General features: G+C 40.0%; 7 protein-coding genes across 10 annotated transcripts; 4 read left to right on the top strand and 3 right to left on the bottom strand.

Moving 5' to 3' along the window:
- Positions 1 to 19293: 19293 nt before the first annotated feature.
- Positions 19294 to 23215, top strand: LOC114280429 (F-box SKIP23-like protein (DUF295)). Its single transcript, XM_028222797.2, has 2 exons — positions 19294 to 20633; positions 22788 to 23215. The coding sequence occupies exons 1-2, from the start codon at positions 19395 to 19397 to the stop codon at positions 22812 to 22814; spliced, it is 1266 nt and encodes a 421-aa protein (XP_028078598.1). The 5' UTR covers positions 19294 to 19394; the 3' UTR covers positions 22815 to 23215.
- Positions 23216 to 27001: 3786 nt separating this feature from the next.
- Positions 27002 to 31406, bottom strand: LOC114280428 (rop guanine nucleotide exchange factor 1). Its single transcript, XM_028222796.2, has 5 exons — positions 30716 to 31406; positions 30420 to 30536; positions 29800 to 30329; positions 28151 to 28504; positions 27002 to 27766 (listed from the first exon to the last, which is right to left on the bottom strand). The coding sequence occupies exons 1-5, from the start codon at positions 30978 to 30980 to the stop codon at positions 27335 to 27337; spliced, it is 1698 nt and encodes a 565-aa protein (XP_028078597.2). The 5' UTR covers positions 30981 to 31406; the 3' UTR covers positions 27002 to 27334.
- Positions 31407 to 72947: 41541 nt separating this feature from the next.
- Positions 72948 to 74350, top strand: LOC114280414 (uncharacterized). The gene is made up of 3 exons (XM_082868132.1): positions 72948 to 73533; positions 73615 to 74175; positions 74327 to 74350. Exons 1-3 carry the CDS (start codon positions 73054 to 73056, stop codon positions 74348 to 74350), a joined length of 1065 nt encoding a protein of 354 aa, XP_082724258.1. The 5' UTR covers positions 72948 to 73053.
- Positions 74351 to 85644: 11294 nt separating this feature from the next.
- On the top strand, positions 85645 to 93175 carry LOC114280427 (coiled-coil protein). The gene is made up of 3 exons (XM_028222795.2): positions 85645 to 86434; positions 90286 to 90405; positions 92923 to 93175. The coding sequence occupies exons 1-3, from the start codon at positions 85877 to 85879 to the stop codon at positions 92932 to 92934; spliced, it is 690 nt and encodes a 229-aa protein (XP_028078596.1). The 5' UTR covers positions 85645 to 85876; the 3' UTR covers positions 92935 to 93175.
- A 1881-nt stretch (positions 93176 to 95056) lies between these two features.
- LOC114280425 (protein CYTOSOLIC ABA RECEPTOR KINASE 9) lies at positions 95057 to 104837 on the top strand. 4 transcript variants are annotated; one of them, XM_082868195.1, is made up of 8 exons: positions 95057 to 95772; positions 95862 to 95971; positions 96290 to 97070; positions 97166 to 97349; positions 97511 to 97660; positions 97928 to 98035; positions 100252 to 101328; positions 104737 to 104837. In XM_082868195.1, exons 1-5 carry the CDS (start codon positions 95521 to 95523, stop codon positions 97552 to 97554), a joined length of 1371 nt encoding a protein of 456 aa, XP_082724321.1. In that variant the 5' UTR covers positions 95057 to 95520; the 3' UTR covers positions 97555 to 97660; positions 97928 to 98035; positions 100252 to 101328; positions 104737 to 104837. The 4 variants fall into 4 exon arrangements, with proteins under 4 accessions (XP_082724321.1, XP_082724320.1, XP_028078592.2 ...); XM_082868194.1 differs by having other exon boundaries at positions 97166 to 97405; positions 100547 to 101328; XM_028222791.2 differs by having other exon boundaries at positions 97166 to 97405.
- LOC114280426 (GDSL esterase/lipase At5g55050) lies at positions 99502 to 104861 on the bottom strand. Its single transcript, XM_082868196.1, has 6 exons — positions 104737 to 104861; positions 101148 to 101328; positions 100894 to 101036; positions 100537 to 100758; positions 100152 to 100401; positions 99502 to 99934 (listed from the first exon to the last, which is right to left on the bottom strand). The coding sequence occupies exons 1-6, from the start codon at positions 104800 to 104802 to the stop codon at positions 99711 to 99713; spliced, it is 1086 nt and encodes a 361-aa protein (XP_082724322.1). The 5' UTR covers positions 104803 to 104861; the 3' UTR covers positions 99502 to 99710.
- A 1681-nt stretch (positions 104862 to 106542) lies between these two features.
- On the bottom strand, positions 106543 to 122782 carry LOC114280413 (GDSL esterase/lipase At5g55050-like). Its single transcript, XM_028222771.2, has 4 exons — positions 122566 to 122782; positions 120983 to 121225; positions 120443 to 120610; positions 106543 to 106766 (listed from the first exon to the last, which is right to left on the bottom strand). Exons 1-4 carry the CDS (start codon positions 122780 to 122782, stop codon positions 106543 to 106545), a joined length of 852 nt encoding a protein of 283 aa, XP_028078572.2.
- Between the last annotated feature and the right edge of the window lie 21397 nt (positions 122783 to 144179).

Here is a 144179-nt window from a genome sequence, read left to right as displayed (position 1 = left end):
TGGAAGAACCTGAGAGCAATGAACTGTTCGCAGATATCGGCAAAGCAGCTAACCAAAAAGCGATGGAAGCCTTGGTAAAGGTAGAGATAGATGATAAGAACCCGGATAAGTTCTTTTTGCTCGGTTCGTCGTTGTCCAGCACTGAGATATTAGAGGTCTTGGAATTCCTGACCTCTAACATCGAAGTGTTCGCCTGGACACCATACGACATGCCAGGCATCGATCCAAACTTCATCTGTCACCAACTCAATGTCTATAGCGATCCCGGGTTTACCCTTGTTGTACAGTGATCCGGACATGTGTCCGTGGATGTTGGTTGTTGTTTATTATCTAGTTTGCATCCTCTTTACTTTGTATATTGAGTTATAAGATGTGTTAGGCAGGCTTGTTACAGGTTGGTTGTGTTTGGGAGCCTAGTGTTGCTGCCCAGAATTTTGGACCTTCGCTCGAGCGAGGAGTTGGTCGCTCGAGCGAGAGTGGGGTTCGTATTTGGTGGGTCGAGCCAGAGTGGCTCGCTCCAGCGAGCGGTTGCACCTGGTTCTGGACCTGAGAGCTGCCTTTCTTGGCTCGAGCGAGCTTCCTTCGCTCGAGCGGTCTGGATTTTTCTTCGCTCGATCGAGAACTTCTTGGCTCGAGCGAGAGTTTTTTGTGTCTGGTCGCTCGAGCGACAAAGCCTTCGCTCGAGCGAGCGTGTTTTATATCAGCGGACAGCAGCGTCTTAAACATCACTTTTTCAGTTCTTTTCTTTGATCAAACCCTTAATCCGACACCCTCTCTCTCTAAACTTGCACTCTCTCTAAGATTTGATCTCCCTAGGGTGTGAATCTAGCCTAGGGCCTTTGTTAAAAAGATAGAGGGCGTTGAGAGCTTCGATTTAATCTGAAAAAGTTTGGATTGGAGCAAGTTGATCTTGGAGTCTTCATCTCCTTTTGGGCTAAAATTTCAAGGTAGGGATATCCTACTCCTCTCTATGGGTTTTGTCTTTAAATTTTGGTATTTTGAGATGTTGGGCTTGGTTTGGTAATTTTGTGAAAGTTTGGGACTTTTGTGTAATTTTACAAAAGTTGAGGTTTTATTCATAATAAACCTAGATGCATGTTTGGCATAGAAAATGGAATGATTGTTGAATCATTGATGAAAATGGGACCTAAGGGTTGAAATGTTAATTATGGGAATTGACCTAATTACATCGTTTAATTAATTGGGATAATTAATTGAGAAGAATGAGGAAATGAAATGTTGATTGAATATCCATTTGTGCATTTATTTTCTGTTTAGAAATAACTGCTTTGGGCTATCGGTGGAGGATAGTCGTGATTGTTGTAGACAATACATGATGATTAGGTAAACTGAAACTAATCAATGAAATGTGTCATGGAACTTGACGGTTGATAGAATACATTAATTGTATGTATTGGGTGATTGTATATAGAACCAATGTGTTTATATACGTTATGTGTAGAGGAGGAGATAAGGGATGTACTCCGCAGTTTAGGGGAAGATAGGGGATGTACCTCTAAACCGGATAGTGTTGGGAAAAGATAGGGGATGAACTCCGTAGACACAGCTCATATGCTTGTCTAGAGAAGTGAAGATAGAGCTTATATGCTTATCTTAGAAAGTGTGGATACAGCTTATATGCTTATCTGTGAATGTGGGATATTATTGTTATACATATCTGTTGAGAATGTGGATATAGCTTTTATGCTTATCTGAATGTGAGATATAGTTTTTTTATACATATCTGTGGAAATGATGATAGAGCTAGCATGCTTATCTGTTGAAAAAGAGAAAATGAAAGGTAACTTAGACTCATAAGTTGTATGACATAAATATGTGATTTATGTGGATGTATCAGTGTTGACCATCTATCAATTGCTAATATTTTAGTCATTGTCCATGGTTGGTTTAGTGTATTCCTACTGGGCTGTGGCTCACCCTATATGGGAATATCATTTTCAGGTGCAGGAAGCATGCCACCTCCAAGGACATAGCTGGGAGGCTAGTGGCGGACATACTTTTGTCGCTTAACTTTTGATGTATTACATGTAACTTCAAGCCTAGGGCTTAATGTGTAAACGAGTTAGTACTCTTTTGTTGTAACCAAGTGTTAACTTGAAAAGTTGTAAGCCCGTAGGGCATTTTGTTTTTGATGTAATACTTATGTAATGGAACTCTAATGAATAAAAGAATGTGGTTAGTTTATATGTAAATGCATGTCTTATCTGATGGGTTTATTGTTGTTATTTTGAGGGTGTTACAACTTGGTATCAGAGCGTACCGGGTTCGAATACTTTGGGTACGTGGGAAGTGATTAGTATCACAATGGGTTTGTCTCGCTTGATAGAGACTTAGATGTAGTATCATATGCTATGTGCTTAATTGATAACATGCTTATGTGATTATGTGGGTATGGGATTTAATTTCTGGGATGTTGATTGGATCCTTGAGTTTCTGGGAGTCTTGTTGGAAAAGCACTTGATCAATGCTGTTTCTAACCGGAACTCTAGTAACGTCTCGGGACTATCATTATCCGGAAATGAAATTCGTAAGTGCTTATGTGTTTATGTGCTTATGTGGAGTGAATTACAGTTGTCCATGCATTAGGACGTGAGTGTTTGGTTTCGGCACATTTATGAATGTGCTAACGTTCTGTGTTGCCTTTATTAGGATGTCAGGACGAGGAAGAGGTGCTAGGCGTGGTAGACCTGCGAGGCAGGAAGTACCGTTACCGGGTGAGATTCCGGCAGTACAGGAGGGGGTTGGTCAGGCCAACGTGGCCGAGCCAGTGGGTCAGCAGGCTATGGGTGCCTTGGCCAGAGAGATAGCGGGAGCTTTGGGTATTCTTAGAGCTGGAAATCAGGCAGCTGAGACAGGGCCTTCTTTCTTGAAGAGGGAGTTCTTCCGGTCTAATCCGGATGAGTTTATCGGGGATCCGAAGGAGCCACTGAAGGCTGATGAGTGGCTAGAGCAAATGAGTAAGACGTTCGAGATGCTTGGCATTGAGGACGGAGCACTGAAAGTGACCTTGGCATCCTTCCAGCTGAAGGGAGATGCGGGTCAATGGTGGAAGTACGAGAAGGTTCGTGTGGGCAGTACTTGGGAGGCGTTTATAAATGCTTTTCAGGAGAGGTTTTTGTCTGCAGCAGCTAGGGAGAAGCTGAGGGATCAGTTTAGCCGACTTAAACAGCAGGGCTTGTCAGTGGCCGAGTTTGAGGCTACTTTTACCAGTCTGTCCAGGTTTGCACCGGAACTGGTGGCGTCTGAGGAACGCCGATGCTATGAGTTTGAGCGGAAGTTGAGGCGGGGCCTCAAGTTGAGAGTTGGTGGGTCTTACATCCGAGAGTATAGACACCTAGTTGATGCTACTGCTCATATAGAGATTATGATGCAGGAGGAGGAGGAAGAACAGAGGGGCTCCAAGAGGAGCCAGGATAGTCAGAGTGATGGCAGGAGGCAGAGGGGTTATAACCCTCAGCAGTCTCAGGGTGCAGTCTCTAGATCGACCTTTCCAGTGCCGAGTGTAGGCTCGGGGAGAGGCAGTCAGGGGGAATTCACTTGTTACAAGTGTGGCCAGCTGGGTCACAAGGTTTCAGTTTGCCCGCAGAAGGGTGGGGGTCAGAAAGCTGCTTCTTCTTCAGCTAGACCGCAGAGTCAGAGTTTGGGCAGGGGACAGCCCTTGACTTGTTATCAGTGTGGACAACCTGGGCACATGAAGAGGTTTTGCCCACAGTTGAGTGCCACTTCGGGAGCGTCTGGTTCTAGGCAGACGCAGGGTTTTCAGCCAGCTCAGTCTGTGCAGGCCTCGAGGGCCAATCCGGGAGTTTCGTCATCCCAGTCTGTGCAGCAGTCTTTTGCTCCGAGAGGTGAGCAGGTAGACCAGGGGCCTACGGGGCGCGTGTATGTTGTTACCGCGCAGGATTTAGTACCGGCTCCATCAGTAGTGAGAGGTACTTTTCTGTTTTGCACCTCGGTTGCTAGTGTGTTGATAGACACGGGTGCATCTCATTCTTTTGTATCTGCTGCATTTGCATCGGTTTTGGAATTTGAGTTAGCACAGTTAGCATCTCCTATTTGTGTGGTATCGCCTTTGGGTGGTGAGTTGATTCTGAAACAGGGTGTTAGAGGATGTGATATAGAGGTCGCCGACTATAGGCTTCCTTTTCCGTTTGTTGTCATGCCCATGAAGGGTTTTGATGTTATTTTGGGTATGGACTGGTTATCGTCATACCAGGCTGTTATTGATTGCTACCGCCAGAGGGTCACGTTATGTACCTTGAGCGGGGAGTGGTTCCATTTCTTGGGAGACCGGGTTGGTAGTGTTTTGCCACCGGGGTATGATTCGCGAGGGCGAAGTGAACTTAGTAGTCTACTTACTAGCTTTGAGAGTGGTAAGGGTGGTGAGACCCAGCATGTATTGCCGAGGGTGGTTTTTGAGTATTCGGATGTTTTTCCCGAAGATTTTGTTAGTTTGCCACCTCACCGAGAGATAGAGTTCTCTATTGATTTAGTGCCTGGTACGGCGCCGATTTCTATGGCACTTTACCGTTTTGCTCCAGCAGAGTTGGTTGAGTTGAAAGTTCAGCTCCAGGAATTGCTAGATAAGGGCTTTGTACGCCCTAGTGTTTCACCGTGGGGAGCACCGGCACTCTTTGTTAAAAAGAAAGATGGTGCCTTGAGATTGTGTATTGACTACCGGAAGTTGAATCGGGCTACGGTTAAGAATAAGTATCCTATGCCCCGTATAGATGATTTGTTTGACCAGTTGAAGGGTTCTCGTTGTTTCTCTAAGATAGACTTGAGATCGGGTTACCACCAGTTGAGGGTCAGGGATGAGGATATTCCGAAAACGGCATTCCGTACGCGGTATGGCCATTATGAGTTTCTGGTGATGCCATTTGGGCTTACCAATGCACCGGCAGTCTTTATGGACTTGATGAACCGGATTTTTCGGGAGTTCTTAGACCGATTTGTGGTCGTCTTCGTGGACGATATCCTTATCTATTCGTCTTCTGAGGAGGAGCACGAGGCACACTTGAGAGTGGTGCTTGAGTTACTTAGAGCCCATAGGCTGTATGCCAAGTTTGGGAAGTGTGAGTTCTGGCTGAGGGAAGTCAAATTCTTAGGCCACGTGGTATCCGGGGAAGGGGTGTCTGTTGATACATCCAAGGTTGAGGCAGTGCAAGATTGGGCACAGCCTAAGAGTGTGTTTGAGATCCGCAGTTTTCTGGGATTAGCTGGGTATTACCGTCGGTTTGTGAAAGATTTCTCCAGGTTAGCGTCACCGTTGACTAGACTGACTCGGAAGGGAGTCAAGTTTGTATGGAGTGAGACTTGTGAAAAGTCGTTCCAAGAACTGAAAATTAGATTGACCACCGCTCCGGTGTTGATTATTCCGGAGAGAGGGTTGGGTTATGCGGTTTATTGTGATGCCTCACGAGAGGGTTTGGGCTGTGTGTTGATGCAAGAGGGGAAAGTGGTAGCTTATGGCTCACGTTAGTTGAAAATACACGAGAAGAATTACCCCACACATGACCTAGAGTTAGCAGCAGTGATTTTTGCCTTGAAAATCTGGAGGCACTACCTTTATGGTGAGAGGTTCGAGGTATTCTCGGATCATAAGAGTTTGAAGTATCTGTTTACACAGAGAGACTTGAATTTGAGGCAGAGGAGGTGGATGGAGTTCATCGAAGATTATGATTTTGAGTTGCATTATCATCCGGGAAAGGCCAATGTTGTGGCCGATGCCCTTAGTAGGAAATCCATTAGTGATGTTGCTAGTGTAGCCATCCGGGAATGGGAGATGTTGGGAGCACTTGGCGAGTTTGATTTGCTACTGGGCGAATCTGTTGAGGCTGCGGCCTTGTTTTCTGTTGTTGCGCAGCCTACACTTGTGATTAGAGTGTTAGAGGCACAGAGAGGTGACCTTGAGGTAGAATCTCTCCGAGAGAAGATCGCCAGTGGGAAAGTTGAGAAGGGTTTGACGGTGTATCCCGACCTGAGTGTGAGATACCGAGACCGTTTGTTTGTACCGGAGTCTTGCCGTGAGGAAGTACTCCGAGAGTTTCATCATTCGCGCCTTGCGATGCATCCGGGAGGTACTAAGATGTATCAGGATTTGAGTCGCCAGTTTTGGTGGCGAGGTATGAAGAGAGATGTGGCTGTTTTCGTATCGAAGTGCCTTACTTGCCAGCAAGTGAAGGCCGAGCATCAGAGGCCAGCGGGTTTGTTACAACCCTTGCCTATTGCCGAGTGGAAGTGGGAGCATGTCACTATGGACTTCGTTGTAGGTCTTCCGAGGACTCAACGGGGTAGTGATGCTATTTGGGTGGTTGTAGACCGGTTGACTAAGTCGGCGCACTTTATTCCTATGCGCGTGAGAGATTCGGTAGATCATCTTGCCGACTTGTATGTTCGGGACGTAGTGAGATTGCACGGGGTCCCAGTGACGATCGTCTCAGATAGAGATCCTCGTTTTACTGCTAGGTTGTGGCAGAGTTTGCAGAGTGCCTTGGGCACTAAGTTGACCTTTAGTACGGCTTATCACCCTCAGACTGACGGGCAGTCCGAGTGTACTATCCAGATCCTCGAGGATATGCTTCGGGGTTGTGTCCTTGACTTCAGTGGGACGTGGGAGAGGCACTTGCCCTTGGTAGAGTTTGCCTACAACAACAGTTTTCAGTCTAGCATCGGTATGGCACCGTTTGAGGCCTTGTATGGCTGATCGTGTAGGTCTCCAGTGTGTTGGGCCGAGGTGGGTGATTCACCTTTGTTGGGTCCGGAGTTGGTTAGGGAGACGACGGAGAAAGTTGAGCTTATCCGTAGGAGGCTTGTTACAGCCCAGAGTCGACAAAAGAGTTATGCCGACCGTAGGAGGAGGCCTTTGGCGTTTGAGGTAGGTGATCATGTCTTTCTGAAGATATCACCTAGGCGAAGCCTGATGAGGTTTGGGAAGAGTGGGAAGTTATCCCCTCGGTTTATTGGTCCTTTTGAGATCCTTGAGAGGATTGGTGAGGTTGCTTATCGATTAGCCTTACCACCGCAGTTGTCCGGAGTGCATGACGTGTTTCATGTGAGTATGCTTCGAAAGTATGAGCCAGATCCATCACATGTGTTGGATTGGACTGATTTAGAGGTAGATGAGGATGCCTCGTACGAGGAGAGACCGGTTCGGGTCTTGGATAGGCGGGATCAGGTCCTGCGTGGCAAGACCATTCCTTTGGTGAAAGTCTTGTGGAAACATCACGGAGTGGAGGAAGCCACTTGGGAACGTGAGTTGGAAGTCCGAAAGAAATCTCCGGACTTGTTTGTTAATATGTAATCTTGTATTTAAATTTTACATTTCGTTGAACTTAAGAGCTTTTATATATGTCTTAAGTTGTGAAACATTGAAAATGTTTTGGTTATTGGGAGTATATTTTGGAACTTGCCTTATATGGAAGTTGAATGTGACACTATATATGTTGACTATATTGTTGAAAGTGGAAAGATAGTGCATAATGTTGATGCATGTTGAAAATACATATGTTGTTTACATATTGTGATATGCCTCTTGTTAAAGGGATGGGATGACCGGTAATGGGTCGAATTGTTGAATGTTAAATTGTAACATTGTCTAAAATGGAGGAAAACTTGTTTTGAAAACTTGTGCCTAATTTCGGGGACAAAATTCTTTAAGGGGGGGAGGTTATAGCGATCCCGGGTTTACCCTTGTTGTACAGTGATCCGGACATGTGTCCGTGGATGTTGGTTGTTGTTTATTATCTAGTTTGCATCCTCTTTACTTTGTATATTGAGTTATAAGATGTGTTAGGCAGGCTTGTTACAGGTTGGTTGTGTTTGGGAGCCTAGTGTTGCTGCCCAGAATTTTGGACCTTCGCTCGAGCGAGGAGTTGGTTGCTCGAGCGAGAGTGGGGTTCGTATTTGGTGGGTCGAGCCAGAGTGGCTCGCTCTAGCGAGCGGTTGCACCTGGTTCTGGACCTGAGAGCTGTCTTTCTTGGCTCGAGCGAGCTTCCTTCGCTCGAGCGGTCTGGATTTTTCTTCGCTCGATCGAGAACTTCTTGGCTCGAGCGAGAGTTTTCTGTGTCTGGTCGCTCGAGCGACAAAGCCTTCGCTCGAGCGAGCGTGTTTTATATCAGCGGACAGCAGCGTCTTAAACATCACTTTTTCAGTTCTTTTCTTTGATCAAACCCTTAATCCGACACCCTCTCTCTCTAAACTTGCACTCTCTCTAAGATTTGATCTCCCTAGGGTGTGAATCTAGCCTAGGGCCTTTGTTAAAAAGATAGAGGGTATTGAGAGCTTCGATTTAATCTGAAAAAGTTTGGATTTGGAGCAAGTTGATCTTGGAGTCTTCATCTCCTTTTGGGCTAAAATTTCAAGGTAGGGATATCCTACTCCTCTCTATGGGTTTTGTCTTTAAATTTTGGTATTTTGAGATGTTGGGCTTGGTTTGGTAATTTTGTGAAAGTTTGGGGCTTTTGTGTAATTTTACAAAAGTTGGGGTTTTATTCATAATAAACCTAGATGCATGTTTGGCATAGAAAATGGAATGATTGTTAAATCATTGATGAAAATGGGACCTAAGGGTTGAAATGTTAATTATGGGAATTGACCTAATTACATCGTTTAATTAATTGGGATAATTAATTGAGAAGAATGAGGAAATGAAATGTTGATTGAATATCCATTTGTGCATTTATTTTCTGTTTAGAAATAACTGCTTTGGGCTATCGGTGGAGGATAGTCGTGATTGTTGTAGACAATGCATGATGATTAGGTAAACTGAAACTAATCAATGAAATGTGTCATGGAACTTGACGGTTGATAGAATACATTAATTGTATGTATTGGGTGATTGTATATAGAACCAATGTGTTTATATACGTTATGTGTAGAGGAGGAGATAGGGGATGTACTCCGCGGTTTAGGGGAAGATAAGGGATGTACCTCTAAACCGGATAGTGTTGGGAGAAGATAGGGGATGAACTCCGTAGACACAGCTCATATGCTTGTCTAGAGAAGTGAAGATAGAGCTTATATGCTTATCTTAGTAAAGTGTGGATACAGCTTATATGCTTATCTGTGAATGTGGGATATTATTGTTATACATATCTGTTGAGAATGTGGATATAGCTTTTATGCTTATCTGAATGTGAGATATAGTTTTTTTATACATATCTGTGGAAATGATGATAGAGCTAGCATGCTTATCTGTTGAAAAAGAGAAAATGAAAGGTAACTTAGACTCATAAGTTGTATGACATAAATATGTGATTTATGTGGATGTATCAGTGTTGACCATCTATCAATTGCTAATATTTTAGTCATTGTCCATGGTTGGTTTAGTGTATTTCTACTGGGCTGTGGCTCACCCTATATGGGAATATCATTTTCAGGTGCAGGAAGCATGCCACCTCCAAGGACATAGCTGGGAGGCTAGTGGCGGACATACTTTTGTCGCTTAACTTTTGATGTATTACATGTAACTTCAAGCCTAGGGCTTAATGTGTAAACGAGTTAGTACTCTTTTGTTGTAACCAAGTGTTAACTTGGAAAGCTGTAAGCCCGTAGGGCATTTTGTTTTTGATGTAATACTTATGTAATGGAACTCTAATGAATAAAAGAATGTGGTTAGTTTATATGTAAATGCATGTCTTATCTGATGGGTTTATTGTTGTTATTTTGAGGGCGTTACAATGTCCACCTATCCGCCAGACCAATCATTCAGCGCACTTGCAGGTCAGCACTCCACCACGCCGAAATAGTGGCAGAAGAAGTGGGAAACCTGCTGGAGGCAGGAGCAATCAGAGAGGTACATTACCCCAGATGGATTTCCAACACAGTCGTGGTACCAAAAAAGAATGGCAAATGGCGTGTCTGCGTCGACTACAAGACAGTCAACAAAGCATGCCCAAAGGACAGCTTTCCCCTACCACGGATAGATCAATTGGTAGACCTAACGGCGGGGCACAACCGACTTAGCTTTCTGGATGCGTACAGAGGCTACCATCAGATTGCCATGTACGAACCAGACTAGGAGGTCACGTCCTTTACCACTCTAAGAGGACTGTATTGCTATAAGGTCATGCCCTTTGGCCAAAAGAACGTGGGGGCAACATTCCAGAGAATGATCACTAAGATGTTTGAACCGTTGTTAGATAGAACAATGGAGGCTTACATCGACGACATGGTTGTCAAGAGCAAGGATGAGAACGACCATCTAAAGGACCTAGGCAAGATGTTCCAGATTCTGAAAAGGCACAAGTTACGCCTTAATGCATCTAAGTGCGCGTTCGGTGTAGGATCTGGCAAATTCCTGGGCTTCCTGGTGACCAACCGGGGTATAGAGGCAAACCCCTCCCAGATCAAAGCTATTCAGGATCTAGAGAGGCCTAACTCAGTAAAAGAAGTACAACATCTCACCGGCATGGCTGCTGCACTCAACCGATTCATTAGCCGATCGTCAGACAGACTACGACCATTTTTTCAAGCGTTAAAAGCCAAGTTCGAGTGGGACGAAGAATGCGACCGCGCTATGGAAAGCTTGAAAGAATACATGTCTTCTCCACCACTGCTGGTCACCCCAATACCTGGAGAAGAACTCTTCCTGTACCTGGCGGTCTCTCAGCACGCGATTAGCGCAGTGTTGGTCCGTGCGGAAGGAATCTAACATCTGCCCATTTATTATGTCAGCAAGACATTACTGGGTGCCGAAACAAGGTATTTGTCACTAGAAAAACTGGCCTTAGCCTTAATGATGGCATTAAGGAAGTTGTCGCACTACTTTCGCGCCCACACCATAGTTGTCCTCACAGCTTTCCCATTAAAAGCCCTGTTTGAAAGAGCGAACTTTTCTGGGAGAATCTTGAAGTGGGCAGTAGAGTTAGGACAATTCGACATCAAGTTCCAACCCAGAACCGCGATAAAGGCCCAAGCTTTGGCAGACTTTGTCGCAGAATTTACCCTAGGAGGTCATCATATCTGCCCAGTCAACCTGACTAACACAACCGAACTGGGGACAGAAGTTGACGCCGGAATAACACAACCCCTGATGCAGTATACTCAGTCAGACCCCATGGTAGACCAGAGTAAAGACAGCAAGGAAGAAGCAAACCATACTATACCAAGCCAAGACTCACCAACAAATAAAAACTTGGTACAATCAGATAGCAAGGGGCAGACAGCAAGCGTGGACCTTGAAGAAAACACCAGCAACATTCTTGACCCCACGGCATCATCTGATCCCTCCACTTACTGGAAGTTGTTCGTTGGAGAGATGTGGAAGCTCTTTGTGGACGGAGCATCCAACCGACATAGTGCAGGACTTGGCATAGTCCTCATCTCACCAGACGGCCTGGTTGTGGAGCAAGCAATCAACCTTGGCTTCCTAGCTTCAAACAACGAAGCGGAGTATGAAGCACTTCTTGCAGGACTCAAATCAGCATTCTACATTAATGCCACCGAACTAATGGTCGACAGCGACTCACAGCTGGTGGTAAACTAAATTTCTGGCAACTATGAAGCAAAGGATGACAGGATGGCCAAATACCAAGAATTGGTTAGAACAGAGATCAAGAAATTTGAAGTAGTAAGAATAGAACAGATTAGCAGGGAAGAAAATAACAGAGCAGACGAACTAGCAGGCTTTGCATCAATGGCAGATACATCCATCCCTCACCCACTACTAATTGATTACCTACCAAGACCAAGCATTGAGCACCCTGAAGTAGAAGAGGTGTGTTGCGCCGAATTTGGCCCCTCATTGATGGATCCCATCATACTGTTCTTAAAAGACGACGTCCTACCAGAAGACAAGAAAGAAGCCAACAAAATTATAGCAAAGTCACAGCGATTTTGGCTCTCCCCATCTATGGCATTGTACAAAAAGTCATTCTCAGGACCTTATCTAAAGTGTGTCCACCCCAGCAAAGTAGAAGCATTCTTATTCAAAATACACGAAGGGGTGTGCAGAAGCCACCAAAGAGGAAGATCGTTAACTTACAGAGCCATTTCACAAGGATACTGGTGGCCATACATGTAGACAGACTTGGAGAAGTATGTGAAGAAGTGCGAGAAATGTCAGAAGTTCGCACACCAAATACATCAACCGGCAAGAGAACTCCTACCATTGTCCAGCCCATGGCCCTTTGCAATGTGGGGCTTGGACATAGTAGGACCACTTCCAACAGCGCCCGGAAATAGGAAGTTCTTTCTCGCAGCAACAGACTACTTCACAAAGTGGGTGGAAGCAGAAGCATTGGCATCAATTAAGGAAAAAGATGTGAAGAAGTTCGTCTAGCAGAATATCATTACTCGATTCGGCATACCTAAAGCCCTAATATCAGACAACAGCACCCAGTTTGATGGCAGAATCTTTAGAGGCTTTTGTGAAGAATACAAAATAGAGTTCTACAATTCTACACCAGCATATCCCCAAGCCAACGGCCAGGCGGAAGCATCAAACAAGGTCATCTTGGATGGACTGAAGAAAATGTTAGAAAGAGCAAAAGGCAAATAGGCTGAGGAACTTTCTCATGTTTTATGGGCTTACTGCACCACACCTCGACGATGAATAGGAGAAACACCATTCTCCTTAGCCTATGGCATGGAAGCAGTAATCCCGCTGGAAATTGGCCTCCCCACAATTAGAAGCGAAAATTTTGATCCAGACTTAAATAGAGAAGCCATAACATTGGAGCTCGACCTCGCCGAAGAAAGAAGAGAAAGAGCACTGGTTCACATTGCCTCATACCAACAAGAGTTATCCAGGAAATACAACAAAACAGTGCATCCACGGCAATTCAAGATCGGAGATTGGGTGCTGCGCAAAGTGATGGGAAACACCTTAGTACCAGGAGATGGCAAGTTAGGGCCTAATTGGGAAGGACCTTACAAAGTGGTCGGGTTAGCTGGCAAAGGGACATACCACCTGGAAGACGAGGACGGCAAAACCATTCCTAGGCCATGGAACACTGCCAATCTCAAACTATTTTATTTTTAGCTTTTCTTCAAAATACTTGTAATTTTCTTTTTTCCTCAATAAAACAAGTAGTTTTCTTTTCAACATAAGAAGTTTTATTCTGTAAAAATTATTTTAGTAAGTTAGGGATATTGAAAACATGGTTGGCTAGAAGAACCAACACCCCTCCTAAGCCCAGGATAAGGATCCAGGCTGCAGGATGTTTGGTCGGAATAAACCAAACACTTTACTTTAGGTTGGCTGAAAAAACCAATCTAAAAGTTGGCTGGAAAAACCAACACCCCTCCTAAGCCCAGGATAAGGATCCAGGCTGCAGGACGTTTGGTCGGAATAAACCAAACACTTTACTTTAGGTTGGCTAGAAAAACCAATCTAAAGGTTGGCTGAAAAAACCAACACCCCTCCTAAGCCCAGGATAAGGATCCAGGCTGCAGGACGTTTGGTCGGAATAACCAAACACTTTACTTTAGGTTGGCTGGAAAAACCAACCCAAAGGTTGGGTGGATTAAACCAACTCTTGTACTCTTTAGCCGAAGAAAAGGACATCGGCTAAAAGAGTGGTTGGCTGGATTAAACCAACTCCTAGTACTCTTTGGCCGAAGTTAAAGGACATCGGCTAAAGAGTGGTTGGCTGAACTAAACCAACCCTTGTACTCTTTAGCCGAAGAAAAGGACATCGGCTAAAGAGTGGTTGGGTGGATTAAACCAACTCCTAGTACTCTTTAGCCGAAGTGAGTACATCGGCTAAAGAATGGTTGGCTGGACTAAACCAACTCCTAGTACTCTTTGGCCGAAGTGAGGACATTGGCTAAAGAGTGGTTTGGTGGATTAAACCAACTCCTAGTACTTTTTAGCCGAAGTAAGGACATCGGCCAAAGAGTGGTTGGCTGGACTAAACCAACTCTTGTACTCTTTAGCCGAAGAAAAGGACATCGGCTAAAAGAGTGGTTGGAAAAGGACATCGGCTAAAAGAGTGGTTGGCTGGACTAAACCAACTCCTAGTACTCTTTGGCCGAAGTTAAAGGACAACGGCTAAAGAGTGGTTGGTTGGACTAAACCAACTCTTGTACTCTTTAACCGAAGAAAAGGACATCAACTAAAAGAGTGGTTGGGTGGATTAAACCAACTCCTAGTACTCTTTAGCCGAAGTAAGGACATCTGCTAAAGAGTGGTTGGCTGGACTAAACCAACTCCTAGTACTCTTTAGCTAAAGTAAGGACATCGGTTAAAGAGTGGTTGGCTGGACTAAACCAACTCCTAGTACTCTTTAGCCAAAGTAAAGACATCGGCTAAAGAGTGGTTGGCTGGACTAAACCAACTCCTAGTACTCTTTAGCCAAAGTAAGGACATCGGCTAAAGAGTGGTTGGCTGGACAAAACCAACTCAGAGGTTGGTTGAATTAAACTCTTATTACTCTTCAGCCGAAGTAAGGGTTTAGGCTGAAGAGTGATTGACTGAATTAAACCACTCTTGGTACTCTTCAGCCAAAGTAAGTATATCGGCAAAAGAATGGTTGGGTAGTAAGGTTAGTCAGATTACTCAGCTAAGACCGGAATAAATTATCTCGGCTGAAAAATATTATGTTTCGTTCAAGTTGCAGTTAGAAAGCAAGCACAAATAGGAAAGTAAACCGACATAACAGTTGGAGCAAAAGAATTCATCGAAAAACTCATTACAAGTGCAAGCATACAGATCAAAACCGGAATAAGTGTCAAATACAAAAGATGATTTTCGTTGATCAAATTCAAAGCAAAATACAAAGGAGGGGCATCAGCCCGGTTACAAGACCAAAAGGAAATAAGAAAATACTGAAAACAAGCAAATAAGAAAAGAAAGTACAGAATCAGTTTAACAGATCATCAAGATCAGCATCAACATCAATTCGAAGACCGGTTTCGGATGGGAGCTCGGCTTCGATTGGAAGTATGGTCTTTGTTGGAAGCACGGTATCAGTTGATTGCTCAGTAGTCAGGTCTTCCACCGTGGGCTCCGCCCGAGTTAACTGATCGACAGGATCATTGACGACCGGGGTGTCGTTAGGCTCGGTTTCATCATCATCTGAACCCTCAAGAAACTGTTGTTGAACAGATGCAGCATACTCCGCCAGTGAGCTCGGTATGAAGTACTGAGGAGGATTGTAGACCTCGGTCTCAGGTTCACAACCGAGCTGCACCACGGCTACCCTCCAACCACATTTGAAGAAAAGATCTTTAGCGGCCTCACATAGTCGCATGTAGAGGGCCTCTCCCTCCTTGAAACTTGCAGCATTCGCATCATCCGCCTTCTTTTTTAGCTCGGCAATCCCTGCATTTTTCTTTCCTTCGAGGTTGACTAGCTCGCGAAGGTACTTATCCTTCATCACGGTCAGTGCCTTCTGTTTATCAGCATTAGCCGAGGTAACCAGTCCGGTTAGACGAGCTACCTTGGCCTCTAGCTCGGCTGTCTTCTGTTTGGATTCTTTTAGCTTAGTGGTTTTTGCTTCAACTTCGGCCATGGCTTGCCTTGCTGTTTTCCGAAGCTCCAGCACACGTTTATGGGCGATGTGGCTCTTCTGCATGGCCTGCAAAAGAAGGAAAGACTCGTGATCAGACCGAGATGAAAATTGTGCAAATTAGAAAGAACAACAGAAAAATCTACTTACAAGCACCATGGATTTCGTGGCTAAACGAATGGCTTTTAGTTCGGTTAGATTTTTGTGATGCTCCATGTCTGCTGGGAGGCAAACACTCCTGGCAAGGTTAAATGCCATCATATGATCCTTTTCAGCGACCACCGAGTCAGTGTCTTGAATAGCTCGGTTTTGAAAAGTGATTTTGGGCGCCCATTTGGAAGAGCCAGCCCGGTCGGAATGCTCCGGTTGCGGGCTCGGTAGAGGGCTTGGTGGAAGAAGGGTTTCATCTTCGTCAATAAGGCGTTGCTCGGTCTGGGTAGTCTGGGCACGCTTGCTGGGGCGTGATGAGGAAGGTTGTTGAGATGGAAAAGCCACCACGGTCTCTTGAGTATGGGTGGTTGGTGGTACTTCGGCTGGGTGTGTTTCGGTTAGGAGGGCTCTTACTTTGTTCCACTTCACCATCTCTTGTTCAACAGTAGTACGGACCAGCTTAATTTGTGGCAAGGTTGGATCCGGTTTAGGCGATGCCTCCAACAAAAAGTCTATCACTCTGGCTTTTCGTCGATTATTGTATCTGTATGTCGGTTCAAAATTGAGCAGCTTGGCCCAACTTCTCTCAGGATACCGTAGTGCGACGCAAAGTATGTTTAGGTTAGGATAACTGTACAGTGACTTGAGATGGGCTGAGTCTGCATAAAGAAGGCAACTGTCAGTTCGGTTTAAGAACAAGAAACCGAAATAAAAACAAACATGCAATAAAGCCAAGGTAATTATACCAGTGGTCCCTTTATTCCAGTTTATTCGGTCACCAGGAATCTGGGCTTCTTGGTCTTCGAAGTTCCTAGAAACCCAGAAGAAATCATCGTCGTTCAGGTCTTTATCCGGTGTGTCCGTTATTATTTTCTCTCGACAACGACGTATCCTTAGATAATAGACCCAGCCATCTTCTTTTGATCCTATTGAATATTGATGAAACAGTTCGGCTAAGCCGAGGTTAATGCCAGCTCGGTGGTTTAGCTCGGCTATACAATTTATTATACGGTATGAGTTTGTAGAAAGCTGAGTTGGGCATATCCTAGTTTGCCTAAGGAATTCACAAAGTAAGGGATGTACAGGAAATCTTAGCCCGGTTTCTACAATGGAAAGGAGGGTGAAGGGAACAAAACCAGGGTTTCCCCAAGGTATGATGTCTTGTTCGGCTAAGGTGAGGTGAACGTCGTCAGGAATGTTATATTCCCTTCAAAATTCGGCAAGGCCACCAGGTGTTTCTACTAAAAACCTATATTTACCCATTTACTCTTAAGTTATGAATAATTTTACTATGATAGCTCGGTTAAAAAATGACGCTGAGTAGCTCGGTCGAGCGTACGAAGGAGTGCCTGGCAACCTAAGTCTGCAAAGTGAAAAAAAGAAAGGGATTATGCACAGATCGATGGACCGTGCTAAAGAGAAATCAAGGTAAAATAAATGAAGTCCTATCTCGGTTATGTGAACTATGGGTCTTATCTCGGTTTCAGCAATGGTTATGTTAGCTCGGTTCCAGCAAGGTGTTTGATAGCCCGGTTGAGCCTCAAGGGGCAGCTTTCTCAGTTCGGTCTGAACTTGGAAGGCTGGTTTAGCCCCTAGATTCAGCTCGGGCGTAGTTAAGATTTTCAAGGCTTGACTTGTTAGAACTACAAGTATAGCAAATTAGCTCGGTCGGTCGGTTAGTCCGGCTAGACTAATATCAACTACAAACGACTTTTTAGTTCGGTTATACTATGATTTTGGATCAAAATCAGTATTTTTCAGTTTATTCGTGACAAGCCAGAAGTTTTATTACACGAAAGAAGGGAATGTGTTTTGAAAAAACACACAAAATACATGTATTATAAAAGCAAAAACAACAAAAACAAGGTAAGTTTGAGTAAGCTTACCAGGACAAGAGAAGATGAGAGAAACGGCAGCACAACCACGAAGCTTCTTCGAATACAGATCGAAGAACTCAGCAAGCTCAGAAGCTCAGGAGCGAGAGGGAGAGAAGAGGAAGTGAATAGTGCAGTGCTTTGATCCAAAATGAAGAGTTTTTGTTTTGATACAAAGGGACAAAGGCGGGAACTGTTCAAATTATGCGAGGTACGAGGGCAGTGTGACAGCTGCCTTTAGCCAATCAGAGCGTGCCACGTGTCGTTGAAATGAGAATCGATTCAGTTGCTGTGATTGAAGGGACGTTTTGACCGGACAAGCTAAGCCCGGTATGGAATTTAGTTCGGCTGAAGAGCTCAAGAGTTTTTAACTCGGCTGGAAGGACTAAAGGGGTTTAGTTCGGCTGAAAAGGCAGAAATTTTTTTAGCTCGGCTGGGGACAGGTAATCCCTATCATGCTGCACAGATGGAATTAAGGGGCAATTGAGAGGATAATTTATATGAAAATTAGGCCGAACTGGGTAATGGGCCGTTATGGGCCACAGTGCGAAGGACTGAGTAAAAAGGCCATGAAGTTATTCCGGCCCAAGAGAGGTATAAAGTTATTCCGGCCCAAGAGAGGTATAAAGTTACTCCGGCCCAAGAGAAGTGTAAAGTTACTCCGGTCCCGAGGAGGTTAGCTCGGTGACCATACTAAAACTTATACCGGTTATGGCGCAGTACGGTTAGCTCGGTCTAAACCTTGCTAAAAGTTAGCTCGGTTTAGACTTACCACGGTTTGTACAGGAGGAACTGAGGTAAGGGCAGTAAAAGGATGAACCGAACTAAGGATAGTTCGATCTGTTCTACGGCTAAGCATAGCCATGCGTACCTCGGCCACATTGGAGTCCGACCACGGTAAAACCATCTCACTTGATTTAAATAGTGAGGGGAGTGTTGAAGGATAGGCATTATCTTTTAGGAGTATGAATCCTAGGAGGACTCTACATGGAGGAGTAAGAATCCTAATTGGATTGTGCCACACAGAACCTATAAAAGCTCACAAACATCACCTATGGAGAGGTAACATAACTTTGATTCCTGAATACACAGAGCTTTTGTCTACTTGTCTATTTTGCTGACTTAGGCATCGGAGGGGTTTTCGGTGCACACCCGCCGGCTAGCTCACTTTTGTGTTTTCAGGGAGTAAAGCGACGACGTTTGGAAGAACGCGGACTTGATCAACAGGATTATACGATAAGGTTTATTTCTTTCCCGTACAACAACAAAGGTCATAAGAATTTCCTTTTATTTTGGGTTCGTTTAGGAAGTGGGTCGATTTTTTGACTTTTTTGTTTTTTGGTTATTTTAGTCTGGAGCTAAAAAATCTCGTTTGGAAATGATTTTTTGACTTTTTATGAGAAAAAGAATGTAATTATTATGTGTTAGATATGATATTTCTATTTTATTTTTTGTGATTAAAATAGCCCCAACCCAACCCAGAGGCTTTATAATTTTTGGTTGATAAAAGCTAAGGGTAAGTTTGGCAACATCAAATAATAGTCAAAGAATTATACTAAAAAAGTTAAAGATTTTATTTTTTTATCTACTTTTTGTACCTTTTTGATAAAAAAATCAAAATCATTCAAAACATACTAATATTTTTTTACCTCATATTTTATGAGTTAAAAAGATTACTAAAATAACTAATTCGTAGACCAACCTTAGTGGGTTGAATCAGCTTGTAATGCAAGCGTTGCTGGGCTTGGGCTGAGCTAGGCATGAGCTGAGCTCAAGCCCAACCCGAACTTCAATTCGGGCATACTTTTCCAAAACGATGGCAGCGCAGTGCGTCCCTCTACTAGTGTTCGCTCTTCTTTGAGTTTTCACATAAAACGTAGAAAATCAAATCTCATCCATGGGCGATTGGTCTCAACTCCCAAGAGAACTCCTTGACCTAATCGCCAAACACCTCCAATCCGAAATCGATCTGATCCGATTCCGATCCATCTGCTCCTCGTGGCGATCCTCCGTTTCCTCCATTCATGACCCCACTCCTTCCCGTTTCCCAATCCTCCCAAACGAAGGCATCTCCGACACTTCCTGGGGTTTCTATCTCTCCAAACGCACCATCTTCCGCCTCGGTTTACCCCAACCCCATCGCCAAACACCCCCCAACGATGATGATGATGGCGGCTGGCTCATCAAGATCGAGCAAGACCTCCCTCTCCGTACCCACCTCTTGAATCCTCTCTCCCGATCCGAATTCAAGCCCTTGCCGGACACTTTCCCTCGTAATCTCGATTTGTTGAGGTATCGGGTTTGCGAATTGGGTCACGAGTACATTCTTCAGTACATTAATTATCGACCCTTTGCCAATTCCATCTCTGATGCTGGGAATTTGTATATGGAAAAGGTTGCGTTTTGTTCGATGGGTTGTTTGGGTTCTGGGTTTGAAAGTGCTGTGCTTTTGACCATTCATGTTTCTGGGAAATTAGCAATGTTCAAGTTCGGCGATCGGAGATGGACTATTATTGATGATTTTCCTTCTCCGTATGATGATGTCATTGTCTTTGATGGCAAGTTCTATGCTGTTGATAATACTGGTAGGACTGTTGCTGTCAATGTTAATAGTAGTTCATCTTCAGACTCGACCCCAATTGTGGATTTGATCGCACATTCTGTTTTTGGTGGTGATAAGAAAATTTTGGTGAAATCTGGTGCTGAATTGTTATTGGTCGATACGTATTTGAGCGTTGGGCCTGAGGATGATCTGGCTTTCGATGAGGGTTTTGAGTTTTACGAGGAATTCGATTGTTACACGAATGAGAGAACTGTTCGGTTTAAGGTTTTTAGGTTGGATCGGAGTGAGCAGAAATGGGTTGAACTGGAAAATTTGGGGGATCGAATGTTGTTTTTGGGAGACAATTGCACGTTTTCAGCCTCCGCTTCTGAGTTTTCTGGGTGCAAAGGAAATTGCATATTTTTTACAGATAATTACTTCTACTTGGGCAGGGAAGAAGATGATGTTCCGAAGGGTCGCGGTGTCGGTGTTTTTGATTTGGAGACTGGTAATATTGTGTCTTTGGCTAATTGTCCAGGTTACTCCAAGTTGTTTTGGCCACCACCTAGTTGGGTTTCTTCAACAATGTTGGAAGTAAGTGCCATTCTCTGCATTACTGATTTCATTGTTAATGCCAGTTTGTGTTGTTCTAATTGTTTTCTACATTTTAACAATTGTTTTTGAGCTTATGTTAGATCGTTTCTGTTTACAATTGGGTTTGTTATGGTGTGCTTTAGCTGTGTTTACATTGAACTACTAGTTGTTTGCTAGCAATGCAAAGTTCAGATTTTTTTCCCCCTCCATATCATGTTTTTGATTGATTACCATTGTCAGCTTTAGTTCTTTATGTCTGATAAAGGCTACATCTTCTTAGCTACATCGAACCCCCTCTTAACCATTTAAGCTTGCCTGTTGCTCATTTCGTGTCACCAACATTCTAGTCATTTTAGCTCACCTCTCTTGGCTTGCTAGATTTGGTGGCCTTGTGTGCACTAGCCAACTATTAATTTTTTCTTTGTGCAATATTAACTTCCCCTTGTCTCTCTACCAGTCTGGACTCTCTCTTTCAGAAATTTCCCAAAAGCCTCTTTTATTTTGGAGAGGATGATTCTGCAAACTTTGGATCATGGGACTTTTTTTTGGCTAGTAGTTTAGAAGCTGACTCTGTCAGTTCAGGGAAGGTGTTGACAGAAGTCGGTTTAAGTTAGAGGAGGTTTGCAACGAATTAATGTTGATGATATGGTTATTGGTCATATTTGTCTGTAATTAGGGTAGGGGAAGAATACAAGGTTGTAGGTGGTGGAAAGGAGGAAGAGTGGATTGACTGGATAAAACATAATATGAGTGGTATGTGTGATTTTCTGGGAGTAACTTCTGGGGGTTTTGAGTCAAAGGGTATGTAACTTAGGGGGGATATTTATAAAAGATCGAGTTAGGAAGCCTGTGTAGTGAGGAGCAAAAAGGGAAGGAGAATTCCATGCATAGGAAGGAGATAAGACTTAAAAGTCTTCAATGTTCTATCAATTATGATTGTCGGAAAGAGAGTGACGATTTAGCTATTGTTAGCCATTGAGTATTTTTTGGGGGGTTTATGGGCAGTGCCCAATTGGTGCCGTTTCTAATTTAATTCTACTTGTTCAAATAAATAAATAAAAATAAAAGGGAGAAGAAGACGAAGGAGAAAAGAAAAGAAAAATATTATGAAGAAGAGGGATTGAGCCTCCAAAAAACGTTCCTTATTTACAGCACTTATTGATTAGGGGGAATGAGGAGAATTGGATGAGAGCAAAAGAAGGGGAAAGTAGGTAGAAGCTATAAACTTGCTGACTTGGTCTTGGCAAGGAGCTTCAAAGCATTGAGGCTTGGAGCACCCTAAAAACTTTGAGCCTCCTGAATTGGAGCACTCCAAAAACTGTTGAGCTGATTGGAGAACTCCAAATATTCACCATCTTGTTTAGTTGAGCTTGGACAACCAGAAAGGTTTATAAAAAGGGATTAGGTTGCTGGTAGTTGTTTGTTTGAATAGCCCACTAAAAAGTAAAAACTTCTTTATTGTTGGAGTATCTACATGAAAAAGTGGCTCTCTATCTAGAAAGTGTTGTAATAGATATTGTCCCCTGTGATTACATTGATGCTATTTACCTTGGTAATTCCAACTTTAGGTTTCTATTTCTCATTTTGGGGGCTGGACTGCATTTCAACTTTTTTGGTTTATTTGACTGCTTTGTTGTCCTTAAAGAATACTAGAAATGTTGGCAAACACCACGTGTGCGCGAGTGAAAAAATTAGATTGGCAATTACTGAATTAAAATAGTTAAAGAGGGTTAGAAACTGCTCCAAACAGTTACACCTATGATAATCTAGCATCAATGCAATTACGAACACAGGTGTAACTGCTTGAAGATACATAACCACATTTTAACAAGAATATCAATAGGTCTCACAGGTGTTCTATAGGAATGAAACAAATTAGTGTCCATTTTGCTTTTGAAGCAGGCTACTAAATCTATTAACATCTTGGCACTGTTTTATTGTTTTGTGTACTGAGACATGCTATGTTATGTACTTGCAGTGGGTATAATGGTTTGTCCAACTTGATATGTAAACGCTTTTGATAACCTCTCCTTTAAAATTTGTGTGGTTATGTGTCTTTTCATTACCCTATATTAAGACATAATTTAGGTACTTTTCTTAATCTTGGATAGCTAAACTAATTTTTTTCCTGATTGATTTTGTACATTTATGCAGGTTGGGTTGAATCAGCTTGGCATCTAAACTTCTTCAGATCACATTTTAGTAAGGGGATATGAGATAATGCACTGGAGGGATGGCAAGCGTATGATATTTATGTACATATGCTTTTCCTAGGTGTTGGTTTTATGTCGTTATCTTGTACACTTTACTACTGTCCTCCAGGTTAATCACTCTAGATGTGATTTTTTACCTAAATTGCTGATGTGCCGTGTGAGGTGCTGATCTTTTAATAAGTTGTGGTACCTGAAATCCATTATCTATCTGCAATTTGAATTCCAGAGCTTTTTAAATGGGGGTGGGGGGGCATCTCATGGCTTGGTCCATGAGATGTTTAAGACAAATGAATTCACAACCTTTCATTACTTCTAGACAGAATTTGTGTTTGTATTAAAATTATCTACACTTTTTCCTTTTCTGTGTTTTGAGAAGTCTCCAGCCACTTCTGACTCTGAAAACCTAGTTTTCCTGCTTTTCTTGCATAATTTGCTGGATCAGTGGGGACAATTGTTTATCATGTTTCATCGCACAAGCTTCATACACTTGCATTTGTCATTGTGGTCTTCTGTCTGTTGCAATCGGGTGATCTTTTTTTATCTTTCTTTCGTTCTTTCTTCATTATGGTTTCTTACTTACCACTTTTATCAGCTTGGTTAGGAGCATGAGGAGCAGCATTAGGCAGTGGTGCCTGTTCCGGTGACGGTTTTGCTGGCGCAATAGTGTTCAACTTACTTTCATGCTCTTATATTTTCCCAACTACAAATGCAAATATCAAATTTTGGCTCTGCTGGAAAGTAAGATTTGCTTTATTATTGGGCTCAAATCATGTGTTTGTCAGATTGGGTAGGGTGAGATTAGGACTACGGTGGGAATGAGTGATTGGGATTACTAATGTGATGATATTAGGTTAGAGATGTACGATAAAAGTGTATTTATTTGTGTACTAGTGTGATGGTATTAGTTGGTTGGAATTAAATCTATAACATTATATAAAAGTTTTTTATAACAGACAAAGTAACTTTCTTATCACATGCAAAGAAGTAACTTTCTTAGTTTTATAAAGTAGGGCAAAATTATCTTTTTAAACCATTAATCTCATAAAATTGGATTAGCAATCTCAACCCCCAAGGGGGTGTTTGTTTTGGAAGGATTGGGCATGGGATTAGATTATTAGTCCGTTGTTTGTTTCAAAAGTTTTATTTCGGACTAATAGCCTCTCCGGACTATTAGTCTCATATTTGTGGAACTATGTTATCTCATGGGGGTGAGATAGAAATCATGGGATAACTTATTCTATGGAATTAGCTAATCAAATAGCATTTATGCCCTCTGGTATTTAATTATGTATTATATTTAGTAAAATTTAATAAAATTTAAATGTTTCAATTTAAAAATAAAATAAAATAATTTAATTTAATTTTTATTTTTTTATTTATTTAATTTTTTAAAATAATTTTGTATAGATATTTTATTGATTATTTTGAAATTTTGTTTATATTTTATTTAATTTCATTATTTAAATTTTAATAGATGTTTTATTTTATTTCATTATTTAATTATTATTATTTAAAATGAATTTATTAAAAATTTTAATTAAAAAATGACACATATTTTTATTGATATTTAATTTATTTAATTTTTTTAAAATAAATTTATTTAATTGTGCAAAAAATAAAATAAAATAAATTTTTATTTAATCTAAGCTAAAAATAATTAAATATTAAAGCTATGTTTAATATTGTTATTACTTAGTAAATAATTGAAAATAATAAAATAGTCATTTGAGTTCAATTCAGACATCTAATCCCATAACTAAATAAACAAACATTGGATTCATTAAAAATAGTTCAATCTAGACATCTAATCCTATGACTAAACAAATATATGATACCAATTCAGTTCAATCAAATAGTCTGGAGACAATATATTTCTGGACTAATAGTCTAATGGATTACAATTTTCCTTTATTCAGTCCGTCTAAACAAACACACCCTAAAGAAATAGTAATCTCATCATCAGAGGGATTATTAGTCCCATGAAATTGCTATATTCTAACCCAAACAAACATGATCTAAGTAGGGCTCATGAATCCAGAAGAGAAGATTTCATTTCGATCTTGTGCTGTGCGTTTAGTGTTGCATGTTTCTCTCTCACCGGAGTATTTTGGTATTCAACAATGATTCATCCCATTAAAAACATCACCACTAATAGCACTAATGCATTAAAAAAATAAAAAAAATAAAAAAATTACAACTCCAAGACCAAAACATCACATCATTCATGACGGAACTCACTGCCACCTAATTAGTGGGAACACTAATTAGTGCTCCCAAGCATTTTTCTTTTGGTATTTTCATACCGTAAATATTGCATGCTTCTTCTCACAGCAGCAGGCCCGGCCTGAATTTTCAGACGCCTAAAGCGAAACTAAAAAAAAAAAACCTATATTCATATGTAAAAAAATGAATAAATAAATAAATAAAAAACACTCTGTTTGGTATCATTACCGGCTATTGATACTAAAATAGATATCAAAATGTATTCATTTTAGAGAAAAAAAGAATTTACCATAAAGTATAGTTCAAATCAACAAAACAAATTAATTAATCAACAAATTTAATTAATAAAATGTTTTAGCAGTGTGAAGCAAACAAATTTACTTGTTTTTTGCTACCAAAATATTTATCATGTACTCCTAATTGAAATTGAATTAATTATTCTACTTTCAATTTTTTTCTCTTTTCATTTTCAGAACTATACTTACTAGAAAACATGACTATAATCACAATTCAATTTACAAATCACAATCCCGTGATCATTTCATATCTAATAGTAAAGAAAATATAAAAAATAATTTAATGAAACAGAACTAGAGCAAAAAAATTAGGATAAAATTATTTATTCTACTAAAATTTGATAAATAAAGAAGGTTAAAAAAGTAGGGCAAATTTATTATTCCACTAAAATCTGATAAAGAAAGAAGATAGAAAAAAACCAGGACAAATTTATTCATTCTATTAAAATCTGATAGTGAGAGAGAGAGAGAGAGATAGAGCACTTACCGTGAGAGAGTGAGTGAGTCGTCGCCGTTGATAATTTCCAATCAATTTCCACCATTGCTCAGTGCTTTGCTTATGCTTTGGTATGCTTCTTTTCCTTCGTCACTTTGTGAGAGAGAGAGAGATATTGAGAGCTTGTATATATAATTCTTCTCCCTAGACCATCAACACTTTCTATAGATATTTTAATTTTAATTGAACCAAATCACACTAATAAATAATTATGGTCTAACAAAATATTTTTGAACCCTTTGAATTGATCCTAAAATAATAAAAATAATTTAGGTCAATTTAAATTTATAATATATTATAATACTTTACTAAATTTTGGACGCCTATTTTGAACCAAATTTTTTAGGCATAGAGAGCATAGGCCTAAGTGGCCATAGCCAGGGCCAGTACTGCACAGCAATATTTTGGATACTCTAATACTTCTTCTCTGACGGAAAAATTGGTTAGCTAACGAATATCTTGTAGAAATTTTTCTACGCGGATACGGTATGTCATGTAATACATTTTATTATTATTATTAATTTAATAGGATGATCTATTATATTTATATTAAGTATTTAAAAAATAATAGTAAACATATACATTTGTAATTAATAAAAGATAATGTCACGTGATACCCTATTAACATAAAAAAAAATTAATATCACAAGTCAAGTTTTGAAGTAATATTAGAAGTTTCAAACATTTTATTAAATATTTCACGTAGATATAAAATTCATATAAAACTCACATAGTGTAAATCTTACATTCATATAAAATATTTAATAAAATATTTGAGACTCTTTAACATTTTTTCAAGTTTCGTGGCAATCCCCAGTCTACTTAGTAGCCTCGGATTGCAACAGGTAACTTTAAAGACCGTTCTGCCAAACTCGCATTCATTTAAAATTGGGTAAATTATCTTATGAGATTTGGAAAAAAACTACCTCGAAAAAAATAGAAGTAACGTTATAATTTCATCGTAATTATGCTGATATCCCTTCTAATAAAATTAAATTGACCAAAATTATCACAAAAAGTGAAAAGAGGGGTTAACCGTTGACTGAAGGTAAAAGTTAATCATTTCTCTTTCGTTATAAAAATTGTATTCACTTATTTATATGGGCTATTTACGATGATTGTTGGCTCATAGCAAATCTCTTGAAAGACAAAACAAGTCGGTCAAAATTCTATTGAAAAATGCTAGAAATTTCTTGTCCATCTAAAAACTAGCAACATAAATTCCTTATAGTGGAACCTACAAATTCACCCAGTCTGAGGAATGGAATAATCATCAATTCCCCATATAATAACAATAATATATATATTCCTAATCCATCTAGCACCAGGAAAAACCCATGGTGAACTCTCTAAACCAGATGTTATGTCTCTACCTAAGCCAACTATACAAGATTAAAACCATCAATCTTTTTCAACTCTACCAACGTAAGTGACCTTAACCAGGTGTCAGACTGCCTACATAGCATCAAGGAATCAATCACGTTCAGGAGCATCCCCGGAAACTCTTCTGGAACTAAGGTTCCCAGCATATGACCACACTTTCTCCAAGTCAGCAGGCATCGGTTTTTCTATCTTCCGGCATGGTGCCCCAATCAGAGTACTCTTATTTGAAGGTTGAGGTGCCCTACCTGGGCTTTGAACTAGGGGAGGGGAAGAACAAAATGTTGGGGTTGCGAATGGTGAGGCATAAGGGGTGTGCTGAATCGAGAAAGGGCTAGGCGACATCCGTTTTTGGATGGGAAGACCCCCCAATGTTCTCCTGCTGTAAAAGGACATTGATTCTGCAGCAGCAGATCGCTTAGTGGTGTCGTCTACATAAAGAACATCATCAATCCTTGCCATTATATTGAAGGCCAAGCTCTCCATAACTCTCGAGTAGCTTTCTAGAATTGACTGCCCAACATCCTGCAACAAAAAATGGCAATAAGAATGGTCCTGAATTGGAACCATACGAAAACCAACCAAACAACCAATGATCAATTAACCAATCATTACTACATTCAAACAGAAATAGAAAATTTTCAACATCGTGCTTCTTCAAAGGATAGATTGTCAAAAATCTTCATCATACGTCGGTTTCTTTAACTAAACTTAAACTCTGTTAAATTTCCTCTGCCCCTGTTTGCAAAATCTTCAACAATCATAAAAATCAAACTAGCTACGAACAACTGGTAAATATGCAACGAAGCTTTGTATGATTCACATATGCATCAAATTCTATTCCGACTAATTAAGAAAATAATTGTTCCAGTTCACTTGATGCTAAAGGGATGTGTTTAAACAAAATACCTTGTTGTATTGAATTTTGCTCATATCCAAAGCAGTCTGTGGAAGGCCAGGGAAACGGATTCTTAGGCTACGTAAAAGGGACTCTGCTCGTTCAGCCAGAAACTGATTTTTGCCACCATCAGCAGCAAGCCCCTTGGCCTTGCCTCCCCATGATGAACGCTTAGCTTTCAGGTACTTTGAATGTTTCCTCTGGCCTTTCTGCTTCCACACATGTACAGATGCCTCAATCCTGTTTGCCACTTCTAACGTGTGATGTTCTGATGACAGGTCTAGGCAATCCAGAAGACAATCTGGTGCAAACTGCTCAGCAGTTATAAAGCGATAGATGATATCACCTAGACAATCTTTTCCACTCTGCAATGGAAATTGAACAAATTGCAAGACAAAAAAAAAAACAAGTCAAAAATAAATAAATCATACAAGGGACATCTATTAATTCATAACTATGTTGAACAATTTTTCAGAGTAATATGGAGAATCTGCTGAGAAGAATATTGAATTTATAATAATAACTTTTTACAACAGCAACTAAACAAATGTTGAACAATTGTTAGGTTACTATATGCCAATTTTGTTAGGTTTATCTCATATTGAATTTAGAAAATGAGCTACTTATATGAACATTGAAATTTAGATATTTCAAGTAATCAATGCACACAAATACATATGTAATACAAGCTTATAAATTACTACAAGACCCAGACCTGCACTTCTTGACATTGACGCAAACACTACAACCTGCCATTCACAAAAGTTTAGAATTGTGTCTAACCAATCACATTTATAGTAAGATTTTAGTTTTTCCTTGCCTATGTACGGTTTTTATAGTGTTACCGAATCTATACATTCAATATTCAATTATTCACGGCTCAAAAAAAGAAGTTTCCATTCTCAGTTCATTCATACCTCGATTCAATAACTGTATACGTCTATCATAATTTTATGTCCTTGTTATTTTAAGATATAACTTTACATCACTAATAATAATATATTTCATTAATGAATAAGTAACTTTATGAACTGCAAACCAGGTTAAACCCCAGTACCAAGGCGGAACAAAGAACAACTAAGACTAAGCAGCCATGGTTTCCATTCTCAACTCAGACTCAGAAATAAAATTTCATTGCCTATGCCTTTAATTTAATCGTAAAGTACTTAATCAGAAATTTTTAAGCTCAGAATTGGCAACAATTTTAGCTCAAGTACTAGATGCATTAACTAACACAGAATTATTCAAGTCCGAGAAAAATTAGATCCTACAACCCCAAGGCAAGTAAACTTGAGAAATGTGGGGAGGCAAAAGCAGAGCCCAAACATTTTTCCAAGACGGGAAATTTTGTTGACTAAATGAATTGCTTCTGAAATTGACAGGTTACAAACATCACACACTCACAGTGACATTTGTATCAATGCCGCTTCTTCAAGGAGTCACATGACAGAATTTCTTAATTTCAACTTAATCTAATGAAAAGAATTATTCAAACTAGTAGTACGCTAGAGACTGAAGTAATGATCACCACCCACATTGTAATCAGAAGTCTCACCAAAGTTAATATGGAGACCCAATATAGAGCAAGTAAACATGTATACATGCATATTAGCTACTGTTAGTTTTTTGAATTTAACAGACACAAAATTGAAACCGATACCTTGGGCAAAGTATCCAAATAGGCAATTGGAATCTCCATCTCAGCAAGCACACCGCTATTGATAGCCAGTGCTGCTTTCAATATCTGGTTAGTGCAGTCCCTGCTCTGCTGCAGCCTCTTCCTTCCATCCGCCGACAACCCCTTGAGAGGAACTTTCGGGCAGGGAAGCCACCACTTCTCTTCCTGCCTAATCGCAGGCCTCCCAACAGATGGAAACACATCACAATCATTTGCATCACCAACAATTATGCCGCGGTCAACATAGCAAAATTCAGTCTCTAGAAACCCATCAAGGATTCCAATTAACATAGCATCAAGCTTCTTGAGAGCAGGAAGATTAATGTACAAATCAGACCTAGGTCGCGGGACCATGACTTCGTATGCGCCACCACCAGGGAATTGCTGTATCGAAGGTACGAGATCCACAATCGAATCGCTCACGCATAAAAGCCATTCCATCTCTCTGCACCACAATGCCTTTTTCTGAGGTGCCAATGGCTCTAGCCTCCATAACTCCCCAAACACAGTGGCTAAAATTGCAAACAAATACAGAATTCAGTGAACAAACACACAAAGACTAAAAGAGACCACAAACACACAAAGACTAAAAATGAAATTACCAGAGAGGTTTGTGATGGCATTTGAGATTGCTAGGGCAGTACAGACTCCTTTACCCCCTCCAGACATGTCTTCCCCAAGTAAAAGCTTAGCAAATCTTTCCTTCATCATGTCAAACTCTACAAATTCATGATTATAAATTAGTAAAAAATCTCACAAAAATCTAACAGATTAATGTCAAAGCTGTGCATAGTAAGATCTAATCATCACTGAGACTTTGATTCCCTAAATTAAATTTAGCACCAGATTCAAAATATAAATACTAGAAAAAATTGGATAAAAAAAAAAAATCGCTAACCAGACAAATCGGCCTCGCCTTTCTCAGGCTTCTGGTACCAAGCCACCACACCTTTGCCGGCAACCACCGGAAAGCAGGAATTCCCGGTCAGCGAGCAGCGAGCGAGTGGCGACGAGGCCATCGAACTCGACGGGGCTTCGGCATCGAATCGGCGACACGAAAAACTGCTCGAACTCTCAGACTCGCTGACATCAGCGCTCAAGCTGTAGCTTCCATGGAGCTCACTCTGCTCATCGGAGGCTTCTTCGGATGAAAAACTCCCCATAGAAATGGAAAATGAATCGATGGGATGTGATTTGTGTGAAGAAGGTGGAATAGAGTCAAATAGAGAGATCTAAAACGAACATTTCGTCAATGTATGTATGTATGTACATGTATGATTGTAAGATATGGTTCGCGTGGTCCGGAAAATTGCAGATATGATATGGTAGTGGTGGGTAGTGGGGGAGTGAAAAAGCAAAAGCAGCAGATAAAGCAATTCAGGTTTTTGCTCACCATAACAACAACCTACTCTCTTCTCAGTTTCCAGGGCCCCCACCCTCTCTCCCTCTCTTTCTCTCTAAAACTCTCTCTCTCTATATATTTATACTCTCTCTCTCTCTCTGACTGCACCTTTCTCTATCTATATATATGACAGTGTTTATGAAGTGGAGTGGAGCTGGGAAAGCAAAAGTTGACGGCGTTTGGATGTTTTCTCTTTCCGTAACGACAGACAGAGCTTTGAGAAAAAATTATGGGCAAATTACATATACCTCCCTCGAGGTTTGACTAAATTACAAATACTCTCTGAAGTTTCAGAAATTACATCCCATCCCTGAGGTTTGTATTTTCATAACAATTTGTCTCATGAGATTTATATTTCATAACAAATTACTCCCTAATTTGTTATGCAAATATAGCATTCAAGGGAAAATTTGTAATTTCTCAAACCTCAATGGGATATTTATAATTTAACCAAAACCTGAAGGGGTGTATGTAATTTGCCCTTTTGATTGGTGTATGGTTATATTTTTCATCGATGATAGAGGTGTGTGGAAAGTAGATTTTTTTTTATAAGTTTTTTTTAGTTATACGATATTATTAGTGAAAAAAAAATTTGTATTTAAAATGATAATTAAAATTTTTCGTGATTAGATGTGATGTTTGTAAAAAATAAAATAATTATGAAATTTAATATGATATTTTATTTTGATTGATTTTTTTTAATTTTGTAACTAATTTATGTTTTAGTCCAAAAAAAACAAAAATCAAACTTCTCAAACAGCGCTAATTTATCATCTCTTTATGAGTTTTGGGTTATTTTGGGAAGATGGTAAAAAGTAATTTTTTGGCTTTTAACCAATCTTTTGGCTTTTTTAGACAAATGATTTGGGAAGTTGATAAAAAGTGATTTTTGACTTTTTTGATTAATATTTATTTATGATATCAAATCATAATAAAATGACCAAACTACCCCTATTTATTTAAAATATTTACAACTTTACTTATGTAACACATTTTGACTCATGAAGGGTAAAATTATATTTTCACCATTGGCTAAAAACTAACTTTCCAAATGAAAAAAAAGCTAAAAAAACTAACTTTTAACTTTAAAATATTTACAACTTTACTTATGTAACACATTTTGACTCATGAAGGGTAAAATTATATTTTCACCGTTGACTAAAAACTAACTTTCCAAATGAAAAAAAAAGCTAAAAAAACTAACTTTTAACTTTTACTACTTATAAAAAAAAGTGACTAAAAACTATGTTGCTAAAATAAGCCTTTGCCTTTCTATCACTCACGTTAAAGCACAATGTAGCGATATCCAAAATCAATCCATAACTTCCCAGATGGGCCAACGGATGCGATCCTTTTCTTATTCCAATCTACACGCTGTGAGTTTTGCCACGTAAGCAGGACTTGGTGAGGTGGAGAAGCTCGGAGTAGAGTAGGTGAGAGGACCGTTCACGGAGTGCAGTGGGGCCTACTTTGTGGATGGCCGTCGATTTGGCTGGAGTCTGGCGGGAATTGCGTGTGAAAGAGACGAAACGGCGGGTTTTTTTTTTTTTTTTTTTATAAATTGTAAATACATCTCTAAAATTTACTTAAAATAAAAATTATCTCTTATATTTTAAAAAATTACAAATATTCTTTTTTATTTAACAGAATTAATTAAAAAAATAAAATTCATAATTATTCTCTTATACAATAATAAAATTATTTAAATTATTAATTAAAATATATTATTAAAAACTATTAATTAACTTTATGATTTATTAATAAAATGGACAATTTGTTATAAAAATAGAAATCTCAGAGGGTAGAATGTAATTTTCAAAATTATAGGAGGCGATTTTTAATCAAACTTTAAGGATGTATTTGTAATTTTTTTTTTTTTTTTTTTTTGAGAGAGAAAGAGAGGAGCGCTATCAAGTAGGCAATCCTATAGTTTCCAAAAAATTAAAATTTTTTAGCTTAGTATTTTTTATTTTTACTGAATTTTTTTAATATTCTAAGTAATTATTAAAATTTTTAGACACACCTAATATAAATATACTTCAAAAAGTATAATATTTGTGAAAAATCTTTAAAAAATTCACTAAATATCAAAATGAAAAAAATAAAAAAAAATACTAGAGTTCAGTATATTTTTGTATTCTTATGTATTTATTGATTTTTTAAAAAAATTACAAATATTTTACTTTTTAAATACATCTAAATAAGGTGCATATAAAAAAGTAAAAAAATTACTTAAAATTTAAAAAATATTCACTAAAAAAATACAACAAACAAAAAATTCAATTTTTAAAATATTGAAACCAAACACACTAAATGGAATGCGTTCTCTTGTTGTTTAATATTGAAATTTTTATTTTAAAAAAATTGAAATAGTAAAAATGTTTTAAAAAATTGAAATCAATGAAAATGAACAGTAGGTTAAAATTCGTGAGCAATATCTTGCAATTTTTTTTCTCATGCTCCAAAGACTCTTATTAGCAAGATCCAAAAATAAATATTTTTAGAATCTGTTTTCTTATGTTTTTTATTACAAAAATATACTTTGTAAAAACCATAGAAGCTTTGTCCAAAGTATTCTATTTTAGCGAGATCAAGAAATATCTTATTAGTAAGATGAAAAAAAAAATTATAATTTTAGAATATTTTTAAATTTTAAAAATGTTTTTTAATTGATTTCTTAAAAAAAATTAAATAATGTTATTTATATCCTAATATTAATTAGTATTTTATATCCTAATATTTTCAAAATACTTATTAGTATTTGCTATATGTTAAATTATTGTTTTCTTTTCTTTTCTTTTTTTTGGTACATCGGAAACGAATTATTGTTTTCACCATCCTATGATCAATAACATATGTATCATGTGTTGTAGAGAAATTTAAATTTGTTCATAAACTTTCAAAATGTTTAAATAAAACACAACATTTAATTAGTTTAAAACTCTAAACTTCTTATTAAAAAAATTGTATTAACTCCACAAATTTATTATTTTAAATTAAGGAGTTTTTAACTTAAAATTTTTGATATTAAGATTTTATAAGATAAAAAATATGTAATATTTTCATAATAATTGAAATCTCTCAATATTTTTACAGAAAAAATTCTCTTTAAAAAGAAATTTCAATTCTTTAAAAAAAAATTTATAGAGAAATTTCAATTTCATTGAGAAATTTCAACTCTTTACAAGTTTTTTAAACCTCTCAAACTATCCAGAGTTAGAGGAGATATTTCACTATTTTTTCTTAAATTAATAAAAATTTATATATTATTTATATATTCGATAATGTGCCAATAAAATTTTGATAATGTGAGAATGAAATCAAACTCATTTGTAGGCTAAGGTGGGATTTGCTACGTCAGGGAATCAACTTGAATCAGATGGCTCTGAGTTGAATAATCTTTTTCTGACGAATTTTGACCGCTGGGGTCAATTACCCCACAATAATTGGATCTGGGCCGTTAATCCACGAGCTTACCTATGGGGCACATATCCATATGATTAATAGATGGTCGTAGAAGATACAAAAATGTGTACCATAGAAACTTTTATTCTGTGTGAGAAGCACCAGGGTTGGAACTTTAGAGACTCATACACGTGACGTGACGAGCCCTAGTAGGTCGGCTGGTCGGATTCCTTGTGGCGAGCCTATGATATCGTCTCAGTTGCCGTGTTGGACCGTTCCGTTTGATGTCGAACGACGATAGCGCTTTTGGGTGATAATTCTGTACTTCACAGTACTACCAAGCTTACTGTGGCAACTGATTTAGCGAATATGAACCGTTGATACGCCATTGAAATGCATCATCTTTTTATTTTATTTGAGTCACATCACTTATTATTTAGATCACATCACTTCTTTATCACATTACATAGTATATTTTCTTACAAATCAAAAAGTATACTTATTTAGATCATCCCAAATCACTTCTTGATTATGACATTTTTTATTTCATTAATTTGTGATGATATTACATATTTTGTAATTAATGTTACAAAAGTTTATAATAAAATAATATCAATTTTTGTTAAAGTGTATATAGCCTCCGCTTGGGAAGTTAGATTTGAGGTTTTTTTTTTTATTATTATTAAAATAGTCACAAAAAACAAAAAAAACAAAATAAGTTTTTTTGTCTAATAAAATAAAATATCATATTCAACTCGTAATCATTACATTTTTCTCTCATAAAAAATTCAAAAAAAAATAACTTTTTCCAAACCAAACTTTTTAACCCCAAGTTAAAATAGCTAAAAAAATCAAAAGTCAACCCACTTCCAAAACGAATCCATAGTTTGCACCCATGAGAGGGTGCACACCATATGGTTTCTTTTTTTGTTTTTTTTAAGATAAATTATAAATATATCTTCTAAGATTTGCTTAAAATACGAAAAATTACAAATATTCCTTCGCCAAAATTTTTTATTTAACAAAATTAATTAAAAAAATAAATTTTATAATTACTCTCTAATAAAATAATAAAATTACCTAAATTATTAATTGAAACATATTTCTAATATTATTAAAAACTATTAATTGATTTCATGATTTATTAATAAAAGGTAATTTGTTATGAAATTAAAAACCTTAAGGGGTAAAATGTAATTTTCAAAACTACAGTGATGATTCGTATTTTAATCAAATCTTAGGGATATATTTATAATTTATCTTTTTTTTTACTTGTATGTTAAATTGTTTGATTAAATAAAAATAACAAATAATTTTGTTTAATAATCAATTATCAGAAAATTAGAACATTAGTTTTTGAGAAAATAAGTGTACTGGGATAGAAAAAAAATTTAATTACAGATAAGTGATAAATATTATAAATATTAATAATTAAAATTATAAAAAATTTCATTTATTTGTAATTAATTTTCTCTGATTCTACTGTGCAATATTGTCCTGATATCTTTTATAAATTATAATAATGTTATATGTACCAATTAGTGTACTAATAGATTATGTGACATAAATTTAGAGGTTTTGGATATTCGTAATTTATATAATATATGGGGTCAATCATAATATTATAACACTTGTTAATACACTAATTGATGCATGTAATACCACCGTATCTTTTAAGCTCGAATCAATCATTATCAATTTTTAGCTCACTAGAAAAAAAAAAAAACACCAAACAAATTAAATTGCCATTGTCGATCTTTCTAAAGCACTCTTTATATCACTTAACGTTATTTAAATATTAAAAAAATCACTATTTTTTTTTTTAAACAAATTTTAAAGAAAATCAAATAAATTATAGCATAAAAGTACAACTAAAACTAGTGGATAATTTTTTTTAGCTTATAAGTTGAACAAAGATAAAGAGATTTCGTTCTTTTATCATTAGTGTTTAATAGTTTCAAACAAGTATTAAAACAAAAAGTTTTATAATTTTAAAAATAATTATTTTTTCTTTTTGTTTAATATATACAAAATTTTTAAAAAATATAATTTAAAATTGTAATCAAACACCATTAATTATGTTTGTAAACAAAATAAGTCAATTTAGCTTAAAATAATAATTTATTGGTTAAAAACAATTATGTCTATAAAAAGTTAATATTTAAAAAAATATTCGCATGTTTTTTATTTTTTTGACAAAAAATGAGTTTGTGCACGTAAGTGCTAAGGTAAGGTTAGAGTTTATGGAAAGAACATGACATCTGTTGTAATTTAACTATTAAAATTAACATGTTAAATGTTATTTATTTTTTAAAGTAAATAAATAAAATTAAAATTAGAGTGAAAAAAGATTGGTTAATATTTTTTTTAAAATACCAAGCTAGTACGTGCGACGTCGTAGATATAAGGGGAACGTGACGTTTAGTGGTGCATGGGGAAAATGACCATTGAGAGCACAACCATAATAGGGTAACGACGTAGCACGCGGATTAAGATAATGATTAATGATTATTAATAAATCCTAATCAATTAATTACTATGTGTGTGTTGGATTGGGACTCTTGGGAGTTGATGATACTGATTCCAATGCTATTAAAGAAGTAACAATCCCAAACAAAGATACTGTTTTGGGCTGGTTTGTCAACTTTAAAATAATTTAAAAAATTAAAAAATTATGTAAAAAATAAAAAAAAATATTACTATTTATAAATAAAAAATATGAAAAATATATTTTATATATCTATACTATATATTAAGTAAAATGAGATTTTTAACCTCAAGCCTTATGGGAGCTCTAATCTCCCAATCTAAATTTCTTGATTTTTTGATTTAAAAAAAAAAAATCTTAGTATTTATTAACTTCTCCTAACCCCCAAGTCTTACTCTCATAATAACACTTTAATGCATTAAAACCAAGCATAAAAAAAAATTCTTTGAAATCCAACACATATGAATTCCTTAAAAAGTCCCAACACATATGATTATTATCCCTCATAATAACACTTTAATGCATTAAGAACAAGCATAAAAAAAATTTCTTGAAAAGTCCAACACATATGACTATTATCAAAATATTAAACTAATATAATAAAAAAAAAGACATTTAATTTCTTGAAAAGTCTAACACATATGATTATTATCAAAATATTAAACTTTAATATAATATAAAAAAAAAAGACATTTAAAAAAAAGACATTTAATAATCGCAATTCACATAAATAAATAATTATAAACACAATCCGTACATAGCACGAGTGATATGCTAGTTTCTATAATACAAAAGTGCACTTAGATACTGTCAGCCGTACTAGTGAAACTTGTAGGCCATTATACACTTTTTGAGCCCAAAAAAAAAAAAATACATAGGTTAAGTCACAAAAGTTTTATGGTAATGTTAGGCCCTTGGGGGCCCATTAAGGGTTCCGTTTTGATAATCTGAACCGTCAATATGTAGAACTCGTCAAATAATATATGCTTGTAAAAAGTCACGTTGATCGGATATCATTACTTATATGGTCAAATTAGTTTTGTATAAACATAATGGATGGTGTGATAGTTAGCTGTTGAAAAAAACTAATCCAATCATATAGCTATCGATATCCGATCAACATAATTTTTTACAGACATATAATACTCGACGAGTTGTACATATTGAATCATTCAGATTATTAAAATGAGACCTATAATAGCCCCCACAGACCAACCATCATTGTCCAAACACTTTGCCCCAAAGGAGACAATTATTTTCTATGTAAAACTAAGCAAGGCAGCCGTACAAGCACTCCACTTTCTTCCACTATACACTTTATTTATATAATTTTTTATTACACATTTTTTTGTAAAAAAATAAAAAATTAATGCAAATATCTATTTTTTTTTCTTCAATTTTTTAGTTCAAAAAGACAAAAAATATACTTATTTAGATACCCAAACAACCCTTAGTTATGTCTCTGTGTTGATTCGCATGCTACCTTTTAATCCGTGGTGACCCGACCCACAATCCGGATGACGATCAAACTCCACGCATTAATTGAATCTCTAAACTTTCGTGGGACATGCCCGGCTTAATTTAATGGGCTGCATTAATGTTGCTCGTGACATGGGTTGATTGTATGGAATTATAATGAATAATTTTATATATATCAATTAGTATATTAAAGTAGTGTATTAATTGATGATGTGACATAATTTAAAAGTTTTTGAGATTTGTAATGTAATTAACGAGTGGGGTCAATAATAATATCATAACTAGTGTTAATACACTAGTTAGTATACTAATTAGTACATGTAGCACCACCAAATTATAATCGATAGTGTTGCTTGAGCCAATTAATGTACACACTGTACCAACTAGTGACCACATTTATTACACAAGTTACAAATATCTAAAACCATACAAATAATATCACATTATCTGTTAATACACCAATATATACATTGATTGGTACATACAATTTTATTCAATTACAATAGGCTTATATCCACACAATTTTTTTCTTTCAAAATCTTACGAATGAGGTGATTAGACAAAACATATATAAGCAGGATTTTGAAGGAATATTGGTGGGCAGTACAGAATGAAACATAATCCCCTAGCAAGGGATAGACTCACTCATTGAGAGTGTGGATTAACTTTTCAAATTTTGTTTGTCTCATCATTTGGAGGGTTTAGGGAAGGGAAATTGTGTGAATGAATTATTTTCGAAAAATATATTATGGTTTGAGGGCAAATTCATGTAGTACTTCATTTAGTTTTTTTATTAGTTAAAATAGTGTAGCTATTTTGTATTGATTTTTTAGAGACAAAAGGACAAGTGACACAAGAAGTTGGCATGGTGGTAAAAATTTGAGACTTGGGGATGTGATCTTTCCAATATCTAAAATTTGAAACTTCCTAATTGCAAATAACTTATTAGGGTCAATTTATATGGATTTTTATCTTGACTTTAAATGGGTGATTGGTCTCTCAAATTAAATTAACTTATTGGGCCAATATGAATGGTATAGAGTATTGCTTCAAATCCCTTAAAATTTGTAAGCATATAAAAGGAGATATTATCAGCCAATCCTACTTTATCAACTTATTACCCATTAAATCCTGGAGAATTTTCATATGCACCATTAAGTCCTTAAATACATTTAATGCTGTCATTAAATATCGCACAAAACTCTCTCTCTCTCTTACACACACATACACACACATCTTTCTACCATTTTTGAAACTTCACACCACCACCATACATCACCACCATCACCATCTACTGCCGCTCACCACTGCAATCACTCATACCATTGTTGCCAACTACACAACACCACTGTTGCCATCATCTACCAGCCATTGCTACCACTACCTTGTTGTCCGATCTCCCCTATCGCTCACCAACGATTTTTACCATTTTTGATCTCTATCGTCACCAATCTACATTTCACCATCGTCGATCTATACTATATAACCTTCGATTTACACGCCACCATTACCAATCCACTACTACCATTCACCAACTACCTCCATCGTCACCAATCTACATCGTCATTGTTTAGATCTGGCCATTTATAATGTCGATCCAATACTGTAGCCATCTTCACCGTCAAGATGAAGCCAGTGCATGGTCGCCGAATCTCTCTCTCTCTCTCTCTCTCTCTCTATACTATGTAATAGGTCTCCATGTCTCTATACTATACGATAGATCTCCATGAATTTGTTGGTAAAGATTTAGTTAAACCAAATCTATTGATTGTAAAATCTAGATAAATTTACAGTGATAAATTTATCATTCTTAATGTGTTTGTGAATGAATATGTAAGTGAAATTTTATGTATGTAAGTACGAGTGTGAGAGTGTATAAAAGAGTACTCTGATTAAATAGTTTAGTTATTTATCAGTAATAAATTTATCACTATTGATATTTATCTGTGATAAATTTAACACTGATATTTTTTTCTCTTCCTTTCTTCACTTTCTCTTGTGTGTAAATATGTAAATTTGTTCTTGTAAATGAATAAATGAACAAGCGTGTTTCAAAGTAAGAGAGAATTATTGATTAAAATGATCTAGTAAATACTGATAAGTTTATCACTACTAAACTTTTCTCCTTCTTCCTTATTTGTCTTATCATATCATATCTGAAGAGGTGGTGGGAGTAGTGATGTGGTAGAGATGAGAGTTGTTTTAGCTATTGTATGAGTACGAAATAATTCTTCTCGTATGATCCTGTTGATCAAGTTTGCGCTCCTCCAAACGTCATCGCTTTACTTCCTGAAAACACAAATATGAGATAGACGGCGGGTGTGTGCCGAAAACCCCTCTGATGCCTAAGTTAGCAAATAAACAATAGACAAAAGCTCTGTATATTTGAGAGTCAAAATTGTGATACCTGTACATAGGTCCTGCTACGAGCTTTTGATAGATTCTGCTTGGCACCATCCTAGTAGGATTCCAACTCTCCTTGTAAGAGTCTTCTTAGGTATCACAGACCCTACTCACTACCAACCAAGTGAGATAGTTTGCACAATCCTAGTATGACTGTACTTTCCTTAGCAGAGTCCTGTTAGGAGTCAGAAAGGTAATGCTCCCTCTACACCTTTCTCACTGCTTAATTAAGGGAGACAACTTCACCATGATAGAATACTAGTACGACCGAGCTGACTTACGCCACCCGACATACTCAGTTCGGCGCTTACATGGGCAATGCTTAGCTCGGTCCTCGCCCACCTATATCTCGATTGGGACTGCTCAGACCGAGCTAACTACGGTCACCTCTAACAGAACTAATAGCAGTAAGGCCCAATCACTTCGGCCCATAGCTCGGCCAATTACTAAACCCGGACTCAGCTCGGCCCTAGTTTACAAAATCTCCCTCTCAATTGCCCCTTAATTCCATCTGCAGCGCATGATTTGGGATTATTATTTTCCAGCTGAGCTAAAAGCATTCAAGCCAATCGAGCTCATTCTCTACCGAGCTACCGATTAGTCCGGTTCATAAACGTCTTCTCGATTGCTCCGTACGTTTGAACCGTTTTCTATTCCCTTGGATACGTGGCTGACTCCTATTGGTCAAGTACAGTTGTCACAGCCGTCTTTATACTTCGCGTATTTTGAACAGTCCCGCCCATTTTATGTGTTTTATACCAAAGACCCCATATTTCGAACTAAAACACTCCACTGTTCATCTCCTTTTCATTACCTCTTGAATTTTCATAGCATCTGCAAGACTCTCGTTCTAGCCTGCATTTCTCACTGCCCCAATCTTCATCTCTTCAATCTGAAGTGGTAAGTGGCTCAACCTTTTTCTTTTTCTGTTCATTTCGTGAGCACGTATAGTATAGCAATATATACACATGTTTTTTGAAACTCACTCTTGTAATTTTAACACAAATCTCCAAAAACCACATACCCAGCCTTTTAATCACACTTCATCTGGATATCACAATCAATCCGTTATAAAATCTTTTTGATCCAAAATAACACCACGATCGAACTAGGAACCTGTTTGTAGTGGGTGTGCACACAACCGATCTAGGAACCTTTACTCAATAACCGAACTAAAACTTGCACACCTTATGCTACAACCGGTCTAAGAACCTTCGTGCTTATTAGCCGATCTAAAGACTCTTGCTTCAACCAAACTAAAAACGGACTGCATCCCTCGTAGCCAAACTAGGGTTGTATTTATCTTGCCTTCTTACTTGGCCCGATCCAGCAATCTGGGCTTAACACTTTATTTTCCACTTTGCAGACTTGACTAGGTTTGGCCAGGCACACCTTCACACTAACGCTCAATCGAGACATTCAGCGTCGTCTCGACACCGAGCTAGACTACTGTGATAATTTATAAACTATTTAAGCCGAATAGGTAAATACCAGTTCTTAGTAAACTCACCAGGGGCCATTGCCGAATTCCGTAAAGACTATAATATTCCTGACGACGTCCATCTTTCATTAGCCGAACTTGATATCACACCCTGGGGCAAGCCGGGATTTGTTCCATTTACTGTAATATCCATCATTGAAGTCGGTCTCCAATTCCCCGTTCAACCACTAATATGCAAGTTCCTTAGGCAGACTAGATTATGCCCAACCCAACTAAGCACCAATTCTTACAGAATAATAAATGGCATCGCCGAGCTAAACCGTCGGCTTGGCCTCAACTTCGGATTGGCCGAGCTTTTCCACCAATATTCGCTCGATCAAAATGATGACGATTGGGTGTATTATTTAAGAATACGTAGAGGCCGAGAGAAAATAATAAAAGACAAATCGGATAAAGACTTGAATGACGATGATTTCTTATGGGTTTCTGGCAATTTTGAAGACCAGGCAGCCCAAATACTGGGCTATAATATTAACTAGAACAAAAGGACTGCTGGTATGAATACCTCGGCTAAGTTGTCTGTTTCCTCATTTCATTTATAACTTTTCGCCATGCTAACCGTTGCTTTTCTTTTATGCTGACCTGAACCATCTAAAATCATGGTACCAGTACGCCAATCAGGACGCCCTTCGCGCCGCACTTCGATACTATCACTGGGGCTGGACCGAGCTTCTGAACTTTGAGCCAACATACACATACAGCGGAATGAGGAAAACTAAGGTAACCGACTTCTTTCTCGAGCCACCACCAGAACCAGATCCAACTCTACCCCAAATCAATCTCATTTCCCTAACCGAAGAACAATAGATGGCCAAACGCCGAGCTATCCGAGAACTGATTACTGAAACAACACAAGCCAGCCAAGTTCAAAGCGAGGTACCACAAGCTGGTCAAACAAACGAGGCAGTGGTGGCCCTTCCCATAGCCCGAGCTTTGTCATCCCAGCCGAGCAAGCGTGCTCGCACATCCTCAACAGAGCCACAACACCTCGTTAATGAAGACAACACCGTACTCCCTCAAACCACGCCACTGAGCCCAGAACCTGTGCGTTCTGACCGGGCTAACTCTTCAGAGTGGGCTCCAAAAATAATATACAAGAACCGAGCCATAAAGAACACAGACTCAGTGGTGGCAGACAAAGACCATACGCTTGCTTTTAACCTGGCTAAGAGCGTGTGCTTGCCCTCTGACATGGAGCATCATAATCATTTGACCGAGCTCAAGGCCATCCATTCGGCGACGAAGTCAATAGTGCTAGTAAGTGCTCCTTTTAACTGTCTTTCATTTTACATCATCTGTTTGCTCGGTTTTTATTCATAATTGTTACCTCTCCTGTAGGCCATGTAGAAGAACCACATCGCTCATAAACGCGTGCTGGAGTTACACAAGACAGCGCGGCTGGCTGTAGCAGATGCCAACGCTAAAACGGCCAAGTTGAATGAAGCGAAGCAAAAAACGATCGAGCTAGAATCTGATATTGCCAGACTTACCGAGCTGGTCAATGTGGTAGAAGCGGACAAGCAAAAAGCTTTGGCCGCGCTAAAAGACCATTACTTGAGCGAGCTGGCCAAGCTTGAAAGGAAAAAAGATGCTGAGATCGCCGAGCTACAAAAGAGCGCGGACGATGTTGAGGATCGCAGCTATAAAGAAGGGGACACTACCTACATCTTGCAATATGAAGCTGCAAAGGACATATTCTTCAAATGCGGATGGAAGGTGGCTACAACAAAGCTCGGTTACGGTGAAGAAACTGAGGTCTTTCAGAACCCTCCTCCTCACTTCATTCCGAGTTATATGGCGAACTGCGCCAATGCTATACAACAAAAATTTCTCCAAGTAAGGGAGGAAGAGGAGGCATCCCCAGAGCCCAACAACGCCCCCACTGTAACCAATGATCACAGTCTCCAAACTGCCCAGTCAACTCGGGTGGAGCCACCGGTGCCCATTACGGTTGAAAATATGGTTGTGACCGACCTTCCTGCTGGAACCGAGCTACTAAGTGTGAAGCTCGGGTTGACCTGGATGCAGATCTGGATGATCTGTTTGCCTGATCTTGTATTTTCTTCTTTTAATGTCAACTTCTTGAAAGAATTTGTAGCTGGGCTGAAGCCCCACCTCTTGTAATGTAGTTCCACCCTTGAATGAAATCTACTACTTTTCCATTCTTTTTGCTCGGTTCATATCCTGCTTGTGTTTGTTGCTCAATTTTAATTGGCATGCCTTGATCTTTTTTGGCCGAGATAGCTAACTTGGTTTAGTAGTTTTTTAATCTGTTTGTTCGTCATACCAGCCTTCTCTAACCTAGATCCTTATCTCGGCTGTAGAGACGTAAATGTTGGTTATTTCTGCCAACCTCTTCAGCCCAGATCCTTATCTCGACCGAAGAGAGCTAAATGTTGGTTATTCTTGCCAACTTCTTCAACCTAGATCCTGATCTCGACTGAAGAGAGATAAATGTTGGTTATTCCTGCCAAACTCTTCAGCCGAGATCCTGATCTCGGCTGAAGAGAGATAAATGTTGGTTATTCCTACCAACCTCTTCAGCCTAGATCTTGATCTCGGCTGCAGAGAGATAAATGTTAGTTATTCCTGCCAACTTCTTCAACCCAGATTCTAATCTCTGCTGAAGAGAGATAAATGTTGGTTATTCATGCCAAACTCTTCAACCCAGATCCTGATCTCGGCTGAAGAGAGATAAATGTTGGTTATTCCTGCCAACCTCTCCAGTCCAGATCCTAATCTCTGTTGAAGAGAGATAAATGTTGGCTATTCTTGCCAACCTCTTCAGCCCAGATCATGATCTCGGCTAAAGAGAGCTCAATGTTGGTTATTCCAGCCAACATTCTTCAGCCTAGATCCTTGTTTCGGCTGAAGAGAGCTACCTTGTTTGGTTATTCCTGCCAAACTTTTTGATTGCCCCTTGCTAGCAATGTTTGAGAACAGATATTACTATAGAAAGATTTATGCTAAAAAAGTAGTCTACTTGTTTTATTTGAAAAAATGAAAATTACAAATACTCTATAGAAAAACTAAAAGTAAAATAACTTGAGATTGGTAGTGTTCTATGGCCTGGAAATAGCCTTGTTGTTTCCATCCTCCAAGTGATATGCCCATTTTCTTACTAAACCAACCACTTTGTGTGGCCCTTCCCAGTTAGGTCCTAACTTGCCGTCTCTAGGTACCAAGGTGTTGCCCATTACTTTGCGCAGTATCCAATCTCCAACCTTGAATTGCCTTGGATGAACTGTTTTGTTATATTTTCTAGATAACTCCTGCGGGTATGAGGCAATGTGAACTAGAGCTCTTTCCCTTCTCTCCTCTGCAAGGTTGAGTTCCAAGGTTATGGCTTCTTCATTCAAGTCTGGGGCGAAATTTTCACTTCTAATAGTAGAGAGGCTTACTTCCAGTGGGATTACTGCCTTCATGCCATAAGCCAAAGAAAAAGGCGTTTCGTCAGTTGACCGCCGATGTGTGGTCATCAACCCACTTGCCTTTTGTTTTTTCCAACCTTTTCTTTAAGCCATCTAAGACGACTTTGTTTGAAGCTTCTGCCTGGCCATTTGCTTGAAGGTATACTGGTATAGAGTTGCAGAATTCTATCTTGTATTCCTCGCAAAAGCCTCTGAAGATTTTGCCATCGAACTGAGTGTCATTGTCAGATATCAGTGCTTTGGATATGCCGAATCGGATTATAATATTCTGCTAGACAAACTTCTTTACATCTTTCTCTTTTATTGATGCGAGTGCTTCAGCCTCCACCCATTTTGTGAAGTAGTCTGTTGCTGGGAGAAATAACTTCCTGTTGTCGAGAGCTGTTGGAAGTGGTCCTACTATGTCCAGACCCCACATTGCGAAGGGCTATGAGCTAGTTAATGGTAGAAGCTCTCTGGCGGGTTGGTGTATCTGGTGTGCGAACTTCTAACATTTTTCACACCTCTTGACATACTTCTCAGAATCTGTTTGCATGTATGGCCACCAATATCCTTGTGAAATTGCTCTATAAGCCAATCATCTTCCCCCTTGGTGGCTTTCGCATACGCCTTCATGTATCTCAAACAAAAATGACTCGACCTTACTAGGATGGACACACTTCAAGTAAGGTCCTGTGAAGGATTTTTTGTATAACGCCAATGATGGAGAGAGCCAAAATCATTGTGATTTTGCTCTGATTTTGTTGGCCTTTTTCTTTTCTTTAGGCAAGATGCCGTCTTTTAAGAATGCTATAATGGGATCCATCCATGAAGGGCCTAGTTCGGCACAACATACCTCAACTACTTCGGGTTCTTCAATGCTTGGTCTGGGTAAAAAGTCGATCAGTAATGGATGTGGGATAGATGTATCTGTCATTGAGGCAAAACTTGCTAGTTCGTCTGCTCTAATGTTTTCTTCTCGGCCAATTTGCTCTATCCTCACTACTTCGAACATCATAATCTCCTTTCTAACTAACTCTTGGTACTTAACCATCCTCTCATCTTTCGCCTCGTAGTCGCCTGAAATCTGGTTTACTACCAGCTGGAGTCACTGTAAACCATTAGCTCGGTGGCCTTCATAAAAAGTGCTGATCTTAGGCTTGCTAAAAGTGCTTCATACTCCGCCTCATTGTTTGATGCTGAAGCCAAGATTGACTGCTTGTTCCACTATTAGACCGTCTGGTGAGATGAGAACTATGCTAAGTCCTGCGCCGTGCCTATTGGATGTTCCATCCACGAAGAGCTTCTACATCTCTCCGACGAATAGTTTCCAACAAATAAAGGGGTCGGATGATGTCTTGGGGTCACGTGTACTGCTGACGTTTTCTTCTGAGTCCATACCTGCCGTTGGGCTTTGCTCTTCACTATCTGACTGTTCTAAGTTTTTACTTGTTGACGAGTCCTCGCTGGGAATGGCATGGTTTGCCCATTCCATCCTGTCTTCAATCTTGTATGGCCTGGAATGTAGTTGGGCTCCTTGTTTTGGGGGGTGCGTAGTTCCTGCGACACTTTACATCCCCATTTCGATTGTACCGGTCAAGCCAACTGGACAGATGTGATGACTTCCTGGTGTGAACTCAGCTACAAAGTCTGCCAAAACTTGGGCTTTTATTGTTGTTCTGGGTTGAAACTTGATATCGAACTATCCCAACTCTACTACCCATTTCAAGATTCGTCCAGAAAAGTCCGCCCTTTCGAACAAGGACTTTAATAGGAAAGCTGTTAGGACGTTTATGGTGTGGGCATGGAAATAATGCGCCAATTTCTTTGAGGCCATCATCAAAGCTAAGGCCAGCTTTTCCAATGATAGGTACCTTGTTTCAGCGTCCAGTAAGGTTTTGCTAACATAAAAGATAGGCAAGTGTTGGATTCTTTCCGCTCTGACCAACACTACGCTGACTGTATGCTGTGAAACCGCCAAGTACAAGAAGAGCTCTTCTCCTGGTACTGGGGTTACTAATAATGGAGGAGAGGTCATGTACTCTTTCAGGCTCTTTAGGGCACGGTTGCATTCTTCATCCCACTCAAATTTGGCTTTCAAAGCTTGGAAGAATGGTTGACATCTGTTTGATGATTGACTTATGAATCAGTTGAGTGCGGCTGCTAGGCCAGTAAGATGTTGTACTTCTTTGACTGTGTTAGGCCTCTCAAGTTCCTGGATTGCTTTGATTTGAGAAGAGTTAGCTTCTATACCTCAGTTGGTTACTAGGAAGCCTAGGAATTTTCCTGATCTTACACCGAATGCACACTTGGATGCGTTAAGGCATAACTTGTTCTTCTTCAGGATTTGGAACGTTTCATCTAGGTCCCTGCGGTGGTCCTTCTCATCCTTACTTTTGACCACCATGTCATATATGTAAGCTTCCATCATTCTGCCTAACAATGGTTCAAACATTTTGGTGATCATCCATTGAAAAGTTACCCCTGCGTTCTTTAGGCCAAAGGGCATGACTTTGTAACAGTACAGTCCTCTAGGCGTCGTAAAAGATGCGACCTCCTGGTCTGGCTCAAACATAGCAATCTGATGATAACCTCTATACGCATCAAGAAAGCTAAGTCGGCTATGTCCTGTCGTTAGGTCCACTAGTTGGTCTATCTGTGGTAAGGGAAAACTGTCTTTTGGGCATGCCTTGTTGACTGTTTTGTAATCCACGCAGACACACTATTTTTCATTCTTCTTTGGCACTACTATAGTATTGGAGATCCACTTGGGATAGTGCACGTTTCTGATGGCTCCTGCCTCCAGCAAGTTTTCCACTTCCTCCTCCACTATCTCCGCGTGATGGAGTGTCGATCTGCGAGTGCGCTGTATGATTGGTCTGGCTTTTGAGTAGACATTAAGTTGGTGGCAGATGAAGTTAGGGTCTATGCCAGACATGTCGTATGGCGTCCAGGCAAACACTTCGATGTTTGAGATTAAAAATTCCATTATCTCGGTTCTCTCAGTGCTGGACAAAAATGTGACAACCTGTAATAACCCTCACACTATCCTAACCATACTCATATGCATTCATGTGATTCTGTCTTGTAAGCGTGCGTTTCAAGTCTTGTCCTTGTTCGTTTAAGTGTTTCAGCATGTTTTATACCCTGCTTGGTGTGAGTTTAGCTGAGGGCGTCTTTAGTCTAGAACTCCCTTGGAACCACTTTGTTTGACCTTCACCTTCGCCCTGACATATTGGCCGAGATGTCATTATCTAGGCCGAGGTGTTCATCACCAAGGCCGAGGTGTGAATCATCTAGGCCAATATGTTACCTTTGCACCTAGTGATCTTGTCCCAGAAAGGTATGACCTAGACTGAGGTGTGGCACATCTAGGCCAAGGTGTGGCACAGCTTAGTCAAGTGTTGTCCTTCCTAGCCGAGGTCATTGTTCCCTACTTGCCGATGTCTTGTTCTTAGCCGAGATCATTACTCGCCAGAGTGCCTATGCCGTCTTACTTGTTGAACACACTTTGTCATAGTTTTGTCTTGTCACTCAGCCACCTTTCTGTGTAGCACCAACCAGTCGCTGCCACGTGCGCCTGTAGAGGGTTAAGTCAGCCAGTAGACCTAGAATGTATCATTTTGCTGTATGCCTTTATTTGTGCAAAGAGAGAAGCTCTAGAAGAAAAAGAAGACGTTTAGAGTGAGGGAGTGGGCTTCGAGCTTGATTCCTAGAGTTCAAACCATTAGATTCGCGTATTGAGGTTAGATTCTTGATCTACTCTTGTCATTCTTATTGATCATCTAGCTGCATTGCATGATCGAACCCGTTTTGCATGTCATGCATCGATTTAAAGTTGGTTTTAGAAAGAGAAAATGGTGTTCATGTGTTCTTGAAAGAAAGGTCTTGTTTGATCTGAAAGTTTGCACTAAGTTTCATGTTTTTGTGTTTGTTCTCACTAGATCCTTGGATATGGGTACCCAGGTCCATGTTTTTGAACTCATAGCATGAAATCCCAGATCTTTGTAATAGCAAATCACGATCTTTGCATTCATCTCCCTCGTGTTCTTGTTCTTCATGTCCATCATGTTCTTCAGAAAGGGGAAACCTAGATTTTCCCGGCATCATTCCTTTGAATGTGGCCATCGAGGCCACACCTCGGCTGTGGGATGTGGAACCTCAGCCTAGACCTGGTAGTTGCCCAGCATGTTTTCCCGAGATCATCTGCATGCATGTGAAACTTGTTTGAAAGTGCATTCAACTGACTTTGCCATGTGTTTGTAGGATTTGGACTTGCCTTGACGCCGACGTTGAAGAACTAAGTGAGTGGTATTTTTAATAAAGCTATGTTATAATGCTTTGATGAAAGTTTCGTTTTGCTTCATTTTGAAAAGTATTTGTAAGCATGAATGGTTATTCCTAGTTGGAAAATATATTTGTATTATCTTGTTTTGATGACATTCTTGGGAAGTCCGTACGTGCTAAGGGACTATAAGCATTTGTAGCACAAAGTTTGGAAGTCCGTACGTGCTAAGGGACTATAAGCATTGGTAGCACAAAGTTTGGAAGTCCGTACGTGCTAGGGGACTCTAAGCCTTAGTAGCACAAGTCCTTAGTGTCCGGGGACTATAATGCAACGACACCATTGAATTGAGATATCTCCCTTGTCTTGCCTTGTCTTGTCTTGTTTGCCACTGACGGTTTACCGCGTGGGTTTTGTTTGCCGAGATGTCATCACTTGTATTATAATGATGTTAGTAAGCATCCTTTGAAACTTGACAGATTTGCTAGATGGACTTGGTCCATCCTTTGACTTGCACTAATTATGTTATGTATTGTTCGATAAAGATCTTGAATACCAGTCATGCAAACCCCTTTATTTCTTATACCATTCACTGAGTATCCAAGCTCACCCTCTCTATATATATGTAGGTGATGAGCAGGAAGGCGGTGACGCCTAGGTGTGACTCGCAAGCTTGTTTTGGATTTTTGTTATGTCGGCCTAACTTGTATTCACGTCGGCAGTCTTGAAAATCATGCTTCTCGGCTTATAATGCTTGTAATTTACACATGTCGGCTGAAGAAGCCTTTTGATCAAGATGTAAAATGTATTTTGTACTTTATTGTATTTGTATCCAAGTTGTAATATTATATAAAGTTGTATGTCATTCCATGTAACTTACGGACTGCTCTTATGGACCACTTGTATTTTAAAATTATTGCTTCCGCACTTGTGAGCCCCATACATAATTATACTCTGTTTGTGTGTGAATTTTAAAGGTTGGCCTTCGGTAATCCCGGATTACTAGCCATCACGGTATCAAATTAGTAGGGACGGTTTGGGGTCGTGACACAACCCTCACCACTGATTAGTGCTAATCTATGATTAAGCATGATAACTGACTAATTGACTGAAATTCTGAACTGATTGATTTAGTGTATTAGTTTAAATGCATGTCTATCTGTTTGACTGTTAAATTATCTGTTCATGTATTATGTTTAAATTGCAAATTGAAGGCCTTATCGGCAGCCGAATCTGAAATTAATTAATGTTTTATGCTAATTGGAATTTATGTGATTTTATGGTATATTTAATTAAAATTTGATTTAGAATGATTAAATTGGATTAATTAAGTTAAATCGCATTAAGTTGTAGTATTTACATGTTTGTCACTTAGTGGACAATTCTAGAATCATTTAGTTGACTCTTATGTTAGCATTATAACATTCCTTCAGCCATTTTGAAGACACAACCGACTAGAGAGAGAGAGATAGGAGAAATTGAGTTCATCTAGGCATTTAGCTTGGAGACTTGAAGATATTGAAGGTTAATTGCATAATTGAGCCTCTAGACTTGAAATTGAGGAACCTAGGTAAGGATTTCATCATTTTAATTGCGAAATCAAGTTAGTTCTTGCATGGTTCTTGGAAGATTAGAGTTTTAAAGCCAAGAATTGGTTTGAATGTTGAATTGAGTTGCAATTCATGCATGCATGTGCATATCTTGAAGTTTAGAGTTGTTTTCATGAAAATTATTGCATGCATGTCTATATTATTGTTATGATCCATGAATTCACCATGTTTTTTGAAAGATTGGCTCTTTGGAGCATGTATTAGAAGCTTGAATTCATTAGAACACATGCATGTTACATTTAAATTATGTTCTTGTAGTTTTCCTTGAAATTGTGTTTAATTGAACTACCTTTGGGCTTTGATTTTGCAAATTGATCTTCAAAACATGTTATACTATGAGTTTACAAGAGTTTTCCAGAAAATTAGCCCAAAAGGATCGAATTTGATCGTTTAAAATTGAGTTTTGAGCTTGAGGTTCAAATCTGGAAATTCCAGATTTTGGACTCACGCTCGAGCGGGGAACTCCACGCTCGAGCGTATAAACTGAGTTCATGCAATCCGCTCGAGCGGGGAAAGTGACGCTCGAGCGGAAAATGCGTGTATCCAGTACTTTGCATGTGTTTACAGTCCGCTCGAGCAGGGGAGTGCACGCTCGAGCGAGAACTTATGTCTCACGCTCGAGCGGGTATCGAGCACCCATTGAGCGTGAATTTCGTACATCCAGTACTTTTACTGTAGTTTACACTTCGCTCGAGTGGAGTAATCCAAGCTCGAGCGGATCCCTTTTGTCTGCATGTCCGCTCGAGCGGAGAAAGCCACGCTCGAGCGGGACCCCTGTTTCAGCAAAATTTTGAAAAGTGTTTAAAAGTGCATCTTTGCATCCTCATTCCATCCTAGGCATTCTTAGGCCTAGTTTAAGACATCTTAATCAGGATAGTGATGTAGAACCACACTGAGTCAAGATAGGGACTAAGTTATTGTTTTCCAAACGTGCAACTTAGTGTGTGTTCATCTTGTAACTGTGTAGGGTTGGCATCCGTGGATGCGCACTAGCTTACCTGTAGCCCAGAACTCTGTGAGTAACAATATTGTAAAGATATATGCAATCATGAATATTTTCTGAATGATCAACTGTACTGCTTTCTGATATGATATTTCTTACTGAATGAATGCTTGTCCTATTTGCGAACTGTATTCGTGGCATCCATAGTAATTTACTGTTATTGTACTATTACTGCTACTGTTACAGAGATCTCTGTTGATTCCCATATTGGAACCACTACTGTTTACTGATATGATGGCCATCGACTGACTGTTCAGTTTGTTAAGACCTACTGTACTGTTTGCTATGGGATGTACCACTTATGACTGCTATGATCGAATAATTGATATACTGTTTAACTGACTATTTTAAATACTGAAAGGACATTCATTCTTAACCTCTTTACACAACTGTTATTCACTGGGCTTTGGCTCACTGTTTATATATATATGTAGGTGTCCAGGCAAAGGATCGGAGCTAGGGGCGTAGGGTTTAAACTCCCTTTTTGTCAAGCCAACTAACGTGTCTCACTACGAGGTTCCAAGTGCTGCCAAGCTAAGGCTGTTTCGGGGTAATTTAGATTCCCCATTTTTTGTCTCTGTTTTGTATCGACTGTATAGACTGTTACTGTATTGTTATGGTAGGGACTTGGTCCCTAACCTGAATGATTGTATATGATGTATGCATATATTGTTATGGTTTGAATGTGTATATGTTTAAAAAGTCTTTTTGCATACATACTGTCACAACTCATTGGACATATTTTATTACTGTTTTGGCTTCCGCCAGCCTCTGTACTCTGTATTACTGTTTTACTGTTAAGCAGGCTTTCGGTAATCTCGGATTACTGGCCGGTTACAGTGCTAAACCCATAGGGGCGGGTTTGGGTCGTGACAAAAGACGAGCCTAGCAAAAAGAACTTATCTGGGTCCTTTTCATCTATCCTTACCTCAACCAAGTCCTCCACTGCCTTTTGCTCTGCTGCTTTGCCCACGTCCGCAAACAGTTTATTGCTTTCTGGCTCTTCTACCATCTGTACATACCCTTTTGCAGCCCGACTACCATTTACTATGACGAAGCACTGTTTCTACATAATTTGGTCTCCCGAGACTTCTTCAATTACTCCAACTTCGTTGGGGAACCGCAATGCTTAATGGTAGGTTAACGCTACTGATCGCATGGCGTGCAACCATGTTCTCCCTAGGATTATGTTGTGAGTAGAAGGGACCTTCAATACCCAGAATTCCACCTGTTTCGTCACGGTTCCTGTCTTGGCTGGGAGGATTATCTTGCTTACTAGCCACTTTGGCATTGAGTTGAAACCGACGAGTGGAAATGTTGCAGGTGCTAGGTCTTTGTCCTCCAATTTCAGTTGTTTGAAGGTTTCGTAGTACATTATCTCGCATGAGCTTCCTTGGTCAATCAGAATCCGCTTGATATCAAAATTCTTGACACGCAACGTGACCACCAATGCGTCATTGTGAGGGAAGTGTAGCCTTGCTAAGTCTCTATCTGAAAAGGATATGACGTTCGTGGCCTCTGTTCTTCCCTTTTTGACAATAGGCTGTGCACTTAATACCTCTCTCAAGTGCTCAACCTTTTTGATCATTCCCCTAAGCTCATATACCCGCTCGGGTTCGATGATCCCATATATAACATTGATTACGCCTTGGGGTGGACCGTCGACCGGTATTCCGTTGGGTTTGTTAGGGTCTTGTGGGGCTGGTGGTGTTCCTCCTTCAATATACTGGTCCAACTGTCCAGCAGCCACTAACTCTTCCAGATGTTGCCTCAGGGGTGTGCAGTTCTTAGTTCGGTGCCTCTTCTCATCATGGAAGGTGCAACGGGACCTCTCGTCATAGCCCCTTTGTACTTTTCCCAGCTTGGCAGTGCGGACCCTTACCTTCCTTTTTTTTGGGTCCTCTTTGCTGGCTCGCCTGCCTCGCCCATTCCTACTAGGTTGTTCTACCGTGTTAACTTTCACTGTAGTCTTTTTATCCGACAATGCTGTTGTTGCCAGATTTTGCTTTAGCACGGGCACTGTCTTCCTCTACTCGGATATGTTGATACACCCTCTCCATTAGAGCCTCTATCGTGAGAGGTGGCATCATTATTATTAAGTCATTCAGTTTGTTGCCAACTAGTAAACCCCGTTTGTATTGCACAATTACGAGGTTTGTAGGGCAATCCCCGATCTAGTTGAAGGTCTCCCCATAGCGACTGTTGTAAGACCTCAATGTCTCCTTTTTGTCCATGTCAATGGAGAGTAGCTGATCGATCTCTACTGGTGTTTTGGTATTCGTCCTGAATCTGGTCATGAACGTTTCTGCCAATCATGCCCATGAGGTGATGCTGCCTTCGGGCAGCCTTTCAAACCAGGTTAGACCTAGGTTGCTAAGGCTGGATGGGAACAACATGCACATTAAAGCCTCGTTCTGCCGGTACACTACCATAACCTGGCGAAAGTGGCTTAAGTGCATGTAGGGGTCTGACTTCCCTTCATAAATAGTGAACTTGGGCTGATGGAAGCCCGAAGGTAGTGGTGCGTTCGCTATTGCTAGAATGAACGGTGAGCTCTGTAACCTTGCTGATACTTTATTTGTTGGTTCGTAAGCAAGGTGCGGCATTGGCATCCCTACCTCGACACTCCCATGTGTCTTGGGGGCCAATCGCTGCAGGGCTGAAACTTTGTATGGGTTGCGAGCCCTGGTGTCCTCCCTCCGTCGGGCCCTTTCTTCGAGCACTGTCCGTAAGTCCGCTGACCTAGGCAACTCCGTGTGCCTAAATATCGTTTGGTACGTGTGTGAGAGTTAATAGCTGCTTCCCTCTGTATATGACCTTTCAGTCCTCGTTCTTTTAAACCTGGAGTAACGAGTCCTGGAAGTCCTCGATTGAGTGTCGCCTGTTCTAAGGCTCTTGCTTTCTGCTTGTGATGGTGTGGTATGTCTGTCACAATCTTTCGAGTGGCGAGAGGGCGTGTTACCTTTGCGCCCCTCTCTTGTCGCCACCCCCTTCTTTTTTATCTAGCGTTTCATAGTCTCCATGTCTACCACCATCCTCCTTATTAACTCGTCTTACTCCCTCACGCGATCCTCCAGAACTTGAGGATCCAGCCTTCGCCTTTGTTTTTCAGGACTTTGAGAGCGACGGGGCCTAGTGTCCCGTCTCTCCCTTGCGTCCCTCCAGGAGTCTCGTCGCTGGGGTTCTAAATCCGCCATTGGTGGGATAGAAGGTAAACCTTCGCGCCTCTCACCCCCCTCTGGGGTTTGCCCATCAATAACAGATTGTGACAAGTCTTCATTGTGCGCCATTGCTTTTAACTAGAGAGGAAAACTCGATCAAAATGTTTCGTTCTTTGTGAAATTCTCACAGACGGCGCCAATTGTACGAGCATAAAATAATTCTTCTCGTATGATCCTGTTGATCAAGTTTACGCTTTTCTAAACGTCGTCACTTTACTTCCTGAAAACACAAATGTGAGTTAGTCGGCGGGTATGTGCCGGAAACCCCTCCGATGCCTAAGTCGGCAAATAGACAATAAACAAAAGCTCTGTATATTTGAGAGTCAAAATTGTGATACCTGTGCATAAGTCCTGCTACGAGCTTTTATAGATTCTGCTTGGCATTATCCTAGTAGGATTCCAACTCTCCTTGTAAGAGTCCTCCTAGGAATCATAGACCCTACTCACTACCAACCAAGTGAGATGGTTTGCACAATCCTAGTAGGACTCTACTTTCCTTAGCAGAGTCCTCTTAGGAGTCAGAAAGGTAATGCTCCCTCTACACCTTTCCCACTGCTTAATTAAGGGAGATAACTTCACCATGATAGAATACTAGTACGACCGAGCTAACTTATGCCACCCGACATACTCAGTTCGGCCCTTACATGGGCAATGCTTAGCTCGGTCCTCGCCCACCTATATCTCGATTGGGATTGCTCAGACCGAGCTAACTGCGGTCGCCTCTGACCGAACTAATAGCAGTAAGGCCCAATCACTTCGGCCCATAGCTCGGCCAATTACTAAACCTAGACTCAGCTCAGCCCTAGTTCACAAAATCTCCCTTTCAGCTATAAAAATGGTCAGGAAATTGCAATGAAAAAAACTATCATCGAAGGTGTTCATTGGAAAAATACTTTCAGAGATGGCGACAAAAGATACTTGTCGAAAAAATCACTAAAGGCCAATGGTGGTCGGAGATGATGGCTGGAGGTGATTGTTGACAACCAGAGATGGTGACCGTTGATAATAAGAATGAAGAAAGTAAAAGAAGAGTATTTTAGAAATATTAATAGGTGAAAATAGAAACAAAACTTGCAACTAATCTCCTCAATAGAATCGGTCCATAAATCTCCCTATGAAAAATGCTCTAGACCCGTGGGCTAGCCTAGAGTTGGGACCCAAACTCCCTTGGGTAGGGTTGGGACGGAGAGATACTTGAAGCCCAATCCATTTATTTGTTTTTTTAATTTATATTTAGTTGAGTTTTAGACTCTTTTTTTAAAAAATATTTTTTAATAAATTAGATATTAATTTGATAAGATTAAATATTAAAAAATTTATTTTTTGAATTTTAAAAATTATTTGCATCCCCAAAAATAAAGCTGTATAAAAGTAATTAGTGTTTTTTTTATTTTTTCACTAAACTAGTCTTTGAATTTTTTTCCATAACTATATTTGAAAATTCAATGAAATTGTGTTTCAATTTACTTTTCAAAAAATACATAAAATTTATGGGGCCTTCTGTATTCGAATACAACCCACTTTTTATAATATATTTAAAAAAAATTGTACCAAAAATAAAACATGAGCATTTGCTTTTTTTGACTTTTTATTATTTCTCCCAATACGTTGTGAGGAAAAAATTAATGGAAATGAAAAATTATTAAATTTCAAAATAACCCTGACCAAAACCACCAGGCCATGGGTGATGGAATTTATTAATAGGATAATTATTCATTGGTATTGCTATAAGGATTTGTACACCATTAAGGCTTGGTTTGAGAAGTGAGTTGATTTTTTTATTTTTTTAATTATTTTAGTCTGGGGCTAAAAAGTCTGATTTAGGAAGGACTTTTGGACTTGTAACACTTTTTTATGAAAGGCAGTGGCTTTGGTCCAGTCCAAGATCGGACTCGACCGTGCTGTTGGGCCCGTGGAGGCCCACCATGGGTCCCATTTTGATAATTCGAACCGTTCAATGTGTAGAATTCGTCGAGTACTATATGCCTGTAAAAAATCACGTTGATCGGATATCGATAGCTATTTGAACAAAACAGTTTTTTATCAACCGTTAATTTTTTTACCGTCTATTTTTTTTATACAAAACTGATTTGATCACATAGTTATTGATATCCGATCAAAGTGATTTTTTTATAGGTATCTAGTACTTGACGAGTTCTACATATTGAACGGTTCGAATTATTAAAACAGACTCAAAAAATAGACCCCATGGACCGAACTGGATAGGTCCAGTCTTGATCTCAACTTGAGACAAGCTGGACCCTTTATGAAAATGCCGCTAAAAAAAATTTATGGTAACAATTAAAAGTTAATAAGACTTTTTGATGCACCAAAAAATAATAAGATTTATTGGTGTTTCCATCTTTGTAATAGAACTTTTTAGTCATTCCCTTTTATTAACTAGGAACTAATGTTCCACATGTGCATGAATTGTGTTTACAATTATTTGTATATATGTGAATGTGATTTTTAAATATTTTTTTCTTTTTTTACATAGAAAAAAGAAATATAACAAATGCAACACATCTTCATCCAATTATTTTAAATTTGCTTTTATACAAAATTTAAAAATAATGTACAGGCAAAATTTATAACTAAATTAAGGAAAAATTTATTCCTAACGACATTTTTTTACTTCTATATAAATACTTAAAAAAATTAATTTGAAAAAGGTAGTCAATATAATATTATACATTAAGTAAAAAATGTGATTAGCAATTATACTTACATAAATTTACTATAGTTTTAATTTCAAATTAAAAAAATATATATATATTAAATGCATTTTATTTAGCTAGTACCAAATAAAATTTTCTTAACAAAAAGGAAAGTTATAAAATTTTATTGCAAATTTTCAAATGTTTATTGTTAAACATTCTATTGTACTTGCTTGTTTATTTGTTTGTTCGCTTTGGGAGTTTTGATTTTTTATCTTTGATCTTTGCTCCACATTCATTGTATTGTTTTATTTATTTATTTTTATTCTTGTTTGATTTTCGCATGATTCTTCTTTCATAGTGCATCTCTGAGTGTATTACTGAAAATAGCATACACTTAAAATGCATATAGAGGGAAAAAAGCAAGTAATTTCCCAAAACTAAAACTACTTTAATAAAAAATAAAAACAAAAATGAAATTATTTGAAATAGAAAATAATTTATTTATTTTTAAAAATGAATTTTTAAAGAAAACAAAGAAAACTATATAAAAATGTACATAATCCATACATAAAATATAATACAAAAAATAAATGAATTATAGAATTTTCAAGAAGTCTTTCTTGATTTTCGCATGATACTTCTTTCATAGTGTATCTCTAAGTGTATTAATGAAAACATCATACACTTAAAATGCACAAAATTACAATATATAGAAAAAAAAAAAAGTAATTCTCCAAAACTATAACTACTTTACGAAAAAATAAAATGTTTGAAACAAAAAATGATTTATTTATTAATTTTTAAAAATAAACTTTTAAAGAAAACCAAAAAAAAACTATATATATAAAAAAAAAATACAGAAACCAAACATAAAATATAATACAAAAAATAAATAAATTATAGGATTTTCAATAAGTGAGACTCACAGACAAATTTTATAAAATCTTGTCTATTTATATACTTTTTGTTTATTTTTTTTGTACTTTTGATTCTGAGAATGACATTGCAATAGTCTGCACTTCTTGCATTAGGTCCATCTAATAGTTTTAGCAAATACAGATGTAATAAATTTCATAATACAAAACATAAACAATTGTGAGACGAAATATCTAAAAAAAAATGAAAGTAATGTTCAATGATATTGTAGAAGCACATCTGATGTTTTAATTGGAGGCATAGCCAGATAAATTGCCATAAAAGGGAAAGACAATCTTTATTTTTCATCACAACAATTACATAACTCAATATATAATTTTAATATTTTTCACTCTTCTGCACGTCCAATTCTCTATCAATATTAGAATAATGTATGAACCAAAAAAAGGAAACATTTGGGAAGATAAAGAAATATGGTATGAGCCATTTCAATTGCTGAATTCTATTAATTAATAGTTATTAGGTTTCAGTGGTTGGACTTCGAAACAACTCCCAAATAAAAGTGTTGCTACAATGACTCCCTATTTGTGGAGAGTCACTATAACTCCCTTATATCTGATAAAAAGTGTGAAGGGATGTCTTTTTGGACGTCCTCCCGAACGTCTCTCCGGATTTCCGTAATTGCCCTGTAACACTGAAGAAAAAAAAAACATAAAATTGACCTGACCGATTGACCGCCCGGTTGTTCAACCGATCGATTGCTCTACTCTGCTGTTGCTTTGCATGTGCTGTTGCTTTCCATCATTATAATTAAAAATATTATTTTAATAAAATAGGGAAAGAATAGAGAGTTTGTTGGGAGAAGTAGATGAAAATGTAATTCATAAAATAGGGAATTAATTTTTTAATAATATTTTAAGATAAAATTTAGATAGTCTGATAAGGATGCTCTTAGAGCTCTCACAAACTTGTGGGTTAAAAATCTTCTTTTTCTTATATGATAAATAGATATAGATATAGATTTTACAAGACTCCAGTCATATTAACTTTGACATACCGAACTTATATACCTAATTAAATGGTTAATATGTCAAGAATAAATTAGTCAAACTCATCAGTTGAATTTGAACTCCATAATTCTTTTTCCAATTTTCTTCTCTTGCCTATATAAAAAAAAATATATATTAATAATAAAAATTTAAAATTTAAAAAAATGAAAAAGTCGACAGAGTGGCATAATTAGAATATTATTTTGGGATGAAACACAAAATAAGTTTTTTGCTTGTACTTTTTATGAGATCCATTTCAATGCATGTGAAGCAATGATCATTGTGTGAGTGATTTTCCGAAACGCAGAGTTGAGCGAGTATGAAAACTACGCTCTGATGCTTCAACGCTCCGTTCAAGTAAGTGTCTTTATCTGGCAACTTTTTCTTTCTTTCTGTTCATTCCATACTTATAATTTTTTTTAACAACTTCTGTTCTGTTTACTTTTAGGCCATCTAGCATGCCCATTCTTTTTCAGTACAATCTTTTGAGAACCGGGAGAGGCTAGCCGAGATAAAGAGGGAAGTCTCCAGTCTTCAAAAGGCCAATAAAAGTTTACAATCAAAAATGAAAAAACTAGAAGACCAGGCCGAGGTTGCCATCAAGGCCCAAAATGATGCCGAAGAAAAGGCAGAGTCTGTTGAGGCCATCAAGAAGGTTCTTGAGGCCCAGAAGAGAGAAGCCGAAGAAAAGATAGCCCAGGCTCAAAAAGAACTGCAAAACGCCTTGGCCACCAAAGATGCTAAGCTAAAGGAGGTCGATGAAAAGGGCTACAACGAAGAGGTGGCCGATGTCACGGCGGATTACGAAAAGCAAGTGAAACAAGCATACAACAAGGGTTTCACTCTTGGCTGGATGACCTTGCTGAAAAGGCTTGATGTCGCCAAGGACTCCCCCCCTCAGGAATGCCGATGTCCTTCCTCTGCCATTCCCCCCAACTCCAAGCCAACTTGCCGACGACGACTCTGAGTCCGAGGAGGAGGTTTTGGTAAGGAAGCCCAAGGAAGCTACTAGGGCCAAGTCACCTACTCAAAATGAGCAAGTCTTGGACTTGACTCAGGATGAGGAGGTTGAGGAGGTTCCCAAGGATGTTGCGCCTCAAAAGGCGATATCAGGCGTGCCCCTCGTCGACAAGAGCCTTGATCAGACCCTTCAAGAGATTGATGCTGAGCTTGCGGCCGAGAAGGTAGCCGAGATGTCCTCCCAGCAGTCTTCTGAGATCCAGACCCAGCCAGCTAATGATGCTGAGGAATCATAGTTTTGATGTATTTTTCCTTTTTTTTTTTTTTTTATACTTTTGCTTTTCTTTTTTTTGGAACAATATAAGCTCTGTGTATGGCCGATGTGTTTTCTATGAATACAACTTCATTTTTTCTTGAATGTTTGTATGTTTGTCTTCCCTTTATAGCTCTTGTATGACTTTCATACTTAGAATAATGTTGTATCTTCAAAAGTGCTCTTTAGTCTTGTGCAACCCTCTTGGGGTGAAATACCTCGGTAATATAAACTGATGATTTATCTCGGCAAGTACCCAAGTACCTTTCTAAACATAACCTTGGTTTCATAAAATTTCAACAAGTGTTTTACGTTAGTCTAACTTCAACTTGTAAACTTTTCATAAGTTTCAACAAGTGTTAATATCTCAGTTTAACTTCAACTTGTAAACTTTTTTCAAGTTTCAACAAGTATTAAACATCATTTCAGTTTAACTTCAACTTGTAAACTTTTCTCAAGTTTCAACAAGTGTTAAACATCATTTCAGTTTAACTTCAATTTGTAAACTTTTCTCAAGTTTCAATAAGTGTTAAACATCATTTCGATTTAACCTCAACTTGTAAACTTTTCTCAAGTTTCAACAAGTGTTAAATATCATCTCGGTTTAACTTCAACTTGTAAACTTTTCTCAAGTTTCAACAAGTGTTAAATATCATCTCAGTTTAACTTCAATTTGTAAACTTTTCTCAAGTTTCAACAAGTGTTAAACATCATTTCGGTTTAACTTCAACTTGTAAACTTTTCTCAAGTTTCAACAAGTGTTAAACATTATCTCGGTTTAACTTCAACTTGTAAACTTTTCTCAAGTTTCAGCAGGTGTTAAACATCATTTCGATTTAACCTCAACTTGTAAACTTTTCTCAAGTTTCAACAAGTGTTAAACATCATTTCGGTTTAACTTCAACTTGTAAACTTTTTTCAAGTTTCAACAAGTGTTAAACATTATGTCCGTTTAACTTCAACTTGTAAACTTTTCTCGATTTTCAACAAGTATTAAACATCATTTCAGTTTAACTTCAACTTGTAAACTTTTCTCAAGTTTCAACAAGTGTTAAACATCATTTCGGTTTAACTTCAACTTGTAAACTTTTCTTAAGTTTCAACAAGTGTTAAACATCATTTCTTCTCTCTGCCTCCTAATGTGAACCTAAGTTCCACTTGGGGTCTTATTATGCATGTATTTCGAAACAACGTTATGTATCTTCATCAGTCACAAATATGGAAGAATTCTGCTAAAATTTTATTCATTATGTCGGCAAATAACAAGGACATTCTAATGATAGAAAAACTTCAGATTACAAGTATTTCAGGGTCTTGGCAACTCTTTGCCCTCACTATCTTCAAGCCGATATGCCCCGTTGCCCAATACCGAAGTGATTCTGTAGGGTCCTTCCCAGTTTGAGTCAAGCTTGCCCTCCTTGGGATCCTTCTTGTTGCCGATGACTTTTCTCAAGACTAGGTCGCCGACTTAGAACTCTCTTGGGTTGACTCTTTTATTATAAGCTCTGGCAAGCTGCTGCTTGTAGGCTACAAGCTGAATTGCAGCTTTCTCTCTTCTTTCTTCTAGTAGATCCAGATCTCGGGCTAAGAGTGTATCATTAGTCCCACTCTCTACTCCCTGGATTCTGATCCCAAGGATGCCGACTTCAAGCGGAATGACAGCTTCTGTGCCATAAGTCATGGCAAAGGGGGATTCCCCTGTTGATCTTCTCGGCGTAGTCCGATATGCCCAGAGCACACTTGGTAGTTCATCTACCCACTTTCCTTTTGCTGCCTGCAGCCTCTTCGTTATCCCATTTAGGATAACTTTGTTGAATGCTTCTGCTTGATCATTGCTTTGAGAAAAGCTTGGGGTTGAAAAGTAGTTCTTGATCTTGAACTTTGCACAGAAGTTCTTGATTAGTTTGCTGTCAAATTATGTTCCATTTATTGCTCTCGGAATCTCAAATCTGGTGATGATATTCTTCCATAAGAAGTTCTTCACGTCTACATCTCGGATCTTGGCTAAGGGCTCAACTTCTATCCATTTAGTGAAGTAATCTGTTGCTACCAGCAAGTACTTTCTTTGTCCAGTTGCTTGGGGCAGTTGCCCAACGAGATCCATGCCCAATTGGGCAAACGGCCAAGGACTGGATACTAGGTTAAGGTCTGCTGCTGGCTGGTGTATCAGTGGTGCAAACCTTTGGCATTTTTCACACTTCTTGACATAGGCTTTTGCGTCCTTTTGCATATAGGGCCACCAATACCCCTGGGTAATGACCCTATGGGCTAGTGATCTGCCCCCGGTGTGGCTTCCACAGATTCCTTCCTGTATTTCATATAAAAAATCTTCAACTTGTGATGGGTGTACATACTTTAAAGGGGGTCCAGTGAAAGATCTTCTGTAGAGATGTCCTTCTGTTGTTAAACTGAATCTTGCCAACTTCAATCTGATCTTGTGTGCTTCCTTGTGGTCATCTGGCAGCTTTCCTTCTTTCAGGAATGCAATAATTCCATCCATCCAGCTTGATCCCATGTCTACACACATTGCTTCACGCTCTGTGGTCAGTGGTTCGATGCTCGGGCCTGACAAGTATTCGACCATTATCATCCTTGCTTTTCTAGGTTGTATTGCACTGGCCAGATTGGCTAGTGCATCGGCGTGACTGTTATCATCTCGGCTGACCTGATGTAGTCGGCAATTCTGAAATAAAGCTACTAACCTGTTGACTTCCTTTGCGTAGGCTGATATCCTTTCATCTCGGGCTGCAAATTCGCCCGTTGTCTGGTTGACTATGAGCTGGGAGTCACAGAAGACTATCACTTTATCTGCTTCTGCTGCTACTGCCAGCTTTAGTCCTGCAATCAATGCTTCATATTCTGCGTCATTATTTGAGGCCTTGAACCCCAATCGAATGGACTGTTCCAATACTTCTCCATCTAGAGATACCAGTTAGGAATGGCAACGGGGCGGGGCGGGGCCGGGGATCACACTCCCCGTCCCTGATCCCCGATGGTAAAATTTTCCCTATCCCCGGCCCCGATCCCCGACGGGGACCTATCACTGCCCCCCGTCCCCGTCCCCCAACGGGGATCGGGTTTCCCCGACCCCGAAATTCCCCGGACCCAAAAAAAAAAAAAAAAAAAAAAAACAAAACAACAACTACAAACAAACAGAGAGGGATAGATCTGATATACATCATAAACATCACAAACAAATCAAACAACATCATCAACATCAGGGCAGATCTGATGCTGTTTTTTTTTTTTTTTTGAGTCGATCTGATCTGAGAGAGAGAGAGAGGGAGTAGAGATATGATCTAACTCTAAGTCGATCTGCTCGTCTGAATTCAAAGGGCAGATCTGAATCTGATCTGGCCTTGATCTGCTCGTCGCCCGTCGTCCTCCCATCTCTCTGCTGCTCGTCGTCGTCAGAGGTGGCGCTCCTCGTCGTCGTAATAGTTGGAGGTGGCATCGTCGGAGATGGACTGTGTAGCGTCTCAGACGGAGAGGAAGAGAGAGAGAGAGAGAGAGAGTAGAGGGAAGAGAGAGAGAAGGCATTAATGAAATGAAACAAAAAAATAGAAATGAGAGAGGGTTAAAAGAGAGACGGAAACAAATAAAATAATAAAAAAATATATTATATATATATAGATCAGTTCGGGGACATGCGGGGCGAGGCCGGGCCGGGGCCGGGGATTGGGCACTTATCACCGTCCCCGGCCCGAAATTAATCGGGGATTGGTTTTTGAATACCATCCCCGTCCCGTCGGGGGTATTTTTCGGGGAAAACCCGCTCAAATCGGGGTCGGGGGATCGGGTCCCCGTCGGGCCGGTTTCAAATTGCCATCCCTAATACCAGTACTACCCCTGCCCCCGCTCTGTACCGATTTGAGCTTCCATCGACAAACAGTCGAAAGGAGTCACCGATGTAAATACTGCAGGGTCTGAGTTTTTCTTTTTTCTGTTGTTCTGTTGCATTTGGCTAGGCTTCTCCTTGCTTGTTTGGACATCGTTCACCTCGGCTCGACAGAGTCCGATGTACGATGGATTCTGGTGTGAACTCGGCCACGAAGTCGGCCAAAACTTGGCCTTTGATTGCTGTTCTGGGTCTGTACTCCAAGTCATACAAGCCCAAAGCGACTGCCCATCTGGCTATTCTTCCTGTCAAGTCTCCTTGTTGCAGTAAAGATTTCAAGGGGTGCTCAGTTAGCACCACAATTTTGTGGGCCTGGAAATAATGGTTCAACTTCTTTGAAGCCATTACTAAAACTAGCGCCAATTTCTCTAAGGGTAGATACCTTGTTTCTGCATTGGCCAGGGTTTTACTTACATAGTAAACAGCCCTTTGCTCCCCTTTTTCTTCTCGGATTACTACTGCGCTTACTGCATGTTCTGAGACTGCTAAGTACAAAAACAACTCCTCCCCAGGTTCTAGATTTGAAAGAACTGGAGCTGTGGTCAAATACTTCTTTAGGTTGGCCAGGGCAGCCTCGCATTCTTCTGTCTATAAGAAATCTGTGGCTTTCTTTACTAAGTTGAAGAAAGGTTTGCACTTGTCTGTGCTTCTACTTATGAACCTATTCAGGGCCGTGGCCCTTCCAGTCAACATTTGTACCTGTTTTGCCGACGTTGGGCTTTTCAATTCCAAGATGGCCTTAATCTGATCTGGGCTGGCCTCAATGCCTCTTCTAGTCACTAGGCATCCTAAAAACTTACCCGATCCTACTCTAAATGCACACTTCGCTGCATTGAGTCGGAGCTGATATGTTTTAAGGATGTCAAAGACTGCTTTCAAGTCGGCCAGATGACCTTCAGGTTCTTTGGTCTTCACGACCATGTCATCAATGTAAACTTCCACCGTTCTGCCAATCAGGTATTTGAACATCTTGGTTACCAGCCTTTGGTAAGTTGCTCCTGCGTTTTTCAACCCGAAAGACATTACTCTGTAGCAGTATAGTCCTTTGGAAGTGATAAATGCAGTCTTCTCTTCATCTGGGGGGTACATGGCTATCTGATAGTACCCTCTGTATGCGTCCAGGAAGCTCATCCTTCCATGCCCCGAAGTGGCGTCTACCAGCCGGTCAATCTTGGGTAGAGGAAAGCTGTCTTTGGGACATGCTTTGTTCAGGTTAGTAAAGTCTACGCAGACCCTCAATTTACCATTCTTTTTCTTTACCACCATTGTGTTTGATAGCCATGTCGGGTAATCTATTTCTCGAATGGCCTTGGCCTCGAGAAGTCTGCCTACTTCCTCCTCCATTGCTTCGACGTGTATCAACGTCGGTCTTTTTGCTCGTTGGACTACCGGTTTGGCCGACTTGTCAACGTTCAGCTTATGGCAAGTGACCTCAGGGTCAATGCCAGGCATTTCGTAGGGCGTCCACGCGAACACCTCAATATTTACTCTCAGGAAAGCTTTTATCTCTCTTTCTTCTTTTTCGGCTAGGCTCGAGCCGAGAAGAAAGAAGCGTTCCTCATCCCCCTCTTGGGCGAGGATTTTCTTCAATGTTTCTTTACTCTTTTCGACTGGCTCCTTGCCGACATCCTCTAGGACCTCCACGTCCTCGTCTTCAATTTCTGCCTTCTCTGATTTTCAAATGCTGCAGGTGGATTTCATTGCTGCCATGGAGCAATTCTTTGCCTGCAGCTGATCTTCTCTGACCTCTTCAATCCCATACTCTGTTGGGAACCGCAATAGTTGATTCAAAGTTGAAGGAACAACCCTCATTGCATGCAACCATGGCCTTTTCCAAAATGATGTTGTAAGGGGAGGGTGTGTCAATTATGGTGAACTCTGTTGTTATCTTCCTGGTGCCTGCCCGCACCTCCAAGCTGGTTATTCCCAGTGGCCATGTCAGCGTTCCATTGAACCCGACCATTGGGCTATTGGATTGCTCCATGTCGTTTGGGCGAAGGCCGGGCTCCTTGTAACATCAGACGTACATGATGTCACAAGAGCTGCTTTGGTCAATCAGGATGCGCTTTACTTGGCATTCCCCAACCTAGAGGGATACTACCAAGGCATCATTATGCGGATATTGCACCATCTCAAGGTCAGCTTTTGAAAAGGACACTACTGGTCCTTGGCACTTCTCTGCCCGATATCTCCTCTCCCCGACTTGGTAGACATGCTGCAGATGTTTTACCTTCTGGGTCTCCCCCCGAATCTCGTTTTCGTTGACCTGTGAGTGAATTACATTAATTACCCGCGATCCTCCTTCTTGTGGTTGCTATGCTGGGGGAGGTGGAGCTGTTGTCGCCTGAGGCAATCTTGCCTGTTCTTCCCTTGTTCTGGCCTTATCGATAAGGTCTCTCAGATGACCTTGTCTCACCAGGTTTTCCAAATGTGTTTTCAGGGCTCTGCAACCCTGAGTCATATGCCCGTTTTCATTGTGGTAAGCACAATGCCTGCCAAGGTTCCTTCCCATGAATTCTCCTGGCACCTTTGCCGGTGTTCTAAAATAGGGTTGATTCCGAATTTGATCTAGGGCTTTGTGAATTGGGATTCGAAACACAGTTGTCACTGCCTGTGTTGCCCTCAGTTCTATCTCCTGCTTGCTGGATCCGTCATTACCTCGGCCTCGCTTTGGCGAGCCGTTTCCTTTTTTTTGCTTTGCCTCCTTGGTTCTCGATGTATCTTCTTCGGCTCTGGCGTACTTCTCAATCCTCGCCATGAGCTCTTCCATGCTTTTTGGCAATGTCTTTGCCAAAGATTTTCGTAGTGGACAGTTGTCTTTCAGGCCGTTCTTGAAAGATACGACCGCCACCTCTTGATTACACTTTGGTATTCGGTTGAACACCTCATAGTACCTTTTTGCATAGGCCCTAAGGCCTTCTTCCTTACTGATCTTCAGAGCCATCAATGCGTCCACCCTTAATGGCTGCAGCTTCTTTGTCACGAACCTGGCCACAAACATCTCGGCCAGGCCTTCCCAGGTCTTCACACTTCCCTTTGGTAGTTTGTGAAACCAATCTGATGCAATCTCCCCGAAGGATGAGGGGAATACTTTGCAGAGCAACGACTCGTTCCCACTATATAATGACATCGAGTTCAAGTATAACCCAACGTAGAAGTTGGGGTTCGACTTACCATCGTAAATTTGAAACCTCGGCATACTGAATCTCTTCGGCGCCTCAAATTTGTCTAGCTCCACCGAGAATGGTGTTCTCGGCTTTTTAGGGGAAGTTACCTCGGCATCGACATTCTGCTGCTTCCTCTTGAGGTAATCTCTCAAGTCTTTTTTGCCCCGTCCAGGAGCTCGGCTATCTCTTGACTTCAGTCTTTTTGGCATACTACTTTCAGCTTCATGGTGGGTCCTTTTTGATTTTTCTACGTAAGTTGTGTCGAAGCAGAGTGCTTGCCCCTGAATATGCTGATGTTCTTTGGGGTCTGCCTCCTTGGCGCGGTGCGTCCTCTGCGACTCTTCTCTCCTCGACTCTCCTCGTCCGACCTCCCTTGATGGCCAGTGAGAGTGTCTTTCGCTCCTGGCATACTGGGGGATTTCTGGGATTGGTTTCTGCCCTCCATTCTATGTATTGGCTGCTGGAATCGGTGTGCCCTGCAACGGGAACGGTGGCTGCATGACATTGTTTTGCATCATAAAATTAACGACCGATTGCAGGTCTGCCAATTTGTTTGCCATCTCTTTAACTTCTTCGTCCCTTCGAAGGCATCTATCCTTCCACACTTGGAGGTCGTCTTCGTTATAATACTTGCTTTGTTCTGGTTTCTTAGTACGTCGCCCTCCTGGGCGACGTCTTTCTTGCTGTGATTTTGGTCACGAGTTTCTATGTTGCGGTTGTCTCCTTCGACATCAAGGTCGATAGGTCTGCCACTCCCAGCAGGAGTGTCGTCCGCAATCTTTTCCTTCTGTCCGTCACTGGCCATCTATTATTCTTTCTTTCTCACAGACGGCGCCAACTTGTGTGAGTGATTTTCCGATCACACTGCCCAACTTAATATTCAGTTGGAGAGCACTGGCAGAATAGATGACACTTGACTGACTTGCAACAGAAAGAGAAAATTCCGGCGGTGGTTCGTCCACCCGGGGGCACTCCGACGATCAAACCAGTATATCTCTCAAAGATAATCAATAGTGCTAAACTCACTATTCAGAATGTAAATTGCGTACCTTAGACCCATGGGGGTGCCTCTCTTTTATAATTAACTCAATCCTTGTCCCACTAGAAGCCTAGATTCAATGGACTCTTGCTCAATGTTTATCCTGGACTCTCTAACAGATAAAGATAAACTCCCTAAGGGTGTTATCCTTATCTATGCTATAGTCCCTCCTTATTCTAGGACTCTTGTGCCTTATCCGCTTATGTCGGATTCCGATATCTTCGGAAATAACCTCGGCCTTGCCGAGGTAATCTCGGCGTCATGACCTGGACATGTGGCACCTCGGCTGACACGTCAACATCACCTTAACCACGTATTGATACTCAGAAAATATATCCCCACAATCATCAAACTGCCAGCGTTGTGGAGTGTGGTATGCTAGTCCAGTATGGTACCAATATTTATCTCAATCAAATAAGGCTAGTAATTGTTTAAAAAAATTAAGTTTGAATAAGATGGGATAAGGGCCAAATCATTTTTGCATGTGAACTGATGTGTCATTCAGAAACCATTTATTCTAATGGTCCACACTTTTATATGGTTCCACTCTACATTTTACTTCTGGTTAAATTACATTTACTTTCTCTAAAGTTTAAAAAATATACAATTAATCTTATATTTTAGACATAATTACAATAATTTTTTTTAAGGTTTTAATTTATGTAATAGTTAAATTACTTTTTATTAATAATTTATGTGTGGGTGAAAATCTGACCACACTGCCCGTTTAGTGATCTGCTGGAGAGCACAGGTAGAATAGATGGCTTTAGCAACCTGTAACAGAAAGGAAAAGCTCCGGCGGTGGTTCTTCCACTCGGGGGCACTCCGACGATCAAGTCAGTATATCTCTCAAAGATAATCAAGTATTAAACTGAATACTCAAAACATAAATTACATACCTTAGACCCACGGGGGTGCCTCTCTTTTATAATATACTCAATCCAAGTCCCACTAGAAGTATGACTTCTATGAACTCCAATTTACTGTTTACTCTGGACTCTTTAAGAGATAAGGATAAACTCCCTAAGAGCTTTATCCTTATCTTGGTTAAGTCCCCTTTTTGCCTTAGGACTCTTGCCCCTTATCTCGGATTCTGATATCTTCGGAGATGACCTCGGCTTCTCCGAGATTACCTCGGCTTAACTACCAGGGCACGTGGCACCTCAGCTGACACGTCGGCGTCACCATGCCACGTGTTGGTATTCAGAAAATATATCCCCACAACTGCCCCCTAGGTTCTATTACCTCGGCATTTTGAGGTGATGGAACCTATTCCGATATTTTGCCACCTCTTTTCTGAGTAATGGTTCAAAAACTGATTAGCCAAGATTATCTACTTTCAGCCGACGTGTTCTCTTCGGAGAACAAAGCTTTGGTCGTACTCTCCCACGCGCATGAGCTGTCATGCATAACTAACCGTTCCTTTTCACGTGCTTTGTTTTCATTGGAGTGTGTCTGTGACGCGCCTGGAAGCTGCCTGTTCGTTCGTCTGCGCCGTCTGACGCGTGCGTTGCTCTAGGCGCAATAATTGCCCTATTTTTGCCGCCGTTTCAAATTTTTGACAAAACTCTTTTTTGCCTCTTCTTTTCCTTCACTTCTTCATTCTGTCTTCTTGTTCTTTCTCTCTCTGAAAGCTCTTTTTTCTCCGAATTTGCCATCGCTTTAATCTCTCTTCTGGAACTGCTCTTAATCCCTCATTCTTGCGTTGCCTTCTCTGCTATTGCAACCAATTTCTGAGCTCGGCGAACATTGCCCCGGCTTCACTTGTTCCGGTAAGATTCATTCCCTTCAATGTCAATTTCTCTTTCTGTGCTTTTGTCTGGCTGTTGCCATTACTGATTTTGTTCGAAGCCTTGGATTTATTTGTATCTTGAACTTCTATACTTTTTCACCATTCTCTTTGCCACTGTTCTTGATTCTCTTTTTTTTTTTTTTTTTTACCCCAGATCTGTGCCTTCAATCTTGATCTTTATAGTTCTTAGGTTTGGGATTTGTGCGTAGAACCTTCAAATTTAGGGAAAAACTGAAATAAGCCTTATCAGCCATTTCTTAGATCTTTACCGAGGTTTTTGTAACCCTTCCTAAAAACGCCCATCTTCTGAAACATATTTTAAATTGACATAATGGGTATGTAGAGGCACAGGGTAAATACCCCAACAAAACTTGAATACTTTAGGCAGGAGTTCTCCATCCCAGCCGATGTTCATCTTAAACTGGCTGGGGACAGTGATACCATCATGCCCACAGACCAAACGATGCCCTTCCCTATAGTAGCTTTCACCGAATGTGGACTCCGACTTCCACTTCATCCCCTTTTCCGTCATGTTCTTTATTTCTATAAGCTGAACCCCATGCAACTTACTATTAACTCCTATAGGGTGATCAATGGTATTATAGCTTTAGCTAGGCAAGAGAACCTTAGAATTACCCTGGCCGACCTTCAATACTGCTATACCATGTGCCCTCTTGACCTGAAGGATAGGGGTTTCGTTTATTACCTTAAACCGAGATCTACTCAGCACAAAATCGTAGCCGACCTCCCAGACTCCAACAAGTGGGCTGGAGATGATTTTCTCATTGCTTTTGGAAATTGGGAATTTGGCCCAGATGAAGATGTCCGCCTCTACCCTCTTCCTCGAACAATTACAGAGGGCAAGAGTAAGAGCCCTGAGTCAACACTTAGTTGTTTTTATTTAAGTCCTTAATACTTTTTTGTTTCTGACGTCTGTTTCTTTGTCCTGCAGATCTTCATCAGCCACCGAAAAATTTTCGTCAATCCTTCTTCCCAGGAACAGATCTAAAAACACTCCTCAACCTTCCAATCCACAAACGAAAGGCCCCATTGTTACTAAACTTCATCCCTACATACAAATCCACTTTACCCGACGTCCCAAGAAAAAGAAATAAGAGTCTTTCTCCACCCACAGCCACGACCCTAACTGCTTCTACATCCCGAACAGATCAAGAGTCCACATCTGACCCAGCCGATCTTCCATCAACCTCGGCCCCCTACTTAATACCAATTCCTGAGCGTAAACGTCGACAAAGGCTTGTAAAGACTGCCGAGATGGTTCGTCCAAGGCCTGTCGTTCAAGACCTTCTCGCCGATCTTCCAACTGACGCCGAAGCCGTACCAACGCAATCAATGCTCCCACCCAAACCAAAGAGAGTTAAAAAGGCTCAGCCTAAGGCCAGGGCTACAGATGCCGAGGCTGAGGATGCTCTGCCGATTTCTAAACTAGCAGAAAGCAAAAAATCAGCCTCTACTTCAACCAAGAGGTCTGTTGAGGGCCAACCCTCAGGGTCTACACAATCGAAGAAGGCGAGGTCATCGTCCGCGACGACCTCGGTTTCAAAGAAGCCCGATGTCCCCTGGGCCCCTGATCTACCCCTGGAGGATAGGCCCATTATGACTAGTGAAAGTGCTGACGACATTAACGTTGGTGTCGCCCTCAGCACTGCTCTTCTCCTTCCGAATGACTTGGAGCGAAATGCTAAGCTTAGTGAGTATGAGAATTACGCTCTCATGCTCCAACACTCCGTCCAAGTAAGTATTTCTACTTGTACTTGTGATTTTTTCTTCCGTTCTTTACTAAGAGTACTGTCTCACATTTCTATTTTCCTGCAGGCCATTCAGCATGCCCATTCATTTTCAATGCAATCCTTTGAAAATCGTCAAAGGTTGGTTGATATGAAAAGGGAAGCATCTTCTATGAAGAGAGAGATCAAGTCCCTTGAAGCAAAAATGAAAAAACTGGAGGATCAAGCCGAGGCTGCAACTAAAGTTCAAACTTTAGCTCTTGAGAAGGCTGAAGCTGCTGAGGCCGTTAGAAAAGTTGCAGAAGCCGAGAAAAGGGAGGCCGAGGTTCAGAAGGCCCAAGCGGAGAAAGAACTCCAGCAAGCACTGGCCACCAAAGAGGCCGAAATCAAAGAGGCCGATGAAAAGGCCTACGCCCAAGGTATGGCCGACGTCGCAGAAGATTATAAGCTTCAAGTCAGGCAGGCATGCAACAGGGGATTTTCCCTAGGTTGGATGTCCCTGATAAAGAAGCTTGATCTCCCTGTTGACTCGCCCCTTCGGAATGCTGATGCCATCCCTTTGCCATTTCCTCCACCTCCACCTGAAGGTGGATCAGAATCTGATGCTGATGCTGAGGATGAAGATAAAGAGGACAACGAAGAAGCCTTGGTGAGAAAACCCAAGGATGCCGTCGTAGCCAAGTCCCCTCCTCCTGCTGAGCAGGTTATGGACTTAACCTTGGATGAGGAGGGTGATGAGGCCAAGGAGGCAACTAGGGAAACTACTACTGGGGAGCTATCGTCCAATCTTCTCTTGATAGAAAGAAGTGTTGAGGAATCATTAACAGAGATTGATGCCGAGATACAAACGGAAAAAGTAGCCGACGAGGTTCCTTCAGAATCGTCCGAGGTCCCAGTCCCTGCAGTGGCTAACATTGAAGAAGCTTGACAAAATTGCCTTTTGTATTTTTTCCTTCTTTTTCTGTACTTTGCACTTTGTACTTTTTTACTTTCTGGATAATGCAAAACTCTTTCTTTTGGCCGACGTGGTTTCTTCAATATGTAACTGCAACAGTTCTTCCTCTGGATGTTTTGATCTTGTGATATTCTGTTGACTGCTTCTGCATAGTCTTGTACTTGGAAAAAATCTTTTGCATGTTGCTTCCTTTGTGCAATCTTCTCGGGGTTACATACCTCGGCTATAACCATAAAACTTTTACTTCAGCAAGATACTGTCCTGCAATCTTTTCATAAATTTCAACAAGTATAGAACATATATTTCGGAATGTAAACTTTTGCAGGCTTCTTCTTAAGTTTCAACAAGTATTAAATGGTAATCTTAGTCTTACCTACTTGTAAATTGCTACAAATTTCAACAAGTAATGAACAATATACTTAGCCTTTATTTTAACCTGTAACTTTCTGTATACCTCAGCGGGTGATCATATGTCGGCTTAACATAAACTTGTAAATTGCTACAAATTTCAACAAGTGTTAAGCATCTTCCCTAGGGTTTAAACAACCCACATATTGCTATGAGAACTTAAGCAATAACCTCGGCCTATCTTCGACTTGTAAATTGTTACAAATTTCAACAAGTGAAGATAAGGAATCAGCTTAATTCCAACTTGTAAATTGCTGCAAATTTCAACAAGTGAATTAAGGAATAACATCGGCTTAACTTCAACTTGTAAATTGCTACAAATTTCAACAAGTGAAGATAAGGAATCAGCTTAATTCCAACTTGTAAATTGCTACAAATTTCAACAAGTGAATTAAGGAATAACATCGGCTTAACTTCAACTTGTAAATTACTACAAATTTCAACAAGTGAAGATAAGGAATCAGCTTAATTCCAACTTATAAATTGCTACAAATTTCAACAAGTGAATTAAGGAATAACATCGGCTTAACTTCAACTTGTAAATTGCTACAAATTTCAACAAGTGAAGATAAGGAATCAGCTTAATTCCAACTTGTAAATTGCTACAAATTTCAACAAGTGAATTAAGGAATAATCTCGGCTTAACTTTGCCTGAGTTTGATATGTCTTCAATAAACATCCATGCATAATCATATATGTTGAAAGATTCTGAAAAGACTTTATTGATGATATCGGCCAAACAATGATGTTTATCTAATGATAGAAAAATTTCAAATTACAAGTATTCCAAGGTCTGGGCAATGCTTTGCCCTCATTGTCCTCAAGCCGATATGCTCCATTGCCTAATACTGAGGTAATTCTGTAGGGTCCTTCCCAGTTTGGGCCAAGCTTGCCCTCCCTGGGATCCTTCTTGTTCCCGACGACTTTTCTTAGGACTAGGTCGCCAACTTGAAAATCTCTTGGATTAACCTTCTTGTTGTAAGCTCTGGCAAGCTGTTGCTGGTATACTGCGAGCTGAATTGCAGCTTTCTCTCTTCGTTCTTCCAATAAATCCAGGTCTCGGGCTAAGAGTATGTCATTGGTGCCATTCTCTACTCCCTGGGTTCTGATCCCTGGGATGCCAATCTCTAATGGGATGACTGCTTCTGTGCCATAGGCCATGTCAAAGGGGGATTCTCCTGTTGATCTTCTCGGCGTAGTCCGATATGCCCAAAGTACGTTGGGCAACTCGTCCACCCACTTTCCTTTTGCTGCCTGGAGCCTCTTCTTTATTCCATCCAGGATTACTTTGTTGGATGCCTCTGCTTGCCCATTGCTTTGAGGAAAACTTGGTGTTGAGAAATAATTCTTGATCTTGAATTTTGCACAAAAGTTTTTGATAAGTTTGCTGTCGAACTGTGTTCCGTTGTCGGCAACTATTGCTCTTGGAATCCCAAATCTTGTGATAATGTTCTTCCATATAAAATTCTTGACGTCCACATCTCGGATTTTGGCAAGAGGTTCTGCCTCTATCCATTTTGTAAAGTAGTCTGTTGCTACCAGCAAGTATTTTCTCTGCCCAGTTGCCTGGGGAAGTTGTCCAACCAGATCCATGCCCCATTGGGCAAACGGCCAAGGGCTGGATATTGGGTTTAGGTCGGCAGCTGGCTGATGTATCAAAGGTGCAAACTTTTGACATTGTTCACACTTCTTTACATAGGCTTCGGCATCCTTTTGCATGTAGGGCCACCAATACCCTTGGGTAATGGCCCTATGGGCTAACGATCTGCCCCCAGCATGGCTTCCACAGATTCCTTCATGAATCTCGTAAAGAAAATCTTCAACCTGCAAAGGGTGTACGCACCTTAAAAGTGGTCCAGTGAACGACCTCCTGTAGAGATGACCTTCCGCTGTTAGACTGAATCTGGCCGATTTCAGCCTTATTTTATGTACTTCTTTATGGTCTTCTGGCAGCTTCCCCTCTTTTAAAAATGCAATGATTGCATCCATCCAGCTTGGTCCAAAGCCCACGCACATTGCTTCTTGTTCGGTGCTCTGTTTATCTATGCTCGGGGCCGACATGTAGTCGATCATAATTGTCCTTGTTTTTCCAGTTTGAATTGAGCTGGCCAGGTTGGCTAATGCGTCGGCGTGGGTGTTGTCATCTCGGCTAACTTGGAGTAATCTGCAGTTCTGGAATAGGGCTGCCAGTCGGATGACTTCCTTTGCATATGCCGACATTCTTTCGTCTCTGGCTGCAAATTCTCCTGTTGACTGGTTAACAATCAGTTGTGAATCACAAAAAACAATTACCTCGTCTGCCTCTGCTGCTGCTGCTAGCTTTAGCCCTGCAATTAATGCTTCATATTCTGCTTCATTATTGGAGGCTTTGAACCCCAGACGGATGGACTGTTCTACAATTTCTCCATCTGGAGATATCAGCAGTACTCCTGCTCCTGCTCCCTGGCGGTTTGAACTTCCATCGACGAATAGTCTGAATGAATCGCCGATGTAGATGCTGCATGGTCTGAGCTTTTCTTTCTCTTGCCTTTTTGTCTTTGACTGGGATTCTTTTTGCTTGTCGGGGCGATGCTCATCTTGGCTCGACGGAGCCCGAGGTGTGATGGCTTCAGGTGTGAGTTCTGCGACGAAGTCGGCCAAAACTTGGCCCTTTATTGCTGTTCTTGGCCTAAATTCTAGGTCAAACTGGCCCAGTGTTACTGCCCGTTTTGCTATCCTTCCTGTTAAGTCTCCTTGATATAATAAGGACTTCAGCGGGTGCTCTGTTAGGACCACAATTTTGTGTGCCTGAAAGTAATGGCTCAATTTTTTTGAAGCCATTACCAAGGCTAGCATTAATTTTTTCAGTGGTAGGTATCTTGTTTCTGCGTCAGCCAAAGTCTTACTTACATAATAGACAGCCTTCTGCTCCCCTTTTTCCTCACGGATTAGCACTGCACTGACTGCGTGCTCAGAGACTGCTAAGTACAAAAACAATTCCTCCCCTGGAATTGGGTTAGAAAGGACCGGGGTTGTGGTCAAGTATTTTTTTAGGTCGGCTAAGGCAGCTTCACATTCTTCTGTCCATAGGAAGTCTGTGGCTTTTTTCACCAGGTTAAAGAAGGGTCTGTACTTGTCTGAGCTTCTGCTGATGAATCGGTTTAGGGCTGCGGCCCTTCCAGTGAGCACTTGAACTTGTTTTGCTGATGTCGGACTCTGTAGTTCCAAGATGGCCTTGATTTGGTCTGGGCTGGCCTCAATGCCTTTTCTTGTTACCAGATATCCTAGAAATTTACCTGACCCAACTCCGAAGGCACACTTCGAGGCGTTGAGTCGGAGCCGATATCTTTTGAGTATGTCAAAGACCTCTTTTAGGTCGGCAAGATGACCTTCTGATTTTTTGGTCTTTACGACCATGTCATCGATGTAAACTTCTACCGTTTTGCCAATTAGATGTTTAAACATCTTTGTCACTAACCTCTGATAGGTTGCTCCTGCGTTTTTCAGCCCAAAAGGCATTACCTTGTAACAGTACAGGCCTTTCGGGGTGATGAACGCGGTCTTTTCCTCATCTGGTGGGTACATAGCAATCTGGTGGTACCCTCTATATGCATCTAAAAAACTCATCCTTTCATGTCCCGAAGTGGCGTCTACCAGTTGGTCGATTTTGGGCAGAGGAAAGCTGTCTTTGGGGCAAGCTTTGTTGAGGCTGGTAAAGTCTACACAAACCCTCCACTTGCCATTCTTCTTTTTTACTACTACTGTGTTGGACAGCCATGTTGGGTACTGAACTTCTCGGATGGCTCTGGCTTCAAGGAGTCTGTCTACCTCTTCTTCTACTGCTTCGACGTGTATTAGCGTCGGCCTTCTGGCTCGTTGAATCACAGGCTTTGCCCATCTGTCGACATTCAGACTGTGGCAGGTGACCTCGGGGTCAATGCCAGGCATTTCATAAGGTGTCCAGGCGAACGCCTCTATGTTTGCCCTTAAAAAATCTTCCAGTTCTTTTTCCTCTTCTCTAGCTAAGCCTGAGCCGAGAAGAAAAAATCGTTCTTCGTCGCCCTCCTGGACGAGGATTTTCTTTAGCGCCTCTTCGCTTTTCTCGGCTGGTTCTTTCCCGACGTCTTCTAGGACTTCCATGTCCTCATCTTCAACTTCTGCTTTCTTTGGCTCCCGTATATTACAGGTGGATTTTATTGCTGCCATGGAGCAAGTTTTGGCTTGTAGTTGATCCCCTCTAATTTCTTCAATCCCATGCTCTGTTGGGAACCGGAGTAGTTGATGCAACGTCGAGGGAACTGCCCCCATTGCATGCAACCGCGGCCTTCCCAAGATGATGTTGTATGGTGAGGGTGTGTCAATTACCAGGAATTCCGTCCTGATCTTCTTAGTGCCGGCTTGTACTTCTAAGCTTGTTGCTCCCAGTGGCCATGTCGGTGTTCCATTAAAGCCGACCATCGGGCCGCTTGATTGTTCTAGGTCATCGGGGTGAAGGCCTAGCTCTTTGTAACATCTGACATACATGATGTCACAGGAGCTGCCTTGATCTATTAGGATGCGTTTTACTTGGCACTCCCCAACCTGGAGGGATACTACCAAGGCATCATTATGCGGATGTTGGACCAGTTCTAGGTCGGCTTCAGTAAAGGCTATCATTGGCCCTTGGCATTCTTCTGGCCGATGTCTCTTTTCCTCGACTTGGTAGATATGCTGTAAATGTCTTACCCTCTGGGTTTCTCCTCTGACTTCATTTTCGTTGACCCTTGAGTGGATCACATTAACCACCCTCGGTTCTCCTGCTTGTGGTAGCTGTGCTGGGGGAGGGGGTGCTGCTGGTGCTTGAGGCAACCTTGCCTGCTCTTCCCTTGTTCTGGCCTCATCGACCAGGTCCCTCAGAAGGCCTTGTCTTACCAGGTCCTCCAAGTGTGCTTTTAAGGCTCTGCAACCTTGAGTTGGATGCCCTTCTTCATTGTGGTAGGCACAACGTCTACCAACGTTCCTTCCCATGAATTCCCCCGGTGCTCTTGCCGGAGCCCTGAAATAAGGTTGATTTCGAATCCGATCTAAGATTTTATGGATTGGGATCCGGAATACCGTGGTTACCGCCTGTTTATTTCTTAATTCTATTTCTTGTTTGGTCGGCCCATTGTTGACTCGGCCTCGCTTTGGCAAGCCGTTTCCCTTTTCTTGTTTCACCTCTTTGTTCCCCGATGTATCTTCTTCGGCCCTGGCGTATTTCTCAATTCTTGCCATGAGTTCTTCCATGCTTTTTGGCAATGTTTTTGCCAAAGACTTCCGTAGTGGGCAGTCATCTTTCAGGCCGTTCTTAAAGGACACGACTGCTACTTCCTGGTTGCATTCGGGTATTCGGTTGAACACCTCGTAGTACCTCTTCGCATAGGCCCTGAGGCCTTCTTCTTTGGTGATTCGTAGAGCCATCAAAGCATCAACCCTCAGGGGTTGCAGCTTGTTGGTCACGAATCTGGCCACAAACATCTCGGCCAAGCCTTCCCATGTCTTTATGCTTCCTTTTGGTAACTTATGGAACCAATCAGATGCAATTTCCCCAAAGGATGAGGGGAATACTTTGCAGAGCAACGGCTCGTTCCCGCTATATAACGCCATTGAATTCAGGTATAGCCCAACATGAAAGTTTGGATCTGACTTACCATCATAGATTTAAAACCTCGGCATACTGAATCTTTTGGGTGGTTCGAATTTGTCCAGTTCCACCGAGAAGGCTGTCTTCCGTTTTACTGGGGAGTTTACCTCGGCTTCTGCATTCTGCTGCCTCCTCTTGAGGTAGTCCTTTAAGTCTTCTTTGCTCCTCCCTGGAGCTCGGCTGTCTTTGGATTTTAGTCTTTTTGGTACACTGCTTTCGGCCTCGTGGTGGGTCCGTTTGGATCTTTCTTCATGGGTTGTGTCAAAATGGAGTACTTGCCCCTGAACATGTCGATGTTCTTTGGGGTCTGGATTCTTCACGTGGTGTGTCCTTCGGGACTCTTCTTGCCTCAGCTTTTCCCGTCCGACTTCCCTGGAAGGCCGGTGAGAATGCCTCCCGCTCCTGGTATGCTGAGGGACCTCGGGGATTGTTTTTCTTCCACCCTTCTGAGTGTTGTTCGCCGGCATCGGCGTATCTTGCAGCGGGTATGGTGGCTGCATAACATTATTCTGCATCATGAAGTTGACGACCGACTAAAGGTCCGCCAACTTGTTTGCTAGTTCTTTCACTTCCTCATCCCTCCGTAGGCACCTGTCCCTCCATACCTGGAGGTTATCTTCATTGTAGTACTTTCCTTGGTTTGTTCTTTTTGACGTGTCGCCTTCTGGGATGACGTCGTTCTCTCTGTGACCCTGGTCACGGGCTTCTGCATTGTGGTTGTCTCCTTCAATGTCAAGGTCAATTGGTCTGCCAATCCCAGTGGGGGCGTCATCCCTAATATTTTCCTGTTGTCCGTTACTGGCCATCTATTCTTCCTTCGTTCCCACAGACGGCGCCAAATTGTGTGGATGAAAATCTGACCACACTGCTCGTTTAGTGATCTGCTGGAGAGCACAGGTAGAATAGATGGCTTTAGCAACCTGTAACAGAAAGGAAAAGCTCCGGCGGTGGTTCTTCCACCCGGAGGCACTCCGACGATCAAGTCAGTATATCTCTCAAAGATAATCAAGTATTAAACTGAATACTCAAAACATAAATTACATATCTTAGACCCACGGGGGTGCCTCTCTTATATAATATACTCAATCCAAGTCCCACTAGAAGTATGACTTCTATGAACTCCAATTTACTGTTTACTCTCGACTCTTTAAGAGATAAGGATAAACTCCCTAAGAGCTTTATCCTTATCTTGGTTAAGTCCCCTTTTTGCCTTAGGACTCTTGCCCCTTATCTCGGATTCCGATATCTCCGGAGATGACCTCGGCTTCTCCGAGATTACCTCGGCTTAACTACCAGGGCACGTGGCACCTCGGCTGACACGTCGGCGTCACCATGCCACGTGTTGGTATTCAGAAAATATATCCCCACAATTTATTAATCATATAAATAAAAAAAATAATATTTTCATACTTTTTTTTTATTAAAATGTATAGTTATATCTTTTTATTTCAGTATTTACTCATTATCTGTATTTGTTTCAATTATGTTAGTTTTACTAAAAGAAAAATCAGTATAATTATATTAAAAGCATGAGTTTAATTATATTTTTTCTAAGTCTCAGAGAGGGTGAATGTAATTTATCTTTTTACTTTTTACCTTCGACCTTAATTTGATTTTTATTGTTCGTAATTTTTACTTTTTTTGCTTGACTATATTATGGTGTCGTTTGATAATTGGGTTGAATTGACTTTTTGTTTAAATCAATCATAAAAAGATAAAATAAATTAAAAAGTCAATAAGATAAAATGTCATATTTAAATCATAAGGAAGATTTATTAGAATTTTTTTTTTCTAGTGTTTGTATCCCAATTAGTCCATAAGATATTATTATATTCCAATAAGTCCTATTATTTGAATATTTTATTTATCAAATCTTAATTCTCATATTTAAGGTATTTTACGGACATTTCTACTTTTACAAATATTTTTTGAACGGTTAGCAATTTAGTGATGTGAACATTTATATTTTACAATATGAATATTCACATTGACGTGTGAATGTTCACTTTGACAGTGTGAACATTCATATTGACAATATGAATATTCACATTGATATGCTAACATTTACATTGATGGTGTGGACATTTACATTACGGAACATTCATACTGTAAATGTAAATATTATTAAGAATATTTTGGTAAGTATGTCACCATAAGACTTATTGGAATATAAAAAAATAATGTGGACTAAATAAAACATAAGTAGGTGAAAAGAGATTTATGAAAACGTACCTTAAATTATAATCATTTTCATTTTTTCTTTCATAAAAGTTAAAAAAATTAATCCTAATAAAAAAAATTAATCCTAACAAAATTTTTAACCTAAACTAGAAAAGCCAAAAAAACAACCAAACTTCCCAAATGAAACCATAACAATAACACTCCAAAGTTTATTAAAGCAAATAGTAACACTACCTTTGAATTCTCAATGGTAGTGTTAAAGGTCCAAATTCATATCTTGTTGCTAAAGTATACAAAAAGAGAATTATAGTAGACAAGTAATAAAAAAGATGGGTTGATTTGATAGAAAGGAGTTGGCTTTTCAAGTTCAAAATTGAAATATGCATTGAAGATGTGGCCGTTTGTTGAATTTGGTTGGCTCAAACTCGATTCAATTGTTTTGCCTGTGATGTGAAATGAACAAAGAAACAAAGTTCAAAAGTAGAAATGTAACTCACTTGCCAAACTTTTGTGCGTGTCTAAATATTAGGAGTGTTTACATATCGAGTTAGATGGAGTCGTAAGTCATTCATCACTCGATAGAATAAGATTAGATTGAGAAAATCTCATTTGCATTTGACCATTTATGATTTCAAAATTTACTAAACAGATTGGACAAATTAGTGAGTGGATGCAAATCGAATTAGTAGATTAACCTTTACTATTTCATGTCTTTTTGAGCTTATTTTTGTTTTTGATTTGGGCTTTTTTTAAGTTTTTTTTTTTTCCTTTTTTTTCAACCTTTTTTTAACTTTTTTTTTTTCTTTCTAAAACAATGTTTAGGCCTATTTTTTGTCATTTTTTTTGGAAAGAAAAAATAGAGCATCTTTTTCAATACTTTAACAAATAAATACAATGGGGAAATTCTAATATGCACCCCTTTAAAAATGATATACTAGATGTATTTTTAATTATATCATTTTCTTATTTAGTTATGTCTCATATTGTGTTTAATTATGACTTTTTTTTTTTAGTTATGACTCAAAAAATTAAAAATTTGTTATTTTTCTTTTTAGTTATAAGGTTAAAAGATGCACACCATAATATTTTCCCAATACAATATATAAATAATATGTAGATATACCAATATTTTAATTGAAAACCTAATGTCATATGTGTTGTACAAATTGTATAAATCAAACAAAATAAATAGATTCATATTGAACAACCACTTTGAATCTTAGAATAAGAACATGTTGAAACTTATAGAAATTCATAATAAAATAAAACTAGTAAAAGGAAGCAAACCGAAATCTGTGTGATGCCCTAGTTTTCTTAAAACAGATTCATCGCCTCCTGATGGATGCTAAAGAAACGTCGGCATCTGTCTCCCAGGATACGACAATCGAAACCATAAGCACCTTCTGAATAGTTTCGACAAACTTGATAATGGTTACACTTTTTCTAACAAGAACCTTAGAAGGAACCAGCAAAAAAGAATAGAAATTTTTTCTTTAGTGTAAAAAATCATCTCCAACTTTTTTTTTATCTCAAAACATCTTCATTTTCCATTAAAAATTTCTCTACAACTCTTCTTCTAAGTTGGAGGGGAAAGACCATTTTTATACTTGTAAGAAAGAGGTCTTAGCCATGAATGCTACCATAAACTTAGCATCAATGGCCATTAACTCTAGCCTTTAGGGCTAAAGGCTAGAGATACAAAGGTGTAAAACTCCCATGTGCATAATGATCATCAACTATATTATCAAAAGATGAGAGTTACAAAGGTTGAATAAATAAATAAATAATATGTATATATGATGCTATTTAAATAATTCAATTAGATGGGTCGCAAAATGAATATAGGCATTGAGTCACAGTCTAATCTACACCCAGACTAAAACATGTGCACAAGACAAGTTTAGTCCAACATAACACATAGCCCATGCCCAAGACTAAGTCCAACACATGCACATACACAAGCCTAAGCTAGTCCAGACTAAGGCCTCGTTTGGCAAGTGACTTTTTTAGGCAACAAGCTAAAAAGTCACTAAAAAAATAAAAAAACCAACAACTCATATCCAAAAGTCAAAGATTCCATTTTCTCTCTAATTTTTGCACATCTTTTTGTAAAAAGCCAAATAGTCATCTCAAACATACTAGTTTTTTTTACATCACATTTTAGCCAAAAAGCTAAAAAGTTACTAAAAAAGCCTGTTCCCAAACGAGGCCTAAAATTGAACTTAAGTCCAAGTCTAAGCCTAGGCCCAAGCTCAACTTTTACTGATACCCACTTTATAAAACAATTTTCATTCAGAACTCAATGGTTTCAGCCCATCATTTTTATATTATAATTTTCTCATTTAAGAGATTACAAAACCACGCAAACCTATCTCAACCGGAGGTTGAGTTCCACTTTAATTTTTAATTAAAGTTGCCGAAAATCATTATTTTCCAATAATATGATTGGGTTGAGTTCCCCATATAGCTTATGATTCAGTTTTTATTTTTATTTATTTATTTTTAACACTTTTGTTTTTGTTTTTTGTAATTTAGTTTTTGTATTATCTATTTTAATTCATTTTAATTTATATAAAAATCATTATGCGTTACTTTATATATATATATATATATGTATATATATATAAAAGAGTGTTTCTAATTCTTAATTTTTTTTTTCAATCAAATTTATATTTGATAAAAAAAAGTGCTCAATAACCATATTCAATCCATTCATCAAATCAAGGGAGATATATATATTTTTCACTAAATTAAGAATTTAATAAATAATTTGATGAAAATTTAAGAAGATGAACTATTGAAAATGATTTTTTTAATATCGAATTTGACCAAAAGATAAATTTAAGATAAGAGAAATCTTTTCAAAAAATTTGATAAAAAAAATTAGAATACATCATATTTAAGATCCAATTTTCACACTGGCTAGGCAGTTTACACAAGCTCTAGTTTACTTTAAGCCCATTGATTCCAGCCCAAAGTTCTAATTAGTTACAGGCCCACTCACAACTCGATAGAGTGACTCAGTTCATCAACTCGATGGAGTGACTCAGTTTAACCCCCCTAGAAGCATCGATCGAATCCTTTCGATTCTCAAACTCAGACCTCCCATATCGCAAGTTCTAGAGGAGAGAGAGAAAGAGAGAGAGATAGAGAACAAGCAAGAAGATGCCGAAGAAGATGGGCGTGAACAGCAAAGCCGAGGAGGCTAGGGCACGGAAGACAGCCACCGAAGCCGAGCGCAAAGATCGCGATGCTCGAGATAAAGAAGACCAGTACTGGCGCGAAGCCGAGGGCTCGAAGTCGCGCGCCGCCAAGAAGCGGGAGGAGGAGGCAGAGAAACGCGCCGAGGCAGCCGCTCGCAAAGCAGAGGCGCGCCGGATCGCCGAACAGGAGGAGAAGGAGCTCGAGAAAGCTAGCCGCAAGCCCGATAAGAAAGCGAACCGAGTGTCGATTCCGGTGCCTAAAGTCACCGAGTCGGAGCTCCAGCGGCAGAGGGAGGCGGAGCAGGCGCAGATTTTGAAGAGAGCGGAGGAGGCGAAGCGGCGGCAGAGCCGGACTCAGGGAGAAGAGGAGTACGAGAAAATAGTACTCGTTGCGAATACGAATCGCGATGATTCGATAATTGAGGCAAGGTCGGTTGAGGATGCGATTGCGCAGATGGCGGTTGCGGATAGTTTGCCGGTCGATAGGCATCCCGAGAGGAGACTCAAGGCATTGTTTAAGGTGCGTTTGATTCAACTTTTATTGTTGATAGTTGTTTTGTTGATTGAAAATTGTAAAATTTCATTCCGATTATGTAAATTATGTCTTGTTGTACTTAAATTGATTATTGAAGTATTATTATGCTTAACTTGTTTAGGAGAAGCAATTCATTGTAAAGATAGGTTCTTCAAAAAGCTTTATCAATACATCATTTTTATAATATACCTCTTCTTTATTTTAGGTAGAACTTTGTTAGATAGGAAGTTGCATGATGAGTCTGGTCATTCTAATGCTGAGTAAGGATGGGATCTGTATTATGGATTTTAATTGAATCTTTTAATGTTTGAATAGGGGAGCATGTATAAGTGTGGTTGACAAATAATTGTAATTGATAGATGCACTATGAGAAGTAGGGTTGCATAAGTGAACTGACCAACCCAAGAATGGAACTGTACCCACCCCGAACTTGGTAGCTTAGTATGGTTAGGTTCTGAAGGAGTCACAACTCGATTGCAATTCAGAATTTCTTAGAACTGACCACTTATTCAGGTATTGACGTTGGGTTATTGGTTTACCAAATTAACCTGAGAAACTACTAATATAGGTTAATTTTTTTTTTGCAATATAGGTTTACTAATATTGCATACAATGACATGTTTATGTAGTGGAAACTTGGCACCCTTTAAGGCAATGTGGGAAGTGAGAAGAAAAGAATGAATATTGATATTCACACGGTTTATATAAAAGAAGATTGTATTTCATGCAACAGGCTTCCTTTTACCACTAGCTATATGAGGGGTGGTAGCTTTCCCATTTACACATGGGTTTCAATCTTTTGACGCTTTTTTAACAGTGCTCTATCAAACAAGGCAGAATTTTTAACAATGCTCTAACACACCCAAACAAAGCTGTCACGTGTGTTATGGATTTGTGATAGTGATCTTTTGACGCTTTTCTAACAATGCTCTATCAAACGAGGCAGAAAAAATTGGGGGTGTTTGTGTGTGGGTGTGTTAAAGCTGCCACGTGTTATGGATTTGTGATAGTGGATTTATGGCAAGGATGATTCTAGCAGAGCAAAGACAGGTGGAACAAGTAATAAGCAAGAAGTTGGTGTTAACTATTGGGGGCAAGGAGGCTAGGAAGACAAAGATGGGGAAATTGCACTCATTTATTTAATACTTCTTTTATTTATTTTTTCTTGGCTAGACATGATAATGAGGGGACTAGAGTCCTTCATATCGAACGTGGGAGTCCAATTGGTTACTAATTGACCTGTAAGGCCAGTGGTAACCTCTGTCCCGATTTTGGGATCTCCCTTAAATTGTTAATTGTACTCGAGGTATTTGCCATGTAGCTGCCATGCATGCACTTTCTTTTATGCATAATCAATTCCAAGCTCAGTAAGTGGAGGACATTATTGACAAGCTCTGTTATCAGAATCTAATGATTCGCGATTCGATTTGTAATTTTTGCAAAATCGATATGAATCTATGAGTGAACCTATTTTAGAAGTGAATCTCAAGTGAATCGCAAGATTCACAATCGATTCACGATTTGATTCACTTTTTACGATTTATGTAATTTTTGAAATTATCATGTCTGATATATTTATCAACTCTTTTTTTCTCCATATTTTTAGTAAAAATAACATAATATAACTTCTAATAGCGTTTAGTTCTAAAATAACCATTATATATATGATTTGTTGTTATTTTAGTGATTATGAAATTTTTAATAGGATCCAATCAGATTTAATTAGACCTAATATATTTTTAACCTTTCTTCTCATTTTTTTTCGTCAAAGAAATCATAATGTGTTCTAAAAATGTTAAGATTAAAGTAACTTATACCATGAATTATTGATTCCTATTTTATTAAAGGGTAAATCACATTGACATCCTCTGAGGCTTCTGTTTAATACAGATCTCTCTTCACATTTTAAAAATTAAACTTACCTCCTTGTCAAATTAAAATAATATATTTGTCTTTTAACCTTTATACATGTAAAATATAAAACAATGCAGATATTTTGTTCATGTCAACAATCATCTTCTAGTAAAATAACAAATATCTTCTTTGGTTTAACTCACACAATAAATTGAATTTTTATTTTTTATTTTTTGTGTTTTATTTATTTATTTATTTTATTTTTACTGATTTTTATTAAGCAATTATTTATTTATTTATTTATTTTTTTCGATACACCTAATCTAGATATACTTAAGTAGTATAATATTTTGTGCCTTTTTTTTTTTTAAATTTTAAAATTCACCAAATACAAAAAATAAAAAAATACAAAAATAAAAAAAATACAAAAATTTAATATTTTATCTTATTTTGTTGTATTGAATGAATTTTTTTTAAAATATTTTGTACAAATTTTATACTTTTTAAATATATTTAGATTAAATTGATCTAATCTAGATATATGGTGGAAATAAAAATGAAAAATGATATTCGTATATAAAAATTTATATAAAAAATATCATAAAAATATTGTGATAGCGATATTGTTGTAAATATAAATCATGTTTACGTGTATTTTGTTTTAAAGTGAAAGGTTACCATTAAGCTATATCATTGTGTTTGAAAATTCTATATAAAATTTATGTTTGTATCTCATTATTCAATAAGAATATGTTCAAGTAGAATTTAATGATGGAAAGTTGTAAAATGTAATCATGATGATAGGAAGAAGAAATGGTAAGATGGTCATTTAGAAAATTTTAGAGTATGACATTAGCAATCCAGGGGTAATTTGGAATGAGATTACAAACATCAGGAAGGGGAATGTATTTTTCAAATGTGAAGAGCATTAAACAGAAACCTCAAGGGGTGTCAGTGTAATTTACCCTTTATTAAATTAAATATGACTGATGTCAATTATACCTTTTAAAATGTTTTAGGCTTCAAAATAAAAGATCATAAATAATTTTTTCTTATTATTTAGTCATTATTACTTGGAAAAGTATGTATGCTTATTGTCCAAATATCAATATCGTTGTTAAATTATTATTACTTTAGAAATTGAGAGTTTTGTCTTTTTTTACTGTCTTTATTATGAATGGTTGATAAGAAATAACTAAAAAAGAAAAAAGGTAAAACGGTGATCTTACATAGGAATTTTTGTTAACTTTTTACCTATAAAACTACATGATCATCATCATTCAAAACAACATTTTTATTGATTTAAGTCGAAATATTTTATATTCATAAGATATATTTAATATTCAAAGGTGTAAATATATTTTTTAAGTAATTTAGAAAAAATGACCGAATCTTTACGATTCATGAGTCGATTCGCTTTGCAATTCAGTACAAGGCCATTTCAATTCACGATTTGAATTCCGATTTGACAACTATGTTTGCAAGTAGTATGCACATACACTTTTAAGGTCTCAGGTGCATGTGGTTCAAGAATTAAGTTGTGATTGCTAGTACAATACTTCAAGCTGTTCAACATACCCATGAGCATGAGAGAGTTACTTTTAGTTATTAGGTCATTATCATTAGACCTTGTTTTTTCTCAATCAGGGGTGTGCTCCTTGGATCTCCTTATCTTATGATCTTGTCTTTTGCACTGTATTTTCCACCATAGTGATTTTTCTATTATAATAAAACTCTAATGTAAAGCATGATGTTGATGGGATGGCTATGGATATCTAATTAATTTGACGTTTGGTATGCATGATAAGCATAATGATAATTACATGCGATCTGACATTTAGACTGATAAAAGACCAATCCTGTGGTATGTTGAGAATTGTTATTCTTACATCAGGTGTGAATTGATGCTACCTATACATTCGCATACTCATTATTCCAAAATACCTACTGAAGGATTTTCGCATGTTTTCATATGCTCATAGGCTTTTGAAGAAGCTGAGCTTCCCAGTCTGAAGGAAGAGAAGCCTGGTCTTACTCACACCCAGTATAAGGACATGATTTGGAAGCTTTGGAAGAAATCTCCTGACAATCCTCTGAACCAGGTAAACTTATGAACTGATCCTCTAGACAATTTCCTAAGATGATTTGATTTATATTCTAGTGGTTATCATTTACTACTCTTATAGTTTATCAAGATTATTCTCACAACTGTCCTTTCTCATTTTCCTTTCCTACTGTTACTTTTATTTATTTATTTTTTATTAATATGACCAATCAGATGTTTATCTGTTGATACAATCCTAAATCATTTAAGGGTTTTTAGAAATTTTTAGGAACTTTATATCATTTAATAAGTGCAATATCCCCAAAGCATTTGGTAAGTCAGCAGGGAATCAACTTTTTCAATTAGTTTTGTTGAACAAGTCGGAATTTTAAAATTAATTGTTTAAATTTCAATGGAAAAAATTCTTCAACAATTTCTGTTGCACTTAATCATGCTGAGGAGTGGTTCTCATAAAATTGTTGAAAGTTTTTTTTTTTTTATTTTATTTTAATTTTTAAATTTTGCGATGGATGTGTACATGATTTTCTGTTCACTTGCGTTGCATATTGCTTCTATCTTTTCTTGCTTGGGCATTGGTTTGATATTTCACGTTATTGAAGGTGTGGATATCATGGGATTGTATTATTCTGGTTTAAAGTGAGCCGATGATTTAGTGATTCTAGTGGAGCTTTAGCTTTACCCAAAGTTAGAAAGGAAAAAAAGAAAAAAAAAAAAAACTACTTTTCAAAGTAATCCATGAAAAGGCTAGCTAAGTTGTTGGGCTATCTTTTATTTTTTATTTTTATTCAAGAAGTTAAACCTATATGTTAGTATTATCCTATATCCTCCCTCAGGGAACAATGACAGGACCCAAGGAATGAGGGCTTCCTGCCAGCTATAGTTTACCACCAGTTGTTTTGCAATGAACCGTGATTCAAGTGTGGTTTGGGATTGGGCTTTTTATTGATTTTTTTTTAGTAAACTTATTTTTAAAAATTTTAAAAAAACTTTACACTTTAGGTTCTACTCGACTAGTCTAACCAGAAATGTGACAAAAAAAGTTGTCCGCTAAAAAAGACAAAAAAAAAAAAGCCGAAAAGAGACCTTTTTTTTGTCTTCAGTGATTTTTTTTGGGTTCTTTTTTTTTGTTGAACTTTTTTAATCTTTCTACACTAGATGGACCAGAAATGTAATTTTTTTTTTACATAAATTTGGAAGAAAAAAAAAAAAATCACTAAATACAAAAAAAGTCGGAAAAAATGTGACTTGTTTAACTGGATGCCAAACCACACCTCAGTTAAGCTTATATTGGAATTGCCTTAGCAGACATGATAGGGTTCCACTAAACCTGCCTTTTACACCACCATATGCCTCTCATTCTATGTAGGTTCAAAATTTGACTTGGAACTTAATTTGACAAACTCAGGGGTCGTTTGAGAACAAGCCTTTTTAAGGACTTTTTGGTTTTTTGCCTAAAATATGAGATGAAAAAAACTAATATGTTTGGGATGACTTTTTGATTTTTTACGAAAAGATATACAAAAAGTAAAGTGAATGAAAATGAATGTTGATTTTTTGGTGTTTGTTGCCTTTTTGGGTTTTTAATGACTTTTTGGCTTTAGGCTACAATTGAAACTCCCCAAATGACCCCTTTCTTTAAATGGACAAGGTTGAGCTAACCCACTTAGTAATCAACTATATATGCGTCATTTTTTGAGATTGCTTTTTCTAGTTATTTGGTGGCATGCTGTGGCAGGTTGGACTGCTGTTCTAGATTGTCAAGTGGATAAATGAGTTCGTTTGCACGCGTGTTAGGTTTGAGTTGCTCCACTTGCAACGGTGGTGGAGAGGTCTTAGGCCTATGTTCTGGCCATTGGGGTCGATGATCAACCCCTGCAGTTGGGCCGATGGTATGGGTTGGGTTGGGATTGGGTTAGCTTGTGGTTTTCGTGACCAACATTGATGGGGTTGGATGTGGGTTGTGTAATTTTAAACCAATTGTGAATTACCTGAACTCGACCCAACATTGTTTGGAGTTGCATTATATTGGTATGTCATATGAGGCTATGCAGGCAAATAATTATTCCCTTCAAAGGAGCTGTCTGGTTGCAGGCTATATTTTGCATGTGGAAATGGCCCTCTTTTAAATTAATGTAAATGGGAAAAGAAATAAGTACCTTTGCTGGTAAATTAGTTGGCAAGCATGGAAAGCGGTCTGATAGATATTCTGTCTCCATATCAATATTTGGGATGGAAGGGCAGAGGCTTTTGGTGTCCCCACCAGTTAAGGATTGTATCCTACTTATGACTAGACTATGTTGTTTGTAGCTCATTGTTTTTCTGGTGTTCTAGGTCTTGAAAAACCACACTTATTCATTTTGAACTTGGTGGTTAAACAGCAATTACCAGCTCTTTATAGATCTTATGATAATGGCTAGCATGTCTTAATTTTCAATTAGATCTGAACCCGCTTCCTAAATATCCACCTCTCACTGAATATTTTGTTGTTTACTTTCTGATCTTGATGTGTTGCTGTTATTTCTGTTTCTTACTCCATTCTAATTTATATATGCAGGTTGTGGAGTGATAACTAGCGCATCTCCAAACACAATGTAGGCAAAATTGCTTGGGCTTGACTTGAAAAGGGTGCTACAATTTCATGTGTATTTGGGCATATATAAATTATTTGAGGTTTTCGGCTTCTGTAGAAAATCTGTTTATGTGGTGTTTTTCAGGCTTTTGATAAAGCCTGATTGAAGTAATAATGCTTACCTTTCATCTTTTACCCAATAATTTCAGTGCATCTATGGTTGTGACGATTGTGATTATCGGGACTTTTTCTTTGATTATTGTTGAGTTTGTAAACAACTAATTGGGATGATGCATTAGCAAAGAAATTGCATGAAGCATGAAGTGGCGGTTCTATGTGGGCTTCATCATGGAACATTTTAAAGAATGGTTGATTTGTGTTGCTTTCGTTCTTGAAGTTTGGATTAACGATAAGAAGCTTTGATGATGTAATTTTTAGGGTTGTGTATATGCAACTTTGCACAGTTACCGTTTGCAATGTTTAAATGTTATTTTGTGGTTTTTGCTGAGGCTTTTGTTTCTGAAGCTCTGTTCCTCGACAGAGATATGAAAATGATTGCCCTGATATGGCATATATGGGATGTAGGGGTGCAATTCGGGCGGGTTCGATCGGATTAGGAGGTTGTTCAAGCTTAGCTTAAGTTGTCCTGAGACTTGTCCAGGTTTGCCCAGATCCGAATTGTAACTCGAGGTTGGCTGTCCAAGTCCGACTCAAGTTAAGCTCGAATTGCTCGAGTTGTTTGAATTGTAAATGATTTTTTTTTTTTTTTGGTAATTACATTATTAAATTATTAAAATTTGACTCTATTTACCTTTTTGTATTTATTTATAGAAAATTATTAATGCCATCAAAATTAATAATTTATATAATGTAAGAAAGATGTCACTATAGTAGTCTTTATAATTTATGAATGAAAATAAAAAAAAAGAGCAAGATTTTATGTTATTTGTATATATAATATATATTTAATATGATTTCATAATTTAAATTATTTTAATATCATGTAATGACTTATAATTTATATGTATATTTAATATTTTTATATATCTATTTATGTATAATTTAGGTTTCGAGTTGCTCGGGTTGTTTGATGTTTTTGTCCAAGTTCATTCAAATCTAATTTAAATTTTTGAATTTCTGTTTAAATCCGTATCGAATTTGAAAATATCTTATTCAAGCCTTTAAAAAAAGTTGAGCCAATCTAATTTGCACCTAATGGGATGACCTGGCCTAGTCTATTTCTTTCATTAATTGATCATCCTTCTCTATGGCAAGAGTTGCTCAAGAACAAAGAGAAAAGATAGTTGGCACAAAATGTTTCAGAGAAGTGAAGTGTGCGGACAAGCACATCATTTCTATTATTATTATTTTCTTGTGTCAAGGATTCCAGCAAATTACTGGCTGTTAGATGTTAATCCGAAACTATGAACTTGTTCGATATTTACTTGTTTGAAAGTCTTTTAAACCTGGTCAAATTTATAAATTTAAATAAATTGAAGATAAGTACCCTGCTAATTTGAATAAAAAACAAGCAACAAAGAAATGAATCTACCGCCTCCACCTCCTCTATCACCCAATCAACACCTCCTCCATTGCCCCCGCACCACCATCTATTGAGAAAAGAGTCTACTTATTTTAATAAAGTAAATGTGTTGGTCAAAATGATTTGTTCGAATTGTATCCTATTTAACTTAATTCACTTAAATTTGTTATTAAATGGATGGATTTGAGTTGATTTATTTTAATGCATAGATTGTTTTTCACCTGCTCATACCATACTATTTCTATGAGGTCTGTGTTGAGGGTCAGTGATTGGACCATAGCGTTTAAGAGTTGGGTTTTTCATACTTAGAGGGCATGTTTGATTGGGTGGATTAGAGTATGGGATTAGGATTATTAATCCGTGAGTCCAATTATCTCATGTTTGTTTTAACATTTTGGTTTAGGATTATTAATCCAATGGATAATTAATCCAACAAATTTGTAGGATTATTAGTAATGGGGTAGGGGTGGGATTATTAATCCAATGGATATTAATCCAATTGGATAGTGAATCCTACACTAATTTAATAGGATTATTAATACTTCACTATTAGTCTTTTGAATCAAACATGACCAGAAAGCTTAAAGCTCTTAAGAGGGGTCCATTTGAAAGTGGTTGAGGTTGCAACAATCACTTCGGGGTATTGATTCTTTTTCAGTACCTGCTTCAATAAGCTGACCTACTTCTTGCACACTACAAACATTGCATTGATGTGGCAAGAATTTGTGCTCCGTAGCTTAGTGATACTGTGAAATCCCAAGGCAAATTAGAATTTGAATTGAGTAACATAAATAAAATTAACCATACAGTTTAGATTTGCAGAGAAGGAATGAAGAATGCCTACCGAACATTTTTAAATGCTCAACCTATGGACTAGCTGGTGCAGTTAATGGAAAAGGGAGTAAAAAATGAGCAAAAAGTTCAATCAAATGGAATAAGAAATGTCCAAATCACAGAGATGAGATAAAGAACTTGGAAAACAATGAAATTTCTCTGTTCTGAAATGGGATGCTGCGAAAACATTAAACCCAATTCTGGTAATGATGGCCAAGAGCCTGAAGAAGATCAATTGCAGATGGTGTTCACTCCTCTGGACCAAGACAACGAAGACGAAGAGAACAATTATAGTCAGTCTAAGCTCCGATAACTGCAGCAGAGAAATTCTGCTAAGATTGCTTGCTTCGGTGGCCATGCCCGGTGACTATGTGCTTGCTGTTCATGTGCTAGAACCAAATGATACATTTGACACAAACAGTTTCCAAATCCATGAAGATCTCTGCAAATCCAAGCAGGTTACAAAATTTACACTTTCTTCATATTAAAGTCTGGAATCAATTGACTGATGTGTTGCTTGATTTTCTTCTATGGCTTGTTCATGTAGGTAGATTTCCAAGTTAAGGTCTGTGGAGGAGGTTGCTACATTACTGAACTAGCCCATCAAGTCCGAATCAACTCTGCAACAATTCTAGCAGTTGGATGCAGCTCACCATGGTACTGGAAAACTCTCTCTCTCTCTCTCTCTCATAGGTGTTTGTTATGTTGGGGCAGTATGAATTTTGGTAAATACTAGACACTAACCACTATTTATTGGTATTTCTGCACTTATGACCTGTTGCCCTAATTTCTATGTATATATGGCTGAGGGAAAGAGGTTATCTCACTATGTTTATACCCTTTATGATCATGGGTTAAATTACGTAAGTCTTTGTATTCTTTGTGCGCCTGTGATCTATATAATTCTTATGTGTTTGCTTTTCTTTGTTTTCGTGTCTTGCTGATCCTGATTTGGTTTTATGGATTCCTGTGCAGGCCGAGGAATTCCACTGTTGCCAATTACTTGAAAGCATTGCCTCCCACTTGCTCCCTTCTGGTAATGGACAATGTTGGAAGAATCTTGATGCAGAGGCAGGGAAGTTCCCAGGAAGGCTCTGCAAGTAGAGTCCTTCAATATTCTCAGTCCTGTGTATCAAATTATAGAAACTTGGAACAATTAGGAACTACCCGTCAGATTCAAAAATCATTGACAATGCCATCTTCCTCAAAATCACCATCACTGCAACAAGCTGAAAATTTGACAAGGCGGAGCCATAGAAAGGCGTTGCAGATTCCAGTCTGCATGACACATAAACTGTTTGAGAGATTGACACAGAGAAGGCGCTTCACATTAGAGGAACTTAGCTGTGCAACTAATGATTTTAGGCCTGAAATGGTGATCAGAGAAGGTGAGAACAGTAAGGTGTACCAGGCCAAGCTTGACAATGGTCAGCTTGTAGCAGTGAAAGTACTCAAGAACACGGAGTCCTCAGCAGAGGACCTTTTTCATGAAGTGGAAATTTTATGTAGTTTAGAACATGAGAACATTGTTCCGCTCATTGGGTATTGTTACTGTGAAGAGATTCATGCAATCATTTATTATCTACTAAAGGAAAGCTTGAATCAAAGACTAAAAAGCCTTAGATGGAATGAGAGGATGAGGATAGCAATTGGCGTGGCGAAGGCACTGAACTACCTCCACTCTCGCTCTCCTCCAATCATTCACAGAGATGTGAAATCATCCAACATTTTACTCTCCGATAATTCCCAACCACAAGTGAGTTGTATTTCAGCTTGTCTTATGACGTTGAAGTGTTTTTTACGACACCATTGTAAATTTGGACTGACACGTGTTTGGTTTTCTATACATAGTTGTCAGGTTTTGGAACAGCAATAGTACATCAGCAACAAAATCAGCAGGTTTCAGGGTATGCAAAGCCATTTCATGTCGTTGGGACCTTCGGATACTTGGCTCCAGAGTATATGATGTATGGAAAAATTGACGAAAAAATAGATGTCTATTCGTATGGGGTTGTGCTTCTGGAGCTGATAACTGGTAAAGAGGCTATTCTGACAAACCAAGCATCTACTCATGAAAGCTTAGTGCTCTCGGTAAACAAAGAGGACATGAAAATTTAATTTAATCCAAAAAGAATTTTGTTTTGTTTATTGTTATCAACTCAATGTTTTGAGCTTTTAAAACCATGTGGCTTGCAGGCAAGGTCTTTACTCAGCTGCAGCCTATGCGAACGCCTAATTGATCCTTGTCTAAACAAAGACTATGACAAGGATGAAATGAAAACGATGATGATGGCTGCTCGCCTCTGCCTCTTGCATTCATCTTCTAGAAGGCCATCTATGAAAACTGTAAAATTTCATTCTTTCCCACAAGTTCCCCTTTCTATTTAAGACAAAAATCAGTTATTCCCTTCATTATAGTTCTATAACAAATAAAACAAACAATTTTTTAAATAATTTTTCAACTAACTGCCTATTAAAAAACAATATCAACCTGTTTTTGGTTTGCCACTGTTTAAGAGTGGATGCTTGCAGTTTTTAACATGTAGAGTTAAAAATGCATAAACACAATAAAACTTGAAAGTAAAAGGTTTATGGTGTTGTTCTATTTGGCAGATCCTGCAGTTATTTGAGGAGCCAGAGCAAGGGCTAAAGATGCAGAGGAAGAGAGAAGAGCTCCTCAATGGGATTAGTTCCAAAGGTGAACAAGCTTGTGCAGACATGGTGAGTTAAATTCTAACGGAATTCTCATTATAGATGACAGCTAGTTGTAGAACGTTCTTGAAATTAGGTTTAATCATTTCATTTCTCTTTGTATTTTATTTCTGTCTGCTAGTAAATACATGGGGAATATGTTGAATAATATGTATTTTTATATTTTAATTAAATAATGGTGTCTCCATTCGGATTATTCATTGAAACTTATCTATTTGGTATCTCTGAAGTCCTAGATTATATAGATCTTTTGTTATTTTTTGCTTCAGAGTTCTTTATTCCACTTTTTCTGTCTTGTATTGCTCAACTTGTACCATTATTAGTTCTATTCTTAATTTGTAATGTTTGATTTGCTCAATTCACACACTAAAGTTCTTGAAATTAGGTTTAATCATTTCATTTCTCTTTGTATTTTATTTCTGTCTGCTAGTAAATACATGGGGAATATGTTGAATAAAATGTGTTTTTATATTTTAATTAAATAATGGTGTCTCCATTCGGATTATTCATTGAAGCTTATCTATTTGGTATCTTTGAAGTCCTAAATGATATAGATCTTTTGTTATTTTTTGCTTCAGAGTTCTTTATTCTACTTTTTCTGTCTTGTATTGCTCAACTTACACCATTATGAGTTCTACTCTTAATTTGTAATGTTTGATTTGCTCAATTCACACACTAAAGTAATTTTTATGCCATTCTCTAGCCTATTCGAGTCGTCAAATTTTGTAATAAAACTATGCGTAGGTTTCAGTTATTCAATGTCGACAATTACTTCTAAACACAATTTTTTTTGTAACATGCTTTTCTTTTCAAGTTAAAAGTGGCTTAGAACAAGAACAACAATATCCTCCAAACATAACGATAATTTTATTGAATGACATAGATGGCGGAAATAATATGGGCGAGTGATGGAACAAATGATACTTGCCAATGAGGTCTATGACAAAATTTTGAAGACTACAAATAATATGGCTACCAAACTCTTGTCTAGAGTCTCCAACAATAACTTAGGTCAATGTCATAAACTTAAGAAACTGTCGAAAATCAGTTGGAATTACAAAAGCAAAAATAACAAAAAAAAACCTATGCTTTACGTATTGCTATATTCCTAAACGGATAAGCTGGTCGTAGGTTCCTTCTTCCATTGATTGTGAAATAAAATATGTGCATGATAACCTCATTGATGCAACAAAAGTAATATTGCTGAAGAGCATCTGTAAAATCAACCCATAAACATGAATAGCATCTATAAAATCTACAAAAGAAAACAAATCTAGAGACACTCTTCCTGAAACCCAGCTACAGAAAATCACCAAAAATAACAATAATGTGGAGTCGTCAGTGGGAGAAAGTAACCATTTGTCTGCTATAGTAATAAAATCCCTTTTCGTAGTGACTAGTGGAATGGGAATTCCATTTCACCTTTCATTTTGGTCCTTTTTCTTCACTAGTTTAAGTTACTGCAATTTCTCAACTAAGAAATAAACAATCAAACCATTTCAATTGATATATTTGATAGTTAATACATAAATGAGAATAGATCAAAAGAAGCATATAGCCTCAATGATGAACACTTATTTGGCTAGAATAAAGAAGCATATAGCCTAAATGATGAACACTAATTTGGCTAGAATGAGTTACACATTTGATAGGGACTGATCAAAAAGCTAAAACTACTTGTTGGCTAATTGTCGTCGGCCAATTGGTGAAAGTTAATTGGGGTAACAAATCTTGGAGGACCATCATAGAGTGTCACAGCTACCAGCTGAGAAGCAGTTTGTGTCGGGTGACACATATCCCAAAATAGGTACTCTTTGCGGTTCACACAAAGATTTGATGTCACATTACATGGGATTTCTGCATTCAGTCTTCCTGCTCCACAACAAGCCGTCTCTACATCCTTCAAATCTGAGAAAATTGGAAGAAATTTTAAATAAATAAGATTATACCCTACTTTTATTCAATTTTCACAATAATCAACTAAACTAAATATGTCACTTTCTATCAAGTTTCACAGGGAGAAGAAAACATTATCCTTGAAATTTTGTCTTTTTGTGGCCAAACACCTCCTTAAGAGAATGCTTCAGTTTCAACCTATAATTGAATTTTAGAGAGAATTGCTTACTGAAATGACTGGGATTTTGTATGACATTAATGATCAACTCATGTGTGTTTCCAAGTGAGTACTTCATCTCCGGAAGCTCTGAGCTAATTTTTCTCATCAGGGTATCTAATGCAAAATGGAAAGCTCGGGCAAAATTGTTCATTCCTTCCAGACAACCTCCAGTAGCATTGTAAACTCTCCGAGCTGGACAGCATCCAATTGGAGGAACACCTATGATGCCAAATTTTCTAGCCCCAAAGTTGTATAGAGTCTGCAATTCCGACATAACCTCTTCAGTTTCATTAAACAACTTTACATAGTGAAATTTAACTGAACTCAGTGTCATCTTTACAAAAACAAGAAGAAGATGAATTTAGTTACACTTCTGTCTAATGGCTTGCATTACCTTAATGTAGGCCTCATACTGATGCATAAGATGGGTGATATATAGTACCGGAGGCATAGTATTATTGGTCGAGAAATAGACAAAGATGTCATTGCTTCCAACACTGACAAAGAAGAGAGATTTTGAGAGCATTTTTTTAGTTGCATCTGAACCCAAGACTGCTACACGATTGTTGTAAACTGTGAAGAATTGTTGGATCTGCTTTGTCAAGGAGACAACCTTCTGTTGGTTGCTCCATATGGGGCATTTGACATTAGAAGAGATAGTGAGAGCTTGAAGCGAACGAAAATGACATTTTAACTACAATGCTCTAAAAAGTTTCAATTTAGATATGTTGATAGGAATGTACTTAATTACCCTTGCTTCATTCGTAGTGTCAAGGAGCCCGGCTCCTCCTGAAGCGAAGTTTGCACCTCTGTGTTTACGCCTTTTGAGGCTAGATTGCAGGCTAACAAGAAATAAATAAGGTTGTGGGCTTCTCTTAAACCCCATTAACTTGGCTGATCAATGAAGCATTATGGAACTCAAAGTCAGTTTAAATAAGCATGTGGCAAGTTTCTTGTAGAATATATATATATATATATATAATTTTTGTAATACTATGTACTAACCGAGAAAATCAGCACTGTTGAGGCCATTGCTGAACCTCCCAGTTGGTCTTGAGTGGGCAAAGTCGACGCCATTGAAAGGAAAGTTTGCTCTTGCTGTGCTCCCTGGAATGTAGGTATTAGTCCCAACATCTACAATTGAGTCCCCGAATATATATATGGCTGGAACAGTGGCATTGGCCATGTAAGAAATTTATGTATTATTGATTGATATTATTCTTGATATTGATGTATTGTATTACAAATCAGAGTGGCATTATATAGGAGAGGGTTTGGGTTAGTGAGTGGTGGTAGTGGATGGTAGTGGAGGTGGTGGGTGGTAGTGGAGATGGTAAGTGTGTTAGGTTTAGTGGAGTGAATGTAGTGGGTTAGGGTAGTGGGTTAGGTTTAGTGTACATTAACAGCCCCCCTCAAACTCAAGGAGGATAGGCACTAGCCAACTTGAGTTTGGAGAGAGTCACAAAACAAAAAAATAAACTGATAAATAAAACAGGATAGGAGACACGGTATGGTCGTGTCGGACCGTTGTAGCAGACAGAAAAGTGGTGGGTTGGAAAGTAGAAAAGGAGAGAGAGAATGAGTGGTGGGATGGTGTCAACATAAGCAATGAGCAGTCCATGGAATAAAAAAAAAAAGAAAGGCGTGGATGGTGTGAGTGTGGTGTTGGGGTGTGGTAGAATAATAAAAAGAAAATAAAATAAAATAAAGGTTAGTGGGTGGATAAGCGCAGCTGGGCACCACTGATATCCATTGGGTGCTGTTCTGCATGGGTCAATAGTGCGGGGTGTGTGTGTTTATTCTTTGAAAAAAAAAAAAAAAACATGCTGGGTGTCCCCCCGAGAGAGAAGAGGATTTTGGGTTTGTCAATGGAGGTGCTGAGTGAGAGAGAGATGCCGAGAGAGAGGAGAAGGGAAAGGATTCTGCAGCTTGATTTATCTGATGATGTGATGCCGACTCACGAAGTTGAAATACCCGATAAGATGGAAGAAGATTTGAAGGATGAGGTCAATGCAACCACTCAGCCAGTGCCAGTGGAGGCAAAAGGCATCATGGAAGTGAAATCCAAGGATGTCTGCTGCTGAAGGTCGATGACTCCGGCAAGGTTCAGAGGCTGAGGAAGGAGTGCCCCAACGCCGAGTGTGGTGCTGGAACCTTCATGGCCAATCACTTCGACCGTCACTACTGTGGCAAGTGTGGCCTCACCTACGTTTACCAGAAGGCCGGCGGTGACTGACTGACTGAAAGGTTCTGCTTCTGAAGGAGGGAGGCCATCAGGGATGGTTTCGAACTGGAATCTGCCATTGGAGAAGAAATTAAGGAAATTTGGGTTTGTCCGGCGGGCGGTCAAGGCGAGGTTGCCGCCCGCCGGTGAAGCGGAATTACTAAGTTGTTAACCTTGCTCTGATACCATGTAAGAATTTATTTATTATTGATTGATTGTTATTCTTGATATTGATGTATTGTATTACAAATCAGAGTGGCATTATATAGGAGAGGGTTTGGGTTAGTGAGTGGTGGTAGTGGATGGTAGTGGAGGTGGTGGGTGGTAGTGGAGATGGTAAGTGTGTTAGGTTTATCCGACTGCACCGCCATTTTTTGCTCCACAGACCGCATCGGAAAGTTCAGCGGAGCAAACCCAGCAGTGTTTGGTTGAGGTTCACTGGCCACCGCACCAGTTCTCTCTCCTGTAGCCTCGTTGAGGTCGGGAAAGAGGGTAAGCAGCCCGCGGGAAGACGAAGCCATTTTTTCTGGGCAACAGAGTGTTATAGAGAGTGTTACAGAATATCTCTCACAAACAGAGTGTTACAGACTATCTCTCTCAGCAAAACGACCTCTCTTTCTCAGCAAAATGAAGAATTTTTCAGAGGTTTCTCTCAATTTTTCTGTCTCAGTTTCTGCCTCCTCCGCTTCGGTTTATAACGACCATGACCCAGAGACAGCCACGCGCATCGCGCGCCTTTTGACATCGACAACCTGGCACGCCTTTTTATGGCACACCTTTTCATGACTCGGGCACGTCTTTTGATGACACGCCTTTTGATGACACACCTTTTGAGGGCACGACTTTTGAGGGCTCGATATCTACATCCATGTATATCTTTTGGGCAGCCTATATACACACTCATACAGTGTCTTCTACACCAGTCAACTTTATCAATCCCTTTGTTTCAACCTCAAATAGGTTTCTATCTTCACACCTATTTGAGTTTGAGGGGGGGTTATACACAGTATCATGTATAAGTCACTCATGGCGCACTCCCTAAGTCGCCCCCTTGGTGCACCACCACAGCTTCAACAACGGTCCGACATGACCCCATAAACTGTCTTCTCCAACGGTCCGACATGACCCCGTAAACTGTCTTCAACAACGGTCCGACATGACCCCGTAAACTGTCTGCTACATCGGTCCGACATGACCCCGTAAACTGTCCTGCTACAACGGTCCGACATGACCCCGTAAACTGTCCTGCTACATCGGTCCGACATGACCCCGTAAACTGTCTTCAACAACGGTCCAACATGACCCCGTAAACTGTCTGCTCCAACGGTCCGACATGACCCCATAAACTGTCTTCTACATCGGTCTGACACGACCACACAGTGTCTGCTACAACGGTCCGACATGACCCCGTAAACTGTCTTCTACACCGGTCCGACATGACCTCGTAAACTGTCTGCTACAACGGTCCAACATGACCCCGTAAACTGTCTGCTACAACGGTCCGAGTGAGAGAGAGATGTTTGTATATAGATATATGTTTGTATATAGATAAAACATGCTGGGTGTCCCCCCGAGAGAGAAGAGGATTTTGGGTTTGTCAATGGAGGTGCTGAGTGAGAGAGAGATGCCGAGAGAGAGGAGAAGGGAAAGGATTCTGCAGCTTGATTTATCTGATGATGTGATGCCGACTCACGAAGTTGAAATACCCGATAAGATGGAAGAAGATTTGAAGGATGAGGTCAATGCAACCACTCAGCCAGTGCCAGTGGAGGCAAAAGGCATCATGGAAGTGAAATCCAAGGATGTCTGCTGCTGAAGGTCGATGACTCCGGCAAGGTTCAGAGGCTGAGGAAGGAGTGCCCCAACGCCGAGTGTGGTGCTGGAACCTTCATGGCCAATCACTTCGACCGTCACTACTGTGGCAAGTGTGGCCTCACCTACGTTTACCAGAAGGCCGGCGGTGACTGACTGACTGAAAGGTTCTGCTTCTGAAGGAGGGAGGCCATCAGGGATGGTTTCGAACTGGAATCTGCCATTGGAGAAGAAATTAAGGAAATTTGGGTTTGTCCGGCGGGCGGTCAAGGCGAGGTTGCCGCCCGCCGGTGAAGCGGAATTACTAAGTTGTTAACCTTGCTCTGATACCATGTAAGAAATTTATGTATTATTGATTGATATTATTCTTGATATTGATGTATTGTATTACAAATCAGAGTGGCATTATATAGGAGAGGGTTTGGGTTAGTGAGTGGTGGTAGTGGATGGTAGTGGAGGTGGTGGGTGGTAGTGGAGATGGTAAGTGTGTTAGGTTTAGTGGAGTGAATGTAGTGGGTTAGGGTAGTGGGTTAGGTTTAGTGTACATTAACAGGCCAGCTGAATTGTGAACGTTGCTATGCAAAGGATTACAAAAAGTGAGGAAGAAACATATATATTTTCCATGACAAATTGAAATGTTAAGCTCTGCTTTCCCTGAATTTGATATCTTGTTACAATGCAGAAATTTGATTTTATGTTTCTACAAGCTTCACTTCAACCTTTATATGCAAAGAAGTTTCATGAAGTACCAAAAGGTACCTCTAGCGTTGACACACGCACTGACACATGCTGACACAAGCACTGACCACACGCTGAGATGTGCGCTGATGCAAGTGCTAAGACTCTGTTTGTTTGTTCTTAAAATTAAAACTGCTTTAATTGTTTCTAAAATATTCGTTATAATTCCGTTTTGAGCATGGCTGGCATCATTAGTCTTGTAATTATTTTTTTCTATAATTTGTTTAAAATCAACCCATAAACATGAATAACATCTATAAAATCTACAAAAGAAAGCAAACCTAGAGACACTCTTCCTCAAACCCAAATATAGAAAATCACCAAAAAATACAATAATGTGGAGTGGTCAGTGGGAGAGAGTAATCATTTGTATGCTATAGTAATAATATAAGTTCAAGTAAAATCGCCACCAAAAATAATTTTGTGTGATGATTTTTTGCATACATTGTTATAAATTGACAATTAATGACCTTTTTTCGTTACCATTTTTTTATAAATTGTCGCAAAAACTTATAATTAATAATGCTTTTCTGTAACAAAATTTTTAAACTATTGCTGAAAATTGAAAATTAGTAACTTTTTTCTTGACAATTTTTTTAAATTGTCACTAAAACTTATACTATTAGTAACATTTTTAGTGACAAATTTTTATATTCCAACAAGTTTCATGAATTACCAAAAGGTACCTCTAGCGTTGACACACGCACTGACACATGCTGACACAAGCACTGACCACTGACATATGCACTGATGCAAGTGCTGAGACTCTGTTTGTTTGTTCTTAAAATTAAAACTGCTTTAATTGTTTCTAAAATATTCGTTATAATTCCATTTTGAGCATGGCTTGTATCATTAGTCTTGTAATTATTTTTTTCTATAATTTGTTTAAAATCAACCCATAAGCATGAATAACATCTATAAAATCTACAAAAGAAAGCAAATCTAGAGACACTCTTCCTCAAACCCAACAATAGAAAATCACCAAAAAAAAAAAAATAATGTGGAGTGGTCTGTGGGAGAAACTAATCAGTTGTCTGCTATAGTAATAACATAAGTCCGAGTAAAATCGTTATCAAAAATAATTTTGTGATGATTTTTTGCATATAGCGTTTAAAATCGACAATTAATGACCTTTTTTCGTCACTGTTTTTATAAATTGTCGCTAAAACTTATAATTAGTAATGTTTTTCTGTGACAAAATTTTTAAACTATCGTTGAAAATTAAAAATTAGTGACTTTTTTCATGACAAGTTTTTTAAATTGCCGCTAAAACTTATACTATTAGTAATTTTTTTTTGTGACAAAATTTTTAAACTGTCACTAAAAATTGACAATTACTGATTTTTTTTTAATAATGTTTGATAAAAATGTCATTAATTATCATATGATCTATTGGACAATAAGTCCACCTATTAGGTCCTACACATAAGTCTCCCTTAGTTTAATTAGTGCAAGTTCTCACTAAGAAATAAACAATCGAGCCATTTCAATTGATATGTTTGATAGTTAATACATAAATGAGAATAGATGAAAAGAAGCATATAGCCTCAATGATGAACACTTATTTGGCTAGAATGAGTCACATATTTGATGGGGACTGATCAAAGAGCTAGAACTACTTGTTGGCTAATTGTCCTCCGCCAATTGGCGAAAGGTAATTGGAGTAACAAATCTTGGAGGACCATCATAGAGCATCACTGCTGCCAGCTGAGAAGCAGTTTGTGTCACGTGGTACAAATCCCAGAATAGGTACTCCTTGCGGTTCATACAAAGATTTGGTGTCGCATTGCACAGGATTTCTGCATTCAATCTTCCAGCTCCACAACATGCCGACTCCACATACTTAAAATCTGCAAAAATTGGAAAAAAAAGTTGAAAACAATAAAATTATACCCTACTTTTATTCTATTTTCACAATAATCAACTAAATTATGGATGTCGCTTTCAATCAAGTTCCACAGTGTTTGTCCACAGCAATTGGCTAAAAGAATAGGTATAAAAAAACATTATCCTTGAAACATTGTCCTTTGGTGGCCAAACACCTCCTTAAGAGAATGCGTCAGTTGCAATCTATAATTGAATTTTAAGGAGAATTGCTTACGGAAGGGACCGGGATTTTGTATGACATTAATGGTCATTTCATACATATTTCCAAGTGAGCTGATTTTTCTCATTAGAGCATCTAATGCAAAATGGAAAGCTCGGGCAAAATCATTCATTCCCTCTTGACAACCTCCAGTAGCATTGTAAAGTCTCCGAACTGGATAGCATCCAATCGCTAAATTTTCTAGCCCCAAAGTTCTATAGAGTCTGCAATTCCAACATGACTTCTTCAGTTTTAATAAACAACTGTACATAGTAAAATTTAACTGACCTCAGTGTCATTTTTACAAAGAAAAGAAAGATGAATTAAGTTATGCTTCTCTCTAAAAGCTTGTAATACCTTAATGTAGGCCTAATACTGATGTATAAGATGGGTGATATATTGTTCTAGAGGCATAGAATTATTGGTCAAGAAATAGACAAAGATGTCATTGCTTCCGGCACTGATGCAAAAGAGAGATTTTGAGAGCATTGTTTTTGTTGCATCTGAACCCATGACTGCTACACGATTGTTGTAAACTGTGAAGAATTGCTGGATCTGCTTTGTCAAGGAGACAACCTTCTGTTGGTTTCTCCATATGGGTCATTACATTAGACATCGGAAGAGATGGTGAGAGCTAGAAGTGAACAAAAATCACATTGGAACACACTAAAATGCACCAAAAAGCGTCAATTTAGATATGTTGATAGGAATATACTTAATTACCCTTGCTTTGTTCATAGTGTCAAGGAGCCCGGCTCCTCCTGAAGCAAAGTTTACACCTCTGTGTTAATGCCTTTCGAGGCCAGATGGCAGGCTAAGAAGAAATAAGTAAGGTTCTGGGCTTCTCTTAAACCTTATTAGCTTGGCTGATCAATGAAGCATTATGGAAGTCAAAGTTATTTAAATAAGCAGTATGGCAAGTTTCTTGTGGAATATTTTTCATTTTCTTAATACTATGTTGTCACGACCCAAACCCGTCCCTATAAGTTTAGCATCGTAACCGGCCAGTAATCCTTGGATTACCGAAGGCTTCTAAACAGATTAACAAGATTAAGGGGCTAGCGGAAGCAAATACATAAATATAGTTGTCCAATGAGCTGCGCTGACTTATATGAACAGAATATTTAAAACTTTAAATACATATTCAAATATCATTCATACATTATACCCACACACATTACAGTATTTTAAGTACAGCCAACGACATCAAATCAAGTCTTATATATACAGAAACGACAGAACTTCTGGACGCTTCGGGAACCTCCATGTGAGGCACAATGGTTGGCTGACAACAGAACACAGATCTAGACAAAAGCCTTCAGGCTCGGGCTCCAGAATGCTCACCTATACAAATATACACACACAATGAGCTAAAGCCCAATGAATAACATTAAGATAAAGAGTTTGGTGAACGAAATTCGAATATATCATAAGCTGAAAATAGACCAGAGCATAATCATTCTCATATCAGAACATAATAATGGTACATCCCATAGAACACATCACAGAACGTCTTCCGACTAGAGTAATCGGTTCCGGATACTGATTAAACACATATCACCACAATGAAGTGGCTAATGAGATCTCGTAATTACTTGTATGTCATGGACCCACATTTTCATGCCGTCTCCCATGACTTGGGACTGTTTATGGATGCCATAATAGATTTCAAACATGGACTATTCGTTCACGAAAATAGATATCATTTCAGAAATCATAGCTTATCACATTTCATTTGGAACATAATTTCATATAAACGTATCTTTATGATAACGTTACTCACAGTGGTTCCAGTAAGCGGTCAATCAATCCTCGAGCCTTGACCTACAATCACAAAATACATAACACAAGCATGTCTTATCATTACACATTCATGTGGCCAACACGGCTTAGCTTTCTTATTACATAGGTTTCTTGCTTAACACATTGCTCAAAACACACTCTTAAATATCATAACTTAGTACATTCTACACTTAGTGTGTTTCTAATCCATAACCTCATTATCAAAGCTTAATTAGGTCTTAGGAATGCCTAAGATGCAATGAGGATGCCAAAACATGCCTTGGAATACTTAGGCAAAATTTCTGAAAATAAGGTCCACGCTCGAGCATAGATTTCCTCGCTCGAGCGGACATGCAAAATGAGAGGGGTCACTCGAGCGAGACTTCCTTCGCTCGAGCGATCTGCGAACTCGGAGAAAGTACTGGTTGGTCTCAATCTACGCTCGAGCTACAACTTCCATGCTCGAGCGGACATGCAAAATGAGGATGGTCGCTCAAGCGCATATTCCCTCGCTCGAGCGATCTGTAAAAGACATGAAACTTCTGGGAGCTTGCAATTCACGCTCGAGCGGACTTTTGGTCGCTCGAGCGGAGTGCACGCACTCAGAGTGGTCGCTCGAGCGTGAACTCCCACGCTCGAGTGTGGATGCAAATTCTGGAATTTCCAGATTTGATCACCAAGCTCAAAACTCAACTTCAATCTTCCAAAACACATCTCTTGGGCCCCAAAACTTGAGATAACATAGTAAACTTGTAAAACATGAGGAATTTAGGATCATTTCATAAAATCATGGCCCACGGTTTTGTCAAAAGCTCACATTTCATCTTGAAATTTAAGAAACAAAGCATGCATGTAAAATCTTTCAAACTCTTTGAAAAATCTAGAAATCTCCTAGATGTTGATTTGTGATTATGTATCAATTTTAAGCAGAATATAACAATCCCAATCAAACAATCAAACAATCAAGACAAAGAGACACAGCGATTTAACGTGGAAAAAACCACAATTGGACACCTCCAACTGTGATAAAAAAACCACGGGCAACAGCCACAAGAACAATCCACTAAGAAGAATTAAAGGAATTACACAGGTATACTCTCAATTACCTAGCGAATCCACAACGCCTAATTGAACCAACCTCTATGTGCCTCTTCCAACCCCATCTTCACCACGGAATTGTCTTTCTGATGAGCCACTCCGGATTCCACCAAAGCTTCAGGCTCGAATTCTTCAGAATACACAACTGAAGAACAACACTCTCTTTTGTAGAACAAAACACAACCTTTGATGTACTCTCTTTAGAACATGAGTTGAATACTCAATAAAACATCAAAGAAAACTCCCAAAGTATCCCCAGATATAAACCCTAGAAACCAAAAAGAAGATCTGGAGAAGTTCTCCTCAAATCTGACCCAACACGCGAATTTATAGAATCTGTCCCGCGATCTCCGCTCGAGCTCAACACAGCCCGCTCGAGCGGACTGACCAAAAACTGCGTGCGAACAAACTGAGATGCGCTCGAGCGTAGGAGCATCCGCTCGAGCGTAAAATCACACATTCCAGTATTTTTACAGGCGACTGCAGAGATGCTGAGAACTTCCAATTCACGCTCGAGCGTCCCTTTCCCCGCTCGAGCGGGAAGGCCAAAACTGGAAAAACTGGAAAAAATTAACAGCTCGATCCCCGTCATAATCAGCGAAGTGGCAATCTTGAAAGCTTTATCATCACAAACTTCTCTGAAATGCTTGATTCGGGTTGGATTCGCATCTAACAACTCATAGCCTCACTGAAATAAAAATGCGAATAAAATTACAACTCAAAGGAGTTTTGTCAAACGGGTTTGCCAAGAAATAAAACCTAACACTCTTTTCTTCAAAACTCAAGAAACTATCAAGTTGAGCTCATAAGCTCCCTGCATGTAAGAAATTCTATTGCAAAACATGAACTTAAGTGATTAACATGACAATTCTAACATGCAAGCACCAAATAACTTACTAATATAACTTAGATGCTTAAAATCAAACTTAACATGCCAAAACTCCATATATTCATGCATGCATGTGGATTTCTCTTCCAAATTCTCTTTCAAGACTTCAAAAACATGGGATTGACTTACAAAACTTGATGAAATATGCATGCATGTACCATTCAACCTCCATATTCAACACAATTGGTGAAATACAAAACTAACATGGTAAATTAACACCTACATGGGCATGTATGTATGAATTGTAACTCAAATTCCTATTCTAAGCTCAATGTTCACATTTAAACTCATAATCTTCATGTTGATGACTTAGATCCATAAATTAGGGGTTGAATTCATACCTATAGTCTTGAATTAACTAGATCATTGCACAACCTTGATGAGTTCAAGCCAAAGCCTTCAATTCTCTTCAATTTCTGCACTCTCTCTCTCTAAAGATGAACTCTATCTCTCTCTCTAAAATGTAATCTCAAAATTTTCCACTCAAAGAAAATATGTGTGAGTTCAAGAATGAGTCTAAAGCCCACTTATAGTTGGAATGCTAAATAATACAACACTTAGAACATTGGTCCAACCAAACACAACTTAATTAATCGTTTTGAATGGATCTTTAATAAAATTTGCCATAGCGTTCTAAAAATTCCAAATAACACATTGATGTAATCAATTTCGGTTTCGGATGCCGATAAGGCTTTCAATTTTTATATTAAAGCGGAATTTCAAACAGATATTTCTACAAGTAACAGATAGAAAGCCAAAATCATGCAAACTACGGAATGAACGCATAATTTATTTTAATCCTCTCATTAACATCCTTAAATACGGATTAGTAGCTAATTACGGATCGAGGTTATTACAGTCTCCCCACCTTAAGAAATTTGGTCCTCCAAACTCGAGTCATCTTATATCAAAGAAATGATGTCCAACAAAAATATAACTTTAACTCTACAAAATAGAAGCATAACCATATTCGTGACCTAATCTCGACCTTAGCTTCGTACAGAAATAGAATCATAAATCATATACAGAGATTAGGGTTTGTAACAAAACAGATTCTTATACACATCCAGATTTTAGTCAAGAACAGATTCAGATACGTGTTCATATTCATATTCTTGTCCAGATCATACACAGATGCCACAAGTCTTGCTTAAACATACGTGGTGCGTTTATTAGCACAACAGAGCAGATATAGAAAAGATGCAAACATAGCAGATACATAACAGATACAGACATGTGATGGTTATAAATAACTAGTTCCATAAAGGAACCTCCGAATCCGGGTAACAGAACAGAACAGAAGCTGAGACCCTGTGGCAGGGCCTCCGGTACGGGTAACAGAGTGCAGACAGAAATAAGTTCCATAAGGGAACTTCCGATACCGGGTAACAGCTAACAGATATCACATAATACCAAGAGTCACACGAATACATATCAGGGATTAGACGATTATTCATTGCACAACACATAATATTTCAGAAAATAGATCTCCTTTAGACATACAGAAAACAAATACAGTTGAACACAACTTTACTACGTTATTAATCACATTACTTATATCAAGTACTTATCGGGGTCATAGATTCACATTGTTTCCATTTTCATAAGTAATTTCCCCCGTTAAGTTACAGAGATTTGATTATTCATTTCCGAGTCATTCATCCGGTCTTTGTTCAACTTGGTTTTCAATTCGGTAATCCATTACAGTTAGTCCAGGTCACCTAAAGTATAGCAGAAATACAAGGCAATTTCGTACATTAACCCCATAGCAGTAAACGAAATTTCGAAGTAATCATTCATATACTATTCACCAACCTCAGTTTCCACAGATTCAATCGTACTATGTGTCAACACAGAAGCAGTCATACTGATTACATATACCCCCAAGTAGTCAGAGTTTATAATCAACCAGTCTGTTGCCACAAATCCCATCAGTTTTGAAGTACAGTAACATCAAAACAATCATGCTCTAGTCAACCAAGTTCATGGTAGTAACGGTAATACCGGAGTAATTAACCACGTGTCATATATACGGTATTCCCATATTCCCCAAGCACAAGTTACCAAATTTCATAATCTCATTCACGTGTTTTCCTCAATCAGTTACAGGTATATAGTAAGAAGCTATTCGTAATCACATAGTTCGCTGTTGACGGTTCACATTCTTCCTAAGGGTTCAAGATTGATTCTAATTCTCATTCGGTTAGTTCCCTTAGCAACACGGCCCTGTTATTCGATCATAAGCAATTCACAATCCCCCATAATGTAATCAAATCAGATAGTAGCTCTCAATAAGGGTCTCCTCAGATCAAATCAATGAAAGTTCAATCAGGTCATATCAGATGAAAGTTCCACCCAGTCATATCAAATAAAATTTCAAAGCGTGAGTCATCAAACAGAAGTTCCATCAGTTAAACAAAGGTCTCATCAAACCACGGTTCTATCAGGTTAGATCGGGTGCAGGTTAGATCGGGTGAAAGTTCTATCCTTACTATTTCCAAGCGAAGCACATTAGGTTCTATAGTTCATACTCCATTCACTTAGGTGCATAGTCAGTAGTTCTGCAGTTGTTCTAAGTTCCTCGGTTCTCAAATCACATCAGAGTTATGTATCACAATAGTTCATATCGAAGAGTTCAGGTCATATACAATGTTCTAAGTAAGTTCACATGTGGGTGCACAGGTATGTAATTGTTCATATCACGAGGTAAGCATCACAGTCAATATAACAAGTTCCCAAATGCGTTTTCATGTACGCATAAGGTACACAACGGTGTATCACATAAAGTTTCTCGGTAGTACACAATAGCAGATTGTTATACAGAAGTTTCAAATCGGTCGTACAGTCGCTAAAGTATAGGCTCACTAGTCGAGTCAAACAATCTTATCAAGTTGCAACAATCGTAGTTCACAATTTAGAGTTTGTCGCTCGGAGTCTTTACTTAATCACACAATTTTAGAGTCATAATCCCAAGCAAAGGTATAAACATATATAAGTCCAAACATTCTCCATAGCATAGGTAGTTGTTACACAAAAGAGTCTAAGGCGTCACACATATAGTTCACATCAGGCAGTAGGTCTTAAAGTGTACAAGCAAGGTCACATGTGTACGGATACGAGTCTAGAATCAATTATCATTTAGGCATTCGATCACAATTTACAAGCAAAAGTTCGTTCTTCCAAACTGACATAGGTTCTCAATTATAGTCAATCATAACGTATTCCCATGTTCGATAGTTTTAGCATAGTCCAAAAGTCATACCTAACAGTTCACATTGAATTGTTGCACTACGGTACAAAGATCTAACTCGATAAATTCTCGTCGTTCACAAGTCCCAACAATTCTCATAGCACAGGTAATTCATTATAGGGCTTCGGGCATCTCACATAAAATTAACAAGTTTTCGAGGCAGTCAATAACTAGGGACTCATAATTCTAATAAGTCAATTGGTTCAATTAACATGTCCACAATCTATATCAAGTTAAGGAATGTACACTTTCCACACAAATTCGCATATAAACAATTGCACACAATTAAGGTAATACTTGCGTTAGTTGTTTCAGTATTCCGAGCATTTTCTGGAACTAGGGTGTAAACCCTTCCTTGCCTCTAGATGTTGTTCGGATGAGCTCGCGAGCAAGATTTAGCCAAGTGCCCTTTCTGACCACATCTAAAACAAGCCCCTGATAGGCGGCAACAAATGCCCTAATGTTGTTTCCCACATTCTTTACAAGTAGGTATACCATTATTCACATTGCTTCCCCGACTTTCTTTGTTCACAATTTTCGCCCTAGATTTTTCATTCGCAGAAGTTATCGAATTACTAGTCATTTCGACTTTCTGTTTCTTGTGTTTCATTCTTTCTGATTCAGTTGATGATGTTGGTTTTGATATTTTCAAGGCTGCTATGTTTGCCTCGGACATTAAGGCCCTATCAAGAACATCCACGTATTTTTGGCAATTTTAAGACGCCAACTCGATCAAACACATCTAAGTCAAGCCCACCTTCAAATTTCCTAGCCTTTTTGTAGTCAGTGTCTATCATGTAGGGTGCGTAACGGGCTAACTCAGTAAATTTTGTTTCATATTCAGCCACAGTCATTTTGCCTTGTTTAAGTTATTCAAACTCAGATACTTTTCTATCTCGGATACATTGGGAAAAGTATTTTTCGAAGAAAATTTCTTTAAACCTATCCCATGTCACACCTTCATTATCATTTCGCACTAACATCCACCATCTCCTAGCTTCTTCTTTAAGCGTGAATGTTGCCAACAAAACTTTCTGTGCCTCAGTACACGGAAATACCTCAAATATTTTCTCAGTTTCTAAGACCCAAGCCTCGGCTTTCAACGGTTCAATACCCCCCCGAAATTCCGGTGGTTTAATCTTATTGTATTTCTATGTTAGTGTTATCATATCATAATTAGCTGGTTCAGGTACGTGTATTTGCCTTTGTTGCTGTTGTTTCAGATATTCGGTTAAGGCTTCAACTATTCTTTCTAACCGGCTAATTCTAGCGTCAGAAGATTCTGATTCGTCTATATTCCTTGTCCTTTCCATGGGCTACACATAAACAGGGTGCTTATTAATATAAGGAAAACTCTCATTGATTCCACATTTCATTTCATATCAGACGTGTTTATACTTTCATTTCAATTCCGATACAGTCACATGATCCCTTACTTTCATACGTTCATATTCACATAGATTTCACATTCGATATTGAAATTAACATTACATGTTATTTCACTTAACTTCTTTGATCATGCACAAACGTTTCATTTCAATGTATTTTCAATAAAGACATGGTCATAATAGCTTACATACTTACACATGATAATGCAATGTCCCTATTTCATTTCTAAGACATCCTATAGCTCATATGGACACGTATGTGCGGTATAACTCGTGCTTTGATACCACTCTATCACGACCCAAACCCGCCCCTATAGGTTTAGCATCGTAACCGGCCAGTAATCCTTGGATTACCGAAGGCTTCTAAACAAATTAACAAGATTAAGGGGCTAGCGGAAGCAAATACATAAATATAGTTGTCCAATGAGATGTGGTGACTTATATGAACAGAATATTTAAAACTTTAAATACATATTCAAATATCATTCATACATTATACCCACACACATTACAGTATTTTAAGTACAGCCAACGACATCAAATCAAGTCTTATATATACAGAAACGACAGAACTTAAACACTGGACGCTTCGGGAACCTCCACGTGAGGCACAATGGTTGGCTGACAACAGAACACAGATCTAGACAAAAGCCTTCAGGCTCGGGCTCCAGAATGCTCACCTATACATATATAAGATAAAGAGTTTAGTGAACGAAATCCGAATATATCATAAGCTGAAAATAGACCAGAGCATAATCATTCTCATATCAGAACATAATAATGGTACATCCCATAGAACACATCACAGAACGTCTTCCGACTAGAGTAATCGGTTCCGGATACTGATTAAACACATATCACCACAATGAAGTGGCTAATGAGATCTCGTAATTACTTGTATGTCATGGACCCACATTTTCATGCCGTCTCCCATGACTTGGGACTGTCTATGGATGCCATAATAGATTTCAAACATGGACTATTCGTTCACGAAAATAGATATCATTTCAGAAATCATAGCTTATCACATTTCATTTGGAACATAATTTCATATAAACGTATCTTTATGATAACGTTACTCACAGTGGTTCCAGTAAGCGGTCAATCAATCCTCGAGTCTTGACCTACAATCACAAAATACATAACACAAGCATGTCTTATCATTACACATTCATGTGGCCAACACGGCTTAGCTTTCTTATTACATAGGTTTCTTGCTTAACACATTGCTCAAAACACACTCTTGAATATCATAACTTAGTACATTCTACACTTAGTGTGTTTCTAATCCATAACCTCATTATCAAAGCTTAATTAGGTCTTAGGAATGCCTAAGATGCAATGAGGATGCCAAAACATGCCTTGGAATACTTAGGCAAAATTTATGAAAATAAGGTCCACGCTCGAGCGTAGATTTCCTCGCTCGAGCGGACATGCAAAATGAGAGGGGTTACTCGAGCGAGACTTCCTTCGCTCGAGCGATCTGCAAACTCGGAGAAAGTACTGGTTGGTCTCAATCTACGCTCGAGCTACAACTTCCATGCTCGAGCGGACATGCAAAATGAGGATGGTCGCTTGAGCGCATATTCCCTCGCTCGAGCGATCTGTAAAAGACATGAAACTTCTGGGAGCTTGCAATTCACGCTCGAGCAGACTTTTGGTCGCTCGAGCGGAGTGCACGCACTCAGAGTGGTCGCTCGAGCATGAACTCCCACGCTCGAGCGTGGATGCAAATTCTGGAATTTCCAGATTTGATCACCAAGCTCAAAACTCGAATTCAATCTTCCAAAACACATCTCTTGGGCCCCAAAACTTGAGATAACATAGTAAACTTGTAAAACATGAAGAGTTTAGGATCATTTCATAAAATCATGGCCCACGGTTTTGTCAAAAGCTCACATTTCATCTTGAAATTTAAGAAACAAAGCATGCATGTAAAATCTTTCAAACTCTTTTCTTCAAAACTCAAGAAACTATCAAGTTGAGCTCATAAGCTCCCTGCATGTAAGAAATTCTCTTGCAAAACATGAACTTAAGTGATTAACATGACAATTCTAACATGCAAGCACCAAATAACTTACTAATATAACTTAGATGCTTAAAATCAAACTTAACATGCCAAAACTCCATATATTCATGCATGCATGTGGATTTCTCTTCCAAATTCTCTTTCAAGACTTCAAAAACATGGGATTGACTTACAAAACTTGATGAAATATGCATGCATGTACCATTCAACCTCCATATTCAACACAATTGGTGAAATACAAAACTAACATGGTAAATTAACACCTACATGGGCATGTATGTATGAATTGTAACTCAAATTCCTATTCTAAGCTCAATGTGCACATTTAAACTCATAATCTTCATGTTGATGACTTAGATCCATAAATTAGGGGTTGAATTCATACCTATAGTCTTGAATTAACTAGATCATTGCACAACCTTGATGAGTTCAAGCCAAAGCCTTCAATTCTCTTCAATTTCTGCACTCTCTCTCTCTAAAGATGAACTCTCTCTCTCTCTCTCTCTAAAATGTAATCTCAAAATTTTCCACTCAAAGAAAATATGTGTGAGTTCAAGAATGAGTCTAAAGCCCACTTATAGTTGGAATGCTAAATAATACAACACTTAGAACATTGGTCCAACTAAACACAACTTAATTAATCGTTTTGAATGGATCTTTAATAAAATTTTCCATAGCGTTCTAAAAATTCCAAATAACACATTGATGTAATCAATTTCGGTTTCGGATGCCGATAAGGCTTTCAATTTTCATGTTAAAGCGGAATTTCAAACAGATATTTCTACAAGTAACAGATAGAAAGCCAAAATCATGCAAACTACGGAATGAACACATAATTTATTTTAATCCTCTCATTAACATCCTTAAATACGGATTAGTAGCTAATTACGGATCGAGGTTATTACGTATGTACTACCAATAAAATCAGCACTGTTGAGGGCATTGCCGAACCTCCCCGTTGGTTTCGAGTGGGTAAAGTCAATTCCATTGAAAGGAAAGTCTACTCTTGCTGAGCTCCCGGGAATGTATGTATTAGTCCTAACATCTACAGTTGTGTCCCCGAATATATAAATGACCGGAACAGTGGCATTGGCCAACTAAATTGTGAATGTGGCTATGAAAAGGATTGCAAAAAGTGAGGGAGAAACATGTAAATTTTCCATGACAGATTGAAAAGTTAAGCTCTGCTTTCCTTGAATTCTGTGTCTTGTTACTATTTAAAAAATTTGATTTTATGTTTCTACAAACTTACTTCACTCCAACCCTTACATGCAAAGAAGTTTCATAAGGTACCAAGAAGCTACCTCTAACATAGTCATTTTCTAATGCAAATAAACATATTTTACAAGAAGAAACCGGCAGATTGGACTGATGTTGTTGACTGGGAGTCAAACTTCTCTATTACTGATCTGCACCTTATTTGTATAAAATGGCTCAGTGACTATTGAATTTGAGATTTTGATTTAACATTGATGGGCAGATACTAGGTTGGCCGCGACTGATTTCCGAGGGTATGTGATATTACGAGACCCCAGTCCAATGGATACTGGTAAACTAGTTGGGCTTGGGAATTGGTAGAACTTTTGGGCTTGGGCGTGACCGAAAGCCTTTTGGATGCCTGAGATCTGACATAGCCTAGAATGGGACAAATATAATTAACCAAGTCGGGCTAGCACAACAGAGCTTGCCCAGACCTCAGCATGTTCTTAGATAGAGTTTGTAGTGACCTGATCCTAAAGTTGGCTTGGGAAGCAGATTAGCTGCTCTCACAGCCACATGGCGCATCCAAATGGAAGCAGAGACATGTATAAGCACAAGAGACAGAAGGAATCTTGGACAAATAGAAACCACTTCTAGACATGTGGGTCCAAGCTATATAAGGTTGGCAAGATCAATTTAGGAGGTAAGCCAACACAAAAAAAAAAGCTCTAATTCTCTTGCTTTCTTATAGCATACCAACGTGACTGTTGGAGAGTCTTTGGAAAGACTGGCACCATGCCGATACCACCTAAAATTTACATTTTCCTTTCCTATTCTGGGCTATCCGGGAGCTCAGACCAACCAGACCAGTTCCAGACACCATCAAACATTATTGTCATCAAAATAAGATGACCAATGTATGTAACATATAGAATCATTGATGTTGATCATATTCAAGTTCTAAATATCAATCTTCCAATAAACAAACATATGCATCATTTTCTTGTCACAATCTCATACACGGTTATTAGGTTTAGAGGTGGAATGAGTTTTAGATATCATTGAACTTTTTTCTGTCTTGTATTGCTTAATTCATACACTAAAGTAATTTTGATGCCATTCTCTATCTTATTCTGACTTGAGTTGTCAAGTTTTATGATAACTATGTGTAGGTTTGAGTTGATACAATATTGACAATTACTCAAAACACAATTGTTTTGTAACATGATTTTACTTTCAAGTTAAAAGTTGCTTAGAACAAGAACAAAAATATCCTCCAAACATAATGATAATTTTATTGGATGACATAGAAGGCGGCAATAATATGGGCGAGCAATGGAACAAATGATACGTGCTAATGAGATATGTGACGAAATTTTGAAGACTACAAACAAAATGGCTACCAAGCTCTTGTCTAGAGTTTCCAATGATAACTTAAGTCAAGGTGTAGTAAACTTAGAAAACTGTTGGAAAATCGGCTGGAATTACAAAAACAAAAAAACAAAGCCATACTTTCCATATTATTTTTATCCAAAAAAAAAAAAAAAAAACCATATGTTCCATATTGTAGTATTCATAAATGAATAAGCTGGTAGTAAGTTCCTTCTTCTGTTGATCGCAAATACATAAATGAAAATAGATCAAAATAAGCATATAGCCTCAATGAAGAACACTTCTTTGGTTACAATGAGTCACACATAGTCACACATTTGATAGGGACTGATCAAAGAGCTAAAATTGCTAGTTGGCTAATTGTCCTCGGCCAATTGGTGAAAGTTAATTGGGGTAACAAATCTTAGAGGACCATCATAGAGTGTCAGTGCTACCAGCTGAGAAGTAGTTTGTGTAGGGTGATACAAATCCCATAATAGGTACTCCTTGCGGTTCATACAAAGATTTGCTGTCGCATTACATGGGATTTCTGCATTCAATCTTCCTGCTCCACAACATGCCGTCTCCACATCCTTAAAATCTGAGAAAATTGGAAGAAAGTTTAAAACAATAAGATTATACCCTACTTTTATTCAGTTTTTGCAATAATCAACTAAACTAAATATGTCGCTTTCAATCAAGTGTCACAGGGATAAGAAAACATTATCCTTGAAAATTTGTCTTTTTGTGGCCAAATACCTCCTTAAGAGAATTCTTCAGTTTCAATCTATAATTGAATTTTAGAGAGATTGCTTATTGAAAGGACCAGGATTTTGCATGACATTAATGATCAATTCATATGTATTTCCCAGTGAGTATTTCATCTTCGGATGCTCTGAGCTGATTTTTCTCATCAGGGTATCTAATGCAAAATGGAAAGCTTGGGCAAAATCGTTCAATCCCTCCTGACAACCTCTGGTAGCATTGTAACATCTCCAAGCTGGACAGCATCCAACCGGTGGAATGCCAATGATGCCAAATTTTGTAGCCCCAAAGTTGTATAGAGCCTGCAATTCCAACACGTCTTCTTCAGTTTCATTAAACAACTTTACATAGTGAAATTGAATTGAACTCAGTGTCATCTTTGAAGAAAAGTAAATGAAAGGAAAGTCTGCTCTTGCTGAACTCCCGGGAATGTAGGTATTTGTCCCAACATCTACAGTTAGTCACCGAATATATAAATGACCAGAACAGTGGTATTGGCCAACTGAGTTGTGAATGTGGCTATGAAAAGGATTACAAAAAGTGAGGAAGAAACATGTATATTTTTCATGACAGATTGAAATCTTAAGCTCTGCTTGTGTCTTGTTACTATTCAAAAAATTTGATTTTATGTTTCTATAAACTTACTTCACTCCAACGCTTACATGCAAAGAAGTTTCATAAGGTACCAAGAAGCTACCTCTAGCATAGTCATTTTCTAATGCAAATAAACATATTTTACATGAAGAAAGTGACAGACTAGACTGATGTAGTTGACTGGGGGTCAAACTTCTCTATTTACTGATCTGCACCTTATTTGTATAAAATAGCTCAATGACTATTGAATTTGAGATTTTGATTTAACATTGATGGGTAGATACTAGGTTGGCCGCGACTGATTTCCGAGGGTATGTGCTATTACGAGACCCCAGTCGAATGGATACTGGTAGACCAGTTGGGCTTGGGAATTGGTAGAACTTTTGGGCTTGGGCATGACTGAAAGCCTTTTGGATGTCTGAGCTCTAACATAGCCTAGAATGGGACAAATATAATTAACCAAGTCGGGCTAGCACAACAGAGCTTGCCCAGACCTCAGCATGTTCATAGATAGAGTTTGTACCTTGTACGGGGTGCAAATATTCCAGCGAGCCCGTACTCCTTTATTCCAAGCTCCCTGTCTGTCCGATCGACCTGCGAACACAACGGCAGTGAGTGGCCGAAAAACCCCTCCGACGGTCAAGTTAACACACACTCAGGGATAAAGGGGGAGAGGAGAGTGTTGAATGTCTAAGTGTATCTCACCAAAATGATCATCTGTCTCAGCATGGGGGGCGCAGACACGCTTATATACCTTCTGCGCCCCAAATCTACTCCCATTAGTCTCTCGACACGTGGTGCTGCTATCTCATCTGTCAGCACAAATCCAACAATCACCACCTAAACAAACTGTCAGGATATCATGGCGGAGCCCGATAGACTGGCGGAATCACCTCGGCCTCACACGGCCGTGCTGCGCCGCATGCCCGAATGCTCACTAGCCGAGCTCCATACCGACTGAACTCAGTTGCATCCTGGCATAGCCGAGCTCAAAATAGGTCATGCGGGTAAAACAAAGGCCTTCTTGCCGAGCTAAAGGCGCGAGCCTTTCTGCGGAGCAACGCAAGTAGCACGGTTCCCACCTGTGTAAGTTCAAGTAGCTCGGTCTTGGGCTTTAGCCAAGCAGTCCCATCTCCGTGCAAGCCCAAAGCTATCCTGGCCCAAACGCGCTCGGCCTTCAACTTGCCCGGCCCTTACCATGGCCCATTTTCAGCTCATAAAATCTCCTTCTCAATTGCCCCTTACTTCCGTCCGCAAAAGCATGACCGGGATTACATGATCCGACCAGGGTAGACCCTTCCTCGGTCTGTTGTTTGCAAGACGTCAACCACACTAAATCCAGTGCTCTGTTCCTCGATTTGGTTGGCCGATGTCTCATCTCGCCTTTCTGTCTCTTTAACTCTGACGCCGCCATTAATTAGGACATGCGTCGCTCGTTTGTTGGCCTCGAGCAGCCAACCATCACGTCCCTTCATATTCAAAATTTTTGGCGGTCTTTCACTTCTATTTATACGTCTCTTCCCTTTCACTTTTCGTTCTTACTAACTCTTCTTCATTCTTGTCGATCCAGAGCTCCAGTGCCCTTAGCAGCTCCTACTCTTGCCCTCTTTCTGCGTTCGTGCCTGAAGGATCTACATTCGCCTCTACTGGTAAGCTCTTTGAATCTTTTTGTGGCTATTTCATTTGATATTTCTTGTTTTAGGGCATTAAAACCATAGATTTTAGGGTATAGCTCCCCAAAACTCTCCCCTGCCCCTTGTTCTCCTTGCTGTTCTTCAGCTTCATTGATGAACACCTGAAGATCAGGGGCAGACCGGGCTCCAGGTCTTCTTTTGATCCAAAAAAAAATGTTAAGACCGAGCAAATTACAAGTTTGCCAAAACCTTAATAGAAACCGAGGTAGGCAGAGGACTTGGCAGCTCGACCGGGCTGATATCTGGTTCACTTGAGCGATCAAGCTCCTTGGTTTGCCTTCGCGACCGAGGTGGTCTGGCACTCTTCCTGACCGAGGTAAAGTCAAGCTCATTTTGCGCGACCGCGCTTCCACTTACAATTACCCTCTTTTTCCTGCAGAGTCCAAGGGGACCACTGACCAATACCGAGGCTCTCAAAGACCGAGCAGCCATCAAACACTAGTCTGTGCCAAACCACCTTAGCCGAGCTAAACCAGCCGGCTACACATGGGGCACTACCGCTTCCTTGTCGACACTCCGGTTGCCCTGGCCGCATTCCGAGAAGAGTACGGTATCCCGAACGACGTTCATTTAGAGCTCGACGTTGAGAACACAACCCCATGGGACAGATTAGACCAGTGTCCCTTCACTGTACTATCCATTATAGAAGGGGGCCTCCGTTTCTCAGTAACCTGCTGATCTACGAATTCTTGCGGCGCACCGGGCTAGCTCCAACCGAGGTCTCAACCAACACTTACAGAATAATCAACGGGATCCATGAACTGAACAACCGGCTAGGAACTAACCTAGGACTAGCCGACATACTGCGCCAGTATACCCTCGGGCATACAGGCGATGGCCTTGCCTACTATTTAAAAATCAGACCGGGCAAGGAGAAGATAGTGACCGGCACCCCAGACAAGGACTTGCACGACGATGAATTTTTCTGGGTGTCTGGGAACTACGAAACTGCCGACGTATCGGGATGGTTTATCAGCAAGAATTTCGGCGAGACATGTAAGCCGTGCTAACTGCTCGGTCAATTATCTTTCTTCACTATTCTGTACTTGACATTTTTTTTTCTACTTTCCTTTGTAGCAATCGAAGTCCTGTAAGCCCACTATCATTATCCCAACGAAGCAGCCATCAGAACCGTGCTCCGCTACTGCAATCGGGATTGCCACGAGCTCCTCGGTTACAAACTGACATACAGATATTCAGCTCCACACCGGAGTAAAGTCATAGACTTTCTTCGCGCTCCATCTCCACCTCCCGATCCCACATTACCGGACGTGCCATTCATCCGATTGACCGAGGCAGAAGAGATGGCCAAAAGAAGCCGCATCAAGAACCTCATCACTGTCACCTCCACCGAGATACCGAGCATCCCAACCCGCTCGCTTGCTGCCGGGCAATCCAGCAGGACCGTGGTTGCATTAACGTCTCCTGCCGCCGGGCAAGCCAGCAAGGACAACCACCGGGCTGGCAAAAGGCCACCTGCAGACCCTTTCGCCGAACCAGTTGCGGAGCTCAACACCGAGCAACCTGCCGTGATAGCTGACCCAACTCCACCATGGAGGCCCCAACTCAAGCACCGGGGTAAAGAGATCCCAGCGACAGCTTCTGTCAAGGGCGACAAGGAGCATCTGCTCGCCTTTGACCTCACCAAAGCCTTGCTGCTATCGAACGACATTGTCGGCAGCGACCATGTGCTGGACACCTAGCTGGTGAAATCCTCGGTCAAGTCTATGACTAGGGTAAGAACTTTGCACATTTTGCCAAAAATTTTTTCAAGTGTTTTCTCGGTTTTCTTTCTAATCAAACCTTCTCCTTGCAGGCTATCCAGAAACAACACTTGGTCATGGAGCGCATTCACCGACTCCAGCAGAAGGCCACCGACTCTGCCAACCAGGTGGAACACCTTCAAGCCGAGCTCGGCCGATCCAAAACATCACTGCAGATGGCGAATTCTAAAAATTCAAAGTTGCTTGGCCAGCTTGGTGTTGCCGAGCAAGAGAGAGATGCGCTCAAGACCGAGGTGGAGAGATTGAAGCAATCGAGAAAGGAGGAGCTGGGGGATGCAAACAATGCCGGCTTTAAGAAGGCCGAAGAGAACTACACTAAGCAGGTCCATGCCACCCAAGACATCTTCTTCAAGGTGGGCTGGAAGGCTTCTTGTGAACAGCTCGACCAAGGACCTGATACCGACGTGTTTGCCTCTTCTCCAGCTGCCTTTCTACCGACCTATCTCGTGCGCTATGCCAACAACGTCTTCAGCGCGTTGCAGGCTGAGGCCGAGGAAGAAGAAGCTGAAGATTCCGATGAGAATGCGAAGGGTGATAACCGCCAAAATCAGGCCGGCCAGGAGAAGACCGGCGCCCAGGAGACCACAACCACGGTCGACCTGGAGGTCGCGACCGGGGATGAATTCACAGACCTTTCCCCCCTAGCGTAGTTTTCTTTGTCTTCTTTCTTTTTGTTTGAACATGTAACCGGGCTATCTGCCCCTCCTCTTGTAATTATTTTGCACATCAATGAAAAAGTTCAATTTTCATCAAGTGTTTGCACGATTTTCAAGCTAAATAAATTCAGCCGGACAAAATACTTTGGCAAAACAAACCATCTTGTTTAACTTATTTAACAGGAAAAGACATCTCGGTTTGAATCATAAAGTTGAGAAAATCATCAACTCAATCAATCGGAGTAAAGCATCTCGGTTAAAGTTTCACAAAAGTTGAATAAATCATCAACTTAGTCAACTGGAGTAAAACATCTCAGTTGAAGTTCAAAGAAGTCGAATAAATCATCAACTTAGTCAACTGGAATAAAACATCTCGGTTGAAAACCTCAAAGTTGAGCAAATCATCAACTTAGTCAACCGGAATAAAACATCTCGGTTGACATTCACAAGTTTGAGTAAATTATCAACTCAGTCAATCGGAATAAAACATCTCGGTTGACATTCACAAGTTTGAGTAAATTATCAACTCAGTCAACCGGAATAAAATATCTCGGATGAAATCTCAAAGTTGAGTAAATCATCAACTCAATTAACCGGAGTAAAACATCTCGGTTGGAATCTCAAAGTTGAGTAAATCATCAACTTAATTAACCGGAGTAAAACATCTCGGTTGGAATCTCAAAGTTGAGTAAATCATCAACTCAATTAACCAGAGTAAAACATCTCGGTTGGAATCTCAAAGTTGAAAACAACAATCTGAATGCTAAAGCAAAGATGAGACATTTCTATTATATTGACAAAAAGAATATTATATTCTGAAGTGTGAGGCAAAAAATTCCTTTGCACAAAAAGAACACAAAAGGTAAAAATAATACAGTTTGAGGTTAGCCGCATTCCATGGCCGGGGTATTCCTCTTCCCTCCAAGTCCTACAAGTGGTATGCCCCCTTGTCCGCCAGACCGGCTATCTTGTAGGGTCCTTCCCAATTTGCCCCTAGTTTGCCTTCACCTGGCACCAGGGTCTTGCCCATGACCTTCCTCAAAATCCAGTCGCCGACTTTGAATGATATGGGGTGCACCGTTTTGTTGTATTTTCTTGAAAGCTCTTGTTGGTAGGCGGCCACATGGATGAGAGCCTTTTCCTGGCGTTCTTTCACTAGGTCCAATTCAAGGGCAATGGCTTCGGCGTTCAGCTCGGGCTCAAAACTTTCACTGCGGATGGTGGGCATACCAACTTCTAAAGGAATGACCGCCTTCATGCCATATGCCAAGGCAAAAGGAGTTTTCCCGGTGGATCACCGCGGGGTTGTTTGGTATGTCCAAAGAACGCTTGGAAGTTTCTCGGCCCATTTTCCCTTGGCTTTCTCAAGCCTTTTCTTCAACCCATCAAGAATGGTCTTGTTTGATGCTTCGGCTTGACCGTTAGACTGCGGGTAAGCTGGGGTAGGGTTGTAGAATTCAATCTTCAAGTCTTCACAAAATCCTTTGAATAGGCGGCCGTCAAATTGGGTGCCGTTATCAGAGATCAGAATTTTGGGGACACCAAACCGCGTTACCATATTCTGCTAGACAAACCGTTTGACGTCTTTCTCCTTGATTGTTGCCAAAGGCTCAGCTTCAACCCATTTGGTGAAGTAGTCTATAGCCGCGATGAAGAACTTCCGATTGCCTGGTGCCGTTGGGAGTGGCCCCACTATATCTAGCCCCCACATCGCAAAGGGCCAAGGGCTGGTGAGGGGAAGAAGTTCTCTGGCCGACTGGTGGATTTGGTGGGCAAACTTCTGGCATTTCTCACATTTGCGAACATACTTCTGCGCGTCTGCTTGCATGCACGGCCACCAATATCCTTGTGAGATAGCCGGTAGGCTAGAGATCTGCCCCATATGTGACTGCCGCATATGCCTTCGTGAATTTCGTACAGGGAAGCTTCCACGCTGCTTGGGTGTACACACTTGAGATAGGGACCGGTGAAAGACTTATTGTATAAAGCGCTAGATGGAGGGAGCCAAAACCGCTCTAACTTCACTCGGACTTTATGTGCTTCCTTTTTGTCGGTGGGAAGGGTCCGATCTTTAAAGAAGAGGATGATTGAGTCCATCCATGAAGGACCTAGCTCGGTGCAGAGTACTTCTGTCTGCTCAGCTTCCTCAACGCTGGGCCTCGGAAGGAATTCAATTAGGAGAGGGCTGGGAGATGTGCTATCGACCATGGAAGTGAGGCCGGCTAATTCATCTGCTCGGCTGTTTTCTTCACGGCCAATTTGTTGGACCCTTATTGCCTGGGATCGCTTGATGTGGTCTCTTACCAGAGCTTGGTACTTCGTTATTCTGTAGTCTTTAGCTTCGTAAACCCCAGAAACTTGGTTAACCACGAGTTGGGAATCACTATAAACCATTAGCTCGGATGCGTGCATCTGAAGCGCGCTCTTGAGCTCGGCCAAAACCGCCTCGTACTCAGCCTCATTGTTTGATGCAGGGAATCCAAGGGTGATAGAGTGTTCTATGGTCAGTCCGTCTGGCGAAATCAGAACTATGCTCAGCCCGGCACCGTGGCGGTTAGAGGCCCCATCTACGAAAAATTTCCACATTTCTCCCATAAAGAGCTTCTAACATTCTGAGGGGTCTTGGGAGGTTTACAGGTGGATGGGCGCATGGTCGCTTGGCTGTGCGGCATCAGGTTCAATGCCGATCGGTTCCACTTCCTTCCCTTCTAGCGATGCGGCACTGGACAGAGCAGGTTGGTCGGTAATACCCAACTCCGTCGTCGCATCGCCGGGCTGTAGCGTCGTACTAGCTAAAGGTTTTTCGATAGGGCGCGCAAGTTCCGCGTTGCCAACATCGCCTTGCTGTGTTACTTCGATCAAATCTGCACTCACCTCCTCGGCTGCCGCCACAAGATCCACTGGGTAGATGGGATAAATCCCGGGTGAGAATTCAGCAACAAAATCGGCCAATGTCTGGGCCTTTATGGAAGTGCGTGGCTGGAACTTGACGTCAAACTGTCCCAATTCGACCGCCCACTTGAGAATTCGACTGGAGAAGTTTGCCGGCTCGAACAAAGCTTTGCAGGGGAACTCGGTCAAAACAATGATTGTATGAGCATGGAAATAGTGCGCCAACTTCCTAGAGGCCATTATTAATGCCAACGCAAGTTTTTCCAGCGGCAAGTATCTCGACTCTGCCGGTAGCAAGGTTTTGCTTACGTAGAAGATAGGGAGGTGCTTGATTCCTTCCGACCGAACAAGCACCGCATTAACTGCATACTGAGAAACGGCTAGATAAAGGTAAAGTTCCTCGCTGAGCTTCGATGTTACCAATAGTGGTGCTGAAGACAGATACTCCTTGAGCTTGGCCAAAGTCTGGTCACATTCTTCATCCCATGAGAACTTTGATTTCAAAGCTTGAAAGAAAGGGCGGCAGCGATCTGATGACCGGCTTATGAATCGGTTAAGTGCGGCAGCCATTCTAGCCAGATGCTGCACGTACTTAGCCGAGCTTGGCTGCTTTAATTCTTGTATGGCTCTGATTTGTGTGGGGTCTTCCTCGATGCCTCGGTTTGTGATTAGGAAGCCTAAGAATTTTTCGGATCCCACGCCAAAGGCACACTTGGACGCATTCAGGCGTAGCTTGTGTCGTTTAAGAATGGCGAAAGCCTCGGTCAAGTCGGCCAAGTGGTCTGCTTGATGCCGGCTTTTGACCACCATATCATCAATATAAGCCTCCATTGTTCGGCCTAGCAGAGGAGCAAACTTCTTGGTCACCATCCTTTGGAAAGTTGCCCCGGCGTTCTTCAAACCAAAAGGCATGACGCGGTAGCAGAAGAGTTCCCTTGGAGTAGTGAAATAGGTGATCTCACGGTCGGGGCCATGCATGGCAAGCTGATGATAGCCGCGGTAGGCATCCAAAAAACTGAGCTTGTTATGTCCGGCCGTTAGATCGACAAGCTGGTCTATTTTGGGCAAAGGAAAGCTGTCTTTAGGGAAAGCTCGGTTGACGGTCTTGTAGTCGACGCAAACTCGCCACTTCTCATTCTTCTTAGGTACAACGACCGTGTTTAAAATCCACCGAGGGTAGTGCACTTTCTGAATAGCTTGTGCCTCAAGCAAGTTCTTCACCTCTTCTACAACTACCTCAGCACGGTGTAGCGCCGATCTCCTCGTTCTCTGAATGACCGGCTTTGCCTCGGGGAAAACATTGAGGTGATGGCAAATAAAACTCGGATTGATGTCGGGCATGTTGTAAGGCGACCATGCGAAGACTTCGATATTTGCCATAAAAAATTCCACCATCTCGATCCTTTCTTCGGCGGTAAGGCTTGATCCGAGCAAGAAGAACTTGTTCGGGCTCTCCGTGCCAATCCGCACTTCCACTAACTCTTCAACAGCTTTGTCCTTAGCCTTGGTGCCCACGTCGTCAAGGACTCCCCGGTCTTCTGGTCCTTCAATCATTTGGACGAAGCCTTTGGCAGCTTGGCTCCCGTTCACTGCCATGAAGCATTGCTTCGACATGACCTGATCGCCCCAAACTTCCTCAATTGCCCCCATAGCCGAGGGAAATCTCATCACCTAATGGTAGGTCGACGCTACGACTTGCATAGCATGAGGCCATCCCCTTCCAAGGATCAGGTTATATGTAGACGGCACTTGCAATACCCAGAACTCCACTTGCTTGACCACGGATCTCGTTTTGACCGGCAGAATAATTTTTCCCAAAGGCCACTCCGGTAGCGAGTTGAAACCAACCAGTGACAAAATTGCCGGAGCCAAGTCTGTATCTCGGAGTTTACGCTGTTTAAACGCGTCGTAATACATGATCTCGACCGAGCTTCCCTGGTCGATCAAGATGCGCTTGACTTCGAATTCCTTGATGCGGAGTGTGACCACTAAGGCATCGTTGTGCGGTGTCTGAATGCGCTCTAAGTCCCTTGTAGAGAAACTGATCACGTCTTTCTCTTCGGTCTTCCCCCTCTTGATCGCGGGCTGGACCGACAAAACTTCCCTCATGTGTTCTACCTTCTTGATCATACCTTGGAGCTCGTTGTAGATACCCTATTTTTGACCGTCCTCAAGACTTGGACGTCACCACTTGAACACCCGGTGATCAATTCCCTCAGCCGGTGGTGTTCCACAGCATTCAGGGAAGCAACCCTGAGATTTGTGCAGTCTTCAGAGAAGGATAACAGCCAAAGCAGAGGCAACTTGTGCATGGCAGTGGCTTTCCGAGCGGAGCCGAGCGTGCATTGCATTGGGCCCTCTTCCCGAGGCTGTTTACTGTTTTCATTAGATTAGTTAATTTGTTAATTAATTAATTGGTCTGTAATATTTAATTAGCTTGTAGGTTAATTAATTTGTATTATTCTTTCGGTCCCTCCGAGCGAGTGCAAATTTGTAATAAGTGTGGGTGCGTGTGTGCATGCCTTCCAACCCCCACTTCTTTCTCCCTTTTACTTACCTGCTTTTGATGGTTAGTATTAGGACATGTTTACTTTAGCATACCTTATGCTATGCATGCATGCATCATTCATTAGTCTTACATGCACCAGGCTCGGCGCATCATGCTAACTGCATAAAATATTTCAAATCTAACTTGAATACATGCTATCTGTGCATTTTCACATGACATCGTTAGATTAGCTGAGCCTATTCTAGATTGCATTCTGTATGCGTTGCATTAGCTACTTAACATGGACTTGGATTATGCATTGATTGCTAACATGTTCTTGTCTTGGCTTGGAGTACATTGTAAGTATTTATATGCTTTAGCATCTTGCATGAGTGTGAATGTCAAAGCATGCTTACCATGTGGCTAGATGCTTATGTGATATAAATTGCTTGAATGCCTGTGGGTGAAGGTTAGATTGTTTGAGTTGGAACAACTCGTTGAAATCCGGGCTTTAGTCTACTTACGAGTAGCAAATTCCAAACTATTTTTCAAACAAACGGATATGCAATGCTTCGTTCCAAATTAGGCGATCTAGTCTATATCTTTGTGTTGTGCACATCACATAGTAATTCTAGCTAATTAATTGGAATGAGAACACATAACGTTTTCAAAATCGGATATCATGGTTAGTAGAGGCCGATCTTCGGATTGGGCGAGAGGGGGTGCTCATAGCTGACCTTTCCCAATCGTACCCAAGTTCCCGAGCCGAGGCAACTTTGGTGATGACGGACACGTGGCCTTTGGCACCGAGTCAGGGTTTCCTAAATTTCCCAAAATAAAATATTTAGGTGGCGACTCTGTATCTGGCAAAGCAGTCTATGTTTGACACTTCTTTTCTAAAAATCCGTTTTTCTCAAAACAATTTACTGGATTTGGACTCTTTGGTTCAGATTAAGAACCGTGACAATTCGAGAGTCCGAACTGTAGTGAGCCCAATACGAACAGAACGGGACTCACCCTCCCGGGGCATTCGGGCGGGTCTACAGTTTCTGGCGACTCTGCTGGGGATTTAGAGAGCTTGACTCGAACTCGTGATATCCTGTTTTGATTTCACTTATGTGTTTCTTTACATTGCATGTGCATTGGTGCGCCTAGGACACCGTGTTTGCCATCTGCTATTCCTGAGCGGTTTGCCAGAGACTTGCCTTGTCAAGGCACGGCCATAAGGCTGACCGGTTACGGGCTTTGCCACGATGGGAACACAAACCCCGATTTTACCGGGGCACCCTTTTGACCATTCGACCTAGTGTATGTTCAGAATCCATAGTGACCATTCCAAGCTAGGACAGGTTGCTTACCCGATCATAGGTTGTTTGAAACCGCTGCGTGCGTAGTGAAACCCTAGCTCCTAACAAAATAGGACAGGGAAACCCTACCCCGACATAGGGGTGTTTTGGCTCTCACTTTACTTGCTATGTGCTTTTAGAGTGTATCTCTACAGGGAATGCGTGTATCAGTTTGCAAGTTTGGGCACCAGGCCTGCGGGCATCAGTATCAATGTTTTGGGGAATCGGTTATATCTGCGGGTATCAGGTTCAGTTTTTTTTGGGGCAGTGATTTTGAGGAACAACGATCAGTAGTAGAGTACAGTTGGTCAGCTATGCCTGTGTCTGTTTCGTTTGGGCTGAAATGCTGCTTGTTTTCCCTTTCAGGTTCAGAGATTTGGGTTCAGAGATTTGGTGTTCTCCTTTGTTGAGGCCAGACAGATATCTGATCCGTCAGTCACCGTTCAATTCAGCGGACTTATGATGATGCAGAATTCAGAGGAAATTGTGGTTATGGCAGCTGCGTTAGAACAAGGGATCATCTTGTAGGATGAGACCAATGTTGATGTGCCGCATCCGCCCAGGTCGCCTGCTGCGCGCCCGATCTGGGAACCCCAGATGTTTCAAGTTCGTGAACCTACCACATTTGAGTTAATGGAAATGATCAGCGATCTCCAGAGATCCGTGGCCGATCTGGCCTATGGAATGTCGGCTTCGCCACCAGCTGCACCGTATGCCGGGAATTTCATACCACAGGAGCCCCCGCTACTGGGGCGGATTATGATCGAGCTCAGCCAACCAGAGGTTGCCTCCAGCTACAGCAACGACGTGTCAGCGACAATCGGGTTTCGCTCTGATGTAGTAACCCAAACCCTTGATGAGGCTGAGGCTAAAGGTAAAGATAAAGTGAGAGCAGATGCTGATCCTGTTAAGCAACTGCTGTGGGCAGTCGAGGCTTTGAAAGCTGGGGGGATGACTAAATAGCAAGTATTCGCAGCCACGACTAAAGCTGTGGATGATGCTTTCCCCACTCCAACTGAAGGCAGTTCAAGCCGGGCGGAAAATTAGGATGGGCCCCGTCATGCCAAGACAGTTCTTGTCATTCCTAACCCTGTACCAGGAAAAGATCAGAAAGCCAAGGCAGTGCCTGCCGACCCTTTCGCTAGTGCGTCTAGCAAGAACCCTCAGACTTCGAAGTATCTGCCTCGAGGGCGCAGAGTCTTTCATGCCCTCTACATGCCTTTGTCTAGGGCATTTCAAATATTGGCTAAAAAGGGGCATCTTAAACCCCTCGAGCCTCGGCCCCTCCCGAAGAATCTCCCTCTCTCACATGATGCTACCTTGTACTGCGCGTACCACCAACAGTCCGGTCACAGTATCGATGGTTGTTTCCGCCTTCGTCATGAAGTGCAAGATTTGATCGACAATGAGGTCATCCTCCCACCTACCTCAGCAAAGTCTATTACCACTGAGCTGTTGGACTTCGAGGATACTGCAAGTATGTGATCAGGGGTTGGACCACCTGCGGGCGACGCTCGGTGCATTTTGGATGTGGCGTCTGGCACGCACTTTTGAGCATCTGTGAATGCCAATTTTTGTGGTTTCTGACTTAGATGTTAAGTCAATTCAGTGGTCTTGTTTTGAGTCTGTCTCATTGTCTTGAGTCAGTCCTTTTGCTTAAAGGGTCTGTCTTGTTGTGTCGAGTCAGTCCCACTGTATAGAATATCAGGTGATTCCAGGGCCATTGCCTCGAACACTGTTTTGTTTTGTAATTATCCTTTTGCTTACTTTTGGGTCTGTTTCTGCTGTGGAGCCAATTGCAACCAGGAAATCTGAATGAAACAGCTGCGGCTATCATGTTTCCGTGCTTGCTGCTATTTTGAGCTAGTTGTGCCAGAGGATTTGAATGGAACAGCAGTACATTCCGCCTGCTCTCTTGTGCCCTGAAAATCATTGCATTGACCTAAGTTTTTAAAAACCTTTTTGAACACTGCGGTGAAAACAAAGGGGAAGGAATTCCCCAGGATTTACAAAATTTGATCAATTGAGAGAAAGATGGACGTGCTAAGCCTTTAATGACTGAAATCATACTTGTTAGCGTGAGTACTGAGAAGGACCCTGGCTTGATCCAGACTGGCTCCACACTATCTTCAGCGCAAGCAATTTGTCACTTTCGTAAAAACTTTCAAAAAACAAAATGTTTTGCACGGTCCTGCGAAGACCTGTGTGGAATCGCTCTTGAGATTGTGCAGCTTAGGATCGCTCTCAGCCTCAAGACTTAAGCCCTTGCTTTAAAACCTTGAACCACAATTCGGAGTGTTCAACGATCGATCATCAAGAGAGGCCTGCGTGGCCAGACTGGAAGCAGCCCTCGAACAAGAGGCACCGAAGTCAAATCAAGAAGATCAGACCTCATCAGAAGAAGCTCGCGGAGCTGAATCAGAAGCGCCCCTCGAACTAGGGGCAAAAAAATGTCCGATGTACTCAAAGAGCCGAAGAGGGGTCTTTCAGCAAATCGATACAACAACCACTCTCCTGGACACGGATAGCTTCGAAACCCTAAAACCATTTGGCATGGACTTGTTACACTTTTACCCTTTGAGAAGCTCGCTGGGCCGAAAACCCGGAAGGGCAACCCAGGCAAAAGTTAGAGCAAGAGAAAAATACAAAACAAAAAAAGAGAAAAAATGCAAAAGAAAAGAAAAGAAATGAAAAGATACAAAAAGATGTGAAAAGAAAAGAAGAAAAACATAGCTCACAAGGTCGAAAACCCGCAACAGGCGCCTTGGCAAAAGTTAGAGCCTAAAAAGTGAAGGTTAATACTCGAGTGTACCTTAACCTGAACTACGTAAGGCTTGATTCCCATGTTTGGGATACGTAGGCAGCTTCGTCCTGAAGTCCAGCCCCACGCACTTTCAAAGTGACTGTGTCCATATATTGGTTTTGACCATCTTCGTCTTCTCCGTGTCCGAGAGTTTGGTCGTGATCGTCACTAATGAGGACTGTTTACAATATGCTGCGGCACTATCTAGACAAGAGGCAACTTTCCGTTGCCATGGGTCGCCATTCAAACCAGGGGTAACTTTCCGTTGCCGTGCAGCGTCCTTTAAACAAGGGGCAATTTTCCATTGCCTCCGATCCGAGGTTGCGCATCTCAAGAGCAAGTTCCGTGCTCATTGAGTTCCGTGCTCATTGAGCATAGACCGCTTGCAAAAATGGGTTTTGAAAATTTTTACTGAGGTTGACTAATTTTCTCGAAAATTATTCCATTTTCCAAAACTGGACCACTTTTTTTGGAGCCAAAAGGGAAAATTTTCAGTGCTCATAGCCCAACTTGCGTGATTTCAAATTAGAAAATTAAACAAGTATGTTAATCTGACTCTCATTTTGGTCAAAACTATTTTAATAGAAAACCAAAAACGAAAAATGGTCAAAATAATGAATCAGGGGTACAGTTGAGTCAGGTGTTCTGTCTTTCCCCCATCGCCAACATACTTGCCAAGAAGGGCACAACTGAAGCTGTCATTAAAGGGCCGAAAGCTCTCTCAACCTCCGAGCAACGAGATATCAAACCAAGTGCGAAGCACGAATTTGAAGGGATCAAGGTACTTCGTTCCCTTTACCTGGGGCATCAACCAAACGCCACCAGAAGAAACAGCCGTGAGCTAACCATGTCGGGCGTGAACCCACAACTTCCTATTCATCCATTAAAAACCCCGGGGAGGGATAAAAATGAGAGAATAAAGAATAGAGAGGTATAAGTTGAGAGAAAGAGTGAGCAAAAAGGGTTTTGAGAGAAAAACCGAGCCTGAGGGCCGAGTGATGTAAGAATCGCAAATTAGGAAGGGTGGGAAACAATACCCAGAGAAACTAGCTCCTCGTGATTTGAGGTCCCCCGTCTTCGTTAACGCGTCTATATGTCGTGTCTTTTGTTTTGTTTACTTCAACCTTTGTTTTGAGTCTTTTTCGAGTGTGTCTCGTTGTGTTTAGGTTGTTTACCTTTTTGTCTCCGCTGTTGAGTCGTTCTCGCTATGTCCAGTTGTAGGCTCACTGCCCCAGTTTAAAAAAAAAAAAAAAAAACCTTCTTCAAATTTCAAAAATGAATCATTTTGTGCTCAGGATGCTGTGTCATTCACCACATTCGTGCGAAAACATGATTTGGTTCTTTCATATAACTGCAGGGTCCACCCCCGATAAGTGAGAACAGAAAAAACCTAGGCCTCTCTGAAGCTTCTGGGTTTTGGATCGCATCTGAGTGTGCTTCAACTTCAGTAGATTCAACCTTCATGGTCCGTCTTGTCAGATTTGGGCTGTTTGTTCAGGATCCGCTGTGTGCAAAATGAACCAAGCGCTGTGTTATGAGCTGTATGCAGATTAATCCCCAGTAGAGTATGCGCCGAGTGTTCGGACTGAGTAGTGGTTTGCATGGGTTATTTCGCTGTTGGCTGGTTCGTTATCTGATTATTACAAAACGAGTGTTCAATTTTTCAGACAAAAGATCAATCTCATTTACATTGAGGTGTAATATGATGCAATGTGATGCAATGTATGAAATGTACAATTATGACACTTTTTCAGATAAAAAGTTTTGTTTCATTTCATCATCTTTTTCAAGTACAAAGTTTTGGAGAAAACAAAAACATGCCTGCGGCAGTACAAGGTACTCAAGCTACCAGCAAAAGTACAAAAGAAAAAGAAAAAAAAGAAAAACAGCAAAAATCTGGATCAAGTGGTCTCAGGCCTACGGATCTGTCCTCGTCCTCTTCCTGGACGAAGGTCCAGGAGCATCGTCATCGGCACCGTCATCTGAGTCTGTGCCACCTCCGGTGTCCTCATCGGACGACTCTAACTCCACCTCTGCCTCCACCTCGGACTCATCATCATCGGGAACTGGTGCCCGTGAGTTACTCCCGACATGAGTACGCCTCGCTTTGGTGCGGGGGTATACTCTTCCATCTCCTCCGGCAGGAACAGAAGGTCCAGCTGGAGCACCTCCCACGGTAGGGATCTGGAAGGGAGGTTGAAAAACACAAAAGGCAAACGCATCAGTATACTGTGAGCAGTATATCAGTCCAGAATGCAGTGTATGAATACAGTGTGTGAATACTGTGAGCAGTATATCAGTCCAGAATGTAGTGCCCGAATACAGTGTGTGAATACTGTGAGCAGTGTATCAGTATTTTACAGAATGCAGTGTATGAATACAGTGTGTGAATGCCGTGAGCAGTGTGTTAGTGCAGAATACAGTATACGAGTACAGTGTATAAATGCTGTAGATAGTGCTGTGAACAATCTGTGGGCTACAGTATGTCAGATGCCATGAGGGCAGTGTATCTAGTGCCGTGTTGTGCATCAGATATGTGAAACAGTTTATGTATGGTTTGAGACCGCGGTCAGAGGAACATACCGGAATACTATAAATCGCCAGAAGGTCGAGGCTCTGCTGGAGCATCCCCATCACGGAGGCGGTCAGCTCTAGGGACTGGCGAGTGTACTCAGAAGAGGCCTGCAAAAGCGTTAGAAGCATCAGTATTCTGCGGAATGTCAAATGAATTAAAATGAACTAACTGTGCATAATGCAAAACGCAGAAGTACATACCGGAGGTAAGCCGTAGAACCCGACTAACTCATGATCAGCTGGAGGGGGAGCAATGGGAATCTGGTAAGTCGCCCGCCCCGTCCTCTGCATGTCATCATCGTGGGTAGTGCTGGCCAGCTACCCCCCGACCCCTCCGAGCTCCGCTCCTGCCACGGACTCGAGCTGTCCTCAACGTCTCTGCCCCTGCTCCCGCTCCAACTACCAGCGCCGCAGGCCTCTCCCTCTTAGCTCGATAGCCACCGCTCAGAGGCCACATAATGTACGTCCGAACGTACTCTGAGTAGTCGCCCTCGCCCCTAAAGCCCTCCACGTCCTAGCCGATCGTGTAATCGGCCATCTCCTTGGCAGTGCACCTCTCGGTGTCCCTCATGTGGGTAGGAGGCAGACCTGGAACTATCTGCTCTGGCAAGCCCAGGGTCTGGCGTAGGAAACGCTCACCCAGGTACCAAGCCCGACAGACCGGGCCCTCCAGCAAAATCCTGAAACGTGCAGTCTCCTCTGCACCACCAAATCGATCTCGAATCATCGCAGGCAATGGAGACCAAGGCAGCCAAGTGATCTGTAAATGACATGCAGTTTGTTATTTACTGATATTGAAAATACAGTGTAAAACCAAGCCAAATAAAATTCTAAAAAGTTGAAAATACCTCTGCGGGGGTGATGGTGTCGAAGTAACGGCGGAAGAAGATAAACGTCTCCCGGGGCCTCTGCACGCACCTCACGTCAAAGTGGCGCGAGAACGGAATGACGAGAGGGGTCTCCTCGTCAGGCACTGGCACGAGCCTCGGAAAGTAGGCGTAGACCCACAACTGCAGAGCGATACCAGTAGGATTATCAGATAAAGCAGAATACAGAATAAAGCAGAAATTATAAAACCGTGTATTGTGCAGTGTATTGTGCAGAGTGTACAGTGTGTGCAGTGTACAGTCAGTGTAAAACAGAGTATGTGTGTGTCGTGTGTGCAGTAGACAGTCAAACGTGAAGCAGACTGCAGCGTGCGCAGTGTACAGAGTACAGAAAATGAAAGGCAGAAATGTAAAACAGAGAAAGAGGTGTACCTCCCAAGCTCGCCAGTAATCCCCAAGCAACTGCCCACTGCAACGGGAGGCTGAGCTCATGTACCCGTAGAGTGTGGCCAAGGCTGCCCCACCCCAGTCATAGCGCAGGATCTTGGTCACGACCACCAGAGCGCTCAGCAAGCAGAGGGGCATGGTGTTCGCCCGATCGGCGAAAATGGTTGTCCCCAGCAGAAACATGAGGAAGCCGCGTGCGTACTGCTCCTCCCCTACCTGAGTGGTCAGCGCCAGATCCCGGAAATGGCTCTCGAACCATGAATATCGCACATATCCTGCCCGAGCGAGTGGCGGCTGAGTGCCAAGCAAGTGTATCTGGGCAGTGTACCACTCATCCATCTCTGTGTCGAAGGGGATCGGATCACCCCCTACCCCGATGTCGGTGAGCATCGAGAAGTCATAGGGAGTCATCGTCATGTCTCCCACGATAGAGAGGTAGAATGAATCGGTGGTGTCCCACCACCTCTCCGCTAGAGCAGCAAGGAGAGGTCTGCTTGCAGTGAGCCGAGAAAGTCCTCTGCAGAAGGCGCCGAAGCCCACCTGATCGACAATGTGACGGACTGCGTCCGGTAACTCCATGTACCAATCCCTGGCGACAACATTCACATACCCGCGGACAGTATGGGAATCTCCCTGTTCAAAAAAACAACAGTTGCGAAGCAATATTCAATGTATAGTTTTGAAGAGCATTCAGGATTAGTGACAATACAGCGTGTGTGCACGTTTTCAAATTCAAACAGATATCGGGTATCGGTGTACTCGAAGTGAATTACGGCATATGACGTATCAGTGTTTCCAAGTGGTTCAGTACAGATGCAGCGTGAGTACACATTTTCAGATTCAAACAGACATCGGGTGCCGGTGTGCTTACAGTGAACTACAACATGCGATGTGCCAATGTGTTTGGGTGGTTCAGTGACAATGCAACATGTGTGCACGTGTTCAGATACAAACAGACATCAAGTGCAAATGTGTTCACAGTCAACTACAACATATAGTGTATCGACGTATCCGGGTTAAGCAGTTAAAAGAACAAAATCAACTATGGCAGTTAAGTGTTCTACATTGCGGAAAATGAAACGGGGAAGAATATACCTCAGAAGCGCCGTATGGTAGGTGTGACTCCGGCTCGCGCAGAAGGAGCTCTGGTGGCACACCTCTCGCAAAACTCCAGAACTGACGAAGTCTGTCGGGAGGAAGCATGTGAATCATCGGTCGGTAGGTCGCCGGGTCGAACGGGCGAACGCTCAAGGGCAGGAGCTTGGCCTCTGGGTCCACCTTGTGATCCGGGGGAGTCCCGCCCCGTGGAATATCATCCGCCATGTCAAAGGTGGTGTGAAGATGGCCGGGAAAGTGGAAATCGGATGAGAATGCGAAAGGTCAACTAAAAAAGTCAACCCCGAGAGGGCGGAAAATGGCCGGAAAATGCGGGAAATGAAAGAGGCAAGGAAATCAAGGAAAACATGGGGGAAACAAACCCCAAGAGGCGGAAATCAAAAAAAACTACACCAAAACGAAGTTTCAATCGGATGAAAATATTCGAAATGCGAAGGTATTCGCGAATTGGACGACGAAATAGGCTCTAAACTCAAGGAAAACGAGGAAATAAAGGAGAAAAAATAGTCTAAAGGGAGAGAGGAGAAGATTTCGAACAAGAGAATGTGAGAAAAATAGGGTTAGAGGCCCTATTTTATAAGACCCGTGGCTGAAAGACCAAACTGTCCCGATTCAGGCATGTTTGGCTGGTCGGCCACACTGTTGGCCGGTCGGCCAAATATTTGGCCGATGGAGATTTTTGATGGCCGGTGGATGGCCGGTGACCTTCTTCGGTGGCCGGTGAGCCTCCTATACCCTTGTTTGGGTCATACGTGTGGTTTGGGGCGTTCATTGCTCATGACAATGCAAGACAGTTCATTTTCGAAGCTCAAACGGTCTCCGTTTTGACCTCATACTGTGTCCTCTGTGCATAGTACTTGAATACGGATGCGGTGTATCCTTTTTGTATCCTTTTGTCTCTTTTAGGATTTGAAAGTTGCCCCGCATGCATTGCTTTACAACGCTTTGGTATGAACGCGTGTTGAGTTATACGTCATTATGCTTGCATTGTTATGCATTCTCCATGGTCTGGCGAGACCTTAAATACGCTCGGTCTAGGAGACCTTAAATCCTCTGAAGGTGCAAGTCCTTCGGTGTTTGTCGTGCCCGAATGACTTTTGACAAGTTCACATGCATTATCATGCATTTCAAGCGATGCGCATCGTCGCGTATTCGAGTTCATAAGCATTTCGAGTGACATGCGTGGTCGCACATTCAAGATCATATGTATTGTCATGCATATCAAAAGACGTGCATTGTCACGCATTTGCATCAGTATGCGTCAACATGCATCATTTGTATTACAAAAACAAAACAAAAAAAAACACAATCATGCATTATCATGCATTTTCAAAAGAAAAACAAAAAAAGAGAGCAACATGCATTGCCATGCATTTTCCTTTTCATGCACTTTTCATGCATTTCAAAAAACAAAACCAAAACAAATAGTGCATATGTCATGTATTGCATCGTAAGTAGTGCATATGTCATGCATTCATTGTAGATAGTGCATATGTCATGCATCCCTTGTATACATTGCATATGTCATGCATTTCATTACCAATAGTGCATATGTCATGCATCACTGTAAATATCGCATTTACACCCATCCATTGCATATTGTAGATATTGCATTGTAGCTTGCATGCATTCATTGCATCACTTCCATTTATGGCTTGCGCCTTTCCATGTTGAGCTTGGTTTGGTATGTGCCCATACTTTTCACGTTAAAGCACAGTTCTGCATGTGTACGCGCCTATTCTACGCTGGTATGTTGGTTTGAGGGTTGCGGCACCTTTTCTGTGTTAGACGCGGTTTGTTTGTGTCCATGCCTTTCCTAGGCAAGATTTGGTTTGGCCCGCGTGCCTTATCCATTGAATATATTCCATTCCAGTGCATATTGCATTATAGCTTGCATGCATCCACTGCATCACCTCCATTTATGGCTTGCGCCTTTCCATGTTGAGCTTGGTCTGGTTTGTGCCCATACTTTTCACGTTAAAGCACAGTTCTGTATGTGTACGCACCTATTCCACGCTGGTATGTTGGTTTGAGGGTTGCGGCACCTTTTCTGTGTTAGACGCTGTTTGTTTGTGTCCATGCCTTTCCTAGGCAAGATTTGGTTTGGCCCGCGCGCCATATCCATTGTATATATTACATTGTAGTGTAATTTTTGCATCCAGCATTAGGATCATGTTCTTTCGTTAGCGGATCATTCCCCACTTATGTCATTCTACCCAATTACTTGTTCTTGCGTCCGTCTACATCACTCATAGTTCTGCATGTGTACGCGCTTTGAGGGTTGCGGCACCTTTTCTATGATAGACGGACTTTGCACCTCCATCAATCTATTTGACATTTGTGTGGTTTTGAACCGCTCATGATTGGATCATGATCCAATTGCATTGCATTTTCTTTTACATTATTGTACATAGTTTTGTATATATTGCATATCATTTTGCATTCATTTTGCATTGTCATGCATGTTGCTAACAATATTGTACCTGTTAAGTTGCTTTCTTTTACAGGCACGATATTGTATATACGGTTCATTTGAAGCTGGTGCAACCAGACGAACCGCACAGGAATTGTATTCTCCGCGTGAAACGTAGTGAGAATTACATGATTCTCTTACATCCTTTCTGTATGGTAGTGTAGTTGGATTGGCGTTTGCTTGCTTAAAACTATCGCATGTTATGCTTCGTTACAGCTTTCTTTGCATGATCATAAGTTATGCTCGGCTTCGTGCATTGTCGGTTGCATTTTGCCCCTACCTTCGGGCGTATACCTTTATTATCTTGCATGTCTGTCTAAGTCTTCGGCCTTGTCAAAAATGGGTCATCTCTGGGCTTTGACAGTCACTCCCGTCATTGTTATGACTTTCGAGTTCTGTCAAAGAGGGGCAACTGTAGACATCCCATTTTTGACCGTCCTCAAGACTTGGACGTCACTGCTTGAACACCCGGTGATCAATTCCCTCAGCCGGTGGTGTTCCACAGCATTCAGGGAAGCAACCCTGAGATTTGTGCAGTCTTCAGAGAAGGATAACAGCCAAAGCAGAGGCAACTTGTGCATGGCAGTGGCTTTCCGAGCGAAGCCGAGCGCGCATTGCATTGGGCCCTCTTCCCGAGGCTGTTTACTGTTTTCATTAGATTAGTTAATTTTTTAATTAATTAATTGGTCTGTAATATTTAATTAGCTTGTAGGTTAATTAATTTGTATTATTCTTTCGGTCCCTCCGAGCGAGGGCAAATTTGTAATAAGTGTGGGTGCGTGTGTGCATGCCTTCTAACCCCCACTTCTTTCTCCCTTTTACTTACCTGCTTTTGATGGTTAGTATTAGGACATGTTTACTTTAGCATACCTTATGCTATGCATGCGTGCATCATTCATTAGTCTTACATGCACCAGGCTCGGCGCATCATGCTAACTGCATAAAATATTTCAAATCTAACTTGAATACATGTTATCTGTGCATTTTCACATGTCATCCTTAGATTAGCCGAGTCTATTCTAGATTGCATTCTGTATGCGTTGCATTAGCCACTTAACATGGACTTGGATCATGCATCGATTGCTAACATGTTCTTGTCTTGGCTCGGAGTACATTGTAAGTATTTCTATGCTTTAGCATCTTGCATGAGTGTGAATGTCAAAGCATGCTTACCATGTGGCTAGATGCTTATGTGATATAAACTGCTTGAATGCCTGTGGGTGAAGGTTAGATTGTTTGAGTTGGAACAACTTGTTGAAATCCGTGCTTTAGCCTACTTGCGAGTAGCAAATTCCAAACTGTTTTTCAAACAAACGGATATGCAATGCTTCGTTCCAAATTAGGCGATCTAGTCTGTATCTTTGTGTTGTGCACATCACATAGTAATTCTAGCTAATTAACTGGAATGAGAACACATAACGTTTTCAAAATCGGATATCATGGTTAGTAGAGGCCGATCTTCGGATCGGGCGAGAGGGGGTGCTCATAGCTGACCTTCCCCAATCGTACCCAAGTTCCTGAGCCGAGGCAACTTTGGTGATGACGGACACGTGGCCTTTGGCATCGAGTCAGGGTTTCCTAAATTTCCCAAAATAAAATATTTAGGTGGCGACTCTGTATCTGGCAAAGCAGTCTATGTTTGGCACTTCTTTTCTAAAAATCCGTTTTTCTCAAAACGATTTGCCGGATTTGGACTCTTTGGTTCAGATTA

The sequence above is a fragment of the Camellia sinensis genome, chromosome 5 (genome assembly GCF_055761805.1).
Source record: "Camellia sinensis isolate YWXY chromosome 5, ASM5576180v1, whole genome shotgun sequence".
Taxonomy (NCBI): Eukaryota; Viridiplantae; Streptophyta; class Magnoliopsida; order Ericales; family Theaceae; genus Camellia; species Camellia sinensis.
Note: the sequence above shows the minus strand (reverse complement) of the source record. Positions and strands in the feature narration are given on the sequence as shown.

Bases quoted from the DNA above. Each gene is read 5' to 3' on its own strand.
- LOC114280429 (XM_028222797.2), top strand. From the start codon at position 19,395: ATGGGCGATTGGTCTCAACTCCCAAGAGAACTCCTTGACCTAATCGCC. The intron at 20,634-22,787 runs GTAAGTGCCATT...ACATTTATGCAG, and splicing joins TTTCTTCAACAATGTTGGAA to GTTGGGTTGAATCAGCTTGG.
- LOC114280428 (XM_028222796.2), bottom strand. From the start codon at position 30,980: ATGGGGAGTTTTTCATCCGAAGAAGCCTCCGATGAGCAGAGTGAGCTC. The intron at 30,537-30,715 runs GTTAGCGATTTT...ATGAATTTGTAG, and splicing joins AGGCGAGGCCGATTTGTCTG to AGTTTGACATGATGAAGGAA. The intron at 27,767-28,150 runs GTATTTTGTTTA...TTTTTGTTGCAG, and splicing joins GCAAAATTCAATACAACAAG to GATGTTGGGCAGTCAATTCT.
- LOC114280414 (XM_082868132.1), top strand. From the start codon at position 73,054: ATGGTTCGTCCAAGGCCTGTCGTTCAAGACCTTCTCGCCGATCTTCCA. The intron at 73,534-73,614 runs GTAAGTATTTCT...ATTTTCCTGCAG, and splicing joins TGCTCCAACACTCCGTCCAA to GCCATTCAGCATGCCCATTC. The intron at 74,176-74,326 runs GTGAGAAAACCC...TTCTCTTGATAG, and splicing joins AGGACAACGAAGAAGCCTTG to AAAGAAGTGTTGAGGAATCA.
- LOC114280427 (XM_028222795.2), top strand. From the start codon at position 85,877: ATGCCGAAGAAGATGGGCGTGAACAGCAAAGCCGAGGAGGCTAGGGCA. The intron at 86,435-90,285 runs GTGCGTTTGATT...ATATGCTCATAG, and splicing joins GACTCAAGGCATTGTTTAAG to GCTTTTGAAGAAGCTGAGCT.
- LOC114280425 (XM_082868194.1), top strand. From the start codon at position 95,521: ATGATGGCCAAGAGCCTGAAGAAGATCAATTGCAGATGGTGTTCACTC. The intron at 95,773-95,861 runs GTTACAAAATTT...TTGTTCATGTAG, and splicing joins ATCTCTGCAAATCCAAGCAG to GTAGATTTCCAAGTTAAGGT. The intron at 97,661-97,927 runs GTAAAATTTCAT...TCTATTTGGCAG, and splicing joins GAAGGCCATCTATGAAAACT to ATCCTGCAGTTATTTGAGGA.
- LOC114280426 (XM_082868196.1), bottom strand. From the start codon at position 104,802: ATGGAAAATATATATGTTTCTTCCTCACTTTTTGTAATCCTTTGCATA. The intron at 101,329-104,736 runs CTGGCCTGTTAA...TAAATTTCTTAC, and splicing joins TAGCAACGTTCACAATTCAG to ATGGCCAATGCCACTGTTCC. The intron at 100,402-100,536 runs GTAATGCAAGCC...TCGGAATTGCAG, and splicing joins AGTATGAGGCCTACATTAAG to ACTCTATACAACTTTGGGGC.
- LOC114280413 (XM_028222771.2), bottom strand. From the start codon at position 122,782: ATGGCGGCGTCAGAGTTAAAGAGACAGAAAGGCGAGATGAGACATCGG. The intron at 121,226-122,565 runs GTAAGGGCCGGG...GACTAACTGTAG, and splicing joins TGAGCTGAAAATGGGCCATG to ATGTTGGGACAAATACCTAC. The intron at 106,767-120,442 runs GTCCTCTAAGAT...CAATTTTTGCAG, and splicing joins AGCACTGACACTCTATGATG to ATTTTAAGTATGTGGAGTCG.